The sequence below is a fragment of the Paroedura picta genome, chromosome 2 (assembly GCF_049243985.1).
Source record: "Paroedura picta isolate Pp20150507F chromosome 2, Ppicta_v3.0, whole genome shotgun sequence".
In the NCBI taxonomy this organism is placed as follows: domain Eukaryota; kingdom Metazoa; phylum Chordata; class Lepidosauria; order Squamata; family Gekkonidae; genus Paroedura; species Paroedura picta.
Window position 1 is genome coordinate 86,262,022 of NC_135370.1, and position 144,179 is coordinate 86,406,200.

Consider the following 144,179-nt stretch of genomic DNA (forward strand, 5'->3'; position numbering starts at 1 on the left):
AAGTGGTAAGCATCTGCTCTATGAGATGTTGCTTAAACAATGTTATAGTTGTATTAAATATCGTCCATGGGGTTGATGATACGACTGTGGAGAACTGAAACATTATTGTTACTCCTTTGGATACAACTAGACAATGTTTAGGCCTCTTCAGTCAGTCAGTAACCTTTTATTGCCATAAAATATGTATAAAACATATAGAAATAGGGCTTAAAATCTCAACGAAATAATAAAATAGGCCATGGGGTTACATAACCAAACAGATCTTAAAACGATTAGATAAACTATAAAAGCTAAAATACAAAATAGGCAGCATATTATAAAAGCATCTTAGTTAAGACTCTGGCAACTATACTGGTTACCTCTGGGTCTTTGTCAGAGAGCAGAAATTGCAAGGTCATAGACTTACTTACAGAAGGCTTGTTTCCCAGCAAAGCTTCTTCAATCACATCTTTTTTAGTAGGCTGTGTCTTAGCACTCCAATCAGGATTCTTTCCCTGGCACAAGGAGTCTTCCACCAGTGGAAAAGGCTCTTCCTCTAACAGAAGGAGCCTTTTTCTCTGGGGATGGTTCCACAATTCTCTCCACAATAGACACCTTGTGAGGTTGGTGGAACTGAGGGAATTCGGAGACAACTGTGACTGTCTTCCCTCACCCAGCTGGCTTCATTTGAAAGAGTGAGGAATCAAACCTAGTTCTCAAGGTTAGAGTCTACTACTCTTAACCACTTCACCAACCTGGGAGGTCTCTTGCAGTAGCACTATAGTGGGAGGTCCACTATAATCCATCATCTAGTCCCTTTTCTTGCAGCTACACAGAAGCTCCATGGTACTACTCTGGACTTCTCCCAACACCATTTTATAAGCCAAAATGCCCCAAGGGGAGTTCTCCTGTTTTGGTCTTGCACTTGCATGGAATATAAGTAACTCCTCTCAGGGCTATTTTGGCCTGGGAAAAGAGCACAAAGGGGAGGTGGGAGCTCCTTCGCCCCTCACACATTAAGCTGTTGTGCAGCTTCAGGGAGAGCAAGTTATTTATTGAACTCAACATTTCATCCAAGTTATTTATGAAGATTTTAAACAACGGAGCACTCAGTGTGAAACCGCACTGGATGCCATTGTGCAGTAACAACCCACTGAACAACAGAAATTTCTTGTCTCTTACTAATTGCGTACAGGGCTACATAAATTGTCTGTGACTTGACAACACTTTCCACCCCCCACCTCTTGTTGCCCTGGCTAAAAATCTATATTTCTTATATTCATACATGCAAAATGCCATATTGACTTGCTGAAAGAATGAAATCTTAATATGGAGTAGAAACTGTGGCTCAGTGGTAGGGTATCTGCTTAACATGCAGAAGGCCCCAGGTTCAATATTTCCAGTTAAGCAGTCCAGGCAGCAGGTGAAGTGAAAGATCTCTGCTGAGAACCTGGAGAGCATTGCCATTCTGAGCAGACAATGCTGATTTTGGTGGACCAGTGGTCTGATTTGGTATAAGGGAACTCATGTGTTCAATATGTAGGATGATGATTAATTGAAAGCTTCTTTAAAAATTATTTTTAAAATTTTTTTTCTGAAAATTTGTGACAGCATTTTAGCATTTTTTAAAAATGTGATGAGCATTTCCCCCTCCCTTTCCCTTCTCCCTGCTGCACTTATTACTTTCATTTATTTATTCCCATTGTCTTTTCTTTAATAGACCCTCAGGTTTCATGGTCTGTTGAGAAAGTTTTAAATGTTCTGTTTACCTGTAATTTGAGATGTACAAAGGAGAGCAAATAGTGGAAGCAATCAACAAAGATTATATACAGACCATTATCAGGAAGACAGACTTTTCTAAGGGCTGGAGAAGAAGGCAGAATTGGGGAAAGATTGATCAAGACTAATATATAATCGAATGGGGGATGTGCAGAGAGCATTTCATTTCTCTCTCACTTTCCCCTTAAAAGCTTCATTTCACCCATCAGCCAGCCTACCTTTATCGGTCTTGAGCTTTCATTCCATCCTTCTCCCAGCAGCCTCTCCCAGGAAAACTATGCAATTCCCAATTGCATGGTGCCCATTGACCTGGACCTATTTGCATTGGAGGGGGGGAGGGGGGAACCTGCAAGGACTTGTGAGGGTTTTTTCTCTTTGTCCTATATTTCCTCTTTCATCCATCCTAGCAACTCTGATGTCCTCACCTTTCCCTGCTTCCATTCCTGGGAAGTAGAAGGTCAAGCTTAAGTTGAGATAGGGCAATGGCTCAGTGGGTAGAGTTCCTGCTTTACTTTAAGAATGTCTCTGAGCCCTGAGCCCTCAAATTCAGTATATCTATCACAGCTGCTTTGTGTCCAAACTGACAAAAAATAGAACACACTATTAAGTTCCCAGGAAAGGGGCCTACACTGGTTAAGAAGCCTACAATAATGTAAGGGAAAAAGAAATTATGTAAAGCAGGGAATTTAAATTTGAAATCTTAAAGGACTTCACAGGAAGTGAAACACAAAAAAGAGCAAAATGTGAAGGAGGACCCAGATGTGACATCACAATATATTGTTACTTTACTTTTGACCTTGAAATGATGCAATTAGACATGACCTCACAAAGTGACATCAAATCATTGCTGAGCTCTTCTGTTACCAGGTACTGTTCCCCTGACTTTCAGGAATTTCTCAAATCAGAGCTTGCAACCATAATTTAACCCCCCCCCTGAGTTAGCTTGAACATTTTGCTCCCTTGGGTGGCCCTTGAAGGTAGCAGCTGAAGCCTGTTGAACAGGAGGGAGGGAGCTTAGGCTGCTGCCTGGGGTGGGGTGGGGTTTTAATGGGGTCTGTTATTTTAGGGGATTTTATTGTGAAAGATGACTGTTACCTGCCACAAGCCACTATGTGGCAGTGGCGGAATACAAATTGAATAATAAATGAACAAACATAGGCACTGAAGATGTGGAAGACACAGTCGATCATAAAGTTACTTAATCTCATTGGCTTCAATGACATTTTTGTCCAGCTATGATCTAGATAGTATTTTTTTTTTCTTTTAAGCATATAGAGATTCTTCCTCTGAGTTGGATCATATTAACATTTTCTTCTAAGAAAGAGGGGACAATTGTCAATCATTTGCTCTATCCATTGCAGGTTTTACTGGTGAAATGATTAAAGCTGGGGGAGACATTCTGCTACACAGCTCCAGACCCTCTTAACACTCATATGGCACATTCCATCAACATGGAAGAAAGCCATCATAGTGCTTATCCTGAAGAAAGGTGATAACCGAGAATGTAAGAATTACCATGGCATCATCCTCTTGTCAGTTATTAGCAAACTGTTCATGAAGACCATACAATCAAGGCTACAGAAACATCATGAACAGACTAGTAGAGAAGAGCAAGCTGGATTTAGGCCACATCAGGGCTGTATTGATTAAATATTCACCATCCGTCAACTAGCAGAGGTGCAGAAAGAGAACTGTCATTGTCTTTATTGACTTCAAATCTGCTTTTGACTGTGTCCACTAGCCTTTTCTATGAAAGGTAGTAGAAACTGATAATGTGCCCCCCAAAATAATCACACTGCTCAAAATAGCATATGATGGTTTAACCAGTCAAGTATGGATTCAAAATGAGCCATTAGAGGAGTTCACCATTCAGACTGGAGTGCACCAAGGAGATGTTGCCTCTCCCCTACTGTTTAACTTTGTAGTTGATACCATTATGAGAAAAGTATTCAAGAACAGATGTGGAGTTCAATATGGCCAAAACAACTTCCTGACAGATCTGATATTTGCAGATGACAGTGCCATATTTGCCAATGCAGAGGCTACTAGCATCTTCTATGACATTGCCTACATTGCCCAATCTTACAGCTTAAAAATAAATGTGGACAAAACCAAAGTCATATCCACGGATGGATCACCGACAAATGTATACCACAATAGATCCCAAATTGAGCAAGTCAAAGAATTGAAATACTTAGGCTCTTTGGTGCAAGAAAAGATAATGTCATTGACCACTGAAGCCTGCAATCTGATTGGCCAAGCAACACTCAAATGGTGCCTCTGGAAGAAGATGAACATTTCTCTCAAGACCAAAGTTAGTGTCTTTCAGACACTAATCCTGCCAATTTTCCTGTATGGATCAGAAACATGGACTTTACTAAAACCTGACATAAATAAACTTGAGACCATCCAAATGTGATATCTGTGGCAGATTCTGGGTGTCTCTCTATGTGATCATAATTGAAACAAGACAATTAGGATAAAATGTGACAACCAGCAGCAAATTAAAGAACAAATCTAAAAGCACAGACTGCAATGGTTTGGCCATGTCTGCAGAATGAGCACCAGCAGACTGCCTCATAAACTCCTCTGGGGAGTACAACCAACTGAATGGAAGATCCAGTGACTGGCGCCAAAGAAAACATGTCTTAAACAGATCGAGGAAGACCTTAGAAACCAGCAACTGACTATCCATATGGCCAAAACTACTGCCACCAATTTCCAAGAGTGGAAACATATTATTAACAAGGCAAAAAATCCAGCGGCACCTACAGCAGTGTATTGGCTGAGAGGTCAACCTGTTCCACCAATCACCAGCTAAAGGATAGATAGAAAGAAATAGTAGACTATAGAAAAGCATATACCATACATTTTTAAAATATGGTTTAATTCAAACCAAATTCAGTATATCTATTTTTACTGATTCCTGTGGTTGAGTTTGATTATAGTACTTAATGAAGTGGACCACCTTCCATGCCTTCGTCTTTCTAGTAAAAGTTATAATTTACAACATCCTTTATTTTTCACTAGTGTGTATATGTTCATGTGAGAGAGAATCTAGTACTATCCAGGTGGCAGTCCTGTGTACAACTTCAGAATGCAGATAAGGGTTCATATGACTGAATGCTCCTCCACTAAAATTCTCCATAGAAATCTAGAATATCAAAGGCCAGATATTCTAGCATGATTGTTGTGGAGGGAATTTTTTAAATGGTAGAGAATTCATTCATATGTGCAGTTTGAAGTGGTACAGAATGGGCTTATGTTTACTATCTCAGTGAGAACTAAGCAGAGGAGAAAGGTGGCAAGATTGTCTCTCTTGACTTCTCAAGCAAGAACTGGTCTAAAAATCTTATGTGTGAAAATACTTTAACCCACATAAAAATGCTGATGTTCTGATTTCTTGACATTTTCCTAAATTGCTGTTTCCATTATCTATTTATTTATATTTGCATGCAATAGTAGGATTGGGTTTGTAGCTAGCTTGATTTTGTGTAAAGCCGTATATTTCAGGGAAGTCCTAGACTCACCCTGAATCACTGAGTTTCAGAAGAAAAGAAATATTTCAGCTTTAAAGGTTTTTTCAGCTGTGGGAAAGAATCAAAAGAGATCCTTAAGGCAAGAATTTGGACCTGGGTAGTAGGATCTATGATGCTTTTCTTCACAGAGCAGATGCCAAGATGTTGCGAATTGTTAGACAAGGCTTATCCTGTGTGATTCTTTAACTGGAAATAGGCAAGTTATGCTGACTGATTGTTGTTGCTGCTGACTGAAGTTGCTCATGCTCCTTCTGATCTTCTTCAGTGGTCAATGCAAAAGGAGAGTGGTGGCACTGCTGTTTACCCTTGACCAATGTTGATCCTTGGGGTCCTGGATCAACCTCTGGAAAATGCCCAACCTCTCATGACTCACACCATATCACTTATTGCTTTTGAAAGCTTTGTCAGTTTCAAAGGAGGTTTGTTATGTGGCATGTGGGGGTATTTTGACAGGGTACCTCTCCTATTGCCCATTTGGGTGCATAGAACTACTTTTGGTCTTTGGCTTCCAACCATTAACATTATTAATCAAAATCCCTCGGTTTGTTACTCCTGTCCCCCCCCCCAACAAAAGGAATTAATCTTACTCCCCCCCCTCAAAAAAAGGAATCATTTCTATTCAAAATCTTTGGTCTTTAGAAGAAGTAAGTTGTCATAATTATTTTGGAAAAGGTGCTGAAAAAATCATAGGTTATATTTAAACTAAGGAATTCCAATAGTATTCTACTGCTTTCTACAGGTAGCACGTACTGCAAATTAAAATTGCATGTGACCAAAGGACTGCTTCGTCTCTTTTGAGAAATCAAATACAGAAGGGCAATAAAAAAGCTGCATAAGAACTGAATCAATATTACCTAAATGCTGGGTTACAGGTATTATAATAAAAAATATCTGTTTGCTTCCTTTCGCAAACATCACACCCATTTGATCCCTCCTCATCTTCCATCTCCTCCCCTGTGATGGCATGAGTTGCATCAATGGGCAATATATAAAGGAAAGGTTTTGAACAGCCTCTGTCCTCCTTTCTTTGCTACCATGGGACTAAGGCTACCCAGCCTATTGATACTATGGGTGGCCCTTTGTTATGCTGGTGAACTTAAAAGAGGTAAGAATTTTAGAAGAGGTGTTAGGGGAAACCTGGGGAACATTGGCTTTTGTAGTGCATTCCAGTACATTATGAGTGAAAACATTTAGTTGTTAAGCTAATCAAAAGGGATTTTGGGGATATGGTGAATTCTGCATGAAGTTTTGCTACTATTAATGAATAAAAGTTTTGTTGTGAATAATTACAATAAAGTGTATAGAGATTTAGTGGATCCTGCCTCAGCATATTTGTGACAGGCTGAGGAAAGGAAAGATCTGTATTAGATTAGCTTGGTGACCCATTCAGACCAGTAATTTTGATCATGAAGTTATTAATGATCCAGTACTGAGGATCTTTAAATGGATCAGGACATTCTTTTGGAAAGAAAGATAAATGGCATTATCATTTTTCAGTATTCTTGAACCTGAAGTGCATTTGGTGGAGGTATGTTGGCTTATTTTTCTCTGTGAGTGGTTTACCTTGGAATGCTTCAACAATATTACACAGTCTATATTAATGGATTAATAAATAGGAGCCATAGACATTACTCAGTTGACATATTGTTGCACAGGGCATCAACCATCCTCTCAAATATGCCTGTCTTTTATTGATTTATAGCAAAGATCATGCTGCACTTGCAATCCCAGTCTAGAAATTCTACACATCTTTATGAAGTGTAAATATACACGTTGCTTGCAATACTATAATACAAGTCTAAAATGATGAACATTTGAAACAGGTGGTTGTCACTTTCTTTTTCAAAGGTTCTCCATTTTATAAGCATTAATCCCTTGTTTCCTTCCTCTATGATTTCACTCAGTGTTTATTTTGTCCTCATTCTTCATCACTTCAGGAAGAGATCCTAATCATGGCCACTATGTCTGCAGTACCTGGGGGAACAACCACTTCAAAACTTTTGATGGTGATTTCTACCAGTTTCCTGGCCTCTGTGATTACAACTTTGCTTCTGACTGCCAAGAATCTTACAAGGAGTTCTCTGTCCACATCCAGCGTCAACTTAATGACCAAAACCACCCTGGTATCCATAATATTCTTGTCACATTGAAAGATGTTGCAATCTACTTCAATAACAAAATGGTTGTCGTGGATGGGCAAATGTAAGGATTTTTTAAATATATTACTGATCCTCTAAGCCATGCAAGATCTATGAATTATTGTCTCTCAGGATTTTCACTTTTGGCATTAGAGATCACCACATTCATTGTTTTGTTGGGTAGTTTTAATTTGCTTAGATAAATAAAACATTATAATGACTGTTGCAGAAATTGTAGTTTACCCAAGGCTAACATGCAAGCCTGCGGCCAGAATGGAGCTTTTGCATAGGTCTTCTTTACATCCAACCTTGCCACTGGACCGCATCAGATTTCCATTGATCCTTTTCTGATTGTTCAACCGATCTAAGAGGCACCTAATTTAAGATTTTCTGGTCCAGACCCTGTTGCCCTTGCTTTCTCCTTCTTTCACTTCAGATATTGGCTGTTTTCAGATGCAGTTAGGGATTTTATCACTTGCTTAGGAACAACTACTGGTTTATCCCTGTTCATGCAGGGTAAAAAACAAAGAGAGAGAAGGCATTCAACTGCAGTGATACTAGCAGGGGCAAATGACCCATTTAGTCAGTGGAGAGTCTGGTTCCGATTCACCTTTATCAGCTGAATTTGTTTTCCCATTTTCTTGTCCACCTGAGATAGATTATATCTACACAAATAGTCTTGAAGATATAATTTGCAAGGTAGAGGACATTCTTCAATGGATTATGGCATTATAAACCCATGCCAACTGTTAAGTAATTGGTTTAAGGAGACATGCTACTTCTCAGTGTGAATGTTAATATTTTCCTTTTCCTGTAATGTGACCTCTTCCCTTATTCTTAGGTTGACTATTTGCTCTGCAGCATAAACTCTGGTGTGATTAGTAAAATCCTGCTTTGGAAAAAATTGCTCATTTTGAACAGAGAAAACTTGGTATAAAGGAATTTTACTTATAAAAATATGCTGGGTCTCACTTTGTCAAGCTTTGATTTTCTGACAATCCCAGTCATTTTAAGGAGTGTGGGTTTAAGGCAACAAAAGCTGTAGTCCATATAAGTATAATGCTTCTATATCCGTTCTGATACTCAGATATCTAGTATATATCTGCAGGGAGGTTAGAGTCCCAATTTTCTTTATGCAAAGCATTTATGTGATTGTGTTTTTCCTGTTGCCATAGAAGATTTCGGTTTTGTCCTTTGTCAGACATAATGGTGCAGTATAAGCCTTCAATAAGTACACAAGGAAGGGAGGAGAAAGGATGAAGGCCAGATATAGTGAACTTAAATAACTGTAATAAGCAATGACACTGTAGATTTAAAATACAACTGCCTCTTTCATTCACAAGTAAATTTTAACCCTTTTCTTGCCTGGATAAACTTTCAAATTTGAAAAACTGAGAACAACCTATCTATTTTATACAGATGTACAGATTACTAAAAATCAGCTACGAACAATGTCATTCTTCATGAATAGTTTTATCTTGCATATTGTAGAGCAGATGTTGATATGCAGGCTATAAAACAGTTACAAACCAAAGATGAGCTTCACCTACAGTAGAGTCTAACAATAACTTTGTGTTAACTTCCTTCTCTGCAGTGTAAGGACACCCTACTATAGTTCTGGTATCCATATCAAAAAGAATAATATATACACTGAGATCCATACCAGAGAAGGGATAGATCTACTGTGGAATGGAGAAGATGCCTTGATGGTAAGGATGGTACTTGGTTTCTATTTTAATGCTTTGATATAGGCTTTATAACTTCAGCCCAACATTCTTAAGACACCAATTGCTTCCCTGTGTCTCATCATACTGATTAAGGTGGACTATGAGTGCACCTCTACATAGCAAGAGACAGTGAGGAAGTATTCATAGTATCAGAGTTGGAAGGGACCTCCAGGGTCATCTAGTCCAACCCTCAGCAGAATACAGGAAATTCACAACTACCTGCCCACTTACAGTGACTCCAATTCCATGCCCATATGATACTTCCCCCACCAAAAAAATCCCCAAATCCCTGGCCAGTCTAGCCTGGAGGAAATTTGTTTACAATCTGCCTAAATCAGTATTTCTGTGAGGTGGCTAGCTAGCCTCTGCTTAAAAACTTCCAAGGAAGGAGAACCCACCACCTCCCAAGGAAGCCTGTTCCACTGAAGAACCACTTTAACTGTGAGGAACTTCTTCCAGATGTTTAGTTGAAATTTCTTTTGAATTAATTTCATCCCATTGGTTCTGGTCCATCCCTCTGGGGCAACAGAAAATTCTCTGTGGCTGTTGTATAACTGAGGGGCTGAGTAGTAGAAGTTGAGCTTCAGCCAATTCCAGAGAGAGTTAAAAACTTTTCTATGGTTCTGGCCTGGATAGCTAGGAATACTCTAGCACTAAGGTTTGATACCACTACAATATAGTTTTTTCTGTACTATGTTCTGGAAAGGTGTATTTCCAAACACTTCAGCAAATAAATCTGCTCTGCTCAGAAAGTTCATTAACTTACATATTTGCTGTATTTCAAATCCACCCCTTTTATGACACTTCTTTATGACAATTTGTTTTTCCACTTTGTCTTCAAAGAGAGAGAGAGCTCACAGCTCAATGATTGAGTGTATGTGATGCATGCATAAGTTTCCAGTGTGCCAGATTCAGTTCCTAGAGTCTCCAGTCAAGGGGTCTTAAGGTTTAACTATACACTGCATTTTACTTACACCCTCCTTTATTCTCCCTGGTTTGCAGAATCATTTGTGTGTTAGCATTTCCATTCTGGGGATTTAATTCCCTGGTATACCTAGGTCTGATTTGGATTAGAACTATGGTGTATAGGGAAAGGATGCTTAAGAATTCCACATTTACTATTTTCCCAACCAGAAACAGCCAGTCTGTGTGTACTGATAATATATCCCTAAGATGCCCCCACTAAACACTAGCTCTTTGCTCAGTGGGAGATTCCTAGATGTATATCATCAGTACACATAGAGTCCTCAGGAGGGCAAAGATTGGTTCTTGGGACTGTTGCAGGAAAAACGTGCGTGGAAAGACTGTTTCCTGTGTGCCGTGGTGTTCATCCAAATTGGCCCTAACTGTGCCTGAGAATTTAGTTCACAACTGTGTAGGCCTAGGGAGAATACCAGGAAAACAAAATATGCAGTTACATATTGGAGTATGAATGCTAGTCTGAGCAGCATGTAGTGGATTGAATGGACTGATCTTTATATGCAGTATAAACCACTTCATGCCTTTGCCATCACAACTGAGATGTTCTTTCTGGTTTTGCTTTCTCAATGTAGCTTGAGCTTGATGCCCGGTTTAACAATAAAACGTGTGGTCTTTGTGGCGATTACAATGGCCAGCCAATCTATAACGAGTTTCTCTCCAATGGTGAGTAGAACAGCAGTAGAGAGATCAGATTTGTGGAATACAAAATACAGAAATGGCAGTGAAGCATTAGCATTCAGTGCTGGGCTACTGGAATGGATGCACACTTTAAATAAAATATATAGCCCTAGGAGATTTATCCACAAGTGAATTCTATATTAATAAAATATTCTTCTTTTTGAAGAGTGTCTATAGAAACTAGTCTTCTATTTCCATGGTTAGATAGGCTTAAGGGTCAGATATGACAGTCTCCTCTCATATGTCCCTATGGTTCTCAAGCTGCCATCTACTGCCATCCACAGAAGGTGGCCTGCCAGGCATCAACCACAGCTAATCCTTTATTAACTCCCACTTTGTGGAGCTGGCTCCCCAAGGGGGTGAGGGAAGTACTATCATTAGAAATCTTCAAGGCCATTTTATTTACTATGGCTTTTAATGAAGTACCAACAGTTGGCATCTTTTGAGGAAAGGGAGTGACTGAGGTGTTATGCTATTAAATTGTAATGTTTTAATTGTAAATTGCCTTGAGCTGTGAGAAAAGAGTGATATAAATAGTATTTAAATAAATCAATACAATAACATATAAACAGCAGAATTATTAATGTAGTGAAAATACGTTGCTTCTGACCAAACCTCATTATCATTTTAAATATATAAACCAAATGGGATTAGTTTAAAGCTTGAATAGGACTGAGTAATGCTCAGGAAGTGAATGTACCATGTAATTCTGTCTGATGGTTTCAGTTCTAGTTAGTGAGTGTAAAACCAGGGGGTTGTGCCTTCAAGTTAACTGGAATAAAATGGCATGAATATTTTTCAGTAGTCCTCTGGATGAACTACCTTTTATGGCCTGTGTTAAGCAGATTCTTTTTTTCTGTCCATTTAACAGGATTCAGACATTTAAAAGCAAGAGCAGAGGAACATTCTTGCTCATGTGCTTATTTGTGTAAATAAACCTTTGCCGCACCATTCACTCTTTTTCACAGGCTTGAAATACGATGCAATCACATTTGGAAACCTACAGAAGATTAATAAGCCTAATGAAGAATGTGAAGACCCTGATGAGACACAGACTGTTGATCCTTGCAACCAGCATGTGAGTCATTAAAAACAGCATGGAACCCTCATCTGTATACACTTAAAGTATAGGGTATCAATCTCTGGTGGAGGACAATAAGTACGAGTGCAATGTGAGCTTTACAGTGTTCCCAATTAATGCTCTGAAAAGAAGATCAAGAACTAGGAACTTGCACAGCTTCTTGAATTTCTCCCCTGTTTTGTGTGGCTTTGGGAGGAAGGGGAGGGAAATAAGCATATTTTACATGTGCACTAAGAAAATACACCCAGTACTTCAAAGACCTCCATGATGTAGTGCTCTTATTTGCATGACGAGGACTAAAGGACAGGCTGTTAGACTTCATATACAGTAGAAACAGTTTGGGTACTGTAATATCATAACAAACTTGCAGTCCAAATGCTATGAAAACATGTCCAGAATGTTTCATTATAGGGTCCTAAAACCATACATCCTTCCAAGAGGTACTACTTGGTACCATCAGCTGATACTGAAGTCAGTATCTTAATTCTTTCAGACCCTTGAATCTACTACTTGCATACACCTTTTTAACCATCAGTGTTTGTGACTGTTGCTTCAGTAGCCACTTGGAAAACGATTACACAAGATGTTGAGGAGATCTGTTAACCTGTGTTTCCTGTTCTGCCTAGCGGGAAGAGTGTGAGGCGTTGCTGACTAGTCCGGCTTTTACGGACTGTCAGTCCCGCCTGAATCTGGAACAGTATATTCAAGCATGCATGCAGGACAAGTGTGCTTGCCAACAAGCTGAGGACTCCTTCTGCCTCTGCAGCACCATCTCAGAATTCTCACGCCAGTGTTCACATTCAGGTGGCAAGCCTCAGAACTGGAGGTCATCACAGTTTTGTCGTAAGTATTGTCCTGGTTTCTGTGGAGCTAACTGTTTCATACAAGGTGCATTTGTCAAACACCGGGAGAAGTAGTCCTGGGATCTGCTCCTGTGTCCTTATATAACAACTAATAGGAGTTTTTTGATGACTGGGTGATGGAAGAATGTCATTGAAATATTGATTTCTGCTTGAAGAAGCAAAAAGGGAACTGAAAATGAGAAAATAAGGCCTAGGAAACTTATGTGCTTAATTCTCATGCTTGGGCCCTGCCTATCTGAGGGACTGCTTGTCTCCTTATACAGGGCACTTTGCTCTGCAGGTGCTAATCTACTGGAGGTCCCTGGCCATATAGAAGCACGTCTGGCATTTTTGGTCCTGGCCCTGACCTGGTTGAATGAGCTCCCAGGAGAGCGGAAGGCCCTGACGGAGTTATCACAGTTCTGCAGAGCCTGCATAATGGAGCTCTTCCACCAGGTCTTTGGTTGAGATCAGAGTCAGGAACAACAGGGGACCCTCCTCAGGCTACGCAGTAACATCCAGCATATCCCACACTGGCAGGTGGACAACTGCAGGGATGGGGGGGAGTGACTATACCACCAATCTTGTTTTATCTTCCTTTTTAGCTGTGCTCTGTTCTATTATGGGATGGGGTTTTTATCATGTTTTATGCGGGATTTATATTGTACCACATCACGAGTCACCAGAGAGTGGTGGGCTAAAAATATAAGAGATAAAATAAATGAATGAATAAATAAAATAATTAAAGAGAATTATAATTTCAGTTGTCTTTCCTTAGGTTGCAGCCTGATTATAAATGTTCACAAATATTTACAGTATATTTTCCCCCAGTGAAAGTCCCAGTCTTTTACCAGACATTCCTCAAATCTGATACTTTTTGACATTAGTTAAAACTTTTCTGAAAATGCTTTTTTTTCATTAAAAATGGTTTATTCACTTTTCAAAAAATCAACTGCGCACAAGCAATGAGTAGTCTATTCTCTGTTTAACAGTGTTTTATTAATGTTAGGCTATATGTCTCGTTAGTGCAATTATCTTATTTTTCCACTGGGGAGTATATATGTCCTCGGAATGCAGAATTTGCTTCTAACTTGTTCTCACTTCTTGTTCATTCTGTAAGCTAAATCTTGTCCTGGAAATATGATCTATATGGAAAGTGGCTCACCCTGTATGGACTCCTGTTCCCATCTGGAGATCAGTAGCCTATGTGAAGAGCACTACATGGATGGGTGCTTTTGCCCTGAAGGTACATGTTTCAGTGTTGTACCATGGATGTAAAGATGTACTTGTAAAGCCTAGGATTAGATCCCTTGTCAGCTGGGTGGCCATCGCACATTAACTAGCTTACATCTCAGCCTTACTTATCGTGAATTAAGATGTATGCTTTGTTGTTTTTTTGCAGGCACAGTATATGATGATATTACTGGTAAAGGCTGTGTGGCAACAAACCAATGTTCCTGCAAACTTCATGGGAATTTATTTTCACCTGGGCAAAACATCACCAATGAGTGCGAAAGCTGGTAAGGAATTCAACTCCCTGTGCAGTGTTTTTAAGAGTAATTTTGGGGCTAGCCATCTAGTGTAAAGTTGTCATTTTACAGTCGAACTGGGAAACTTAAAAGATGAATACCTTGTTGATTAAGTCTTTGTGTAAAGATTCAGTTTCTTCACATCCAAAATTCACTGAGACTTCAGTAATATTGAATAACTAGCCTGGCATGACATATGCTATAAAGGAGGACAAAAATTGTACAGGATCCCCCACCAGCCCAACATAAACTTTTAACATGATACAAGCCTGCAGGAACCTTAACTATAAAAAAAATGCTTCTATTCCAAAATAGGGAAAATCCATTACAATAGGCAGAGGATCTTGAAAACTGTTCAGAATGAATGAAAAAAATGACCGGGAGGAAAATAAATGAGGGGAGAAAAACAAATCAGGAAAAAAAGATCAATTAACAGCAGATTCTTCTTTGACCTGATGCCACAGTGCTGTCAAGGAGGGTGGGAGGTAGTCTTCGCGCTACTGAAAATAAAGACAAAATATAGTGGTTCTCCTAAAGTTGTTTCTGCACCATTGATCTGCCCAAAGCTCATGTGTTTCCTCCCTGTTTGCATCCAGGGCCTATTCTGCACATGTTAGATAATGCACTTTCAATGCATTAGATTTTCCTGTTCCACACAAAGTGCAAAAGCACTTTGAAAGTAATTACACTTTGAAAGTGTGTTATCCAATGTGTGGGGAATGGGCTCTCTTTCCTCACAGAAAGTTAAAAGGAAAAACATATCTTCAGAAGGGAAGCAGCTCAGAGAAACTGCTCCACCTATTGGTTCAATGATATATTGATATAGCAATATTCTATTGCACATATTTAAAAAAAATTTTTTTTAAGACATGGTGCCCCATGGGAGGTGTGTGGGAAATCTGGGGAATGAGGGCAGGGAAACTGGAGGAACCTTCCATGTGGAAGCCCTGTTGCTGCTGTGCTTTATCTGCAGCCTCATCACCAATGGGGAAGCCACAATGTCCTGTCCCTATGTGGAAGACTCATTGTGTGAAAGAGAACTCTTTCTGCCATGATTCAAGACCAGTAGCATTTTAGGGAGCAACAAGATTTGGGGGGTATAAACTCTCAAGAGTCAATGCTCCCTTCATCAGATACTGAAGGTACCGGACAAAGGTGCTTCAATTCCCTAAAGCTTATATCCCCAGAATCTTGTTGGATTTAAAGCTGGCTGCTCTTCTATAGACCAACAGACCTACTGTCTGAAACTTTATTTCTGATTTTTGCATCTTGTGAGAGAATTTCTTGAGGGAAAGGACAACCTTATGAGTTTATGTTACTAGATGTGAAAGCTTGTTCCCAGTGTACCTCTAGATGCAAATATGTTCAAGACAATTTCTCTGTTTGAAAGCCCTCAGCCCTCCTTTCATTGACTCATTGTGGTAGTATACTTTGATTGCTATTTTTTCCTTTCTTCATAGCACCTGCCAGTCAGGTAGGTGGATATGCCAGGATTTACCCTGTCCAGGGACATGTGCTCTGGAAGGAGGTGCTCACATCACCACCTTCGATGGGAAGAAATACACCTTTCATGGAGACTGCTACTATGTGCTGACCAAGGTAAGTGCATTAGACATTTCTACTCTGGTTAAAAGGAATGTGGCAGTATACATTTGAGATAAGTGAACAAGGAGACTACCTAGTTCTAGATAGCGGAATGCACAAAATGGATACTTCTAGTGGCCTTAGCATCCATTGCTCTTTGACAATCCATATAGCTATGGCCTTTCTTTGTTTAAATCTCTGGAAAAGTACAATAGTGCTGGGTCAGAACGATGAATGAAAGCCAAGGCCACATACCTTTGAATTTTTTTATTCTAATTTATGTCTGATCAGTTGACTTATTTGCTGGTTAGCCATACTCCACCACTGCTGGCCTCTTATGAGCTTGGACTGTTGTGCCTGAGGGTTTGGCCACACATTATCTTTCTCCCCTTGTGCTTCCCTGTGCTCCCCACAGCCCCACAGCAGTTATCACAGGGACCACTTGTCTCCTTATGCCTCTCACAGGGCTCTTTGCTCTGCAGATAGGAATCTGCTTTTTGTCCTCAGCCCTTGGGAGGCACACCAGGCCTCAAGTAGGGCCAGGGCCTTTTTGGTCCCGGCCCCAACCTGATGGAATGAGCTCCCAGAAGAGCTGAGGACTCTGACGGGGCTGTCAACATTCTGTTGCTTGAAATTGCCCCCCTGGAAGGCTGTCGGCTATGTGAATGAGGGTTGGAGGGTGGGAGTGGGGATGTCTTGCAGATTGGGATTTTTGCCAACATCTTGGATTGTTGTGTATTGTTTTTATATGGGGTTTTTAGATTTTTATGTAAACAGCCATGAGTCAGCTAGACCTGGGAGCAGAAGTTAAGAAGTACAAATATAAATAAATAAAATAAGGCTCAAACTGGCTTAGAGCAGTATGCTCTTGCCTTCTCCTTCAAGGAGTTTTGCTTTGGTGTGTTTGTAAACCATGTAGTGGAAGGTATTTCATCTCTTTGTCTACTCCCTCATGGAATATCATTAGCAAAGATTTATAGAATTATATTGTGGAGGTATTTCATTTCAGTCTTGCTATTAAAATGAAGCAGGTGAAGCAGCAGTGAGTAACTACTTTAATTATGTTTGTCCTTCTCTAGTTGCAAAGCAGTAAAAATGAAACAAACGTCCTCCTGGGAGAGCTGGGCCCCTGTGGTTCAACAGGCAAACAGACATGCTTAAAGATGGTAGTTCTCTTAGTAGACAACAAGCAAAACGTAAGTCTGACTATAGACCATTTCAAGCAGAGGACCCACAAGAACTTGTGGGGCATCTCGTTTTCCCTCCCCTATTATTTTTTTACTTCTCTTCCCTGAATATCCCCCTAGCCTCTTCCTTCTCTCCTTCCATCAGCTGACCAATCTTTGTCTGCTTTCCCCTTTTCACTCCCCCAAAACCTTCCATCTGGCTGAGTTGCACACTGAGCCCAGTTGCGTGACAAAGAACCTGTAACACTAACAGAGGTCCTTCACTTTTCATATATTGGTCTTCCCATACTATTTCTTTTCATTGTTTTTGGCTGCCTACATATCTTCATGTTTCCCTTCTTTTCTCTGTTCGTCTAGTCCTGTTCCAGCTTTCATATTTCTTTCTATATATATATATATATATATATATATATATATATATATATATATATATATATATATATATATCTTTCATAAAGATAGAAATATAGAAATGCGACAGTATAAGTTGTTAATGCAAAGAACAGTAAAATGTAGTCTTCATTTGTTACACTTAAACCCCCTCCATTAAGTGTCTCCTTTTAGTTAAGCTTTGAGTTTGAGCTGGGGGGCAGTGCGGAGATATACTTAATAATACAGATCCAGCTTACATAGGAAATCTAAGACCCCACATTAACTACACAATGGTATGAACTTTTGCCCAAAACGTATAAGCTTTTTCACATTTCCACCACATTTAGGAAAAGAAGCCTACTATATTACCACATTTCTAACATTTGTTAACATAGTTTTTAGCAATTTTAGCAGTCACTTTTGGTGTCATATACCACCTATAGAACATTTTATATTTGACACGGTCTAAGAGCCATCCTGACAGATATTCAACACCATATTTTCAGATTTGAATTAAATGCTTAACATTGAACATTTCTTGTAGAACAGTATGAACTTTGGCCCTATACCAATACACTAATAAAGAAGAAAAAAAGGGGAAAAACCTCCACTTTAACATGACATTTCCAGCACTTACAATTATATTGCCTTAAAAGTGTACAGAAGAAGAATAAAGAAAAGATTTCAAACATTGCTTCTCCTTTCCCTTCCCCAGTCATCTTAAGGGGGTCTCATATCGAGGCTTGCTCCATCTTGTTGTTCCCGTAGACTTATATTCTGTCCAGTTAGACTTTGGCATAGAAAGTGCAGTTGTACTCTTTTCTGCAGAATATTCACCGATGAATCTTGAGGCAGTTGCACCTCCTGGACTCCAATATCAGTACGATTTTTTTTCCTGAGAAGCTCCTTTAAATTGATTACTTTCAAAACAGATCCATGTATCTTTTGGTTGATTCTTATGTACTGTTGCTTTGAAATGGCTGTATGCCTTTTTAAGAAGGGTGTCCTTATCTGGGCTGCGAGGCTCCAACATCCCCTTTTCCATCTCCAAAATTTCAGATTTCTCTTCTGCTGATGATTTCCCACCTTGTTTAGTGCTGTCATCAACCACTGTTATTGATCCATCATTCCTGTTAGAAACTTCTTCCTTGCCGTCTTGGATCTACTTGAAAATATTCTTAAGCAAACCTTCTGTAAATGCTTTCAAATCTTGGGTTTGTTTCTCTATTCTTTTTAACATAGACATGTTTTAGGCTTATAAGTCAGCAACCAATCTCAGACAATTTTGCAAATAGCCAGTAGAGGTCAGCAAGTTGAATTTAGTATAGCCAAACAAAGTGTCCTTTAAGAGCTGGTCGCACATCAAGATTTCCTGGCACTAGTGGATGACGTTTTGAAGTCAGTGAAGCCAATAGTCTCGTCCTGGAGCAGAGTTCTCTTATCTCTTAATTGCAAAACAATTGCAATAAAAGCTATTGTTAGTTTATCTAAGTCCTCTTCTTCTACTTAAGAAAATTAGCCTGCCCCAAATCGAGGTGGATACTCGGGGAGAGCGAGGGGGAGGGAAAGAGACAGGCAAAAAGCAGCTCGGAGAATACTTGCTGTGATTTATTAAAGCGTTGATTAATGGCTTTCGTTGAGGCTGCCAGATGCTGTCCTCTAATCAGTCACTTGCAGCGTTAACTTGCAGTAAATAAATCGTAGAGGAGGGTTAAAGCAGTTTCTTTTGAGGGAGAAAGAAAGAAAAATAGTCCAAGATAGAATATGGCGGTTGTCCTCTTGACCTGAAACGCTGACAGCCTGTAATCCAGGGAGATAAACTCCCTAAAGGATTGGAGATGGCCCCAAGAGTTCACTAGGACTTCCTGGGTAGAAAAAGTGAGGTGGGGTTTGCGTACCCCTCCTCTTTTCTGCCAATTGCTTCCACAATTGGCCCCTGTCAGGCTCCAGTGATTGCACTGTAATCCCCTCAGGGCGACATCTTTAGCCACACCCCCCAGCTTTCATATTTCTTGACAGTTACATATAAAAACAATTTTGACACTGCTATCTCACTGTACTAATCATTTTAAAATGTATTGTTATCACAGAATGTTACATTCTAAAATTTTAATGAGGGTTCCCCCATCAAATAATTCTGTATATGTTCTGGACAGTGTTTACTCAAGATACCTGCCAGGTTACAAGGCAAGTGTACACTACAGTTTTAAAGCAGTTTCAACCCTGATCAACGGTTTCCAAGCAGGGAGCTATTTAAATGGCATTCACAAACAAAACCAGGATTCACAGAGATTCTCCACCAGGGATTTACCCAGAGATGTTGTGCATGTGTGTTTACATATGTGCAAACCATTACTAAGGTCCATTGAGTTGACTGAGCTGCAAGGTCCCGTCAATTAAGACAAGTTGAGGTCTAAACTAGGTCATGTTAAGAGGCCCCATAGTATGACCCAAAATGGTAATTCAGTATCCTTTTGTGTTTATTAATTATCTTTAAATGCTCCTCATAATCTGAGGCCTCGAATTGTAGTTTACTTCTCCATATGGGTTAACTGCTGTCAAATCATGTCTGACTTATGGCAACCCCATGACTTCCAAAACATCTTGCAAACTGAGTGCCATGCCTTTCTTGATTGAATCAGTCCATCTTGTGTGGGGACGTCCTCTTTTCCTGCTGTCTCCAACTTTGCCTAACAACTTTGCCTTGTCAAGTGACCCAAGTACAATAGTGCTGGTTTAGTCATTTTAGCTTCTAGGGAGAGTTCAACTTTAATTTGATCTAGAACCTGCTTATGTGTCATTTCAGTGGTCCACAGTACCCATAAAACTCTCTTCCAACATCACATTCTCAATTAATCGACTTTCTTTTTGTCAGCTTTCCTCTTTATCCTGCTTTCATACTAATGGGGAATACTATGGTATGAATTAACTTGATCTTGGTTGCCAGCAACGCATCCTTACACTTAAGAATGTTTTCTAGCTCCTTTATTACTGTCTTTCTGAGTTGCAGTTGCCTTCTGATTTCTTGGTTGCAGTCTCCCTTTGTGTTGGTGATAGCTTGTCACAAATCCATCACTGCTGAACTGTTTCTTAAGTTTGAGAATATTTTCAACAGCTGTAACTACCATTCCTAAAAAGCAGATTCCCTTTATATGCTGCATTCGCTATCATTATGTTCATTTGAGCGATTGCCTTATTTTTGATTATCTTGATACTCTGCTAACAAAGACGGTTTCTCCACACAGATTGTGGTGTTCAAACCAGATGGTACTGTATTACTGAATGAGAATGAAGTCCACTTGCCCCATGTATCAGGTGAGAAGGGAATGCTTTTTTAAGTCTCATCTGCACTGCTAATCCTTTGGCTGACCATTTTTGGGTGCTGGATCATTGGCAGGCTGAGACAGGAATTTGGGGATGGCAATGAGTTGAAAGAAGTACAATACAAAAGAGAGAAATGTAATCACTTGTATGTATGACAAAACTTGATCCAGACTAATAGGAGCATATTTTGGTGCCTATGTTATGCTGCGTTTAAGGATTATTCCCTTTCTCCTGCATTTTTCTTTCACTCCAGTTCCCTCCTTGCGAATGCCAGGGGATGATTGGAAATTTAATTACTCAGAAACTAAGCCAAGCTTAACTTCAGAATCTTGTATCCTGGGTGGAAGTGGGTGATGGGAAATCCTTGCCTGCAATTGTCATAATTCCTGAAATGTTTCTTTTCACCGTACTTTTAAAGAGTTGACTTTTAATGCCATATTTAGTCTATTTAAAACTGCTTGATACTTTGTTTTAATGCTCTGTTTGGTTTTAATTAACAACTGTGTTTTATTTTATAAGGCAGCATAGAAATGCAGTCTGTTAAAATGTAGATGCTATTGGTGGGAGGAAGATCTGACTCAGGAACTAGAATGTCTCCAGTTCTAGATGGGGTCACACTCCCTCTAAAGGAGTTGTTCATAACAAGTGTACTGCCAAACCCAGACCTCCTGTTGAATAAACATATGGCAGTGGTGGCGAGGGGCACCTTTCACCAGGTCTGACTGGGGAGCCAGCTGCAGCCAGAATGTTGACTAGAGTGGGTCATAGGGACCATATTACTCCAGTCTTGTTCCATCTGCATTGGTTCCCAATTAGTTTCTGTGCCCAATTCAGTGTACTGGTATTGGCTTTTAAAGCCCTATATGGTTTGGGGCCATCATACTTCAAGGACAGCCTGTTGTCATATGAACCTACCAGACCACTCTGGTAATCTTTGGAGGCCCTGCTTTGGGAGCTCCCCCCATCTGAGATTAGGTGGGCAGCAACCCAAGGAAGGGTCTGCTTGGTTTTGGTGCCAAACACTGGAACTTCTTCACAGGGAGATTTCACTGTCTCCCTCTATTGTTGTTTTTCACCAGTGGATGAAACCTTTTTTGATTGGTTTGTTTTCATTAACTCATATTAGCCCTCATCCCTGTTTGTGTTTTTAACGGGTTTATAATATGGATGGATGCATGGATGCATGCATGTATTTTACATACTTTTTACTGTCAGAAATGTTTTATAGTTTGAAATGTTTTCATATTTAATGTTTGCTACCTGGGAACCATGAATTGGGTGAAAAAGCGACATAGAAATGATTTAAATAAATAAACTGTCAGCCCTGTAGGAGATGAGCAGCTTCACTTTCTCCTTCATGGATCAATCAGTTCCTGTGCTAAGTAGAAAATTATTACAGCCCCAAAGCTGGCTTTTCTAGATCTTTAGGTTGGCACAACATCCAATGCAAATAATCTGTGCATCAGTGAAGGGTATTTGATTCATAACATAAGCCAAGTTCATTGTGATTTCCCTGTGGTTCAGGGAAGAGATTAATCAATTATAATCAGCAAAATATGACTTGGGTTGTTTTGTTTTTGTTTTTACTCTTTTCCAGCTAGCTTTTCAGTTTTCCAGCCATCTTCCTACCATATTATTGTAGAGACAAATTTGGGCTTGAAGCTGCAGATCCAGATAGTTCCAATCATGCAGTTGTTTACCATTGCGGATCAATCAGTCAAAGGAATAGTCCAAGGCAAGTGTTAACTTTTACCTAGCATGAAAGAGTATTTTGTATCAGAACTAGTAAGAATTGAGATGTCTCCTGTTCTGGATGAGGCTGTGCTTCTTCTAAAGGAGCAGGTCTGTAGCCTGGGGACCACGGCCTATTGTTGGCTAATCTGGTGACAACTGCAGCCAGGGGTGTGTTTCACCAGCTTCAACTGATGAAGCCATCTTCAGACTTTCCTGAGCAAAAAGGACTTTGTTACTGTGGTACATGCCCTAATATCATATAGATTAAACTACTGCATGGCATTTTAAAAAGTATTCTTTTTCTTGTGCTGCTAGGTCTTTGTGGGAATTTCAATGGAATAGAAGGTGATGATTTCAAGACATCAGGTGGAATGGTTGAAGCAACAGGGGCTGCCTTTGCTAACACATGGAAAGCACAAACTAGCTGTACTGACAAGGTGGATACATTGGAACACCCTTGCACTCTTAACCTTGAAAATGGTAAGGAAGGATAATTTTCATAAGGACATTACAGGATTCAACAGCATTTCTACAAGATGTCTTTTATATTTGAAGTTTAGGACAAATACTTGTCTAAAGCAGTCATCGTCTTTATTGCCCAAAATGAGCAACCTTCCCCTAATTTGCTTTTTATGTATCTCTTTATATTTTTTCATCTTCTGAACATTATGGGGATTTGAATAGCACTCCAGCTCCTTTTGGTATGAATACAAGAATATAACAATATGACTATAAAGCAATGGTTGATAATATTGTCTACTTTATCCACTTATGTTACAGAAAATTATGCTGAACATTGGTGCTCTTTATTGAAGAGTTCAGAAAGCCCTTTTGCCAGATGCCACTCAGCCATTGACCCAGCAGATTATTATAAGGTATGGGTTTTAAAAAGCTGTCCTCTGGGAAATACTAAACAGAGAGTGGTAAAGCAAGTTTTGTAGTGTTCTCCTCAATTGTTTTATAAGATTATATCCAAAGAGAGATCCCATTAATCTTTCCCACTGTAGCCCGCTGTGCCCCCTGAAATGTCAGTCATGACTGGCTCTGAACTCTTGGGAGTTAGCATACGGCGCAATATCGGGTTGGGCAGTGAGAAAGGGGGATTATTGAAAATCACAGAAACACCCCTGCCCCTTGTTGGAAACTACTCAGGATCCAATCCATAGTTCTAACAATGACTGACAGAGGCAGATTTTTGACACTTTAGTTGAAAATGCATGAATTAAAACAAACAAAACATAGCTGTAGAAGAGAATTAAATAGTGTAAATTCAAAAACTCCACAGAGAATCTGGGGCTTGGGAATACTCCATAAGATTTTGGACTTCTTTCTCTGAAAAGAAAACTCCTGTGTCATCACAAACTTCTTTTAAAAGTCACCAGAGGGTGGAGATGCTGTTCAAGAAATGTCAGGTCTGCACTGACATGTGGAAGGAGTTGTGTGAAGATTGGGGTTTTTTTAAAAAAAGAAAGTGGGGTGGTAATTTTGCATTCAGGTTATAGTTATGTACAGTAATTTCAAAACTTTTATGAATAACCTCTTTTTGTTGTTGGGAGTTTTACATTCAGGGTTGCTACACCTATCATGGATGCGGATTAGACCACTGACTGCCAGGGATGAATTGCAGTTCTCTGTTGTCTTGCAAGCCTAATTAACAGTTTGCTGACAATGTCCCCCCCCCCCAGAGGTGCAAGTATGATACCTGCAGCTGTAATGCCAATGAAGAATGCCTGTGTGCCGCCCTGTCATCTTATGCAAGAGCCTGTGCCTTCAAAGGGATCATGTTGTGGGGATGGAGAAATATTGTCTGCAGTAAGTGTCCAAATCCATCAACATGTTAAATTAAATGAACAGAACCCCGTATATGACGGTGTATTGTCATGAACGTTTGGCGATTCAGAATGAGATAAATTACAACAAAGATATTTTGTTTATCAGCATAGATTTTGGGCATACAAAAATTTTGGATGAATTTAAATTGAAGGGGAACCATTGCAGAATTTTGCTGATATTTACATGGGGCTACATGAAGTGTGTGGGAGGATGGCATGTAGTGAATTCCGAACTGAACAATAAAGTCTTGTGCAATGGCATTTCTAATGTACAATTTAAGGAGGGCGGCAGTGCTAAGGAATGTTGGCAGCTTATGGGCATGTTTTCCTGTCATTACATATGAATATGGGTGATGTATAAGCAATCAATAAGAATATATTTCCCTACAGTATTTGGAGTGCTGTCTCAGAATTTCTTGTCATTCTCCAGTTCATAGGAAAAGGGATTATGAATAGAATTCAGACAGCATGCACTGAATGGATGGTTGGAGTCCTGTTTTTTATTCTTGTCACCATATAATCAAAAAGATATTTCAGAGCTAGGAAATTTCCAAAAGTGATGATGACTAAGGGGCTTAAGGATCTTCTCTATGAGGAAAGGTAGACAGTCTGGGACTTCAGTTTAGAAAAGAGAAGACTGAAAGGGAACTTGACAGAGTTTTACAAAAGTATGCATATCCTGGAGAAATGAGATTAAATTTTTTCTCCCTCTCCCATTGTACTAGAATGTGGGGGAAAGTTAAGAGAGAATACATTCAGAATAGACAAAATACTTTACTCAGTTATGGAATTTACTGTCAGTGGATGAAATGATGGCCAGCAACTTGGGTAGTTTTAAAAGATTCATTGTGCCCATCAACAGCGAATAGCCATGATGACTAAAGGGAACCTTTGAATACCAGTGTTGGGACACAGAATCAGGGGAATCCCATTATGCTTTGTTTGTTTGTCCCCCAAGGCAACTAGTTGGTTAACCATTATGTAAAACAGGTTGCTGGACTAGTTGGACCCGTAGTCTGATCAAGCGAGGCTCTTCTTATGCTTTTTTGTGGGGTTCTTCAAGTTTTTAATTTATTCTTTCCCCCTCTTCTTTCAGACAAAGAAGTGTCTTCCTGTCCAGCTACCCAGGTCTTCCGCTACAATCTGACAGTCTGCCAGCAGACCTGCCGTTCACTTTCTGAAGGCGATAAACATTGCTTACAGGGCTTCATTCCTGTAGATGGTTGTGGCTGTCCTGACAATAGCTATCTGAATGACAAGGGTGTCTGTGTGCCAGCTGATAAGTGCCCATGTTACTATAAAGGTTCATTCACAGAACCTGGCAATTCTATCATTAAACAAGAGGAGCACTGGTAGGTTAATATCCTGATTTGTTGCATTCCTGTGTTGGAAATACAGGGGATTGGCATCTTCATCCTGCAGAAGTCACAGTGCAGCAATTTAAGAGCATGGAGAATTTCAGACTTGTGCTTGCACAGCTAGAGCCTGACCATGCAAGACACAATTATGTATAGTATTTGTTCTTCTTACGGACAACTTGAGCACCAAAAATGAATATCTCTAAACAGTGAGAGTGCCCAGAGCAGCAAGACATGTCACTGATTTGAAATGAATTGTTGGGGTTATTTGAAAAAGCAGGATTATAGGTACACATATTGCTCTTTTGTCCACTGTCTTTAGTAGATGATCCAAACACTCTTCCACCCCATCATTCCTAACTATTAATTATATATCATCACAAAAAGTTGGAAAAATCTTGAAAATCCTTTCAAAGAAGAGACTTTCACAAGGTTTAAAAGAAAATTATATCTATTTTTGTATTTATTACCTGACACTCCCAGACTAGCTGGCATCTGGTGGGCTACAATATTTAAAAACTCCACAATACAATATATAAAATTCCCACTCCTTAAGATTTAATTTTTTCTTTCTATAAAATATGTTTCATTTTTTAAAATTAATTACGTTAATTTTATAAATAATATTATATAAATTGGAGTTCACTTGCAAAACTCAAATGTCTGGATTCCATCTTATGAATTTTCCTGTATTCCTTTCTAGTGTTTGCCGTCATGGAAAATTTCATTGTACACCAGTGATCAGTAATCATGGTAGGTATAAAGCTTTGAAAGTATTTGATATTATATTTATTACAGTTTTTATATGCTGATTTAAACACTGTTGTAGAAATACATGTTGTACACTGTCCCAAGCCTGGATGCAGAGAATTAATAGATCAAACAAACAAACAAATAAATATAAATAAATAAAAAAATAAAAATACTTAGTATTTTTGCACACTGCCATGTGATTGTTTCAAGTGGGTAAACACGGTGGTCTGAAGTAACAGAACAAAGTTTAAGTCCAATGACATCTTTAAGGCCAACTCAGTTTTATTCAAGATGTAAGGTTTCATGTACACAGCATATTTCATCAGACAATGAAATGGGAGTTATGAAACCACATGTATAAGTAGAGAGTGATTCATGGATTATTACACAGCATAATGAAGATGTTTACCAGATACAAGAGCCTCACAAAAATAACAAGTATCAGGGTTCAACTCTGGGGGGGGCATAATAAAGGAAATAAAAATGTCAAGGTTAAAGATTAATGGAGAGATGCATTCCCAACTGAGGAACCAGAAAGTAATTAAAAGAGAACCTGCCACTATGCTCCATTCATCGCCACTCAAGCATGGAGGCATCCCTACAAGTGACCATCCATGCATGCAGAGTTCTGTCATGAGACAACAGGTACTTTGAGGTCCCTTATTGAATGTCCTGGAAGGTTGAAGTGTTCTCCTACAGGTTTCTCAGTCTTGTGATTCTTGATATCATATTTCTGTCCCAAACAAATGATGACCTGATAAATGTGTAGTAATCCATGACCCAGTCTCTACTTATATATATGGTCTTGTAATTCCCATTTCATTGTCTGACATAATGTTCTGGGCATGGGAAAGCTTACATCTTGAATAAAACTTAGTTGGTTTTAGAGGTGCAAATGTACTCAAACTTAGCTCTGCAATGTGATTGTGTTATTTTTCTTAGAAAAGTCTTTTAAGAGATTTAGAGATTTGTCTTTTGTTACAGTTTACCATTTCTTATTAATGTATTATTAGGGTGTGTTTTTTTTTGGGGGGGGGCTGTTAAAGTTATAACGTATTGATGTTCTCTCTGTAAATCTGGGATTTATTTCCTTCAGAAACACATTAAATTTTCAGATAAATCAGCTACTTTCCCTTCTACCATAGCCACAATAATGACTAACACTTTGTCTTTAATGGTGTGTGAATGTTGCTGTTCTTTGATTGAGTAGATAGGGTTGTTAAGTTTGAGTAGCATCTTTAAATACAACAAAGATTTATTCAAGGCATGAACTTACAAGTGCAAGCACTCTTTGTCAGACTATTATAGTCTGAGGAAGAGTGCTTGCACTCGAAAGCTCACGCCATGAATTAATCTTTGTTGAATTTAAAGGTGCTACTGGACTGTGATTTTATTGTACTACTTCAGACCAACACAGCTACCCATTTGAATCTTGTAACATACTGTGAGTCTAAGTGACCACTGAGAAAGGAAAAGGGTTCCTCATAAAACAGGACAAGAAAATCCAGGGGGTCCTTTCAAAATAAATGCACCATGGCATGAAGAGGCTACAGTGAGAAGGGGGGGGGGGGTCAGTAAGTGCATCTTCTCTCTTCTGGTGGAGAGCTAGTGGAAGAGGCAAGAGAGGTAATCACACTTTATGCCTCTCTTTTCTGTACCAATTAAGATGCATGTTGCATGTGAGGATCCTCTGACTACAACAGAGGTTTCCTGGGTGTTCTTTGGGTTGCTAGGAGAAAGTGGGAACAATGTGCCTCTGCCAGCTCCTTCTGCTTGCACCTACCTGGAACCAACCTGTTGGGTCTCATGAGGTTTCCTGGTCTCAACTGTCTATTATTTATTTTGCAGATTGCTTTCCCAATAAGACATATTTTGACTGCAACAACTCTTCCCAAACACCAGTACAGCTTAGCTGCCAAACTCTTGGTACCGCTCACGTATGTATTCCTGACAACAGTCTAGCTTTCTTATCATCCTTGTTCAGTTCAACCACTGACGTAATTAGCATGAAACTCACACTTTGATTCCAAGGATGCTTACTAACTTCTGCAAATTCAAATGAGAATATTTCTAATAGGTTTGCTTTTTAACTCAGCCTTGGAGGAACAAATATTTGCAGGTTTATGTCACCTTTTCTTAATCATTGCCTGTTGTTTTTACTAATCGTGTTCCTTTAAATTACTGTCCTTTCTTGGGTCCCTATAAATAATACTTCCTTTCATCACATGATATCATATTAATTTAACAAACATTAATTTTGAATGTGGCATTATACTTCCTCCTGAAGATAATACTCAAACCCACCAAAATAATGTAAAAGGGCAAATAAAAATGCATGAGATACAACTAAGCTGTATCTGTTCATCAACTTTATGCCAATGAAGAACACAGCCTATCCCTTAACCAAGATTAAGGAATTGGGGTTGCACTATTCATCCTTCAGTACAAACACCCCCCCCCCCACATACACACACACATCATTTCCTAGTCCTTTTTAACCAGGTTTAAGAACAGGTTTAAGAGCCTCTTGTGGCGCAGAGTGTTAAGGCAGCAGAAATGCAGTCTGAAGCTCTGCCCATGAGACTGGGAGTTCGATCCCAGCAGCCGGCTCAAGGTTGACTCAGCCTTCCATCCTTCCGAGGTCGGTAAAATGAGTACCCAGCTTGCTGGGGGGTAAACGGTAATGACTGGGGAAGGCACTGGCAAACCACCCCATATTGAGTCTGCCATGAAAACGCTAGAGGCACTAGCCTAAGCCATAGTTAATTCTAAGAAACATTTTCTGTTAGAATATGAAAAGATGTTGAAGCTGGTATCAAAATCTAGGTAATCAGAATCATGTAATTATGTTTTGAACATGTGTACAGCGTTCAGTGATCGTAGGGCATAACATTTCAGACTAAGGAAGATGCTAAATATTCAGATTACATCAATTTTTCACCTTACTGGGCCAGCTGTTTGGAAGCAGGGGTTGGGTGGCTAAGGCAGAGTCATCTGAAACTCAACCCCTCCAAGACGGAGGTCCTGTGGCTGGGTAGGAAGGGGCAGGATCAGGCAGCATGCTTACCATGCCTGAATGGGGTGCAATTAACACCTACACTGGCAACCAGGAATTTGGGTGTGATCTTCGATGCCTCCCTTTCTATGGAGGCTCAGATCACAAAGGTAGCCCAGACAGCATTTTTCCATGTGTGACAGGTGTGGCTAATAGCACCTTATCTGTCCTTGGATCACTTGGCCACAGTGATCCATGCAACTGTCACTTCCAGGCTAGACTTCTGTAACTGGCTCTATGTGGGCTTACCCTTGTCCTTGACCTGGAAACTACAGCTGGTACAGAATGTGGCTGTGAGGGTCCTCACTAGGACACCTTGGAGAACCCACATTAAGCCTGTGCTGAGACAACTGCACTAGTTACCAGTTTGTTTCCAGATCAAGTTCAAGATTTTGGTTTTGATATTTCAGGCTATATGCGGCTTGGGTCCCACCTATCTGCTTGTCTGCCTATGCCCTCTGCAGAGTGCTCCGCTCTGTGGGTACGAATCTACTGGTTGTCCTGGGCTCCCGGGACATCCATCTGGCCTTGACCAGAGCCAGAGCCTTTTTGGCCTGGCCCCAACCTGGTGGAATGAGCTACTGGAAGAGCTGAGGGCCCTTAAGGAGCTGTCAAGGTTCTGCAGAGCCTGCAAGATGGAGTTCTTCCACCAGGCATTTGGTTGAGGCCGAGGAGGGGTGCCCAGAGTTACAATCTGGGGGTCCCTCCCTATGTTAAGCAATGGAAGATCACCCTGAATTGTAACCATTCAGAGCTACGGTAGCGGCTTATGGCTGGAGCAGTGAAGTTATTGGGGGTGGGGGTGTTGAATTTTACCATCATCTTGATGATGCTTAGATGTTGATGTTAGTTTTAATTGAGGGTTGGGAATATACTTTTAACTGTTGTACCGTATTATGGGGTATTGTTTTATTGTGAGCCACCTCGAGTTGACATTGTTGGGAGAGGCAGGATATAAATTTAAAAATAAGTAAATAAATAATGGTAACAATTGGTAATGAACTTAACTTGAGTCAGATTTGGCTATCTAAAAGAACTTGTTAAATGTAATACTGTTTATGGGTTCTGTTTGACCACAATGCACTGGTTTTTCATGAAATACAAATGCAATGCTATTATTTCTTCTCATAGTTCCAGACAGAGTGTGTCTCAGGCTGCATATGCCCTGATGGATTGATTGATGATGGCAGAGGGGGATGTGTTAAAGAAGAGGACTGCCCATGTATTCATAACAAAGAGTTTTTTGCCCCTGGAGAAAAAATAGATGTGGATTGCAACGAATGGTATGACCTTCAGTTATTATTAACTCATATTAATAGTAGCAGCAATAAAAAGAGTTAATATTCACAAAGTCAAAGACAGTGCTAGGCATTGTACAGAATACATAAGTAATACAACCCTTACCCATCGTGAAGCTGCTGTAGGCATAGGAACCCTGTGACTACCATTGTGATATATCATTAGTCATATACTACAAACATGTCATGGAAAGATCTCTACTAGATGAACCAGCTCTATTACTTATACTTATACTTATACTTGTTAACTGCCACTCCTGGACCCAGCTGGCTCGTAGCGGTTTACAGCAAAACTAAAACCCACACAAAATACATCCAATATCATAGACAATAATGAAGGCACAATAAAATCAAAGTCCAGTAGCAGCTTTAAGACCAACAAAGATTAATTCATGGCATGAGATTTTGAGTGCAGGCACTCTTCCTCAGACTGCTTGTACTCGAAAGTTCATGCCTTGAATAAATCTTTGTTGGTCTTAAAGCTGCTACTGGACTCTGATTTTATTGTGCTACTTCAGACCAACACGGTTACCCATTTGAATAATGAAGGCAGAAAATCTTTCTAAAAAAACCCTCCCCTCTTCCCTACCCTATAATAGCACCCACAACCACACCCACACCCAGGGGGAGGATCTACTGGCAGCACCTGGCCTATGGAGCCTATATCAGGAGGGATCCACTCTTCCTAGTCCAGTCTTAACCAAATGCCTTGTGGAAGAGCTCCATCTTGGAGATCTTGCGGAACTGTGATAGCTCCATTAGGGCCCTTAGCTCTTTCAGGAGTTCATTCTACCGGGTTGGGGCCAGAACCAAAAAGGCCCTGGCCCTGGCTGAGGCCAGGTGTGCCTCCTGGGGACTGAGGACAAACACTAGCCAATTAACAATATCCATAAAGCAAAACACAGTATCATCAGATAGCTTTGGAATTGTGGGTACCCCGACCTAGTGACAGGTTGACACAATGACTCATATATAATCAACAGAATATGCTTACTCTTATGAGTACTGATTGGCAAACAGAATATGTGTGATAAAGTTAGAGCTAATCTGGTCGCATAGTTTGCTCTACTATATAAAATTAAAGAGCAGGGAAACGACAAGGTCTTAACCATTTCTTTATTTTTTTGTACTCTCTAGTACTTGTCAAAATGGAGCCTGGGCTTGTACCAAATTTGTATGTCATGGGACATGTATTATTTATGGAAGTGGCCATTATATCACCTTTGATGGAAAATACTATGACTTTGATGGCAAATGTGAATATGTAGCTTCCCAGGTAATATTGTTACAATTATATTCCCATTGCATTCTGACTTAATATTTAAGATGGTTGCCTCCTATTTGGTTGGCTCCTATTTCATCCCCAGAATCAAACCCTATGAAATCATGGTACCTCGTATGGCATATGGCTAGATTACATCTGTATCTGATGCATGTTAGAATTCTTCTTACTACTTGCTGAATGATGAATTGCTCACCCAGAGTGACATATGCTGGGTCTATGTAGAATGAGGTAGATGCACTGAATCCATGCACCTGAGTGTGGCAATTTTTAACACTGTAGCTTCTAACCATGTCAAGATCATCATTGGTAATTCAGTGATATCACCAAATCCTCATGGGCTGAACACTCTCTGAATCAGAGAAAGATGTGAAGTTTTCCTTTGGAGATGAATATTATGTTTGGTTTTTGGCTTAGATTTGTTTATTTTCTCCATTCCCACCAGGATTACTGTGGCCTCGGGAATCACCATGGATCATTTAGTATCATCACAGAGAATGTCCCATGTGGATCCACTGGAGTTACCTGCTCCAAAGCCATTAAAGTATTTCTCGGAGTATGTATGAGCATTTAAGTGAACAGGCCTGGAAATAAATTGTACAGTTCCTGTGTAGAGAACCATACCATATTGCATGAAATCAGGCCAAACAGACTAGTTTTCAGTTCTAGTCACCTTATTAGTGAAAACAATATATATAATGCTTTTCATAAAGCCTTTTGTGTATTTATAATTTAGAGAACTGAGCTAAAACTGGAAGACAAACAGAAGGTAGTAATTACACGGGACCTTGGTCACCATGTGAAATATTGGACTCGAAATATTGGCCTGTACCTTGTTATTGAGGCTAGCAATGGTGTTGTGCTCATTTGGGACAAGAAGACTACTATTTTCATCAAGCTGACACCAAACTATAAAGTGAGTGATTCTGGAATGTCTTGCCTAATGCTATGGGATGTTTGCTACTAATAAACAAATGCAGTTAAAAAGACATACTTATTGTTTGCTTTAATATGGTTCCTGCAACACATGAGCCTTGTTATACGGATACCACTATGTGCTTTATTCTATTCTATTTTTGTGATGTAGTGATTCACTCTACAAAATTTTTGCACACTCATTTTAATTTTTTAAAATTTTTATGTATTTATAATTAAATTTCTGTACCACCTCCCCCGGTATTAATGGCTTGGGGCAGTTTACATCATTTCAAAACATGAGAGTAATTAAATAACCTAAAACAATTAAAATTATATTAAACCTGCAGCAAACGAATATCTTGTTTTTTTGTCGTCCCCCCCCCCCTCATCCCACTCAGGGATGGTTTTTTTCTTAGGGAGAGCCCATTTAGATGGTGTCATTCAGGTGTTTACTGGCCCTGATCAAACACCTGGTGGAAGAGCTCTGTTTTGCAGGCCCTTTGGAACTAGAAAAATTCCTGTAGGGCCTGCAGCTCTTCTGGGAGCTCATTCCACCAGGTGGGGGCCAGGACTGAAAAGGTCTTGGTCCTGGTTGAGGCCAGACATACTTCTCTAGGCTATTTGCAAGGCATGGGTTATTTTCTGAATATTGACTTTGCTTTCCTCCTTAAATCCAGAAATATCTATATTTAGTAATACTGGGAAAACATCACTTACTGGACGGTTGCACTATTGTGGACATGGTGGTTGGGGGCCAGAGAAGACCGAGCGCATGGCTAACTGTCAGAAGCCCATCAAGGGCTCCAGCAGCCAAAAAGGGCATCAGGTGCTGCTGACCTGCCCCCTTGTCAGCAGAAAGGGTGGGGAAGAGGGGGCTGGACAAGCAGCTGGTATTTAAAGGGCTGCCTGCATGCCAGGCCCCCTCTTCCTGCTGGCTGGTGGGTATGGGGGAGCTGTTTTGGCAGCCAGTCTGAGTCTGCACCCTGGACTGCCTGGATCAGGAGTCTCCTTAAGAAACTGGTCACATGCCAAACAAGGCCTGCCTTGGTGGGGGCTGCCTGGTGGTGCACAGTACCAGCTAACAGGGGGTTGCTAGCAGAGGTGGCCTGTGGGCTTAGCACTGAATTGGCAGGGGATACCACTCAGAGGCTCATGCCCATTGGAACCCAACAGCTGCTGTCCCTCCCCCCGACAGGGTGGTTCCCAGAGGGTGCTGTCTGCTGACCAAGTGTGTTCCTTGGCTGTGGAGAGGGCCTCTGGGAACCGAGGGCCCAAGCAGCCTATTGACTGCAAGAGGACAGCTCCCCCATGCTGCGCCCTGCTCATATAATTAATAAAACTGTGGCCTTGTTTTACCTTAAGTGCTCTTCTGGCATAAACCTGCCCACCCACTATGCAAATCAAAATCCTCATTGTACCATTATTTATTTTTTTGAATTCTTCTTCAACAGGGCAAAGTTTGTGGTTTATGTGGTAACTTTGATGACAAGGCTTATAATGACTTCACAACAAGAAGCCAAGTCCAAGTAGCCAATGCCCTGGATTTTGGAAATTCATGGAAAAGGGATAGTGCGTGTCCTGATGTGACTGTAGACATTGAGCCCTGTGACCAAACACCTCATCGTAAATCTTGGGCAGAGAAGGAGTGCAGCCTTATTAAAAGTGAAGTTTTTGAGATATGTCATCCCAAGGTTAGTGTTGTTGCTTGCTGCTATCCATGATATTGCTACAATACTTTTGTCACGTGAAGGCATACAGCCAATATGCCAAATGGTGTCAAAATAGGTTATCTTGAAAAACAAGCCCAAACATTACAGCCCCATTCCTGAGGAAGTTAGTCATATATCCCTTGAAATCTCTGAGACATTTGTTGAGAGTAATTTAAGTCCATTGATTTCATGGGATTTAAACATGAGTTCTCTTCTCTGGGTTGGGGCTCTTAACTATATAACAAAGCTGTGCTATGAAAATTCATGTTTTTCTGTTCTATGGGATTGCTACAATAATATATCACTAAGGGCTGAATGATAAAGTCAGAGTCCAGTAGCACCTTTAAGACCAACAAAGATTTATTCAGGGTGTGAGCTTTCGAGTGCAAGCACTCTTCGTCAGACTATGATCTTCTTGTTGGTCTTAAAGGTGCTACTGGACTCTGATTTTATTGTGCTACCTAAGACCAACACGGCTACCCATTTGTATCTAAGGGCTGTATGGAAAGTGCTGCAGATGGTGGCAACAAAAGTGTCGGTTCTGCAACTAGTCACTAATACAGCTGAGGAAGGCTCCAAAATATACATTCTCTCCCTTCCCTAGGAGCACAAAAATAAAATGATTCTTGGATATTATGGCAGCAATCCTAAAGATACTTTCCTAGGAGAGAGATTTATTAAATAACATGAGACATATTTCTAAGTAGATCTACTTAGAACTGATTCTGACATGTAATGGGTAAACAAGTTAAAAGTTCAATATTAAATTAGATCAAAATTGCTCACCACTAGTTTGTCCTTGGGCTGAGCTGCAAAGACAGCTTAATCAAGGAGAAGGTATATTCGGGGCTCGTATCCAGCTAATGCGTGTGATCCCTGAGCAAAAATGGAGGGAGAGGTGGCCATATCCAGAATTCATGGCTCATGATGCATATATATATATGGAACACCCATTCTTCCTCCTCCACTCTCTGATGTCTTATTTTGATAAACAATTTACATAAAATCAAATGTTTTGCTTTGAACATACTGAGTCCTCCTATGTCTAACCATGCAGTTCTAAGCAGAGGTTTACCGATTTGAGCCAGTTGATTTCAAGGGACTTAGAAAGGTATAATTCTGCTTGAAAGTACACTATTAGAGATTTCTGACCCAAATGGGAATTGGTGAAAAGCTGATGGGGGTAACATTTTTCTTATGTTCTTAGTGCTGACTGGGATAGGTATTAATGTGCCAAGGAGATGTCACAAACATGCCCAATAATATTTAGGTTTACTGGCAATGATGACATGCATGGTTGTAGACCAGAGTGAATGAAATATTTTGTTTTAGGACAGGACTGGACTAGATTATCCATCACCTAGTCCAATCCTGTCCTGTAGATTGATCCATCACAGCTTTTTGGTTCTGTGATTTCCTAACAGGTAGACCCAGAGCCATTCTATGAAGCTTGTGTACATGATGCATGTGCCTGTGACTCCGGAGGGGACTGTGAATGCTTCTGTACTGCAGTTGCTGCCTATGCACAAGAATGCATCAAAGCTGAAGCCTGTGTATTCTGGAGGACTCCTGATATATGTCGTGAGTATTATATACATTAGTAGAAATTAAATACAGCGGACGCTAGCCTTCAAATACAGCGGGTGCTAGCTGTGTGACTGTGATTGTTGGGGCAGCTGGAGGGGTCGGGGTGGGCATGGGCGCAGAGGAGGCTGGGCTTGGGGCTGTGGGTGGGTTCCCTGGGCTCATGGCAGCGGCTACCGGAGAGTCTTTGCAGGGATGGGGTTCGCTGGCTTCGGCAGGGTCCTGGGCAGTTGGCGCGGCTTGCAGCGTCTCGTGGCGCTCCCGGCGAGAGGGGGCGGTGGCGGCGATGGGCTGAGAGGGACAGCAGCAGGCATGCGCCATAGTCAGCGCATGCCTGGTGTGTAAGTGGGGTGGGGCAGGGGGCCAGTCTTGGTGGGCAGCCAGCACGCATGCGCGGGCCTCCGGGCATGCGTGTTTCAGTCGCAATAAGAGGCTTCGGGTGTGCGGGTCGCTTGGGCGGCAGCCGCACGTCACGCACAGGGACCATGGCGTAGAGGGGTGAGTAGGGGTGAGGGGGCGTGCGGACGAGAGGGCGGTCGGCTGGACCGAAGGGAGGTGGGTGGCGCATGTCGCCGACGTGTGGGAATGGGTGGGGGAGTGTCCGGACTGGGCACGCGGGGGTGAGGGTGGGAGTGTGTTTGGGCGTCGGGCAGGTTTACCGTAGGGGTGGCTCGAGGTCTCCTGGTCGGCGATGGCGCGTCCTGACGGCTCCAGGCAGGCGGGTGTCAGCGGTTGTGGCGGGGCGAGTGGGAAGCGAGGCGTGTGAAGGATGGCTGTAGGGAGCGAGGCTCGTGAAGGTCCCCTGGCTGTCGTTGGCGAGGCTCTGCGTGGGGTGGTCTGGTTGAGGCATGAAGTGGCGGCCCAGCTCCTTTGGCGGGCAGCCTCTGTGCAGGGAAGTAGATGCTCTGGCGGCGGGAAAGAAGCAGGGCCGCCGCATCTTCGACGCGGCAGCCCTGCTCCTTTCCTGGCGGCGAACCATCTGGGCGGCCAGTCCAGGGTGGGCCAAGTGCCCAGTAGGGAGGCGCACTACGCACGCCTCCCAAGTGGCCACTTGGCCCTCGAGCTTTGCGGCTCCTGATTGGACCCCTCCGAGTTCTTAACCCAGACAGATCCCGCCCTAACTCCTCCCCAGGAGCCCTTACCTCAACGGGCATATGTTGCATCCTTAAAACTTATTTATATGTGACTTTGTGAACATAGCTCATTCAGAAAATATCCATATATTCAAAATACTTCTGCTACTTGTTCTCTGATTATTGTCTGTTGTCCTGATAGCGATCTTTTGCGACTACTACAATCCTACGGATATATGTGAATGGCACTATGAGCCATGTGGACGTGATATTATGACCTGCAAGATGCTGAACAACATTAGCACAAACATTTCAGTGCCATATCTGGAAGGTAAGGAGCTACCATTTAAGAGCAGTTTTTGGTCATCAAAATATATATCTTAGTATTTCGGAATATACTCTTCACTCAAAGGGCTACATAGCTCTGAAATTTTACAAAGGCCCACAAAAACTCTCTGAATCTGCAGAACACTGTGCAGAAAACACTCTTCTCCCCATGGCTTCTGTCTCATCAAATAATGGGATAGCAACATTGAGGGCTGTCAAGGAGTAGGGCAGACTTCATATGTAACCTTGCCTCTGAATAATTAGCCCCCTTGTTTGCTCCAGCTAGAAATAGCTCCCCTTACCTGCTGCTGGCTCCAGGCACTGAGGCCTCTGAGAGCAAAGAGGCTAGAGTCCAGGGACGGAGGATGGGAGCTGCAGGGGCAGGGCCAATCAGGGCAAAGCTGGCTGCACTCTGATTGGCCCTATTCCAACTTGGACAGCCGGACACGTCCCACCCCCTAGGCTGTTTCAGAAATATATAGAAGAACAACAATGGATAAGGATAGTAATACTAAAGACTGATGGCCATAATCAAAGAGAAAAGAATTAAGGGGTTCATTTAACTGAGCGCTTAAATTATCTGGCTTTAACAAGATTGAACAGAGGGAATTCCTTCTCCATCCTTATCTCTCTCTCTGAGATGAAAAAGTTGTAGAAGAAGAGTTAGTTTTTATATGCCACTTATCTCTACCAGGAGTCTCAAAGTGGCTTACAATCACCTTTCCTTTCCCCACAACAGAGGTAGGTGAGGCTGAGAGAGTCCTGATATTACTGTTTGGTCAGAACAGCTCTATCTGTTCTGTCATGAGCCCAAGATCACCGAACTGGCTGCATGTGGGGGAGCAGGGAATCAAACCTGGCTCTCCAGATCAGAAGATGCTGTTCTTAACCACTACACCAAGCTGGTTCCTACCATGAACAATAGCCACAAAGCTGTTTTTGCTCTGGTGTAGTGCTGTTGGTGAACTAGGCCATTCAGGCTGGTCTTTCTTCCATATTGTATCAGTGGCCCCTGCCACTTATCTGTCTCAGCTGGTAATAAGTAAACAAAGAAGGGCATTTACCCTTGTCTTGCCTTCAGCTCTTGTAGAGGGTCGCTATAAGAACATTCCCCTTACACTGAGACAGTGTTTTTGTGGGAGTGGCGAAATTGATACAAGAGAGCATATATTGTTCCACTGCCCTACTTATGTAGACATTCGTAGCAACTTGATTGAACCACTCCTTAAAAAGTTGCCAGAACATCATGATGTAGATCAAGCAAAGAGGCTGCTAAGTGATGAGTCTCCCCAGGTGACAACTCAGCTGGCTAAGTTTTGTGCTGCTGCCATAAAAATCCGATGCTCTAAAGTAACATGATTTTAATTTCTATTTTATGATGTTTTAAATTGTATTATAATAAATGACCATATTATGTTGGTCTTTTATGTATTAACTTAATATAACTTGGTCTGAACGACTGTAATAAGGTTGATTGCATCAGATTGCATATTGTATCAGTTAAGGTTTCCCATTAAAACCCAATGTTCTTTGACTGCATCCCTCATGTTAACTGTATATTACTTTCTGATCATTTTTTGCACAATAGGATGTTACCCTCGATGTCATCCAGAGACACCAATCTTCAATGAAGAGACCTACACCTGTGTGACTGAGGATCTCTGTGGCTGCTATGTTGATGACATATACTATGAAACTGGCAGTATGGTACCTACAGATCAGCCGTGTGAGGAATGGTAAGTGAGAATACAGTGCTTATGGAGTAACTTGACAGTGACCTGGGTTCCTCCTATGGCAAATGAGAAGCCGTTGTAGCTCCTTAAACTTTCAGTACATTCACTTTTTAATATAACAATCAACAAATACAAATCTGATGATGATCATTGGTTTCAATGAAATCCAACTGGCTCAACCAGAGCTAAGGCTTTCTCTGGCCCTGGCTCCAGCCTGGTGTAGTGACCTACTGGTGGAGAGCCAGGCTCTGATAGAGCTGGTGCAGTTCCACAAGGCCTGTAAAATGGGTGTGTCTTCATCTTTACCTCTCACCTCTTCTATTGAAGCTCTCCAAGTACAACTGGATGACCCCCCACATAGGAAGATCTCCTACCATAGGCCTAAAAAACTGATAAAATGCCAGGGGAGCTAGGGGAAGGTTATAAAAGTAAAGGTAAAGGTAAAGGTAAAGGTAAAGGTATCCCCCGTACAAGCACCAAGTCATGTCTGACCCTTGGGGTGATGCCCTCTAGCGTTTTCTTGGCAGACTCAATACAGGGTGGTTTGCCATTCCCTTCCCCAGTCATTACCGTTTTACCCCCCCCCCCCCCCAGCAAGCAAGCTGGGTACTCATCTTACCGGTCTCGGAAGGATGGAAGGCTGAGTCAACCTTGAGCCGGCTGCTGGAATCGAACTTCCAGCCTCATGGCCAGAGCTTCAGACAGCATGTCGGCTGCCTTACCACCCTGCGTCACAAGAGGTTATAGCAGTAGCTAATTTTAAACTGTAATATTTTAATGGTTTTACTGTGTTATATTAAATCGTCCTGTAAACTGCCCTGCAGCCTAAAAATCAAAATATGATGATGATGATGATGGTAACAACAACAACATCACTGTGAGGCCCTGATCAGGATTCCATGTGAGGCAGCCCCTGGAGCTCTTGTCTTCTCTGCAACTTTTTCAGGTGCAGAAACAACCCCACATGGCTCTTTTGGAATTTGAAAAGACATGTGATGAGGAAGAAGAGCTCCTTAAGCTACCACACCATGTGCCCAATCTAGATTGAACCTTGCAGAATTTTTTTGAAGAAGCTCAACTCCTTCTTAAATGGCATCAGAGGCCATTAGATGAACCTGTGGCAGCCATCACATTTAGTTAGTCTCTAACTGTGGCAGAAAAGTGCTTGTGCCTTCATTGATACCTAAACTCGGTAGACCTATATGCCTGTTACTAGTCCTTTTCTGGAACAGGAATGCTTTTCAGTACTAGAGATAAATTTAAAGCTGCATTTTTTTCACTGACCTGTTGCTTTAAATTAAATTTCTTTCTTTCTTCTAGGTGTTTTGCTTTAATCATCATGTTTGCGTTTTTTTCTGAGTGTCTGCTAGGGTTGTCAACTCTGAGCTGGGAAATACCTGGAGACTTTGGGGGTGGAGCCAGGAATGGGTGGGATTTGGAATGGGGAGGGATCTCAGTGGAGTATAATGCTATGAAGTCCACCCTCCAAAGCAGCCATTTTCTCCAGGGGAACTGATCTATAACAGCCTTTTTCAATGTTTTTAACATTGAGAAACCCCTGAAATATTCTTCAGGCTTCAAGAACCCTTAGAAGTGGCATGATCAGGCAGAATATGGTTGGGAAGCATTGCTGTGTACATGCCCACCTGAGGCCCCTCACCTTCCCATCACCTCCAGACCCATAATTGGCCATTTTGGAAGAAGGGGAAGGTCAACATGAACCTTTCCAGGGCCATCAAGAAACACCGTGTTTTTTATGAAACCCTGGTTGAGAAAGCCTGATCTATACATTATATATTTATGTCATGATTCCTTACAGAAACAGCCTGGCAAAGAAGATCACCTTTAAATCTCCATATTAGTGACCCCTTCTCTCTCTATTTTCCTATCACATGATTTTTTTTGTGTTTGTATGTGTGTATAGCCATCCTGCAAACTCATTATATTAAGTATTCTTTTTAACCATTAATAGTAATCTGTAACATTTTCTGATTGCATATAGAATCATAGAATCATAGAATCATAGAATCATAGAGTTGGAAGGGGCCATACAGGCCATCTAGTCCAACCCCCTGCTCAACGCAGGATTAGCCCTAAGCATCCTAAAGCATCCAAGAAAAGTGTGTATCCAACCTTTGCTTGAAGACTGCCAGTGAGGGGGAGCTCACCACCTCCTTAGGCAGCCTATTCCACTGCTGAACTACTCTGACTGTGAAAAACTTTTTCCTGATATCTAGCCTATATCGTTGTACTTGAAGTTTAAACCCATTACTGCGTGTCCTTTCCTCTGCAGCCAGCAGAAACAGCATCCTGCCCTCCTCCAAGTGACAACCTTTCAAATACTTAAAGAGGGCTATCATGTCCCCTCTCAACCTCCTTTTCTCCAGGCTGAACATTCCCAAGTCCCTCAACCTATCTTCATAGGGCTTGGTCCCTTGGCCCCAGATCATCTTCGTCGCTCTCCTCTGTACCCTTTCAATTTTATCGATGTCCTTCTTGAAGTGAGGCCTCCAGAACTGCACACAGTACTCCAGGTGTGGTCTGACCAGTGCCGTATACAATGGGACTATGACATCTTGTGATTTTGATGTGATGCCTCTGTTGATACAGCCCAAAATGGCATTTGCCTTTTTTACCGCTGCATCACACTGCCTGCTCATGTTTAGTTTACAATCCACAAGTACCCCAAGGTCTCGTTCACACACAGTGCTACCTAGAAGCGTATCCCCATCCAGTAGGCATGCTTTTCATTTTTCTGACCCAGATGCAGAACTTTACACTTATCTTTATTAAATTGCATCTTGTTCTCATTTGCCCATTTTTCCATTGTGTTCAGATCTCGTTGAACTCTGTCTCTATCTTCCGGAGTATTTGCCAGTCCTCCCAATTTGGTGTCATCTGCAAACTTGATGAGTAGTCCCTCCACCCCCTCATCTAGATCATTAATAAATATGTTAAAAAGTACCGGGCCGAGCACCGAACCCTGAGGTACCCCGCTACTCACCTCTCTCCAGTCTGATGAAACACCATTGACAACAACTCTTTGAGTGCGGTTCTCTAACCAATTCCCTATCCACCTAACGATCTGAAAATCCAGATTGCAGTCCTTCAACTTATCCATCAGAACATCATGGGGAACCTTGTCAAAAGCTTTACTAAAATCCAAGTAAATGACATCAACCAAATTTCCCCGATCCAGCAAACCTGTTACTTGGTCAAAAAAGGAAACTAGGTTGGTCTGGCAGGACCTGTTGGAGACAAATCCATGCTGACTTCCTTGGATCACCAAATTGTCCTCCAGATGTTTGCAGATCGCTCCCTTTAATATCTGCTCCATTATCTTCCCCACAACAGAGGTCAGACTCACTGGTCTGTAGTTTCCCGGGTCATCCTTCCTCCCTTTTTTGAAGATCGGAATAACGTTTGCTCTTTTCCAGTCCTCCGGGACATCTCCAGTCCTTAAAGAGGTTCCGAAGATGATGGACAAGGGCTGTGCAAGTTCTCTGGAAAGTTCTTTGAGTACTCTCGGGTGCATTTCATCTGGACCAGGGGATTTGAACTCATCCAGTGCAGCTAAATGCCTCTCGACAACCTCTCTATCCATGTTAACCTGCCACCCAGACACTGTCCTTTGGCTACAGCCATCTCTAGACGTGCCTAAACACTTTGACCTGTGGGAAAAAACAGATGTAAAATAGGCACTAAGCCTTTCTGCTTTCTCTGCATCTTTCGTTAGAGTTTGTCCATCCGCACCCAACAGCGGGCCTATTGCCTCCTTTACTTTACGTTTGCTCCTCACGTAACTGAAAAATCTTTTCTTATTACAGTGGGCTTCCCTGGCCAATCTTAGCTCACTCTCAGCTTTGGCCTTTCTGATGATTGATCTACAGTGCCTAGTAACCTGTAGGTACTCTTCTTTAGAGCTCTGTCCTTCCCTCCATTTCCTGAACATTTTCCTTTTCTTTCTTAGTTCTTCTTGAAGTTCTCTGTTCATCCAAATAGGCTTCTTAGAGCTCCTGCAATGTTTTCGTATTTCTGGAATAGTCATTGATTGAGCATGCAATAGCTCTTGTTTGAGTAGCGCCCACCCTTCACATGCTCCCTTCCCTTCCAGCATTCTCGTCCATGGTATGACACTCATCATGTCTCTGAGTTTATTAAAGTTTGCCCTACGAAAATCCAACATCCGCGTCTGGCTACAAGCTTCCTTGGCTCCCCATCTCAAAAGGAATTCTATGAGGACATGGTCACTTCCCCCTAGGGTCCCCACCTCCTTCACCTCATCCACCAACTCTTGCCTGTTGGTCAGTATTAAGTCCAGTATGGCTGAACCTCTTGTGGGTTCATCTACCAAGTGGGTTCAAGCATATACTTATGCTTGAATATGTTTATAGTTAATTTTTGTATTGTATGATTTATTATTATTGATTTTATTATTTATTTATTTATTGAATTTATATACCGCCCTCCCTGAAGGCTCAGGGTGATTTACATTACAGTTGTAGTAGGACGGGGAGCTTGGGAGCCAATAGGGGGCCAATTGGATGGTTTGGGTCAACATCAACCAAATGCCTGGTGGAGGAGCTCCTTTTTGCAGGCCCTGAAGAACTGTTCAGGTTCCGTGTTATTATATGTTACTTAGTTATGTTATATTATTTATGGTTTTAGTTATTATTTTTGAATTGTTTTAAACTTTCAATCATTTTAACATTGTAAGTGCCTGAATATTACATGTAAATCAAGGAAACAAATTTCTATATCAAAACATTTCTTTCTTAATGTTTTTTTTTTAATTTCAGTATCTGCATTGGAGCAGGAAGAGTGATCTGTGGCCTTAAAATAGGTATATTTCATGTTACCATTTTTTCATCCAAAAAATTTAAGATGTCTGCATTAACTTGCTGCAGCAGTAGACAGTAGCAAGAGTCCCATAACACCTTATTTGTGGCAAGTCATAAGCTTTCAAGAATTACTAAAGAAGTGAGTAGTTATTCACAAAAGCTTATACCCTGCAAGATGTTTTAAAGACTTTAAGGTGCTACAGGATGCTTGCTCTTTTCTACCTCATACGAAACAAAACAAAAAAATCAAAACTTGTCATTTCCAATATGCTTCTTCTGGGATTCATACAGTCAAAGATGTTGTGTACTTGTTTGTGCTGGAGCCCTTCCACATCCAACTCATTGTGTTTGTGTAAAATAAGTTTTAGGTTTGCTAGTTTAAAAAAACCTGCTAACAACCCTATATATTATATAATATATAATCCCACAGAGCTTTTTTTTTTTTTTTTTACTGTGGCAGAATTATGTTTCACAATACTCAAATATCCAGAGCTTGAAACCACATGGCAGAATGTTTTTTTTTTTTTTGTATAGAGTTCCTCCTCCTCTTTTGCATACTGAGTAACTCAAATCCTTTACTAAGCTACAGTTTGGTCTTGAAACAATGAGAACTATGATTTGAACCTAAGATACTAGACAATTCATAAAATTCAATGCATTTTAAAGTAAAATGTGTTTATGCCTTTGGGAATTTTTCTAAATTTTGAATATATCTCTCCGTGATGAAATAAAGATTCTCCAGGTTGTCAGGAAGGGTTGTATCTTTCCATAGCACATACTATAGTTCCCTGGATCAGACTTTTCTAAATTAACTTCTTAGCCAAACATGCTTGGGGTTTTAAAACAACTCAAATGGCAAAATTTTCTTTCTTTCTTTCTTTCTTTCTTTCTTTCTTTCTTTCTTTCTTTCTTTCTTTCTTTCTTTCTTTCTTTCTCTCTCTCTCTCTCTCTCTCTCTCTCGGTAGTTACTAGTTGTACTTAGGGGACAGTTTTTGCAGTTGTACAAGTGACAATGTCATAAGAGAAAGATGTTCTAAAGCCATTTTCCTCTGCAGTCTGCCCCCCCCCCAAAAAAGCACAAGGGGTACAAAATACAGCAAAACATTTTGGGGGGAGTTAAAATATTTTTTTGTAACCCTAATTTAAAATGTATTAAAATTATCAGTAAAAGCATGAGTTCTCCTTCACTGTAGAAAAATCCCAAATTTACAAAGGATAGGTGCTGAATACAGCAATTATCAGGTAGTGCCATTCATAAGAATCTCTTTCCTGATTATGAGTCCAACATAGCTTCATGAACTTCATAGATTCATTTATGTAATGATAATTTTAATAAGTGGAACAAACTGTTCTTATGATCATGATTTTATTTATGTATGTTGTATACCTCCCTGAGCCCAAAAGGGAAGGACAGCATAAACATGCAATGAATTAATTAATATTCTTAACATTTTATCCTAAGCATGCTTACTTAGGATGTACTCCCAAGTAGACAGAGGCAATATCTCACATATCAGCAAAGTAAATAAAAAGTATTTACATAGGGTCCAGAGGAAGGCAACAAAGATGCTGAGGAGTTTGGAGACCAAGTCATATGCAGAAAGGTTGGAGCAGCTTGGTCTGTTCAGCCTGGAGAGGAGACAACTGAGAGGGGATCTGATAACCATCTTCAAGTATTTAAAAGGCTGCCATATATAGATGGAGCAGAATTGTTCTCTCTTGCCCCTGGGGCAGAATGAATGGAATTAAATTAATTCAAAAGAAATTCCATCTGAACATCCGGAAGAAGTTCCTGACAGTTAGAGCGGTTTCTCAGTGGAACAGGCTTCCTCGGGAGGTGGTGGGTTCTCCATATTTGGAAATTTTTAAACAGAGGCTAGATAGCCATTTGATGGAGGCTGATTCTGTGAAGGTTCAAGGGGATGGCAGGTTACAGTGGATGAGCGATAGGGTTGTGAGTGTCCTGCATAGTGCAGGGAGCTGGACTAGATGACGCAGGAGGCCCCTTCTAACTCTATTATTCTATGATTCTGTGGTTACATCTTAGATTATTTTATTTACATTTTGATCTTTTTCATTATGAGTATTCTTTAAAGAGAATAATTTAACATATTGGTGTCCTTGCAGACTGCTGTGTTTATAATGGCACAGAATATGATAAAGGAGACAGCATTGTTGAGAGAAATGGATCATTCTGTTTCAACTTAACATGTGAAAATGGCACAATGATACATACAAATCTATCCTTTTGTGAGCCAACTACAACTCCATCCACCACTACTGTTTCAATCACTACTGTTTCAACAATCCCTTCCTCTACTAGTTCAGGTACGTCTGGAATGTTAATGCACATTTGTTAATTATCTCCTTAGAGAGAGTTGCTTTTATGTAAAGTACGTTTCATGTGAACAAGTCTAGCTATTATTATTATTATTATTATTATTATTATTAATTATTATTATTATTATTATTATTATTATTATATTTCAATTTATCTCCCGCCTCTCCCGGAAGTCTCGAGGCAGGTGACAGTAATCTCAACCCGATTAAAACCCATTAAAACCCCCATTAAAACATTACTATATTACTTTGATGTATGAAATTAATAAAAGCTGAAGATAATGCTCTAGCATGACGTGAATCCTTCTACAGTGCCAAATCTATAGACTTCTACAGAACATTTAAAATTGCATATTAATATTTGTCTTTTTCCCCTGTTTCAGCCATTACTACAATCTCAACCTCTGCAACAAGTAAGTGTTAATCGGGACACTGAGGATTGGTCTCAGTTCAGTGATAGGTTTCATGCTATCTGAATATAGGATCTCAGGTAGTAAGGCCGGGGAGGGGGGAATCCGTGGGTAGAGACCCTGTAGAGCTGCAAGTAGATAAAAATGGACCAGCTACATCAGTGTTCTCTCTCAGTATAAAGCAAGTTCATATGTTTACTGCTCTAGCACAGAGTCAATAAAACTGCACAATCAAAGGGTTAAGATATAAATGTATGAATAAAAGAATAGGCATTTGAAACTCAGGAAAATTAAATGGGATCTTATATACCAAGCCTTGTGCATGAACAAGAAGTGCTTGGTTAAAATATTTTCTTTCCCAACATACCTTGGGACTTCAGTTCAAATTACAAGACAGTTTGATGAATCACAAATTCATAATTATGAATAAAGTTTGACCTCCATTATCACTGTTGCATTAATAAGACAGATATTTATGGAATATGTGTCTTGATGACTTGAGTTGTTTCATGAAGGAAAACTCTTTGCATAAATGTCTATTAAAGCTCCACAAATTACTTTCTCATTTGTCTTACAGCTTCATGCTATGAATACTGCCAGTGGAGTCAATGGTATGATGTTAGCTTTCCCAAAGACGAGCCAGGTGGTGGTGACTATGAGACTTACGAAGCCATAAGAAATAAATATGGAAATAATTTTTGTTCAGCACCCCAAAATATAGAGTGCAGGGCTAAAGATTCACCTGAACAAAATCTGGAAGAACTGGGACAGAAAGTGGAATGTAATGTTACTTATGGGCTCATTTGTAGAAATGAAGATCAGGATAAGAGCCTCTGGAACCTTTGCTATAACTATGAGATACGAGTTAACTGTTGTGATACATATTGTGGTCCCTTAACAACCTCAACTACCACACTATCTACCACTACACGCAAACCAACTACTACCACGACAGCCACACCAAGTACCACTACACCAACTACTACCACGACAGCCACACCAAGTACCACTACACCAACCACGACAGCCACACCAAGTACCACTACACCAACTACTACAACTACAGCCACACCAAGTACCACTACACCAACTACTACTTCTACTTCTACTCCTACCACTACTACAACTACTCAAACCACTTCAGGTAATGAACAGATTATTGCTTCCTGGTACTTCTTTGTCTGGATGATCCAATCAGTTAGAATAGTGAAATATACTGTATTGTAAGACTGTGTAATGCGTATCATCATTCTACAGAAATTATATTATGAAGCGATTAAGAGAAATTTGACTCATAGCCTGGAAATCTTTTTGGACTTTAAGGTGCTACTGGACTTGAATCTTGCTATTCTAATGCTAACACGATTACTGACCTGAAACAATATCCCTAAACAATGTATTTCAGTTATATATACAATGGCTTGCTGTTATGTGAAGATCTTTGGGATTGTTCATGTCCTTTTCCTTTCACATGTCTTTATCTAATGAGTTCTCTTTCATGGCAAACTACAGTTTACTGTTTCATCTAGAATGACAATTGTTGATTTGCAGTTTTCCTCCAAACCACGATTCCAAAACAGGATCCAAACATGGTTTAGAATCCTGTTTTGCATAGAAAGCACAAGCCATGTAAGGATATATAAAGGTATAGCAGATATTGTAAGGGATATAAAGACTCAGATATCTCCATTCCTACTCATGTATGACCAAGGGAGCTTTGACTTTTGAAAGCTGGATGGAAATCTTGTTGGTGTAACTATCCCACTGAAGACCAACAGGACTACCCTCTGAAACTAAGCCATGGTAGTTCGTTTCAAATGACTTGCCCAAAATATTAAACTTTTATACCACCCTTCCGAAGGGCTTATATATAAACTAAGCTTTAAGAAGGCACATTTGTTTTACCTAAATTCCCCCACCTTGGGTGCTACATTTAGGATGTTTATAATTAGTTGTCTAAAATGTTCTTGTCTAACTATTTTACTGCGTAATGCAAATGATTCTGATGAGACCAACACAGAAGATTAGTCCACATAAGTGTGTGCTTTCATAATTTGGAGAGAATTCATCTTGACCAGAAATGCATTATAAAAGCCAGCCCCCACAAGTATCACGTTGTTGGGATTTAACATCAGCTCTCAAAAAAGAAACATATTTCTCCACTGATTGATGTCATGAGTGTGAATTTAAGGAGCAACAATATTATTTGTTTGGAAACTGATGGATAGTTAATTAATATTTCTATTTTTCTTTTCCTGTATGATTTTCTTCACCAATGACAACAGCTTCCACAAGTAAGTTTAAGAATATAAGCTTCTAGTTAAAAAAAATCTGTTTTTAATACCTGCCATATTGCATATTGGAGCATAAAGCAAATAGAGCATATTGGAGCATATTGGAGCATATATTGGAGCATAAAGCAATTAGAGAAACAAATAGACCATTATTTACAAATAAAACACAATAGAAATGCCTGTATTAGATAAAAAGCTGTTGAAAACAACGTGATTGGTGGTTTCCCAATGAAAATATTTTAACAAGTATCAAAATAACAGATGCTGATGTGTGTGGGGGCAGCAACCTGAAGCAGCAACCTAATTCCAATAATATATATTTCTCAGAGCCAACAATAAAGACGCATCTGCGACTTACTGCGGCTACCGATCGATAATGCGGGGGCTGACAGGGCGGTGCAAAGATACTTGCTTGGGAAAATGCGCATGGCTCTGGCAGCTGGGGTGGGCCTAGAGGTGCTTATTTAAGTGCATCATGTGTGTGAGCCCTGCCTTTCTGTCACCAGCTTCCACCGGGAGAGCTTCTCACCCTCCCACCCTTGTTTCTTGGTTGCATGTTCCTGTTGCTATATTTTTCTCTCAGAGCGGTTTAAGGGTGGCATGAGACAAGAGTTCCTCAGGGCCCAGTTTGCGTGCTGGAGCCCTGAAGCAGGGGGTCTCCATAAGAGACTGGATTTTTGGAGTGTGGCCTATCCAGCTGTGTAGGCTCCGTGCCAGGCGGCTGAGGGGCTGAATGAGATTGGTGCCTGTTAACAACCTGATAAGCCACTTCCTGGGGCATTGGACCCTGGAGGCAAGGACCTGTCCACCCAGCTGGGTGCGAAAAAAGGTTCCAGGGCACCTCCAGGGCCAAACATGAACAGACGGGGGGCTCTAAGTCTCGTGCGAGGCCAACCCTCCAGCTGAAGGTGGTTTATAATAAAGCTGCGGCCTTGTTAACACCAAAATGAAGTTGTGTCGTGCTTGCCAATATGCCACCTGCCAATCAATGGTCAAATACTTACTGTAAAATTTACTTCTCTCTCTGTTTTCTTGTAGCACCATGTACTCCTGGTCCCGAAATCTGTGAATGGTCTGACTGGATAGATGTGAGTTACCCACTTTATGGCCCAGAAGGTGGTGATTATGAAACATATGACAACATCAGAACACATGGCATAGACGTCTGTACCAACCCTCTGAATATATCTTGCCGAGCAGTGAAATTTCCTGAGTTCTCCTTCAAAGAGTTGGGCCAAAAAGTGGAATGTGACGTTTCAACTGGGCTTGTCTGTAACAATAAGGATCAGGTTCCAGGACCTTTGCTGCCTGCAGCTGTTTGTCTTAACTATGAGATCAGCATATACTGCTGTAGCATTACATGTGCACCTATTACTACACCATCTACCACAACCGCTACCCCAGAAACAACTACAAGCACTACTACCTCTCTGTCTACCACAACCACCACGCCAACACCAAGCACTTCTTCCACCACTTTGGAAACAACCACAGGTAACAATTTTGGAATAATATTCTGAACTTATTATACTACATCCTGTGTTCTAATGTTGATCATGTAAGTGTGCAAACAATGCACTTACTGTTGATTGGCTGGGAAAGGGATCATTGCTTGCAGCAGTAGCAGCTGTGGTGACAGAGCCATAAAGCCACCGGTGAGCTCAGCTACAGAAGCTGAGCCTGAGAGCTGCCAACTGGTCTGGCCATGGCCACGGAGGAGCCTGGGAGTATCTCTTGATCTCAGTTGCAGGGGCAGAGGCTGGGAGCTGCTCCAGGCTCAGCCATGGAGGTGGCAAAGTCTGAGACTTACCAGAAGGTTTGCAGCAGTGTCCAGGAATCACTCTCAGCTCAGCCATGGTGGTGCCCCCCGGGTGATGCTCCAAGTCCAGCCACACAGGTGGCAGAACGTGGCAGGGAAGACTTCTTAAAGCTGTGCTTTCCTAGACAACACAGTAGATCTGCCTATGCAATTAAGTGCTTTGATTAGGCTGAAATATTTATCTATACAAGAAATGCTTTATGAATTTATAATTAGTAGTCAAAATGTTCTTGTCTAACTATTTTACTGCATAATGCAAATGATTCTGATGAGACCAACACAGAAGATTAGTCCACATAAGTGTGTGCTTTCATAATTTGGAGAGAATTCATCTTGACCAGAAATGCATTATAAAAGCCAGCCCCCACAAGTATCACGTTGTTGGGATTTAACATCAGCTCTCAAGAAAGAAACATATTTCACCACTGATTGATGTCATGAGTGTGAATTTAAGGAGCAACAATATTATTTGTTTGGAAACTGATGGATAGTTACATTAATATTTCTATTTTTCTTTTCCTGTATGATTTTCTTCACCAATGACAACAGCTTCCACAAGTAAGTTCAAGAATATAAGCTTCTAGTTAAAAAAAAAATCTGTTTTTAATACCTGCCATTTCCCAAGCATAAGGCATATTGGAGAAACAAATAGACAATGATTTACAAATAAAATACAATGAAAATACTTGTATTAGATAAAAAAACTGTTGAATACAACTTGAACGGTGGTTTCCCAATAAAAATATTTTAAAATATGTGTGGGGGCAGAACTATTGGAATGCAGCAACCTAATTCCAGTCCTTATCCATTGGTCCTGTATTTCCCAAACTGCCCGGGGGGGGGGGCGTGGATCATGTCTGGGGTGGTTGAGTTGGAATTGGGCCAATCAGCCAGCCAATCAGCCGGCCTCTTGCCCCTCACCTCACACATGTGCCTGGCTGCCGGAGCCAGTGTGTCCCCAACTCTCCGCCACTCCACCCATCCACTCGCTGTGGGGCATTGCGGTTGCCCATGCCGGCCATGAGGGCCCAACTCTGCCTCTGCCACAGGATATGCCGAGCAAAGCACCGAGGGTGCAGGATACAAGGCAGCAGCCCCCAGCAAACTTCCCAGCACACCCAGATGGCACTGGCCCCACCTGTTCTTGCCCCAAAGAAGATGCCGAGCCACACACCAAGAACACAGGAGGCGAGGTGGCAGCGGTCCCCACCAGCCTTCCTAGCACGCTGACTGCACACCTGTCCCACCTGCTCATATTCGTGCCTGCCTCCTCTTGCGATATGGAGGCTGCAACTGTGGGGCACCCTTCGCCCTGGGAAGCCTGTGCAACATGGAGATGGGGTGTGCCAGCCCTACTCGGGCCCAGCAGGAGCTCTCCTCACCAGGGTTTCAAGCAATGGGGGGAAGGAAGGGTGGTGGATCATGTCTCCTGCCTCCCCCCCCCTCCCAAAGTCTCACGGCTGCTTCCATAGTGCTCTGGAGGGCAGCAAGAAGGGAGGGGGAAATGGACACCACCTTTCCCGCCCCCCCCCAAAGCCCCACAGCTGCCTCTGTGCCACAACTTGGGGCTCTGGAGAGGGTGGAGAGGGAGTAGGGAATGGCCGCTTCCTTCCCCCAGCCCCTCAACATTCAGCTGCCACCTGCGCGCTCTTTGCTCTGCCGATGTTGCTGGGTGGGGCCTATGGCCCATTATATTTAACATACAATGGGCTTATCTGCTAGTAATATATATTTCTGAGAGCCAAGAATAATGGACAAATACCTGTTGTAACATTTACCTCTGTCTCTGTTTTATTGCAACAGCGTGTCCTCCTGGTCCTGAAATCTGTGAATGGTCTGATTGGATAGATGTGAGTTACCCCGTTTATAGCCCAGAAGGTGGTGATTATGAAACATATGACAACATCAGAACACATGGCATAGACGTCTGTACCAGCCCTCTGAATATATCTTGCCGAGCAGTGAAATTTCCTGACTTCTCCTTCAAAGAGTTGGGCCAAAAAGTGGAATGTGATGTTTCAACTGGGCTTGTCTGTAACAATAAGGATCAGGTTCCAGGGCCATCGGTACCTTTATCTGTTTGTCTCAACTATGAGATCAGCATATACTGCTGTAGCATTACATGTGCACCTACTACTACACCATCTACCACAACCACTACCCCAGAAACAACTACAAGCACTACTACCTCTCTGTCTACCACAACCACCACGGCAACACCAAGCCCTACTTCCACCACTTTGGAAACAACCACAGGTAACAATTTTGGAATAGTATTCTGAACGTATTATATTATATCCTGTGTTCTAATGTTGAATGTGTAAGAGTGCAAACAGTGCACTTTAGAATGTGGCATCTATGGCATTATACCCTGCTGAGTTTGCTTCCCTACCTAAATCTCACTGTCCCAAGGCTCCTTCCCCCAAATCTCCAGTAATTTTTTAACCTGGTGCTGGCAACCTTAAAGGGGAATCTGCTCTCTGGAACTGGGGGATCTGTTGTGGTTCCAGAGCTCCAGGCCCTATTTGAAGATTGGTAACTCTAGAAGAAGAGACAAACAAGAAAAGTGAGAGGCTATGGAAGCTTTCAGGGAAGTGAAAGAGGAAATAGTGGTGAGGGTGAAAATGAGATTCCTCCCACAAGTCCTTGTGGGTTTCCTCTTGTTATAGTATATTCTCTGTCTTAATACTGACACAAATGGACATCTGGGAAAGGATGCCATTCGCAATTAGCCAGACTTTTCAGGAGGCCAATTCTAAGGTTTTGTATCTTGGTGTTGCAATTGATATTTCTGGTCAGCATATGCTAGAGTTTACTGGTAAAACTTCCCTTGAAAATTCCTCTATTGTTTTTGAGCAGGGACCTGCATATTTACCTTTTCCACTACATCGATTTTTGTTTTGTTTTTACAAGCAAGGTGCTCTCTGATTGGTACTAAGTAAGTGAGACAACTCATAGCTGCACAGCACAGCTTAACAACTTAGTAAAAGCATTTCTATATGGGGGAGGGCTCTGTCTCAATCATAGAAGGTATGCCTTAGATCAGGGGTAGTCAAACTGCGGCCCTCCAGATGTCCATGGACTGCAATTCCCATGAGCCCCTGCCTGCAAATGCTGGGCTCATGAGTATTGTAGTCCATGGACATCTGGAGGGCCACAGTTTGACTATCCCTGCTGCTCCCATATTCCAGCACTCTCTTAAGTGAAAAGCATCAGACTGGAGCTTTATGCAAAGGACCGGTATCTGAGATTCTGAGAGCAGCTTGTCAGAGTACGCAATTCTGATCATGTTGACAATACTGCTGCCAATCAGTGTAGGTGATGTTGAGCTTAACAACTCGGTGCATGCCAGCTTCATGTGATTAACAGACATGTCTTAATTTGGGGATAGAACCGTATATACAGCTTTACTTCAAACTCTGCCAGAGTTTGCCTACAGCAGGAACTAGCGTATTTGTCTTCAAACTTCATGAAAGAACTCAGCAGCATTCTGATTCCAAGAGTCATTGATATTAAAACTGTCGTCCTACAGTATGTTTCTAATGATGGTTTCACAAAGCTTTCACACATGATATAATGCCTCTGAGAAAACCTATAGTTGTCGTTTCCAGTTGTGAGAAAAGTATAACCAGGATTCTGGAACGGATTGCGAGTCTGGTGAAGGGGTTAGGGTATAATGCTTGGATTTGGGAAATACAAATTCAAATGTCAGCTTAGCTAAGTAGTCCTGGTGAAATCACTTTTTGTAACAACTCACAGGGTTGTGAGACTAAGATGCCTTTTATGATGCTTAAATGTAATAGCATTTTAATGATAACCAGTATATAGTCTATATAGTGTAAGAACAGTTTTACCATCGTGAGGAACAGTACACCTTCTTTTTCCAGTTCACATGGTCTTCATGCTGATGTTGTCTTTGTATTGATGTTACATGTTTTCTATCACAACATCCTTATCTTGAAATTGTGTCTCAATTACAGCTATAACCACAACAATTCCATGCACAACTGAGGAAACAGAATCATGGACACCAGGTAAGTGTTTACTCACAGAAGTATATATCTTAATTTCAAAACTGTGTTTGCATTTACATTTCTGAAATTACCCATAGTATAAAAACATTTTAAGGATGTCATCATAAAACATATTAAGAATCTACATGTAATGAAGCCTCAGTGAAGAATACTGTCCTCTGGCACCTTTAAGACCGACAAAGTTGTATTCAAGGTATAAGCTTTCATGTGCACGCGCACCTTATACCTCGAATAAAATTGGGTTGGTCTCAAAAAGTTTGGGCTCAACTTTTGTTCTGCTGCTTCAGATGGCTATGCTCCTGAATACTGTCCTAGTCATTCATTAATTGTTTCTAGATCTCATTTTAATTGTACCTTTAGAAAAAATGCTTTTACACCTGCTACTTATGTTACATCTTTGTAGTTCTGTGACCCATGTGTCCTTTCAGCCTTATTCATGTATTTCTTTATGAACTATATTTAACCTCAATTGGACTTTGAAGCTGAGATGAAACTATTATCTCCTGAGTAGCACTAGTTTTTTTATTTAACTTGCCGTAGAATATGAGGGAGGCTGGGGTGAGAGAGATGCCTGAAGCAGTTGTAAGCAAGTTGTAAACATATAGATATGCCAATCTCTATCTGTCTCAGGATGATACTGCTATGAATGAGCAGATATTTAATGAGGGAGGGATGCATGCTTCCATTTCCTGAGGCTACTAGTTGAGAACAACTAGTACATTGAGTGAGGTGGCTGGATGGAGTCACTGAAGCAGCCGGTGCAAACTTAAATGGACTCCGGGGAATGGTAGAGGACAGGAAAGCCTGGGGGATCATTGTCCATGGGGTCGCGATGGGTCGGACACGACTTCGCACCTAACAACAACAAAGTACATTGAATTACTAACTCCCTAGAGATCAGATGTACTACAAATTGTAGATAGTTTCTGCGCTAGAATGTAGTATGAATAAAAGCACATCTAATAATATTTTAATTAGGACATCTCCTCAGAAATAAAATGAGAATATCAATAATATAAACAGCAGAATATCAATAATACAAATAGAACATTTTAAAACTACTAATATGCATAGCTAAAAGGACTAGAATAGCTTGAAATTGAATTTGAGATATATATTCATTGCAACATAAACAAAAACACAATGTTATCCATTTATTTTTAGGAGTTTATTATTGTTAATCAACCAATCAGAAAACTCATTAAGATTATACCCACATATATGTGAAGAAAACAATATATTTTATTTTAATTATAGGTTATGGAAGGGGTTTGTATTCAGAGACTACAGTAACTCACCATACCTGTACTGAAGTGGCATGAAATGCCCCTTGAAATAATATTCCTGAGGGCCATAGTATACGAATATTCCTGAGGATAGAGAGCCAACTTGGTGTAGTGTTTAGGAGCACAGTCTTCTAATCTGGCATGCCAGGTTCGATTCTGCGCTCCCCCACCTGCAGCCAGCTGGGTGACCTTGGACTCGCCACAGCACAGATAAAGCTGTTCTGACTGAGCAGTCATAGCAGGGCTCTCTCAGCCTCACCCACCTCCCAGGGTGTCTGTTGTGGGAAGAGGGAGGGGAAGGTGATTGTAAGCTCCTTTGAGACACTTTCTGGTAGAGAAAAGCAGCGTACAAAAACCAATACTTCTTCTTCTACAAGAAACAGGATATGCAGGGCTGTAAGGCTGTTGCAATGGGGAAAGTGAGAAAGGACCATGACCTGAGTAAATATGCTGGTGGATGACTTCTGGGTGATCTAAGCCAAAATATGTTTAAATTGCAGAAAACTTTTTAAAAGTACTTCTATATAACTGGTGTGTTTATTACCAATATTGGTCCATCAGTACAATTAAAAAAATTAAACGACTGGTTAAATAACAACATTTCCAGACTTAAAACAATGAGTATATATTGTTCTTGCTGTACAGAGACTTCAACAGTCAACACCACTACAGTCTCATTGAAAACAACTACTCCCACAAAGTATTCCAGTACCACTGAGACACTGCCAACAACTACAACTACCACTTCTACTCAGACACCAAGTACAACTACATCATCCCCTACCACCACCACTACAATTGAAACTACAACCACAACACTGCCCACAAGCACGCCTACTGAGATACCAACCACGTCAACCACACCAGAAACTCCATCCACAACTACATCCACCACCCCAACAACAACCACATCTACCCAGACACCAAGTACAACTACATCATCCCCTACCACTACCACCACCACGACAATTGAGACCACAACCACACCACTCCCTACAAGCACGCCTACTGAGATACCAACAACCACATCAACAACCACCCCAGAAACTCCATCCACAACTACATCCACCACCCCTACAACGACCACTTCTACTCAGACACCAAGTACATCTACATCATCCCCTACCACTACCACTACAATTGAAACTACAACCACAACACTGCTCACAAGCACACCTACTGAGATACCAACCACATCAACCTCACCAGAAATTCCATCCACAACCACATCCACCACCCCAACAACAACTACCTCTACTCAGACACCAAGTACAACTACATCATCCCCAACCACCACCATTACAATTCAAACTACTACCACACCACTGCCTACAAGCACGCCTACTGAGATACCACCAACCACATCAACAACCACACCAGAAACCCCATCCACAACTACATCCACCACACCAACAACAACCACGTCTACTCCAACACCAAGTACAACTACATCATCCCCTACCACCACCACTACAATTGAAACTACAACCACAACACTGCCCACAAGCACACCTACTGAGATACCAACCACATCAACCACACCAGAAACTCCATCCACAACCACATCCACCACCCCAACAACAACCACTTCTGCTCCGACACCAAGTACAACTACATCATCCCCTACCACTACCACTACAATTGAAACTACGACAACACTGCCCACAAGCACGCCTACTGAGATACCAACCACATCAACCACACCAGAAACTCCATCCACAACTACATCCACTACTCCCACAACAACGACATCTACTCAGACACCAAGTACAACTACATCATCCCCTACCACCACCACTACAATTGAAACTACAACCACAACACTGCCCACAAGCACACCTACTGAGATACCAACCACATCAACCACACCAGAAACTCCATCCACAACTACATCCACCACACCAACAACAACCACTTCTACTACACCAAGTACAACTACATCATCCCCTACCACCACCACTACAATTGAAACTACAACGACAACACTGCCCACAAGCACGCCTACTGAGATACCAACCACATCAACCACACCAGAAACTCCATCCACAACTACATCCACTACCCCCACAACAACGACATCTACTCAGACACCAAGTACAACTACATCATCCCCTACCACAACCACAACCATGCCTACAAGCACACCTACTGAGATACCACCAACCACATCAACCACACCAGAAACGCCATCCACAACCACATCCACCACCCCAACAACCACTCCTACTCAGACACCAAGTACAACTACATCATCCCCTACCACAACCACTACAATTGAAACTACAACCACAACTCTGCCCACAAGCACACCTACTGAGATACCAACCACAACCACACCAGAGACACCATCCACAACTACATCCACCTCTCCAACAACAACCACTTCTACTCAGACACCAAGTACAACTACAATTGAAACCACCACCACATCACTGCCCACAAGCACACTTACTGAGACAACAACCACAAGCACATCATTAACCACACCAGGGACTCCATCCACAACTACAACTACAACTACACCAGGGACTCCAACTACAACTACATCATCCCCGACGACCACCATTACAATTGAAACTACAACCACACCACTGCCTACAAGCACGCCTACTGAGATACCAACAACCACATCAACAACCACACCAGAAACTCCATCCACAACCACATCCACCACCCCAACAACCACTCCTACTCAGACACCAAGTACAACTACATCATCCCCTACCACAACCACTACAATTGAAACTACAACCACAACCCTGCCCACAAGCACACCTACTGAGATACCAACCACAACCACACCAGAGATTCCATCCACAACCACATCCACCACCTCAACAACAACCACTTCTACTCCAACACCAACCACAACCTCAACAACCACAATTCCATCAACAACTTCACCAACTATATCCACATCTACACCATGCCATTGTGAATTTGCGGGGAAGATATATATGCCAGGTGAGTATTTTTGCTTTTTTATGTGGAGTTAATTTTGCAGAGTTCAAATTGTCATTTGTTATTTTGTTAGAAGCCATGTAAAATATAAATTGAGAAGCAACTCCGTGTTTCTAATTTTTTGGGGGGAGGTGGCTTCCATATATATTACTCTAATATTGCTAGCCATTGAAACAATTCTTTGTCTAAGTTGAATATTTCAATATTGTAGGATTGTAAAATTGAACATATTAGTAAAAGTGTGTCCCATTAGATTCAGCTGAAACTTGTCTCAGTGTGTTTACATAATTATTTTCAGGAGATATGAAACTTAAATTTTTCCCATCTACAGAAACATATATTTTGGGTTGCATTTTGAAACGTGCACTTATATTGCCCACATATACATTTACAATTTGGATTTGATAAGTGTCCTTTCATGGCAGGGATATAGAAATATAAACTTAGCTTTGTCAGATTAAAATTGGTAGTTTTTTTTCTTGTTCTTTTCACTCTTGCTGGCGGGAGGGAGTTAGATGAACTCTGCTTTTTATTTCAGAGTAACATAATTTATTATATTAAAGTTTTTTCTTATAAATATCAGAATACTTGATTTGATCTGTTTTTAATCTTTCTTTTACTCATTAAAAAAAACGAAGCCTGGTGAATTGAGTTGTACGTAACCTTGTTTTTTACAGGTGCAATTGGTGTGCTGGAGCAATAGTGACTACACCCATTGAAACTTTTGCAGTTGATAAATTAAGTGAAATGCAACACAATCCTAAACAGAGTCACATCACCCTTAATCCATTTAGTTAATGGGTTTCAAAGTGTGTAACTCTGTTTCAATTTCTACTGTTAATTCCACAGACATTAGAGCAGCAACCTCTAATCTGGAGAATTGGGTTTGATCCCCCATTCTTCCATGTACAGCCAGCTGGGTGACCTTGGGCTAATCACAGTTCTTTTAGAGTTGTTCTTGCAGAGCAGTTCTATCAGAGCTCCCTCAGCCCCACCTGCCTCACAGGATGTCTGTTGTGGGGACAGGAAGGGAAGGCCACTTTGAGACTCCATTGGGTTGTGAAAAGTGGAGTATAAAAACCAATTCTTCCTCTTTTATGTTTATATTACCCAGAAAGTAATGTCATCATGCTCTGGTATTTGGGCAAGATATGATTAAAAATGGCTTCTAACATACAGTTTTTTTGCCCAGAGCATTGCCTGAATGTTGTCAATGTGATGACATCACTTCTTGTGCAATCCTAGTGACATGGTCTGGGCTTTCCTCTTTCTCCTGAAAGTCTTCCTGCCAGCTAGCAGATTGTTGACATTAGACCACTGCCTCCATTGGAGGCTCTCTGGAAACCATAGTTAAAACAGATCTTTAACCACTCCTGCGGAGCGGATAAAATAATAGAGTAAGGGCCTTGAGAGTGGGCCCTGTCCAGGATGAGGAAGGGTGCCCATTGGCCCCTTCCCCTGGACTGACAAGTGGAGGGCCCAATCGGGAGGCGCAAAGCCAGCTCCAAACCACCAATCAGTTCAGCTCCAAACCACCAATCAGCAGCTGCCTGCAGCGGCTGTTTGGCCCGGCAACCACCAATTGGGAGGTGCAAAGCGCATCCCAACCTGCCCCCCCCCAGAGGGCAAACCTTCGCCCCACAGTGGCCATTCCTCTACCCATGGTAGGAAGGTAGGCCCGCGGCTCCCCGTCCCTTTGCCTGCCTGGGGGAGGACAAAGTCTTCTGCGGGCTCGGAGACGACGCTGGGCGGCTTGCACGGCCGCCCAGCGCCGTCTCTGGGCCCCCTGAAGTCTTTTGACATCGGGGGGGAGGACAAAGGCTTTTGCGGGCCCAGGCAGCCGCCCAGCGCTGTCCCCGGGGAGGGGGGAGGGGGACGAGCGCCCATTTTATTCTTAAATAAAATGGGCTTTAAATATAGTATATACATATTTATGATAATGACTGAGGAATAACCACTTGACAATGTGAAAAAGTTGTACTTAATGTTAATTGCCGCCGTGTATTCAATCATCTGCACACTTTTCTTAGTAGGAGCCCACCAGAATTTGTTCCTGGTATTTGGGGATCCTCAGCAAAAGCATAGAGGCCAATGTGGAAGTTCTGTGATATGTCATCAGCAGCCATCACCATCCCCTTTTATGCAAATGGAAGAACTACATGGCTGGATAAATGCCAGTCATTTATTTTAAAAATGATATTTTCCCTAAAGAAAAAAAACCCCTTTGAAATCAAGCATTTTAAAAACTTTGGAGCTCATGGTTTCATATTTTGAAACAATGAAAAAAGAGACTTGCTCTGTAGTAAATGATATTTTCTAATTTTACACTTTAAAATTGAGATTTGCTTTGTTCTGCTTCTGTCTCCTAAAGTATATGCAGATGGACCATGTGAATATGTATCACATTCCAATGAATGTGATTTCCAGGCAGGTGGCCACTTAAATTAGTATGTAAAGGGTTAAGAGAATTTCTCAACTAGAGGAGAGAAATCCTTTGTAATGTACTGGAATTTCTGTAGAATTTCTCTCTGGAATTCCAGAGGCTAGACAATATGGCAAAACTTTCTTTTACTCATCCCTAATTTGAAACATTTCCATGGTTTAAATTATACAAAGTTAACCATTGCTTAAGATTATGTGTTTACAGGAGGAAAAGTATTTTTTTTAAACTTACAATTGTATTTAAACCCTTTCTTTGAAACTATAGGTGAAACTGTTGACACAGGCAGTCATGGAGACACATGTTTTCTTGCCAACTGCTCAAGCTGGTGTCAGATAGAGTTTTTCTATTGGGTTTGTCCAAGTACCACAAGTACTGTAAGTCCATCTACAATGCTACCCAATGCTACAACTAGTCCTCCATCAACGCCTCAAGTCAAACCATGTTTAAACGGAACTGTTCAGGTTAGTAATTTTTAATTATATAGCATTGTACTTAATATGGTAACCTGATGGAATTATATTGCACATTTTTCTGAATCTCCCATAAACTGTCAAGTTGTTTTTAAAAACAGCTTCTGATTAGAAAGGTTCTAGAGTGCCTGCGAGAGTGACTGAAAGGGGAAACACTGTCTTCATCTTGTGCATACTGTTGCTTTTTCTCTATTCCACGTGACCTTGCAGTCTTCACAGCTCTCAGTACTGGTGGCATCTTACCCTGTCAAGCAGAATAACAGATACAAAATGAATTCTATAATGCCCTAAAGACCAAAGAGAACATTTGGTGGTCTTTTGAGATCTATTGCAGAATATTTGGGGAAATGTAATTAAATGTAGGTTATCATTGGTATACTTTTTCTTTATATAGTCAATTGCATTATTTGTGTAAATAGCTGCATTATATCTTACTCCAAAATCCTGCTGAATAATGCCACCCAGATTCAGGAACTGGATTTTACCCTGTAACTACTTCCCCAAGTGTACCACTTTATTTTCCCTGATTGTAGTGAATAGCAATCAACCCTTATGTGACCAAAACAAAAGGGGTGTTTTCACAGGCAGCACTAAATTGGGGAATTTAGTTGCTCAACACCACTGGTCCCTTCCATTAAGAAGCAGACATACTGGAAAAGTGGCAAGCAATTTAGATTCAGTGGGTTCAGTTCATAAAATAATTTGCCACTACAGAATACTGCCCTGTCCACAGAGCCACTTGTGAATGATGGAGAGTCCCTTCAAAATGGCCTGTGAGCCTGCAGCAGCAGGGACAAATAGGGAACAATCAGAGAAAACCCAAAGCCCCTTGTGCAAGCAGAATCTGCTCCCTGCAAGGGCCCTGTTTTACTCAAGCATAGTTGTAGATAATAGTAGATAATAGAGGTACAATCCTAAACAGAGTTAAAGCCTACTAAACCATTGAGTTAATTGGAAAAGTACAATTTCGCTGTAAAATACATGAATCTATTAAGAGGCACAACTGTTTTGTGATCTGGTTGTAAGCTCACATGAATTAGCTTGGTTTGGGTCTATTTAGGCCTCCTCTAAAGGCATCTGTACAACTCTAGTTTTGGGTACTGTACATTTAAAATTCCACACTGTTAAACAGAAATATGAACATGCATATGCCTGTGAACTCTAATATCTATTTGAGCATTAACTTCCTTCTTCTATTAGAAATACTATTTATTTGCTTTCTATCTTCTCAAAATACAGCCAGGTGACTCTTGGTGGATATGCAATTGTACTCAGGCCATATGCGTTGAAAATGACACATGGGTGGTGGTTCCTGTAGAGTGCATACCACCACCAGAGCCCCAGTGCTCCAATGGGCTTGCCCCCGTGCGAGTAATAGATGACGATGGGTGCTGCTGGCACTGGGAATGTGACTGTGAGTATCTATCTATCTATCTATCTATCTATCTATCTATCTATCTATCTATCTATCTATCTATCTATCTATCTATCTATCTATCTATCTATCTATCTATCTATCTATCTATCTATCTATCTATCTATCTATCTATCTATCAAGAGATAATTTCTTAGGTATTCTAATGAATGGGGAAAGCTATTGAGGTAAAAATGCAAACTTTTAAGTCAGTTTACCTTCACTTGGAATTCATCTGAGTTGTCCTGTTTTCTCTGCCACCAAGTTCTCTCACTGGGGTCCACCAGTTTGTAAACTGGCGTCTTTATCCTCTACTCACCAAAAAATTGCATTTTTTTCTCCTGAGTACAATTTGCGTAAGACTCATTTTTGGGGCCTGGTAGTAACTAAAGTGGCTGACAGTAATTTCCTTAAAGTTTCTGTATTAGCTATGAGCTCCAGCTAGATTCTCTGTCTTGTTAGGATTGATTGATTTCTTGTTACAACACACTTTCCGTATCCCATGAGCTGCTAAGCAAATTCTATTATTTCTCTGAAGGCTACTGCACAGGCTGGGGAGATCCTCATTATTATACATTTGATGGCACGTACTATAGTTACCAAGGAAATTGTACCTATACCCTGGTGGAAGAGATTAATAAACGTGTAGACAATTTTGGGGTCTACATAGACAACTACCATTGTGATCCACGGGAACCAGTCTCCTGTCCACGCACACTCTTTGTGAGGCATGAGACACAGGAAGTGCGCATAACAACAGTCAGAGAGGTCCCCATGAAAGTACAGGTATGAGAAAATGGCTTACATTTCAGCAATGATTTGCTAAAGTGTCATTACCTTTGTGAGAATTGCACTGGGTCAAATGCAGGTAAGCTAAATCCAGTTAAATTTGCATTGATAGATCTAAAAGAGGCCCATATTTCATTTTTATTCTATCTCCTCTTATTAGGTGCTTGTAAATGGGCAGACAGTGGCTCTGCCTTACCAAAAATATGGTTTGAAAGTTTATGAGTCAGGTGTAAATCAAGTGGTAGAAATTCCTGAACTTAAGATGAACGTGACCTACAATGGAATGGCCTTCACAATTAGACTGCCCTATAAACTATTTGGCAATAACACCCAGGGGCAATGCGGTAAGGATTCTTTTTGTTTGTGCTTCTAAACTTTAACACTAAACAGGAGATGATAAAGAAAAACATTGTAAAGTCAGGCGTATTCTGAGAATACATTTACACAACCAGCTTAAATTATGATCTATTGAAAATTATAAAGGTTAGTTCTGCCATGCAAAAAAATCCCAAATGGTTGTGAAACTTGACTTAAAATAAAAATAATTTTTAACATAGCACTTATATATTATGGATATACAAAGATCAACTTGTGTGTAAACTCCTTTGCTTTTCGTCAATGCTAGGCACATGCACCAACAACACAGCAGATGACTGTATGTTACGCAATGGAAGTCTTGCCTCTCGCTGTGAAGTAATGGCAGATGACTGGATTGTTAATGACCCATCAAAACCCCAGTGCCTTCCACTTCTCCCACCTCCGACAGTCCCAACTGCCTCTCCCTGCAAACCTTCACTTCTCTGTGAGCTCCTAAAAAGGTAAATGTGTTCCACGTGGGTTTCACTTTTGTAAGTTGCTTGTGTTTAATATGATTTTTTCTTCATTTCTTAAAGTCCACTTTTCTTTTTTTACTCTCTCAATAATGTTAATAAGAAATGCCTCCTATGTCAGCATATAGGGACACAACTGATTTCTTCCGAAAGATTCCTGGTCTTATGAGTTTGACATATTCCTATCCTATTACTAAGCCAATTACATATTGCAGTTTAAGTTAATGATGTGTTAATTAATTGCCCCATCCCTGTGTTATCAATTACCTTTTGTATATTGTTTCTTTTCATGGAGAGTTGTATAGTTCGAAGAACAATTGCACAAAGCATAATTGCATGGGATGGGTGCATACATTCAAATGAAACATAGACTGATTCCTGCATGATTTCAGTGCAAATCTTACAGTTGACATTCATACTGTCTGTTGCAGTGTTTTGTATGCACAGATTTATTCAAAACATGGACATTTAAAATTAGATCAACATTATATTCATTTTCGTATAAAAGAACCTGGGTGCCAAAATGCCACCTCCTAAACTAATTAATTCTTGAGAACCAGCATGATCAGAGTGTCAGACTAGGATCTGGGAGACCCAGCTTCGAATCCCAATTCTGCCATGGAAGCTGCCTGTGACCTTGGGCCAATCACACATCCTCTGCTTTGCTTATCTCACAGCATTGGTGTCAGGATAAAAAGGAGGACAAGAGAACAATCTAAGCAGTGTTGGGTCTCCACTGAAGAGAAGGGTGAGGGAAATATGTAAATTGAGACACCTATGAACAAAATTCTGCAAATCCTTCTGCATTTATTATTCTAACCTCCATGGAATCTTTGACCTGTGCAATGTCTTGGCTTCAACAAGAAAGGTTTATTGAGCATTCCATAATTACGACCTGCTGCAGGTCACCTGCAACACATTTTGTTGCTCTTGTGGTTTAAGGAAACATTCTTTTTGAAACTATGGTTCAAGTCATAATGAGAATTAAAACTTCTGTTGATGAAATGAGCACACATTATTTGATGAATAACATTAATTTATTTTTCTTTGTCTAGTGTATTTGAGAAATGTCATGAAACTGTTGATCCTCACCACTACTATGAAGCCTGCTCATTTGATAGCTGCCGCATTCCCGGACGTAACATAGAATGTGCAACTCTTCAGATCTATGCAGCAACCTGTGCAGATCAAGGTGTCTGTATTGATTGGAGAAAGGACACCAATGGTTTATGTCGTAAGTGCATGATGCAGTTAAAAGTATTAAAATAGCTATAAAATTAGACAGCATGTCTTTGCTCAGATACTGTATATTTAAATTCAAGGTATGATTTGCATGCCAGTACGATTCCATTCCCTGTGTTGTCTGCAGAGGCATACACATGCTCTAATACTGCTATTTAGGATACTTCGCTATTATATCATTTATTGATATCTGCAAAAGTTTATTGAAATAGTTTTACAAAGCTTTTTATCTTAGTCATATCCCTCCCCCCCCCAAAAAAATGCAGTTCTTCATTGCTCTAAAAATGCTTTAGGCATGTGCAAGTAAAAATTAAGACCAGAAACTGGCAAAGGAAAGGGAAAGGGAGGAGGGTGGACGGGTAGAAAGGCGGTTCCCTTTTCTTTCCCTCTTTTTCACCATAGTATCATGGGCCTGAAAGTGGGCTGTTTTCCAGAATGTGTAACTACTTTTTCCATATAAACGATAGCAACAACAAAAACTGAATCAGTAATTTTGTACTTATAATGCAAAAAGCAGGAAACACACTACCAAGCAATATACTGCAATTGATTCAGTAGAATAAAATAAAAACAACCACTTTTAAAATGATGTATCAGCCAAATAAAAAAAAGAAGTTATATTATAAAGGCACAATTAAAATTAGTGTATTAAATTAACATAATGCATCAAAATATCATGAGCTTTAAGAGTGAAGGTCGTGGTATAATCAGATAAGTTTCTCTTCTCCTCAGCCCTCCTCTTCATATCCCTGCTTTGAGGAATGTCATTTTAAAAGTCTGCAGAAATCCAAGTAATTCCCAAGGCAGCATATACAGCTCCAGAATGGGACAAATGTCCTACCCCCAGAGGCCAGTTTGGCTTGGGGAAACATTACAGGAGGGAAGGCAGGAGCTCCTTCTCATTTCCTGCCACAGGCTAGAGCTGTGGGAAAGCAAGTCATTTCCAGGGACCCAGGCCCATTAAAAAAACCTCATGTGTAACTTGATCCTCATTTGCTGGTTTCCTGCCCTTCTTGTGTGCAGAGTCTGTACACTACCCACTCCATAAGACTCTTGTTTGCTGTTTCTGTCTGCAAATGGTTAAAAAGGTAGATGCGAGATATTATTTTTTGAAAGAATAAATGGAATAATTTTTCAGTCTTCATCTCTTTTTTTGTGTCTTAATCTAGCCATCCATTGTCCATCCAACAAAATTTACAAAGCATGTGGCCCATCTGCAGAGGAGACTTGTAAATCAGGGTAATTATTTTTCCGACCTTCCAGGCTCAGTCCTATCCATCTATATAAAGCAATGAGTTCCTTGGCGCTATTATTTAGTAAAACATGTATATTTAGGCATTAACTTTGGAAATTCTTGAAACAACTTCTATCCCCATTCCTCAAACACTTAAAAATGAAGGTAGTAATACCTTTGTACTTGTTCATGCAGTTCTCTCACGAGGCATTCAGTGTGTATGGTTGATAAGGGGACACTTCCCCCCCTTTCCATGAATTGACATGCCATAAGGTATTGATGGTTGTCTACTCTGTCTAACCCATAGGGTTTTCATCACCTTGTAGAGGGGAGAGGAATCCATGATTCTGCCTGTTCATGCATAGCTTGGTGATCTCATGTAACTCCTTATCCCACTTTACCTTTTGTGAGGTGGGATGAGCATACCTGCTCCCTCTCATCAGGACAGTCTTCAACTGGATATACGATTGTACCTCACTTGGATGTTCTCAGATAAATGTGTGAACATTCTTCATTAGAAAGTATTATGGACAATATGCCCAAGCCATATCTGCTATGCTAATGTGGGTTATCTCATACACACATAGGCTCACTGAAGATAAGCAACTCTGTCCTTACTTGGGTTTTGAACTGTAGTATCTCTTATGGGTCTTTTAATGTATGCTACCTGAAAGGTAGTGAAATTGCAAATTTTATTATTTATTCTGTTTTCTTGCTAGCATTTTACTGTTCCTACCAAGATATACTGATTCCAGGGCCTGGCACAAATAAATGTCTGAAACCTACATCACCTTTTGAATGCAGTGCAGTAAAGACACAATAATTAAAAACATTCTCTGCTGTGGTTCATGCAGTGATGGTGGAATATATTCATGTTAGAATTATACACATATATGTATCTCTTCTAGAATCTTGGTGGCTTTAACTGCTATAATTATGCCAGGCTATAGAAGAATAATTTTGTGTTTTGTTTTGTTTCTAATTTTCATCTATAGCAGCTTAAGTGGAACTAATGAAACACAAGTGGAAGGTTGTTTCTGCCCTGAAGGCACAAAACTTTATGACTCTGGTGTTGATGTCTGTGTAAAAACCTGTGGTGAGTCTGGGTTCTATCTTTTTTTCTTTCAAACATATTTATTCATTTAAAATCTATGACTATCATGAACTGTGCCACAAGTAATGAAGATTTTCTTTATTCTGCTTAGGATGTGTTGGACCCGATAATATACCGAGGGCGGTAAGATATTTGCTTGTTTATTTAAGCATTCTGCCAAGACTTTACGATGCTTTAGGATGCTTAGGGCTAATCCTGCGTTGAGCAGGGGGTTGGACTAGATGGCCTGTATGGCCCCTTCCAACTCTATGATTCTATGATTCTATGACTGTTGCATGTTTCTCCCTCCCCACAGACTTGCCCCTGTTTGCTTCCCGGATTGCTGTGCAACAAGAAGTGGCAAATTGAGTTTTGGTGATTTCCCTCCTTGTGGAGCAAATTTGACTAAAACACGTGCCAGCTACTTGGGAACTCTGGGTTGCTGCCAACATCATGTGGAAGCAGCACTAAAACCCGAGAGCAATGAGAGGCTGTCCTGGGGGCGAATCCCTCATGAAGAATTGGTCCTTTTCATAGCATGTGATTAAATAGGGAATTCACTGTTAGACAATTTACTTAAGGCCACAAGCATAGCTTTCAAAATGGATTGGATAGATTCATGGAAGATTTTTCAGTGGCTACTTGCCCTGGTGACTAAAGGAAATTAACACTTAGAGGCAGTCAACTTCTGAATTTTTATGCCAGGAAGTAACATCAGGAGCAGGCCTTGGCATCTGTGCTCTGTTCTTGATTCTCCAGAGGAACTGGTTGGCCACTGAGACAGGACACTGGACTAGATGGCCCCCTGGTACAAACCCCACTGTCTGAACCCAAAAATACCAAGAAAGGTGTATGCGGGTGCCATGGTGACCATGGGCACCACATTGGAGATCCCTGCCTCAAGGAATGCATAATGATAACTGTTCTGGAGTACAGCATAATGAATTTATAAATCTCTTTTTCTGCCTCCTGATATCCACATCCATATATCTTAACAGTTACAAAACTGATAGACAGGATTAGAATTTACTATGTTTACTAATTTACCTGCACTTTGATACTTCAATGTTCTACTTGTTGACAGTTTGGAGAGACCTTTCAGTTTGACTGCAAGGACTGTGTCTGCCTTGAAGGAGGTGCTGGCATTATTTGTGAGAACCATAAATGCCCTCTAGAAGTAGATGAGTTACAGTGTGAAGGAGAAGGATTCCATAAGATCTCTGAAGTCAACCCTGATGACAAATGCTGTTCTAAAACGACATGTGGTAAGTGTAACTTAGTTGATTTTTGCATTTTAAATAACTGATCATGATCAGAGACAGTAGGTCAGTCATGAAGCATATCCTAGATTCATTTCCCAGTATGACCAGTTGAAATGTTTCAAGAAGTAATGCTAGGGAACAGACTAGAGAACTTTGAGCAGTGCACATATGAATAGTTGACTAGGTAGATTATCATTTTGATTTAGTTACGGCAGAGCCTTGTGCTTGTATTTATTTATTATTTATTTATTTATTACATTTCTTACCCACCATTCTTGGCACACCGGCTTGTGGCGGGTTACAAGATAAAAACCCCACAACAATAAAACCCCAATAAAACCAATTAAAACAGAACCCAATAGAAAAACCCAACATGGCAGAAAACAATCCTTCTCCATAACGGAACACCTGCCATCAGGCGGCAGAGAGCTGTGTCAATAATCATCATCAAGATGATCAAAGCATGATATGCTTCCTGGGGGGGGGAGGGTAGTCAGATCTTCCTCTATTTTTTGTAGAGAAAATTATCAACAAAATTCACATTTTAAAGAAGGGTACACAAATGGGAGAGTCTCTAAAATTAGATTATTTACAAGATGCTTGGCTGCTTCACTGTGCAAGAACCAGTTATAATTTAAGGAATGCCCGCTCTTCTTACAATTTCATTCTTCTTTCTCTGTTTTACAGTATGTAACATCACTGACTGCACAATCAGACCTCCTACATGTGTTCTAGGGTTTGAAGCTGTCTCTCATACTCCCTCAGGCCACTGCTGTCCTGCTTATCAATGTGGTATGTCTAGTTGAACAGGTTGTGGAAGGATGAGCATGACGTTTCACTTTTATATGTTGATCCAAAGTATGCTTTCTCAGAAGGAAATCCAACCTTCTCTAGTAGGACTGACTTCTGTGCAAATGTACTTAGCATAAGCCATGAGTGATTCAGAAGACCTTTGGTAAAGCACAGAGCTGCAGCTCTACTGTTCGGTGGATGTAAAATACTTTCTGAACAGACTGACAGAGTTTCTGAATTTGGCTTTTCCCTGCATTTAATTAATTTATTCGGGCATGGTCTCATCTGATCCATTTAAGAAAGCCTGTTTCTGCACATAAATACTGTCTACCAGTTAATATACATTCGCACTGCATTGAAGATCCATGTATCAGACAGAACCAATGCAAAGAGTCAAATACTAGATACACAGTGAATATAAAATTCCAGCAGTGCTGACTAATTCTTTGAATAACATTGAGTGGCTTCTCCATCTTGCATTGGGGATTCAGCAGATGATAGGCTGGAATATTTTGTAAAAAGGATATACTTTTCTGTGTCCTCCTTCCCCTCCATCTTTTGTTGGCCATACTTAGTCCAGGTAAAGCCAGTTTGGTGTAGTGGTTAGGAGTGCGGACTTCTAATCTGGCGAGCCGGGTTTGATTCTGCACTCCCCCACATGCAGCCAGCTGGGTGACCTTGGGCTCGCCATGGCACTGATAAAACTGTTCTGACCGAGCAGTGATATCAGGGCTCTCTCAGCCTCACCCACCTCACAGGGTGTCTGTTGTGGGGAAAGGAAAGGGAAGGAAACTGTAATCCGCTTTGAGACTCCTTCAGGGAGAGAAAAGCGGCATATAAAAACCAACTCTTCTTCTTCTAAAGAAAAGATAGCAGATTCATCCCTTTATATTGTCCATCTAACAGCTGGAAAACACCTGCATGCAAGTATGGCATGACAAGATTAGATTATCCTATAGCAATGTTGTAGGAAAGGAAATAAACTAATAATTTGATAGACTATTACAGAAAATGGGTTGGATCCAACTAGCTATTCCACTGGTGAAAAAGCAATGGTTTCTTCCCCTTGGACCACACAAACAGACTACACTTGGTGTCATATAGAAAAGCCAAGTGGGATACAGGTTGCATTAAGAATGGGTGGACTGGAAAAGCTGGCTGGATCCAAGCCATCTGTGCTTCAAAGAGAGGTCCATAGGACTGGCTCATTTAAGACTATCCTACAGAGAGAAGCACAGCAGGTAGACAAATCTCTGAAAATCATAATTATTATTAACCTTGGAATCAAGTCTTTAAAATGCTGCTTTTTTTTTTTTTTTGTAGCTCCCAAAGGGGTTTGTGTGCATAATGGTGCTGAATACACGGTACGTCTTCCTCTCTTCCAATGAATAACTTTGTGGAATGAAAACCATTAGATTCCAGAGTCATGTTCTCATAGACATTTTGTAGAGGCAGTGGTTAGCTCATGCAGTCTGTTTTCAGAACTGAGAAATCTGTTTGAGTCAATGAAGTGATACCACTGGTCAGAGGAGGGTAAAATAAAACTGAAGCCTGTGAACGAAGCAAGGGCATATATAGAGATTCTGGAAAATTGGAATTAATTGCTGCATTAATGGCCATTCTCATATTGCTCCAAATGCATAGTAATATTTATAAGTGCTGTTTGACCAGTTCTTTTTCACATTGTGCTAACTATTCCTTCTCTATTGCAGCCTGGTTCAAAAGTCTTAGGGGGCCAGTGCCAGGACTGTGTGTGTACACACCAATGGAACAACAGCACTCAACTTAATGTCATCGACTGTGACCACGTTCCATGCAGCTTGACGTGTGAAGCAGTAAGCACCAGACAAGCTTCTTTTAAGCGGTCACTACAAATATTTACAGAAGCATTATATTCTTAAGCCTTATCCTCTCTTAACTCGCTGCTCCTTCCTTTGAAGCAAAGGAGAAGATTCTGGCACTGATGTGTGGGTTGCTATCATAAATATCTTCCTCACTTTTAGGCCTGATAAATTTTATTTACAAGAAGCCTCCCAAATGAAAGCATTTGAACATTGGTTTGGACCCAGACTAGCATTTGCATGGGCAAAAGGGCTCTGCACAGTGTAATTTCCTGCCTTGCCCCTCCTCTGTGAGCCTGATATGCCCCTGAAATACTGTTTATGGAGGACAGGGTTAGGACATTTCAGGAAGCATCAAGAAGGGAAGGTGGGAAAATTGTACTGTGTAGGCAGAGATCCATCGGCTCAAGGAAATGCTAGTGTAGAGCCAAGCTATTTAATACTTCCCTACCATTTTTTCTCTTTGTAATTAATTTTAAAATGATGCTTTCATGACAAAACTATAACATGTGGTTATCAGACTGCAAAGATGACCATTCTGTTAGTTCTTTTAAAACGTGTGACTTTTAATTCTGGCCACAGTTAATGGCATATTGTGTTTTATTGTGAAAAACCTATATATTTTGTAGGAGCTCACCATCTCAGCCCCAGTAACTCCCTTGTAAAGCAGGAATAGCACAAAGCAGTTGCAAGGGAAAAGAGTCATCATTTGTCATGTTCCAGGTGCTGTAGGAAGAAATTATATGTATTAATTGTGCATCTCTTTCTTCCTAGGGATATTCCCTGATTTCACAACCTGGTGAATGTTGTGGTAAATGTGTGCAAACAAGCTGCCTTATACGAACAAATGATTATGTTTTCACCTTAGCAGTAAGTACATTGCTTTTCTTAATAAGTGTCTTCAAATGGCAAGGATTCTCTTCTTGTCCTCAAAATTTTGTTTCAGAAGAAAAAGCAGTTAAGGGTAAGAAGAGATAAAGGGTTTGTAGTTGTATTCCCATCAATATATACAACTCAAACACATCTCATTTCCTTGATCTACTGCCTCCCAAACCTAGCCCTGGTTTTCCCAGGTGGACACTTCCCTGCTGGGGGGATCCCTATGGCCAGGAGACCTGAATTCCCAGTGGAACTGGGGGGGGGGGGAGGTTTCCAGGTGCCATTGGGATCCCTGGGGGGGAAATGGGTTCACCCAGACCAGCTCCCTCTTCCATGTGGAGCCAACTCTCCTGTTGGGTTGGGATACTGGAATAAATGGCTGTGGTCATGCTAAAGCCAAAATGGATATATGTGCGTGTTCTTATTGGAGCCCCCAGGATACCCCCATGCTGATCAATTTTCCACAATGTCTTCATCTTCTCAACTTTGAAACTCATAAGTCTCAGTTGTGAATGAGGTTGTAGTGGTGAAAAGTGCCATCATGTCACAACTGACTTATGGTGAAACTGTGGGGTTTTCAAAGCAAGAAACATTCAGAGGTGGATAGGAATGGGCATGAACCAATGCATAGACCATGAATTTTGGTCAATTCATGGTTCACAAAATTAAATTCATGGCAAATCAACTGGCATGAATATTCCAGGATCTTTTAAGCAGTTCGTGGCAGTTCATGCTGGTTTGTAAATAGATACATTTCCAGACAAACTGTCTGCACTCTGTCTAAATGTTTACCAAACTTCAAAGCAATGGGGGGAGAGAATTTGTAGGCCATGTAGAGTAACATCTGGGGGAAGTTCCTTGTGACTTTGAACCTGTCCCTGTCATTTCCCAAAAAAGCACTTTCCTCGGGGCAGTTCTTTGGGGGGGGGGGGTCGTAACCTGGACACTGTAAATCCAGTCCTCAGCAAAGTTGAATGTTAGGTAGTTAGCCAGCTTGATGACTGTAGCAATTTGGGGTGGCTGGGATTGTTTTACCACATTACAAACCTCACTGGTTCATTTGGCTGCTAAAAGTTTGTGACTGTTCATGGTTGGAACCACATTTCCCCAGTTCGTGCCTATCCCAAGAAGTTGTTTGTTATTGCATTTTTTGGTAGTCTCCCATCCAACTTCTAGCCACGGCCGACCCTGTTTATTCTCTGAGATATAGTGAGCTAGCCTAGGCTATCCAGGTCAGGTGCGAGGTTACTCGTGCATGAAATTATACCTGTTTTATTCTTAGTTCAAATCTTCAATGTCTCTTAAAATGTTTCAGAAAACTTCACCTTACACCCTGGAAAACCTATTGGTTTTTAAGGTGTTACTGGTTTTAAATCTTCACACTATATCTGAATACATTTTAAAAGTGGAAATAAGATGAAAAGAGCTACTATTAGAAAGCAATACCCAGTTCTTGTATTTTAAAGTCAGTACTGATTTTATGTCGTTGTGTTATACAGCCTGGTGAACACCGGAATGATCCAAAAGATAACTGCACGATTTATTCCTGTGTGAAAAGCTACAGACAGTTGATCTCCTCAACTTCCACAATTAACTGTCCACCCTTTAATGAGAATAGATGCCAACCTGTGAGTAAATTTTAAATATGCATGTTCAATTTTGTGAATCCTTTAATTTGTTATTAGTCAAAGAGGATGCAGCTAGTTTTTGTGTTGCATTCCAGGAATATTTATTATCTATAAGTAAAAATATTCCAAAGGAAATACACATTTTTAGAATACTGGCATCTGATGGCTTTAAAAATGTACCGGAAATGGAATATCGGTAATGACCATTCATCACATTGTGATATTCCATACGGCTGCCTTTTAAATGCCAGCCAGTTAATAACTATAATATAGAGGCACTTGGCTCATTTCTGCCACTTCCACACCCTTCAGATAAAATTTGGGAAAGGAGAGGCAAGGAAGAATTCAGAAACTCGTGGGTGAGGAGCTTGAACTGCTCATGAGGAAGACACAGGGGCCAGTGGTGGAGTTGAGAATATGTTCAGGCCCAGTTGCACATTCAGGGCTGGTTTTGCAGCCATGGCAACCAAGTGAAAAAGCCAGCAATGCACCACAGTGGCTTGGCTCACTGATCACCATTAGTGGTATCAGAGGCAATGGGCATCACGGCATGGCCTTGTGCTGCTGCCAGACAGCCAGTTTGCTGCCCCCATTGCTGTATCAAGGGGAGTTTGATCATCACTGTGTATAATATAGCAAAATTCTGGTGTATTTCCATTGCATCAAACAATTCATATGTCAGCAGATCCTGCTGAACATTAATATAATTTTTAATCAAAACTCTCCTCCCCTCCATAACCTTGATCCATAGTCTTAAACTGGACACTATTTTAAGATATGGCTTTACTGTTGTGGGTGGTTATTTAATGTAGTAAGAGAAAAATAATGTATCTTCTGTGTTTGTGATTTTTGCTAGGATACTATTACTTATTTGCCAAATGGCTGCTGTCAAACATGTAAGTATTATACATTATGCATCCACTTGAGAAGATCAGGTTGTTGCCTCCAATTTGAAATTAGAACTGATATGAAAAATAGAGTAATATGTTTCTTCCTGATTTATGTACAGTACAGTTTTATTACGGTCATAGACCAGCATAAGAAACATCCATTAAAACCAGGAATTAAAACATCTTAAAATATAACAATAGAAAATACAAAAGGTAGATAAACACAGCTGTCCAGATTCATTTAAAACAGACCATTCTATTACGAATTTTGATCGCTGCTGTGCAGAACTTGGCAACTCTATAAGTTGTGTTGTTTTCTATATCTGCAAGCAGCAGAGAAATGTAAAATTCTCCTGAGCGCCCTGGGAATCTGCCTAGCAATGGAAGAATTAGACTAGTTCGAATCTCATTATAGAATCGACATTGAAAGAGAACATGTTCCATGGTTTCTACATGCCCAGAGCCACAGGTGCATTTCCTTTCGGTATAGGGTATTTTCCTATATCTTCCTTCTAATACCGCCGAAGGGAAGGCATCACAGCGTGCCAAAGTGAAGGCCCTCCTATGACTAGGTACTTCAAGCTTGGCCAGATATGTCATAGGGTAAGATGAATATCTATTGGGTTCACTAATAATGAAAGATGGGTTATTCGCTAGGTCCTGTTGGCGTTCTATGTCGGTCAATCTCTGCTTAACAACTTCTTTGGCCTGATCATATCCCATACTCAGTAGGAACTCAGGAGAGAACCCCAAGAGTGTGATTTTAGTTCTGATGTTTCGTTGCCAAGATGATTGATAGCCATCCTCAGTTGTTAGTGGGGCTAGGCCACGAGGGAAAAAGGACAGTCTAAGCCAGTAATTTAAAGCAGTCAGCCATACTCTAGCCTCCATCTTCATGAAACCTGTCTCAAGTCTCAGAGTAACATTGGAGACACACTTTGGCACTTGAAGAGCAGATCTTAAAAATTTAGATTGAACCCTCTCTAAGGGGGCCAAGTTTGAGGGGGGCCCAACTGTGTGCCATATAATAGTTGTGACACTGCCTTGGCTTCAAATAATTTGAGTGCTGCAGGTATATATTGTCCACCTTTTGATCGAAAAAACTTAAGAATGGCATTTGCACTTTTCTGTGCGTTGTTGGTCACATAGTCGCCATGGGCTTTCCAGCTACCAGAGGTCTGAAAGACCACCCCTAAGTATTTGAAATGACAAACCTGTTCAATTATGTGCCCATCAATGATCCAGGAATGTCTCTTAGGTTTTTTTGCAAATGACATAATTTTGGTTTTCTGGTAATTTAGTTCTAAATGGTCCATTTTACAGTATAATATTAAGGCTTTCAGGGCTCTTTTGAGTCCAACAGCTGTTTGGGATAAAATTACTGCATCATCTGCATAGAGCAGGGTTGAAAGATGTCTTCCAGCAATTTTTGGGGGGTGGAAATTAATGTTACAGAGGTGGCTCACCATATCATTAATATAGAAGTTAAAAAGAAGTGGGGCCAAGATGCATCCTTGTTTAACACCTTTTTGGGTTTTAATATCTCTGGAGAGATGACCTTCGGGGTTGCATCGTACTTTAAGGGAGGTTTCCTTATGCAGTGTGCATATTAAGTAAAGGAGACGGCGATCAAGTGAGGAGTTCTCCATTTTTTCCCAAAGTTTGGTTCGTGAGATGGAGTCAAAAGCAGATTTAAAGTCTATAAAAGCAGCATAAAGGGGAGAAATATTGCAGGAGAGATGTTTTTCGATAAGATGGTGCAATACCAGGCATTGGTCGATAGTAGATCTGCCCTCTCTGAAACCCGCTTGCTCCTCTGCAAGTATGTTTTCCTGTTCTAGCCAGTCTCGAAGTTTGGATTGCAAATGTCTTGCATATAATTTGCTGATAATATTGAGAAGGCCAATGGGTCTGTAATTTGCAGGATCATTTTTCTTCCCTTTTTTATATATTGGGACAATAATTGCAAGTCCCCAGTCCTTAGGAATAAGTCCGTAGGTATCAATGCAAGTAAAAAGCGAGGCCAAAATAGGAACCCAAAAGTCCAGGTTGTTTTTTATAGCCTCTGCAGGAATTAGGTCTTCCCCTGGAGCTTCCCCTGATCTTAGCTGTGCTATTAGGCTCTTTATCTCTGCCTCACTCACTGGTGCCCATGCTGGTAGATTTTCTATAGATTGATTAGGGCATCCTCTATCGCCTGGAGAATCCATATAGAGTTCCTGAAAATGAGTCTCCCAGGCTTCAGGGGAGATGTGACACTCCATTATAGATGATCCCTTTCTTTGGGAGCATGATGTCAAATGCCAAAATGAGGCTGGATCTTTGGATTCCTGATTTATGAATTATGATATAATTTAAATATTCAATTTACAATTCACAAGGCAATGAAATAAGATACAAGTTATTTGCTGAGATTAAGGAATTATAGGTCTTTTCTACCTGTAGGTAGTTAGTTTAGAACTTTGCCAAGCAAAGTAATATTCAGAGCTGAGCAGAATAGGGCTTTTCGATAGAAAAACTGTACAAACAGCTATAAACCTTGAAATACCAATTTCTTAAGTACTTTTTACAGCTTATTTTGTCTGCTTGGGGAGTTTTTGGATATCAGTTTGTAAAGCCCATTGTAAATGCAGAGTCAAAAGTAACTCTATGAACATACCCCAAGGTTTTTCCTTTTCTCACCTAGCAGGTAATTTAGCAAGGAAGATGAAAGGTGGGCAGCCACTGTCTGTGAAGCTTTAGTATCACAGGCAAAAACCACGTAAGCTTTCCCTCTTTCCTGCATAGAGGAAAACTGAGGTAGGAAGAGGTATATGAATGGCTCTGAAGTTGCCCTTTCACTTATGGAGTGACTCCATAATCAGCTCCTAACCACCTTCAGTTGGATCTAAAGATGCCCTTTAGTGAGCAGGAGTGACTCCTTCTGCTCACTAAAGGGCATCTTTAGATCCAACTGAAGGGGGTTAGGAGCTGATTAAGAGCTTGAGATATATGTAAGCATAGATTTTTTTTAAAAAGCCCAAAAACTATCTGAAGGAGCATAGTAATTTGACAGCCTGTGAAAACAGTCTATCCCTACCATTACATTTTTTATACTGTGTAATTTGTTTTCTCCAATTTGTTTTGTTTAGCCAATACTCTAATTTATTCAGGTGTATAGCCATGTTGGTCTGAAGCAGCAGAACAAAGTGAGCATGCACACTTCATCAGATATAGTCTGAGGAAATGTGCATGCACATGGAAACTTATACCTTGAATAAAACTTTGTTGGTTTTAAACATGCCACTGGATTCAGTCTTTACACCAATTTATATGACATTTCAATAAAAAGTAAAACTAAAGAGGACATCACATCTAAATGAGGCTACCACAAATTATACTAACTCAAGGCTAAACCAGATGAGGTACAAATGATTAGGGCTGCCAAGTCTCTTGTGGCCGGGAAAAAATGGCGGTGAGAGAAATATGTGTTACTGTGAACAATTCTGGCATGAAAACTGAAGTGGCATTACTGTATTGGGGTGATGCGCTAGAACAGGGGTAGTCAAACTGCGGCCCTCCAGATGTCCATGGACTACAATTCCCAGGAGCCCCAGCCAGCATTTGCTGGCAGGGGCTCCTGGGAATTGTATTCCACGGACATCTGGAGGGCCGCAGTTTGACTACCTCTGCGCTAGAATTCTATGACTTTATGAATTTACTGTACAGTTATGGTGTGATCCTAGCGTATCATCCTGATAAGATGATGTCACTTCTGGTTTTATGCCAGGAGTTACACTGCATGTCAAAGTGATGTATGTATTTAAGTTTCTGCTCCCAGAAACCTCTCACCGTTTTCCAGCACTGGGACAGCAACCCTACAAAAGATCCATAATTTGAATATTGTTTTTACCCCCCATAAAGCTGACTAATTGCCCTGGACAAGTTTGGAATAGGGCTAGTGGTGGAGAGGGTGTTTTCTTCATTAGCTCTTCATGGGAAAAATATATGTTTAGGTACTCATTCCCCCCCCCCCACCAAACAAACAAACAAACAAAAAAAAGAGCTAATTGCAGCTATACGTTGTAGAAGAGGCATGGGATCTAAATAATGGATCTTTTGTTTCTTGTCTGGTTTGGCCCCAAATGAATACAAGTGTCATTCATTTCTGGTGAGAATAGATTACGTTGCTGCCTACCTACTACTTCATTCATCTAAATGAAAACTTCATGTGCTGTACTCCAGCAGGATTATGTTCTTTGCAATTCAGCGAGGCTACAAATATATATTAGTAGATATTATGATACCATTTTGTCATTACATTGGGATATGGCTCTGAGCTTCTTGAATTGTTTTATACCATTACACACAGGAAAAGACATGTATGTGGGAACCAACTATTACATTTTTGAAAGGATTTTCACAATGATCTTTTAAAATCTCTTATTCTGGCAGGCATTCCTAAGGAACCACAAACACCACCACCATGCTCTCTGATTGTATCAAATGACTATATCAGTTACAATGGCTGCCGTTCTGTGGAACAGGTCTCTGTGAATCAGTGTGAAGGAACATGTGGAACTTATTCAGTGTACGTAAGCCAAATTTATACTGAGAAACTAACATAAAACAATATATGTTTGCACAAGAATTGTTTCATATTTTCTAGCCTTAATTTTTCAAATTCATTTTGTAGTTTTCATTATTCTTTATTGAGTGTGATCCTGAAAATATGTACTGAGAATGGTCAGTCCCATTGAAATCAAACCAGTGTACTGATAAGTGAACAAACATGCTTAAGAGCTGGTTGCTTGCCTCCCAATTTACACTGGTATTATAACAATTTGTACAACATGCAAGGAATGTATGCTGTCCTGCTAAGACCTTACTAAAGTCCTGATCCCATTAAGAAACTCTCTACTGAAATATAATTTTGAAGTGCTAAATTTAGACAACTCAAGGTCTTGTACCTATGCAGTGGCATGGGAACACCATTCTCAGCTTTGTGGCAATTGCGCATCAAGCCATTGCAATGGTGGGGTGGGATGTATGGAGTATATTGCAGGGATTATCCTATACACTCAGCTTTGTCTCAAGTAGGATTTGATCCTTCTTGATTCCTTGGGACTGGACATAAAGATTTTCCATTGAAGCCTGCAAACTTTGAGGAGCAGACCATGAATGGTCCTTTCTTCCATCATTCTTACCACTTAAAAAAAAATAATTCTGTCACTCCACACCTATATTTCTAAGAAACTAAAGACTGGGATTATTTTTAAAGTGCCTTAGTGGTGCAGATTCACATTTTCATTATTTAGAAATCATTATAAAAGTCCCCACTCTGACCTGGCGAGACTGGGCTAGCCCAATTTTGTCACATCTTAGAAGCTGAGCAGTGTAAGTCCTTGCTTGTATTTGGAAGAGAACACCAAGGAATTCCAGGGTCACTGCAGAGAAAGGCAGTGGCAAAACCACCTCTGAAAATCTCTTGTATTGAAAATCTGTTATTTGATAGCAAAATAAAATAAAGCCCCCAATATTCTCATATTCCTCAAAGTTCTCCATACAGTGGGTAGTGTCATTTTTGTACTCTCACTCTTTCATTCTGTGATTTAGGAATCATAGCAAAAGCACCCTCGTGCTAAGGCAGTCTACATGTCTACCAGACATAGGTTGTAATCCTACATACACTTTCCTAGGAATAAACCCCAATCAATAACACTGGACTTACTTCTCAGTAGGCCTGCCTAAGATTTCTCTCACAGACACTGAAGAAAAATGTTTCGCCTCTTCAGGTTTAAATTTTTGATGTAACGGTAATCTCTGGGGAATTTTACCGGAAGATCCATTCAGGTTTATAATGGGAATTTAGTGACTTAATAATGTGATGTCATACAAAGGAGTCAGGAATATATGATTAATAATAGAGGAAGGATATTTTAAAGAATATTTGGTTGTTCTGCAGCTTCCCCCCACCCACCCTTGGTTGGCTGTACAGCTTATGTTTGTATGACCACTGGATGATGTCTTTATATTGCATTTTATCACAGCTGGCAGTTTTGGTATGGGGTGGAGCCTGTTTGGAGGGAGTTTGGTCTGCTCATAGGACTCCCCAGGTTGGGGACCTCCATACAAGGTGGCAGGTCTGTGAGGAGGGCTGGGGTGGCTTGGGGCTTGCAGTGTCAGGTAGCTCGGGTGGGACCAAGAAGGAAGTGGGCGCCTCTCCTTGGCACCTCAGGGCTTACAGTGCCGGGTGGCCTGGGGCGATGCCAAGGGAAGTGGATGCTTCCTCTTGGCAGTCCAGGTGGACACTTTCCTATGGTGGGAATCCAGCGGCAAGGGGTTCCGTGTCCTGGCATTGGAACCGGGTGGACCCCAGGGCACCGCTGGCTCTTCCCGTGGATGGGATCCCAGCAGCAAGGAGCTGTGTTCCCAGCAGGGATCTGAATGGGCTCCAGGGCACTGCTAGGGTCCAGGTTCTTGTGCTCTTCTGACTGCACATTAGGCTCCCTTTCCCATACTGTGCCAACACTCTTGTGGAGTATTAATAAAGCTGTGACCTTGTTTAAGCCAACAGAAATGTGTGCGTGTCTTCCTTGAGCCCAAAATGCCCTCCTGCAAGTCAAGATGTATGGGGGATGCCTCAGACATAGATGCACACTCCTATGTACCTAATGTTCAGTTATTATAGTTTTAATGGCATGGAAATTAATAGGCAAGAAGTGGCAAGTATTGTAGCTGCAGTTATGAAATGACAATATGTCCTGTTATGACTACACCATAATTGATAGAATTGTGGCAATACCCTAGTTTCTGACATAAAATAAAAGTACTTTTATTGTTATTATTACTACTATATTATTGCTTTGCAATGCTTTCAGTAGCTCAAATAACTTTATGTACTTAATTGTAAACTTTACAGTAGTCCCAGTAAGATGAGGTGTAATGAGGACAAGGAGTTGAATTTTGCTTAAGACCATGAAAGGAGTTTATGGCAAAGACAAGATTCAAACCAGAGACTTTCTGATTTGTAGCTCCCGGCAATTATGCTCCACCAGCTCCAATGCTGGTTTTTCTATTGTAAAAGTAAATCAACTTAATACTTTGTCATTTTAAAATCCCTGTTTTGATGCCCTTCTTTTAAAAATTAAACATACATTGAAAGTAATTTATTAAAATGTGGACTCAAATGAGTAGCTGTGTTGGTCTGAAGTAGCACAATAAAATCAGAGTCCAGTAGCACCTTTAAGACCAACAAAGATTTATTCAAGGCGTGATCTTTCAAGTGCAAGAAGAGTGCACTCGAAAGCTCACACCCTGAATAAATCTTTGTTGGTCCTAAAGGTGCTACTGGACTCTGATTTTATTAAAATGTATCTTGGTTGCATATTATTTAAGAAGATGGAAATCAAGGCTTCTAGCAAAGGAGCTGAAGAAACAAGATCCTCACACAGAGGGTTTTCTAATAAGTGCATCCAAAGTTCTACTTAGCTACTCAGTCACCATGACTCCTAATTTCTCCATTTTTTGATTTCCTTGATACAAACAGGTACTCTGCTGAAGCTAACTCAATGGACCACAAGTGCACCTGCTGCAGGGAAGAAAAGACAACCAAGAAGCCAGTCACACTGGAATGCCCTGACGGAACAAACCAAACACACTTCTACCTCCATGTGGAAAGCTGTAAATGTCTCGACACAGAATGCAATGAGGCAGCCTCATCAGAACAGTCCAGTGTGAAACGTCGTAGGAGGCATTTGACAAGAAAGTGAAGGACAGTAATGTAGCTGGCAAAACCACAGGTTAAATAGAAAAGGTACACAAAAGTACTGCACATGCTTATCATTTCAATAAATAATTCAGCACTTTTCCTTATTTCTCTTTTTCAGCTGTGTACTCCGACTGTTTTCTATTGTGCGTGCTTTATTTATTTGTGTAAAAAAGTACGAGAAAAGATTTTTCTCCTGTAAGTGTAAAGAGAATAAGGATTTTTATGAGCTGGAACTTTTTGACTCAGCTTCTTTGCTTCAAATAATTAAATATATTTCAACAACACAGCTTCTGTATTTGAATTTTATTTTTAAACCTGCACTTTTGAGCTTTGCAAGCTATGCTTCACAGTTCCAAAATAACTGGAGTTTTTAGAGGCTTCCATAAAAAGCATATCTGCATTTAAATAAGAAGTAAAGTAATTTCTGTTGGCTCATGAACTTCGATTCCCTACCATCACTACAACTCCAAGGCAAGGCCCATAAGATGGTTGAAATATCAGAAACTGAGGGCACAATTTGATACAACAATGGATGTCTCAGCACTTGAATACAAGGTGAGCACATGGGGGAAAGCAAAACTATCCAGTCTTGCTGTACTACAGAACTGATCAGGATTGGATCCTCACAGATTTTTAGATACTAAAATGGCAAAAGGATCCCAACTTGAGGGTACCATCATGTCTAGCTTTGCCCTCAGATTCCAGTAGACACTACACCACACATGCTTTTTAACTCATCTTATCTTCTCACCCCCCTCTCAACATTTTATCCTCTTTTGCTAGGATGTAATATGTAAAGGACATTAAGGGCCACCAATCCATGGATGAAGGAACATTTAGTTGTGCCTCAAGTGGTCCAGGTTGTTACCAGAAACGCATACATGTGTGTCCCATGACACATCCATATTTAGCAGTGGGGAATTGCTTTGTGAGAGGTTTGGTAACATAGTGTTAAGGATCATTTACCAATGTTTACAAGGTAATTACACCCTTTAGAACTCAAGGCAGACAACATGTAGTTATAGTAAAATAATAATGTTTATTGGAAGAAAAATAACAAAAAGAAATAGGCAAAAATATATCTAGCACACTAGCATTCAAGTGGGTAGAAAAATAAAGGGAGAAAGAGGATTGCAATCAGTATATTGACTGGTCCTGGAGAGCAGAGAGACAGAGATACAAGTAACAAGGCTAGCGTGAAGTATGTTCTGAATGGATCCGAATCAGATGACAAAATTTGACTTGGGAAAGCCAGTGTTTAAATATGTTTTTGGGAGAGGGTGTATGTGCTGGGAACCAGGTAAGCACAGGATGGAATTTTCTATAGGTGAGAAGTTGGGAATACGGCTTATCTGTGGGAGAGACTACATTTGGGAAGATTAAAGGTTGGTTAAGGTTAAGGAGCAGATGCTAGAAAGGGAGGAAGTACCACTGAATATGAAAAAGAAAGGGCTGAAATTGGGAATGGTCAGTTCTCAAAGACACTATAGCTTACTAGCTTACTTTGTTCCTTTGACCTTCATTTTAACAGCAATGAAATCATATTGTTAAACAAGTTTTGACTAATATTCTAGATCCCAGTTTACATCAATAAAAGGCAATCTATGGCTGAAAATATGAGAAAAAAGTTTGTTTGCATTAGATTTTGTCTTCCATGTCTCATATTTTTCAGTCTTATTTACCTCTTTTGTACCCCACCTTCCTCCCCAGTGAGGACCTTTAAGTAGCTTAAAACATTCTCACATCCTCCATTGTATCTTCATGCCATCTCTTTCAGGTAGGGTCCCTTGAGACTATGTCACTGGTCCAAGGTCATTCAGAAAACATCCATGGCAGAATGGGGATCCAAGTCCAACACAGTAACTGCTGCACCACATTGGCTTTTTCTGTGATTCACAAACATTCCACCTTACAACTGGAATTCTCAGTATCAAATACTATAAGGAAGTGTCTTCACTTCAAAACCACTAATATCAGATTCAGTAGTCTGTATACTACAGTTCCATGGATTAATCAAAGAAACATTGCTCACTAATCTCAATCAATTCAGATTATTTGCTGTCATACACCAGTAAAAGAAACATTTGGAGGATCAGCCAATTTCAAAGATTTAAAATAAAGAATTTCAGAATATAATAATAAAATATAGCAACATTTATCATCATCATCATTTTGATTTTGATTTATTACCCGCCACTCTTGGCAAGCCAGCTCATGACGGGTTACAAGATAAAAACAATACAATCCCCTAAAAGCAATAATTAAAATACAAGTACCAAAAGATGGCAGCAACCAACCCACCACCTACCTCCTGCTGGGAGCCAAGGAACAGCTGAACACCACAGATGACATGTGGTGGAATACTCCTCTCTTTCGGGGGCCATAGATCTTCTCTTTGCCCTGGGCTCAACCATAGACCTACTGGAAGAGTTCCATTTTGCAGGCCCTGTGGAAAGCCTTAAGCTCCCACAGGGCCCACAGCTCCTCCATGAGCTCATCCACCAGGTAGGGGCCAGGACCAAAAAGGCCCTGGCCCTAGTTGAGGCCAGGCGAGCCTCCTTGGGGCCAGTAATGGCCAGTAAGTTGGGACCCGCAGAGTGCAAGGCCCTACAGGGGGTATAGGGTGACAGTTTCACAGATATGTGGGTACCAGACCACGTACGGCCTTAAAGGTTAATACCAAAACCGTGAACCTGATCTAGGCCGCAACTGGCAACCAATGCAGCTGGCTCAGCACAGGCTGGATATGGGCCCTCCAAGGTTTTTTTTTTTGTGAGGACCCTAGCAGCTGTATTCTGCACCAGCTTATATTTACACAAGGTAAAATATACATATATAAAATAAGGTCCATATATTTAACATCCTACATATATACTCAGGTTCCTTATTTCTTACAGTGCATCTTAACCACATAGAAAAATTTTGGCTAGTTGTTTTGGAATAAATATTTTTATCAGAACATAAGATTTCAAGGTAAGCCTTAGCCATTTGGTCTGGTTATTTATCTAACAGGAGAAACAAAATGATTCAGTAAGGTATTATAAAACAAGGCACAGAGAAATATGTGATCCAATGACTCAACTTCTCCACTAGTGCATTTTCTCTCTGCCATCCAATACAGCTGATGGGATAGCCCCACATCTGGTCAATTAAAGGCTCTCCTGAGATGATAAACATCTAAATGTGTAAAATATAGCACCAGAGACATAGCATATCTCCACTTTCCCAGGGACATAAAGTGGGATGAGTTTCCCAGATTGTACTGATGCTCTGTATCTTGTACCCACTGTCCAATAATATTTTTGCTTGAGTATTATTATATCAGTAGGGCAGAAGGGGAAAGACCCAGTTTCTCTAAGTTGTTCTGAGATGCTCACAGCTATGTAGGCTAATAGTAATCCTGAGCAGTTAGTTAGAATGAACCCTAAACCATTGTTATGTTAGTAGAAGAAATATCTTGGCTGCTTTGGGAGAAAATTCGATTGGTTCCCTGGAGATAGACAATGATTATAATTGCTTTACCTGAGATAAACCATATGTGAAAAATGGTTCATCATCATATTTTATTTATACCCTACCTGTTCAATGATCAGGGTGGGTTACAACCTTTAAAACATATACAAGATTGATGACCCTTTGAGTACTGGATGGGAAGCTACTAATTTTGGGCAGGATGTTAAGTATGTTGATTTAGATAGATGGGTGTGAGGGAAGCCAGACTGGGAAATTGGTGAGATTAATGCTAGTTCCTGGGATACCTATTGTCCTAAATTATGCATCTCTGGTGTCCTGTTTGAGACTAAAAGTATATTTGCACTTTTGAACTCTCTGACATGTCTATTTTAGTATCATTTTGGCCAGGCAATGTATAGCAAATGATATTTTACCAGGAAGGGTCTTTTCTGGGTGTCTATCTGTAAATTGCCCACAGTGAAAGGAGAGGGTCTGCCTGCAAACAATTTAGGGATGCAAGCCATATATTCAGCTTCAAACTCCATGAAGAAAGTATCAAATCTGCTCCACTATATATTTCTAGTAAGGTCTTGGAGTAGGAGTGTGTTTCATGGCTTAAGTGCCACTCTGCATTTAACACCCACTCAGAGTAGCTGTCCCACCCCTGAGTGCCACCACCTCCAACCGCTTGCCTGTCTGTCCAGCAGCCAGCCAATCGCCTTCCTTACCATCCCCTCCTCCTTCCACTTCCCTCCGATACTTGGAGGCTACAGATCCCTGCCATGTGAGAGCTTCCCCTACCAGTGAAGTCCCTGCACCCTGCATCCTTTCCAAGTCCTGGGTGGGGGGGATGGAGAGGCCATCTACAGCAGCAGTCCGCAGCAGTCCGCAACCATTGCCAAGGGGTGGGGGGAGAGGGCGACCCGGGGCTCTGCGCAAATGCGCAAGTGCGGACCTGCCACACTGGCGATCGCACTTCCCTACCTCCCCCCTCCCGCAGCAAGAAGCTTGCCAGGCTGCGAGCTAATCGGCCACTTCCGAGGCTCTGGCGGCCCAGCACTGGGCCGGTGACTGGGGGTTGATGACCCCTGATCTAAAGAGTTCTTCCACACCACCCCTAATCTAGCGCAGGTTGTATTCTTGAATGCAACAGGTTTTGCACCTAGTCAAACAGTAAAAAACATTTGCACAGGAGATTATCAAAGGATGAGGAAAGGAACACTGAATTAGCTGAAGATAGTTTTAAATACACTGCTGGGGAATTCTGCACATGCTACTTCTGCATATGTTACCAGAGAGGTACTACACGACTAGCAGTTGGGCACCAGAGTAATTATTAAATATAATTGCTGTGTTTGAAGGTATTTGTCTCAAAAGATGACGATCAAAAGCAAACTTCTGCTAATGTTATTTCTGAGCAGTGAAGGGGGCTCATAAAACTTTTTTCCCCATCCTGTGAGGTAAATTACATAGTTAATATTTAAGTTGTCAACTAACAAAGAGAGCCCTAAATACTCCTTTATGACAAATGAGCCATGAAAAATGTTCCTCCAAAGGCCATAGATTGGTAAACAGGACTGATAGCTTAACTTCCTTTGTAGGCCAGAGGCTGTAATGAAAAGAAGTCATTAATCCTGACATGCCATTTTATAGGGGAAAACTGCTGGTCCTGATAGTTCATGGTCTGTTAACTTTAGGGAATCCCTGAATAAATACCATAATGATAGCGGTAACTACTACAATGATTTAAAATTACATATATAGAAAAAGAAGAGTTGGTTCTTATATGCTGCTTTTCTCTACCTGAAGGAGGCTCAAAATGGCTTGTAGTCGCCTTCCCTTTCCTCTCCCCACAACAGACACCCTGTGAGGTGGGTGAGGCTGAGAGAGCCCTGATATCACTGCTCGGTCAGAACAGTTTTATCAGTGCCGTGGCGAGCCCAAGGCCACCCAGCTGGCTACATTCACTACAGAACATACATTCAAGTGGATATCTGTATTGGTCTGAAGCAGCAGAACAAATTTTGTGTCTAGTGATACTTTTAAGACCAATAACGTTTTATTCAAAGTATGAGCTTTTGTGTGCATGACATTTCTTCAGAACAGTTAGATCTGAGGCCAGCAGCACCTTAGAGGCAAATGAGTTTCTTTAAGGTGCTACTGGACTCAAATCTAACTGTTGTTTTGCAGACCAAAACTGCTACTGTAGGAAACTGTATATACTACACAGATCAGTATCCTTGGAGTAAATGGCTGCTTGGGAGGTCCCACCCCTCCCCAAACTTCATCCTCCCCAAGCACAACCTCCAAATCTCCAGGAATGGTAAGCCTTTATAGAGAGCCCTGCTATTACTGCTCGGTCAGAACAACTTCATCAATGCTGTGGTGAGCCCAAGGTCACCCAGCTGGCTGCATGTGGGGGAGCACAGAATCAAACCCGGCTCACCAGATTAGAAGTCCACACTCCTAACCACTACACCAAGCTGGTGTACTGAACAGTAGGGGAGCCAGTTTAAAATGATGTGATAATGCAAGTCAAAGACCCACTGAAGCAATGGAACAAATGGGTAGGATGGCCGAGGATGTCCTTTTGTTTAGCCTCCCCCCCCCCAAGCTGAGACTTAGCCCTTGATCCCAAATGCAAACATCCTTGCACATAGGAATAACCACTCCATATGATTCTCAGAACTGGAAATTTGAGTTATAGTATTAAATTATATATTAAGTTACGTATTGCTTCAATATTTCTATTCAGTGTGATAGTTCTTATCTCTGCCATTTGTTCCAAACAACATTACTAATAAAAATATCAAAGCTAAATAACACTTTTACTGACTGAACAACAGGGTTGTAAATCATTGTGGTAGTATTTCATCATGCATCATGCATTCACAGGCAACAAGCAAAACAGGCAACAAGCAAAAACTCAGTCTTCTCCCAAGACCCACTTAGCATCATAGAATCATAGAGTTGGAAGGGGCCATACAGGCCATCTAGTCCAACCCCCTGCTCAACGCAGGACCAGCCCTAAGCATCCTAAAGCATCCAAGAAAAGTGTGTATCCAACCTTCGCTTGAAGACTGCCAGTGAGCTCACCACCTCCTTAGGCAGCCTATTCACTTGCTATAACCAGTTCATCTGTTTGGGGTAGGATGGCATTGTGTGAGTAGGATTATTTAGAGAGAAGGAAACAAAGACCCTCTTTAGTTTCATGGCTAACAGTCAAAATGGCAAACCTTTTAAAATAGATTTGACCTACAGTAGTTTGGTTCACAGTAGTTTGGTTGACAATGGAATTAACAGAGAAAGGGCATTGGAAAAGGGCAAAATGGAATGAGTTCAGAATTATTTTAACAGTAGCAAATCTTTTCCTGACAGATACTTTTTCAAAAATGTCTCAAAAGCCTAGCAGTTCTAAGTTACTTACCTAATTTCTTTTACAAGAAAGGATAACAAATAAAAATTAAACCTATGGTGATTTCATCGGACTGATTCTTTACATCCTTATGTAGCTGAGACCATCATTCAATTGTGTCAATGACTGCACAATATATGTTCAGAAAGTGCTGTGATGACACATTTGTAATCATCAAGCTTAGAATGGTTCTACTTGGAGTCAGATATTATGCAACAGATCCCACCAGAGTCAAAGGTAGCATTGATCACTGTCAATGGTTTCCATCTATATGAGGGGTGGGGGAGTCTTGTGGCCTGGATTTCAAGAGAATTACCTTGGCTTCAATATGTGTGTGTGAGAGAGAGCTCCTAAGATCAAGGATGGCATACAGCTACCTTAATGGTCACCCCCGCTCCCCACAAAATTTCATTTTGATATTGTTGCCATGGGCTTTACTTTTTCTTTCTTTTCTTTTTTCATTTCATTTCATTTCTTTTCTTTTTTTGCACTGGGAGAATGTTCTCAGTACTATGGTATTTCACAACACTCCACTATTGTAAAGGTCTATGTTATTCTGAAGATTTTAAAAGATTGCAGAGGCAAAAGATAGAACATCCACTGTTTTCCTTCTACAAGTTTGGATTGTATAATGCATGAACAGGAGGAACTCACGTGCACAGTTCTTCTCAGTGTTCTCCTTTCCGCAGAACCCTTGTTTGACCCACAATAAACTGATGTCTGGATCTGTGGGAACAAAAGGTCACACAACGAAGGTGGCTTCTGTGAGGATGAGGAGAAATCCTTCACCTCAGTTTCCTGAACCAGTAGAGCCTCTTGTACTAGAAGAAACACAACTGGAAGAAGAATCAGGAAAATCTCCCTGATGCCCCATTCTCAGTGCAACTCCTCCACTCTGTAGGGCTGCATTTGGAATAAATCTAGCAAAAATAGTAAAGTTAGACCTATTTCTCATTGACAACAGATGAACAGCTAAAGCTTGTCTGGATGATACCACATGGGGGAGGGGATCATCCATGATGTAATATTCCTTCACATAAACCACCTCACTTTATGTTTGTGATGACTAGGTTTTAGATGCTGTGAAGTCGTTAAAAAAGCAAGAGTAGCCTTGACATTTTCTCAGGAGTACAGATATTGAACTATTTGATACAGACAAGTATACAAACAAACACCAAAGCAGGTCTCTTGAAAGCCTGACAGACAGGCCTTCTTCCCATAGGGATGAGACTGCTGACAGTGATCAAGACTCCTTTTCACTCTTCTGCAAAAAGCTTCTTGAGTCCTGACTGGAGGTGAAAGAGTCCCAAGTGTAGAATCCAAATAAAATCAAAGGTTAAATTCAACATGATAGAATCCAGGAAACAAATACCTTAGTCATTTTAAATCTGTAAGAACAAATTCCTTCTCGGTCCTCATAAATCAGTGAGGAGGGTGGGGGGGGGGAGCCTTATAAGGGCCCTGCCTTCTGTGTTCTGTTGACAAGCCAGAATAACTAGGCTATAAAACTAGGAAATAAATCCATTCCTGAGAAATGTTATCACCTTGTATATTTTAAAGCAACATGAAGCGAGAATGCCAGTTATGGATCTTGTGCTTACTAAGCAGTTGCTGCAACAGCAAAACACCAGTAATGATAGGTAAGAAAAATCTCCTAATATTCTTCATTCTATAAATATGAGATGTGGACTATCTGTTTAACACTGTGCTGCCAATGAAGTTACTATTATGTATAATTAAGCATCATTAAAGTGCTGTTCAATGCCACTAATCTGAGTGGGTGAGGAATAAACACTATCTTAGCTATTTCACTGAAATCAATGGGTGATAAAAGTGCATAATGATGGTTGGATTATGGCCCGGTGTGTTAGTTGTATTATATAAGCTCAGTTCTGTTGCTACACCAGCGGGGCAGCTTCTCAAGCAGTAATTTGTATTCTGAGAGAACAGGAAACAAAACTGAGCACTTAATGTCAATTGTGCAGGACACGTGAATGTATTCTTTCCCTCAGTTTCCTCTGAGCAAAAGCCCAGTTCTTTCCAGGAACGGACTTCCATGTATTCTAAAGGGACAAACAGTGGGGTAATACATGCATATATGCATACACCCTTCACAGATTATTTATTTGCCTTGGGCATTGTTGTTTACCAGCCCTTGAAATTCTTTGCAACAGAATCAAGTAATGTTTTTATTTTTTGTAAAAGTATCAAATATTTAATTCAATTTCATGGCAAGAATACTAGAATATTTGTCATTTCAATGAAAAGAAACTGTTTATCCACAAAATATATTACCTTTCTAATAAAATTACTCTTCATGGTCACTGATGTGTTGGTTCATAGTTTTTTATTCCTTTCATCCTTTTAACTGCCTGAGAGGAATTTTATCATGAAAACTGTTTGATATTCTACATTTCCCTGCACTGTATCAATATCATTTGCTTTGTAGATTTCAAAATTATCTTATCTCAAAGTTCATTTCATATTAGGAATGCTTCAAATATTCAGTACTTTTTTTTCTTTGATTAAAAACTAACAAATGGTGCGGACTAGTATCGTCTCCTGAAATGTATTTAGATAATTTACCATTTATTGATGTGGAAACACATCTACTGGCATGCTCCCTGAAATGGATATGACTACAGACATGACATCTATTGTCCTGCCACAGGGAGCATGGCAGTAGCTGGTGAGTGGCCAGACCCAGTGCTGAGCCCCACTTACTGTATCTGTCTCCCATGGCTGGCCCCACTGCCAGGAGGGCAGGGCCGGCCTCAGAAGATGGGTGGTAGAGGTAGCAGTGGTAGTGGTGCAGCAAGCAGGCTAGCCGCTGCCATGCTCATTCCTCCTGCAGCCACAGAAGACAGGAAGTGGAGGCAGTGGCTGCCCAGGCCCAGTGCTGAGCCCTGCATGCAGTGCTGCTGCTTCTGCCCATCATCCTTGGCTGGCCCTGCTCTCAGGAGTGTGAAGATGGCCTCAGAAGATGGGTGGCAGAGGTGGAGGTGGTGGCAGCGCAGCAAGCAGGGCTCAGTGCTAGGGCTCACCAGCTGCCACTATGCCCATTATGTGGAATGTGTTTCTACATAATGGGAAAAAATTCATTCTCATGGGGTTTTTTTTTATCCTGCTTGGCAACATTATTTATTGTTGCATTCCCAGTCACATGGCTGACTCCACACATTCTGGGTTCCCATGATAATTGATAGGACACCACAATGTTGTATAGCCAGTCAGATATGAGTGCATTATGACATCATTAAGAGCAATTGAGAGGGATCAATTGTGAGCAGTAACCATAGGCATCCCTCACAATCTGTTGCTTTCTGTGATTGCCTAGATCTATCTAGTGTTCAGGCTAACTCTTGTAGCATACAAACAGCTGACACACATTAATTTAGTTTTTATATACTCACTACCAACAAAAAATTAAGATAGTCACATTTGTTCTATGCTGAAAAGTACACAATTTTGTACTTTATATCAGATTCCCAGGGATGTTTATCTGTTCCTGGCATATTAGCCCTATTTATAAATCTATGTGGTCAGAAAAAAATTAACTTTTACTAAATCTTCTCAGTTCCTTGTTCTTGATATTTCACAACCTTTCCGAGTTCAGTGAGCAGGAAAGAAATAATTTTGATTTGAATGTTGATATCCTACTTTTTTGGCATATTTCCTACAAATACTGCATGCTGTAAAATGGTATCCCCCTCTCCATCCACCTTACTTTTGCTCCATCATGCCAGGTTGACAAAAGGAGCTCAGTACCTATGGAAATCTGCAGTAGTCACAGGAATAAGTCCATTCCTCATGTCAACCATAACTGAGACAAATTCACTGGTTGCAGATTTATTGAGAGAAACCTGATAAACCTTGAACAGTTCCAGAGGGCCTGTAAGAGAGAATTGTTCCACTAGGCTTATGATTGAGTCTAGGGAGTAAGATCAGTATACATTAGCAGAATGTACCAGAAAATCCATCCGCCCAAGGAAAAATCATCCAACACTATCCAGTAGCCTCAGAAAGTGATTTTAATTGAAGGGAAACAGCTTTTAAAGTCATTTTAAAATTTAACCTTAAATTATAACCTTAAATTAAGGTTACATTTTAAAATGACATTAAAATAATATACATTTATTTTGATTGTTTTAAAACTCAATACCCATTCTCAGCTGTCAAAGGAAGAGCAGGACCAACAATGCAATCCTGTTGGTTTCAATTGTATTAGTAACAATGTTAGGATTGCACTATAAATCCCAAGGGATTAATTCCTACGTTGCTCTTGTTCCAGTGAATTTATGCATATGCAATAGTCAGCTTTATCACATGTATTCTTCTCTGGATGGTTAACTACATGAACATACTCTGCCCACACAGCCCAAGACCAAATACATTTGCTAAATCTATTTCTTATAAGCCCTGATCTGAAAATTGGCTAGAGTTGTTTGACAGAATATGTCTGTACTTAACCCCCCTAATCTATTTAACCCCCAAAGACTATCAGTATGTTGTCAATTAGGAGTCAATTATCCTCAAGTGGGGATATCACCAGCTCACAATTGCACCCCCACCCCAGTTTCACCAAGCAGAGGCTTGGTTGGTATAGTGATGGTACAGTTGGTACAGATATGGGGTAGTTTACCTGGTCTTGCTGCTTGGCCTTGTCATGGTCAGCATTGGTTGCTGGGATTCTCCAAGCTCTTTACCCTCCAGATAAAATGAGGGCAGGGCACCTCTAACAATGTATCTGCTGGTTATTTTCCATAAATTGTAAACCCTTCCTGTGCATAATTCATAAAATACCACAGTCAGGTTGAAAGACCCAAGCAATATTATCAGGAGAGACTGTAGAGGAATAATATAGTTCTCTCACATATCCAACTCTGTAAAGAGATGAGACAAATGAGTTTACATCCTCATATTCCTGGGAGGGATCTTCAAAAGCATAACATAGATTCATAGAATCATACATTTAGTTGGGAAAGGGGACTGAACTCACCCTCATTTGTGCCAGTCTATCTTACTTAGACTTGGTGCTATGTAAGTAAATGCTTGGTGTTGTATAAATAAATGCTTTTCATGATCTCGATTGTCTTCTCCAGTTCACCGTCCTGCAGTCACTGCAAGTGAATGTTCCACATGGGGCAATTTCCACTTCCAGACATTTGACCAGGTCAAATATGACTTCCCTGGAACTTGCCAATATGTTTTTGCTTCACACTGCAATGACAGTTATCAAGACTTTAATATCCAGATCAGAAGGAGTGTCCAGAACAGAACTATCCATTTTGCTGCTAACATAGATGGAGCACTTCTGGAGGTGAAAAAATCAGGCATCGTGGTGAACGGTAAAGAGTGAGTTGGCACAAAATCTGTTTATGATGTTCTTTCTTAAGAAACAACCTTATATAGAGTCAGGCAGTCTGTCTAGCTCAGTATTACCTGTTTTGGCAGGCATCAGGGTCTCAAGGAAAGAAAGGTCACTCTCAGCACTTGTTGAGCCTATAGCAGTAGCACCAGGTGTGGCCCAGAGGATGACTACCCAGTCACCTGTGTTTAATACTGTAGTTCACAGTATGAAATAGAGGTTTCTGCCATAGAATACATCATCTTAAATTTACTTGAAAATAGTTGAGATGGGATTTTTTAAAATCTATGGTTACAGAATGAATACCAGAAAGCATCAGACATGGGCTGCTGGGGCCAGTGATAATTCATGCTGACGGAGTAATTTTTTCTCCTGGACATGAGAGAATTAAGTGGAGTATAAGGAACATGTTTGTATACTTATGAACCGTCTTTTGCTCCCAGAGAAAGAAGCATTTAAACCGATCCACAACTCAGGGATCTGGATCTTTTAAAAATGGAAATTAGTGCCTCCCAGGCCGATTCTGCACAGTGGTAGCCAACCCGGGCTGCCAGTGGTGCTGTGCTGTGGAGCTTTATGCTCTGCAGTTTTCTGGGTTCCCTGGGGCACACAGCAGCAGTAGATAGGTTCTGCTGTGCAGACCGGGGTGGGTGGGTTATTTTGCAGGAAGGTAAGATTGCATTCAATGTAATTCTCACCTTCCTGTAAAATAAAAAAATGCCCTGGTCCATGCCACAGTGCAGCAAAGTGCTGCAAAGCCATCCAGGGCATTTTGGTGTAGTGGTTAGGAATGCACACTTCTAATCTGGCGAGCCAGGTTCGATTCTGCATTCCCCCACATGCAGCCAGCTGGGTGACCTTGGGCTTGCCACAGCACTGAGAAAGTTGTTCTGATTGAGCAGTCATATCAGGGCTCTCTCAGCCTCACCCACCTCACAGGGTGTCTGCTGTGGGAAGAGGAAAGGGAAGATGAATGTAAGCCACTTTGAGACTCCTTCAGGTAAAGAAAAGCAGTATATAAGAACCAACTCTTCTTTTTTTTTTGCACCCTCTGGGTCACCGTAGAACAAGGAGAAGCCAGGGCTGTCCACATGGGCCTGCTGCAGGACGGCCACTGTTGGTCCCCCAACCATGGGCTAAGAGAACATGGATTTTCCCCATTCCCTTAGCCTGGAGCAGATGGGGGCCTGATACATGGCAGGCCCAGGAGGGGGCCTGCCTGGCAACTGCATCATGTGGAAGCTTGGATTAGCACTACATTCCACCCGTGTGGAATCAGCCCCAGTGTAAAGGAAGCCCTACTCCAACTGTATTTCTTTTGACCTTCATGAAAATTCTGTTTGGCTCTGGCTCAGTATAGACCTTAAATTACAATGTATTACAATATCAGACTCATATTTAAATACTGTCTCTATTCTTACTTGACAAGCAAGGATGTAGAAACCCTTTGCGGGGGGGGGGGGACCATTATTCATAAACTCCTTGAATACCCAGTTCCCTTTCCAAACTAAAGAATACAAAATCTCATAAAGATAGTGCCTGCATAGATTCAACTTTTTTTTTGATAATTAGGGTGGAGATGTAGTGGATATTTGCTTTCTGAATGAGATCAGAAACAGAAACAGGAATCAAATCCTTGTGTGTATGTCTGTGTGTCTGTGTGTATACTCCTCATGTTTAGCTGAGAGAATTGAACTTTGAATCTTATATACCTTGCCAAATAAAAGCATGCCTCATTAAACAGTTACACCCACTTTTATAAGTATGTGTTCAAGGAAATGGATTAATTATTTAATTTAACTGTGCATTTCTAGATAGGACAAATGTTTGTCTCACAGAGGGTTATTTCTCAGGCTGAAGGGGACCCTGTACAACAATAATAGTGCATCAGCAGGAACATTAATAGGTACGACTTCTTCTTTCATTGGAGAAGTGGTTGGAGAACATGTGCCTGCCAAATGTTCCTCTGCCATAATGAAGTGTTGTTCAGCCCAATTTCAGTGGTCTGAAATGAAGACTCACCAATTCAATAGCTGAAACTTCCAGCAATGTAGATTGTACAAAAAGTTGTACAATATATATTGCCTACCACAATCCCTGTATATGTACAGGCCCAAAATACTGCACGCGCTTTGTGAGGTACACCTGGCAGCCAGCTTGAGAAAACATGCATTGAGGAAAGATTGCATGGAGGACCAGTGTCATCCTAAGCAGTTACACCCTTCTATATCCATTGAAGTAAATTGGGTTATAAGATTGTACAGTAAATCCTGCCAGCCAGTCTCTTCCCTCCCCTTAATTGCCTCTAGGCTGCTACTCACCCTTTCAAAGCCTCATGCCCTGAGGCTTTGATCATAGAGATGGTGAATAAATGGCCAACAGACTTAATTGATAGGTCAGTGTTGGGTTTCTTTCAACAGGAAATAACTGATCTGGTTTGTATAGTAATTTTTCTTTCTTGTTTCCTTTGTTTTTAGGATTCTTCTACCCTTCAGCTTGAAGAGCATGCTTATAGAAGACATTGGTGCTTACTTCCAAGTCACCTCCACATTAGGCCTGATTCTCAAGTGGGATTGGAGTGACACTCTACTTGTATGATGCTCCAGTTAGTTGGCTTTATTTTAGCGAGTTTTAGTACTGCTAAAATGTGATGGGTAGCCAGTCTTTACACCCTGCAGTGTTAATTTTGTATTGCTGATTAGGAATGTGGCATGGTATGATGTAGCCTAATCTCAGATGGATGGAGGAAAATCAAAAAAGACTCTGCAGTGGAAGTCACTGGCAAACCAACTCCACTTCTCACTTGCCTTGAAAGCCCTTGCTAGAGTCACCATAAGTCCGTTGCAACATGATAGCATGCAGATTCAAATTACTAGTTCATTTGTGTCCTCTGGAGCACTGTCATTGGTCTTGCATCCGAGACTGACAATAGTATGGCAGTATTAAAGATTCTCCATTTGCTGTTCTTTGCCTGGATCATGAGGTTACAATGCAAATTAAGTGAGGTCAAACCCATTCTGGCCTGAGCACAGTACACATTTTTGTTCTCTGAGCATTTTTCCTTGTCTAAATAATAAATGAAAGCAGTACTAATTCCATCTTTAAAAAGAGAAGTAAAAGGGAGAAAACATCTTGTGTTTGATGATCTTACTGTTATAGATTTGTAGATGTCCTTCAAAGTACCAGAAAATATCATCAGCCCAAACTTAGACTTTCCTGGTACGCAGCTATGCTTCTAATCAACTCTTCTGGAAAAAAATCCCATTAGAATGTTTCTTTCCCCCCTTCCCCTGATTCTTTTTTTAGCTAGATTTAGAAGACACATACAGGCAGAAGACATGTGGACTATGCGGGAACTATGATGGTAATCAAAAGAATGATATGATCTTGAACGGTATGAAGGTCTTTATGTATCTTTCTCTATATTATTCTTGTAATCAATTTATTGGTATTCAGGACAGCAAACTTGGAGGTTATCCCGTTTTATTATGCCACAGCAGAGACAACTGATACAAGATATCTCAATGAGATTTACAGCCAAATTGTAGAACTTAGTCACTCTTCACGGTTTCCAGCTCATCATATAGTTAGCTGTATACCATTGGCTTTCTCCCATGCATTCAGGGTTGAACATGAAACTACCTTTTTTCCTTTTTGGTGTGCATCTGTGTCAAATATTTGCTAAGCACAACCTGGAAGTAATGTTCAGTTCCTCTTGACTGAATTATGATTCTTGAATGTTTATTAAGCAGTGAATAGTTCCCACAGCAAAAAGAAGCCTATCATTCAGTATTCATATTTCACAGGCAGTAAAATTCTCCTATTTGTATTGAGAGGCTTCTAAACAACTGTTCCACTAGAACTGGCTTATTGACTGACTTATTAGGCGCGTGTTTCCTTTCTCATTCTTTTAAAATAGAAAATGCTATACTGTAATCTGTGCAAATATTTATTTATTTACAACACTTCTCTGTTAACAAATCATTTCTATTAAAGTTCTTAATGTTTTAAGGGCCTCAAATCAATACACCATTCACAGAAAACTGTTCCCCAACTGGGACACTGACATGAAGAGGGCCTTTATTACAGGCCTTACTGCTGGGTTGACATTAGTCAGCTGTAATTTGTTGGCACTGTCCTTCCCCCTCCTCCCCCATTCATTTCTAATAATCAGGGGATTTTGCAGGCTATCATCTACTCCCACAGCAATATGGAAACCTACAAAAAATAGAAGAGCCAACAGAGGAGTGCCCAGATGTACCTGAGGAAAATAAAGATGGCCGGAAGAGCAACTATGCCTCTCGTTGGAAAGAGAAATGCAAGAGTAAATATGTATGTCACTAACTTAATTGCCTGTGCAACACAGGATTCCTCTTGGAATTATTCTATACCTTTATACTATCAGAAAATTACATACAAAGACATAAAATGCAAAATAAAGTTAGATAAATTCAATAGGATATATTTCAATAGGATTTTTTTAGGCAGAGTTCAGCTGTAATATTAGTTTTAGTGTCAGATCAAGTCCCATAAGATGCAAAGTAATAGCCTTTGGTTAGAAATACTCAATGTTTGAGCCTGCTAATATTTTAACTATGGCTAATTAATTTTAGCATTATGTCTTGTGTGATATGGCCTACTTCTTCAGAGGCCATGTAGCAGCTGTTAGCAAGTACATTCACAGACATTTTGTGAATGATTTTTTGTTTGTTTGTTTCTTAGGAAGGTTTATGTAGCTTGATATATCTTGCCTATCATTTGGATGTGCACCTGAGAGTTTAACCAGGTTATACAAAGGTCCAGGCCTCTCAAGGGAAGTTGGGGAACCCAATTTTTGTTTCATGTGGGTTGGATGGGGGATGGTGATGTCAATGTATAGAAAAGCACGTCTCAGAAGGGGCAAGTATTTTCACCCGGCACAATGAGCTGCATCTGACTAAAGTCCTGCTTCTTCTGAACTTGTACAGACATGTCAATGTTGTTCTCCTTTCTGTTTGGTCACTGAATGCAAGAGCGCCACAATACAAGGAAATTTATTCCGCTCCTAATTATTGCCTATTTGCTTTAGTGGAGCCATTGGCTCCATGTGGGCAAAATGGATACAGATGTGGAAGATGATTCTGTGGCCCTTTTCCTCTGCTCTTTCTTTAGCAACAGCTAGAGAACCAGCTTGGTGTAGTGGTTAGGAGTGCGGACTTCTACTCTGGTGAGCCGGGTTTAATTCCCCACTCCCCCACATGCAGCCATCTGGGTTACCTTTGGCAGCACTGATAGAGCTGTTCCTACCAAGCAGTAATATCAGGGCTCTCTCAGCTTCACCCACCTCACAGGGTGTCTGTTGTGGGGAGAGGAAAGGGAAGGCGACTGCAAGCCACTTTGAGACTGCTTCAGGAAGAGAAAAGTGGCATATAAGAACCGACTCTTCTTCTTCTACTTCAACTGGGAAGGCCAAATCTAAAATAATATTCTCTCTCTCTTTCTCTCTCTCAGAAATCTAATTGCAAGAAAACCCTGTCCAGCTTTGGAAACTGCTCTGCAGTGGCTGACACTAATTACTATGTAACTGCCTGCACTGATGATATGTGTGCTTGCACACAGAAGTCTTCTCATTCAGACCTGACCGCAAGCTGTGTATGCAGCTCTCTCAGCCAGTATTCCCGGGACTGTGTCCTCAAGGGGGGAGACCCTGGAAAATGGAGATCCACACAGCTTTGCTGTAAGTAAGTGAGGGTGGGAAAACTTGGACAGCTTCACAAGCACCATGTAACATAACACAAAAGTTATCTATAAAAGACCAGATCTTTGGGGAGTAATTTTAAGCAGATCTCATTTTATGCAATTGGGATTACTCTCAGTCTTTGTTTCTGCCAAATATGCACTATTGAATATGTTATATGTAACGTATAATAATAATAAATTATGGGTTATCATAGCTGAATAGCAAGGGCTTTCCCTCCTTACAAACATTTTCCCATGTGTTTAGCGATATCTGCCCTGATCTGGATAGCCTGATCTGGTCAGATCCTGGAAATTAAGCAGGGATGGCTCTGGCTAGTATTTGGATGGGAGACCTCCAAAGAATATCATAGTTGTGATGTGGAGGCAGGCAATGGCAAACCACCTCTGATAGTCCCTTGCCTTGAAAACTCCAAGGGGCCCCATAAATCAGCTGTGACTTGATGGCAGACTCAGAATTCATGCCATGCCTCTGATGAAATAGATTCTAAAGCTGAAACCACTATACATATGTTGTTTTTTAATGGTTGGTCCAAGATAACTTTTTGGTCTTGCCACAGCAGACTGACCTAGCTACCCTTCTAGAATGCCTGTTTTCTAATTATTTCATTTGGGTGTGTGCAGAATGCCAGTATGCAGCACTGAAAACTGCAGCTTGTCCAACCCAACACACTGTAATAATCCAATAGCAAACCTAATCAAGCATAAAAAGCAATGGGATCAATGAGTGATATTTTAATCCCTGTATAAAACTGAGGATAGGATTACATGAAGTTGTATGATTGAATGTTCCTCCATGACAGTCTAATTGCTGACTTTGTTTGGGTTTGCAGTTCAAGAATGCCCAACCACCCTGGAATACATGGAATGTGGAAACCCTTGTATTGACACCTGCTCCAACCCAGAAAGGAGCAAAGTATGCAAAGCCCCATGTTCTGGTGGCTGCTACTGTGCTAAGGGTAAACAGTTATGCTTGTATTATTATTGTTATTATTTCCTTAGCATTTCAGTGCTTACCTCTTGTGTCTCTCAACTATGCTGTCGAGCCATTTGCTGACATTTCCATTTTGCAGAGAAGGAGCTAAGATCAGTGCTTAATTGCTAAAATAAATGATGTCAGGTATAAAACCTGCCCCCATCATGACTGCCATTACAAACTTCCCTCTGATCCCAGAAAAAGGAAAGACATTCCCATTTTCAAAGGGAATCTCTCAATTTTATTTCACGATTTTTGGCGCTGAGCTCCAGTAATGAAATCAAGTTCTACAGCTAAGACCCCTGATTAAAACCAACTAATATGGGATATTGGTACTCACTTGAATCCCAAATATGTGGGAAATGTTTCCATGTGGTTGTGATTCCAGTGGCTACCTAACCACTGAAGAATTTGAAAATGCGCAAAGTACTTCTGTCCCCTATTACCTGTAATAGCAAAATAGATGTATTAGTGCTATCTATCATCCTCTCCCAAACCATCAAATCCTGCTTAGCAATTTTATTTACTGGAATATAACTGAGCTTAAACAGATGTTTTCCCAGAGGCTCAGTGACTGTCTTTTGTTTCCTTTGTATTTGAACAGGAACAATTCTTGATGACATTAGCAGCAAAAAATGCATCCCTATTGGCAGCTGTCCTTGCACCTATCAACGCAAAGTCTATAGAGCTGGAGAGTCCTACTCCACTCCCTGTCAAATCTGGTACTGTTGTACACTTGCTAACTGCAATCTCTCAAGTTGGTAGAATTCAATTTCTGTTAAAGGCTCTACCTCTACCTCCACAACTGCCTTAGCCATGTAGATCCATCCATACTAATCTAGCCTTGAGGACTATAATATTATAACACACTCTATATTGGGCTGCCTTAATTCCACTTGGTGCAGAACTCTACAGCCTGCTTACTATTGGGCTTCTTTTTTCTTTTTCTTTTATCCTTTAGGTGGCGAATGATGGAGCAGATTGTCCTCTCAGCCAATACGCTGCTGTAGGTGCCACTGGATTTCTTGTCTTGTTAATAATATGTTTCCACTCTTGGCAATTAGTGGCAGTAGTTTTGGCCATATGGATAGTCAATCACTGGTTTCTAAGGTCTTCTTCCATCTGTTTAAGCCATGTTTTCTTTGGCACCAGTCATTGGATCTTCCATCCAGTTGGTCGTTTTTGCCAGTTTATGAATAAACAGAAAGAAATTTCCAAGCTGGCGATGGCAAAAAGCTTTATTCAGAATGAGTTCCTAGGTATAAAACCTCGTTTTCGTATTTTACTTCCTCAGTAAACTTATTTCTGAATTGTTTTTTTTCCCCAGGGATACAAACAAAGTCTTCAACCCACTACATAATTCTTATATTTTATATTTTGTCATATAATTTGGGTCTATTAGTATCAAAGGACCAAATTGTCTCATTTTGATTATGATCATATGGAGAGACACCCAGAATCTGCTGCAAGCATCGCATCTGGAAGGTCTCGAGTTTGTTTATGTCAAGTTTTAGAAAGGTCCATGTTTCTGATCCATATAGGAGGATTAGCAGGATTAGTGTCTGGAAGAGATGAACTTTGATCTTGCGAGAGATGCTTGTCTTCTTCTAGAGGCACCATTTGAGTGTGGCAGATGCTGATGTTGCTTGGCCAATCCTATTGTAGGCTTCAGTGGTAGATGACGCTTTCTTTTCGTGCACCAATGAGCCCAAGTATTTAAATTATTTGGTATGCTCAATTTGGGCTCCATTGAGGTATACATTTGTTAGTGATCCATCTGTGGATATGACTTCATTCTTGTCCACATTTATTTTAAGCCGTAAGATTGGGCGATGCAAGCAATGGTAGTAGCCTCTGAATCTGCATTGGCAAATATGGCACTGTCATTTGCAAACATCAGATCTGTCAGTAAGTTGTTTTGGCCACACTGAACTCCACATCTATTCTTGAATATTTTTCTCATAATGGCATCAACTACAATGTTAAAAATTAGGGGAGAGGCAACATCTCCTTTGCGCACTTCAGTCTGGATGGTGAACTCCTCTGATAGCTCGTTTCGAATTCATACTTTGCTTGTTGAACCATCATATGCTGTTTGGAGGTGTGTGATTCGGGGGCACATTATCTGTTTCTAGAGAAGGCCAGTGAACACAGTCAAAAGCAGATCTGAAGTCAATAAAGACAATGACAATTCTCTTTCTGCACCTAATTCTTTCCTCTGCTAGTTGACGGATGGTGAACATTTGATCAATACAGCCCTGATGCGGCCTAAATCCTTCTTGCTCTTCTCTACTATTTTGTTCACGATATTCCCATAGCCTTGATTGTGTGATGTTCATGAACACTTTGCCAATAACTGACAAGAGGCTGATTCCACAGTAATTCTTACATTCTCAGTAGTCACCTTTCTTCAGGATTAGCACTATTATGGCTTTCTTCCATGTTGATGGAATGCATTCTGAGCGCCATATGAGTGTTAAGAGGGTGTGGAGCTGCTGTAGCAGAATGCCAGCTTTAATTATTTCAGCAGTAATTTGGTCTGCTCCAGATGCCTTTTCATTCGTCAATGATTTTATTGTGCTTTTTAATTCATTGACAGTTGGCTCACTGCTGATAAATATATTTTTCTGGCAAATCAATAAGTGGTGGTTCTGGTGGTGGTCCTTGAGGTGCATGGTTGTATAGCAGGTTAAAGAATTCTTTCCATTGCTGCAGGCATTTGGTAGTACCAAAAGTACCATCTTCTTTCTTAATATTATCATTTGTTGACTTATTTTTACCTCTTAGTCATTAGAGGGTCTGATACAGGGTTCTGTATTCATCCCTGGATGCAGCTTCCTCCAGATCTGCTGCAATATTGTTCCAGTAGGCTTCTGGCTCCCTTTTCATCTTCTGTCTAACCTCTTTGTTCAATCTTCTGAACAAAGACTACTATTGGACATCAGGTGGAACATGAATGTCACACTCATTCTGCAAATACTCCATTGGTTACCAATCAGTTACTGAGTTTTATTCAAGGTTCTAGTAGAAACATACAAAGGCTATAATGGCCTCAGACCTCACCTGTTATGTCCATTGGCAACAGCTTTACTTATCTAAGCAAAGCCTTTTAATGGTGCCACCCTGAAGATCACTGAGATCAGCTGCTGCCATTCACATTGATTCTCATTGGTGACTCCCATCTTGTGGAATGGCCTGCCTGGGGTGGTCAACAAGGCTCCTCCATTGCTATCATTCTACAGAAAGGCCTTCTTGAGAATTACTGGTGTTCAAGATGGCATTAGATTAGAACTATGGATGCATGAAACTGACAGGAGGGCTCCTTTAAAACTGAAAGAGACTGCAGTATGTTGCAATGATTATTGTAGGTGTCACCTTGCTTTCACTGCATCATCTCATGTCTTGTGATTCACCCTCTGTATTGTTTATAGTAGAACTTGCTTTAGATAGTTTGTTGTTCTCATTGCTTTCTAATTCTGTAGCCTTGTGGCCACCACAAGGACTTTGTATCAGAACCATGACAGGAGCCTCAAGATGCATGTGATGCTAGGGGAAAAGTGGTTACAACCCCCCCCCCCATCATTTTTAGGTCCTGAAACATGGCCAAAAAGCTGCTGTTTGCTTTCTTGAGAAAAATATGTGTGGGTACATCTATTCTTTATGTTTCCATACTAATGTCTCCCCTAGAGCCAGTTTAGGATACAAAAAAGGCACAAGAGAAGAATTTTAAGCCCCCCTTCCCTTTCCCCAACAGTGTCACCCCACTCCTCTCGCTCTAACCTCAGGAGATTGCTGTTTGACACTAAATTACATGCCAGGTTCCATTCAAATATCCCAATTTAATTTGTAGTTTACCTTCACTATCCAACAACTTTGAGAAGCAATACTAAAGGCAGGTTTCATAATGTACAATAGCAGTTGATAGAAAACTGACATGTTTTACATATCTTCAGCGGAATGTATTAATTTTCTGATTATACGAATGAAAGTCACTGTGTCTCAGCATGTTACAAAATATTTAACACACTACTAGGAAGGTAGAATTTTTAAAATTTTTAAAATAAAAGTTTCACATATTTATAGAGGCTTATTATGGAATTTAGCCAAAATATAAGCTACTTCTCAAGTTTTACCATAGGCTGTTGCTGAGTTAGCATTTAAGAAGGAAAGAATTACTCCATGTTAGTATTATGTTGACATCTCCTTGATAGTCTGGTCTCTGAAACTGTCCTGATTGTTCTGAGCTGGATCCATGTGTTTCTGCATAGCTACCCCTGTATTATTACTGTAAGTTAAAATACTCTTTTGATTTTCTAGTACCTGCACTGAAGGAAAATGGTTTTGCTTAGCATTGCCCTGTTCTGGAAATTGCAATGTAGAACGAGGATTTTACATAACTACATTTGATAAGAAACAATTTATTTTCCATGGCAACTGCTGCTATGTCTTAGCTAAGGTATCTTTTTTGTGTTTTATGGGCTTTTAAAAACATTGTGGTAACTTTTTATGATCAATAAAAAGGTACTGGAAAGTGTTGCTTGATGTACTTCCTGTTGAGTCATATTAAATTATTTGTCCAATCAGACATCTGAATCCTTGTATAGATGTCCTCCAGGATAATACTGAATGGGTGGCTATTCGGTAGGACTCATGAGAGTCATATCATAATATCCCACACAGGTTGATTCTGCACCAGATCGATTCTGGGCCAACGCCAGTGCATTGTGGCAGAGCAGCATGCTCTGCCACTTCCTGTGTCCCAATGAGGGATCTTTTATGGTGGCAGATCCAGTCCACCCCGGATTTCTACATCCTGATAATGCAGACAAGGCAGAAAGCTTCCACTGAGCAGGGAGGCAGTGTGTGTGTGGGAAGACTTATTTGCAGGAAGGTGGGATGGCATAACAACATAATCCCAACTTTCTGCAAATTAAACAAATGCCCCATTTGGCTCTGTGCTGCTGTGAAGTGCCAAGGAGCCAACTGGGATATTTTTTGTTCTTGCCAGCATGCCATAGGTGGGGAGGGACCAGGCCTGGAAGGCCCAGCTCTTCTGTGTTCACATGGGCCTGCACCTGGCTAGGCCCTGTTGGCCCACTGGGTAACGGAGCACTAAAGCATGCCAGGACCAGGAGGGGGTTAGGCTGGTGGTGACGTCGTGTGGAAGCAGGGATTAGCTCTGCTGCCATATGAGTGCCCGCCTTGTCTTTTCCACCCATGTGGAATCTGCCACAGTATATGTAATTTCACTGCAGCTTAAGCAACTGGAAAACAAACTCGATCCAACACTGATGGAACCATCATTTAAGGAACATAACTTTTATTGAAGATGTTAAAGGTACCTCATGATAGCCTCTTTTTAAGTATTTGAAAGGTTGTCACTTGTAGGAGGGCAGGATGCTGTTTCCATTGGCTGAAGAGGAAAGGACGTGCAGTACAACGGTATAGGCTAGATATCAGGAAAGAAATTTTCACAGTCAGAGTAGTTCAGCAGTGGAATAGGCTGCCTAAGGAGGTGGTGAGCTCCCCCTCACTGGCAGTCTTCAAGCAAAGGTTGGATACACACTTTTCTTGGATGCTTTAGGATGCTTTGGGCTGATCCTGTGTTGAGCAGGGGGTTGGACTAGATGGCCTGAATGGCCCTTTTCAACTCTATGTTTCTGTGATTCTGTGATACCTCCAGATTTTACATGGGAAATGTGTACAAGGTTGTTTTTTATCCCAGTGCTTCTTAGAATCATAGAATCATAGAGTTGGAAGGGACCTCATGGGTCATCTAGTCCAACCCCCTGCACTATGCAGGACACTCACATCCCTATCGCTCATCCACTGTAACCTGCCAGCCCCTTAAGCCTTCACAGAATCAGCCTCTCTGTCAGATGGGTATCCAACCTCTGTTTAAAAATTTCCAAAGATGGAGAACCCACCGCCTCCCGAAGAAACCTGTTCCACTGGTAAACTGCTCAATCCCAATTGCATAGCTGTCAGGAACTTCTTCCTGATGTTTAGACAGAATTTCTTTTGAATTAATTTCATCCCATTGGTTCTGGTCCGTCCCTCCAGGGCAAGAGAGAACAGCTCTGCTCCATCCTCTATATGGCAACCTTTTAAATACTTGAAGATGGTTATCAGATCCCCTCTTCCGTCAGATTCTTCCATCAGTCATGGAGATAGACTTTAAAAATGTCTGAAAATAGACCTTTCAAATACATCTCCCACTTTGTCTGGGAATCCTGTCCTAGAACGGATTACCAGGTTTTGTTAATTGGTGCTTAAAGAAACACTCAGTTTCTGTTTTTCTGTGAGGGTGTTTGCACATCAGAGATTTTTGTCACTTCAGGTGTGAAACCTCTGTAAAACATTGGAATGTGGTCTAGAAATTGTCAGTTCTGAAGGCCATTGAAACCAGTGGGGCTTAAGTGTTTAGCTGTGTGCTTAATACCCATTAAGGCTTAAGCATCCTTAACTTTTTTGGCAGCACAAAATGTACTTTCCACCATTCAAGTTGTTTAAAAATGAGTGTCGCAGGTCACACCTGTGCCCAAATGGAATGTATTTACTGATTTGAATTATTGATACCTCATCCTCCTTCTGGCAGGACCCAGGGCAGCTTACAATAAAATTCCAGAAGGCATAAACATTAAAAAATATATATTCACACAAAACAAATATAAAAGGTAGCTAAAATACAGTTATGATCAAATTTTTGCACAGGACACATTTCCAAAATAGTATTAAATAGGATATAGCTCAACATACACCCTTTCGAAAGGCCTTTCTAACAGACCTGAAGGATATCCTCATGCAAGATCTATCACAAAGCTGTAGCAACAGATATTAAAATACCCTCTAACAGAGGCCCAATGAGCAAATTAGATAATACACGAAGGATGTGTAGACATGCATAGCCTTTCCCTGCAAATAAATGTGTGTATTACCTTTCTACTCTCACCTGGGTGGCTCAGGCTAGCTAGATCTCTCGTATCTTGGAAGCTAAGCAGGGTTGTCCTTGGTTTAGTATTCGGTTGGAGATCACCAAGGAAGTTCAGGGTTGCTATTCAGAGGCAGGCAAAGGCAAGCAACCTCAGTTCATCTCTTGCTTTGCAAAACCTCTGGAGCTGCCCTAAACCAGTGGTGACTTGACAGCATTTCCCACCTTGTTATGATGGGGAAAAAAGATTGCTTGTTATAGATTAGAAAGGGGAACATTGATTCTATGTGGCACCCCTTCCTCACCTCTCTCCGATGTCAGTGTCCGATGAACATGCATCTTAGCTGAGGGATATAACTTCAACATCTTTGTGCATATACTTCCCCCACTGCCTCCATAATATGCTTTTTCTCAATGGAAACCTGTCTCAGTTTACAAACCCCTCTCATTGATTGGGGACAAATACAGCTTGCATTTTTTGAGTATTGGGAGGCCAGAAGTTCATGAAATATATGATACACTGGTTTGGGACTCTTTTCTGATTATTGAAGACATATTATTCAATAGATTAATAGCTATGTTGTGTTGCTATATTCTTCAAGCATCTATTTCTAATTCTAGAATCTAAAAGTTTTAAAGTTTTTGTTTAAAAAATGAAAATTACCAATAAACGGGTATGGCTTGCTCCCTAATCCATATTCTGTTCATCCTTATCATCCACAATGCCCTTCTAAATGTTTCTCTTGCAGAGACCAATGTCAATGTTCATGGTGCATTTTTTGGTCTCATTTTCAGGACACAAACGGTTTCTTTGTGATTATTGGAGAGATTGTTCAGTGTGGTTCTTCAGACACTATGACATGCTTGAAGAATGTTTTAATCACATTAGGAGTTATAGTAAGTTGCTGGTGAAATTATGTTTGCAAACACTGTCTATACCTGAAGTTTAGGATTCTGTGCCTTATCAGATTACATCACACAAGAAATTCTGCACTGGTTATTTTCCTTAGAGTTGCCAACTGCTTGGAGAAAAATGTCCTGTTCCTTTAACAGAAATTTACTGGGATGCTATTTGCCAGAAAATGTTATATATTGGCACACCCTGGAAAGGCTCAGCTGGCCTTTATTTTATTGCAATAAGCTTCTCCTAGCTATTGACTGAGCTGCTCTGATTTCATGAAATTTTCATGAATATTGTAATTCCTCAGTGGCAAACTCTCAGCACAAAGTCTTAAGGCTAAAATTACAAGCTGCTGAATTGAAATGGTAGGGATGGGGACGAAATGTATTTTTGCAGTTTGTTTCAGTTTATGCGTTGTGGCTGAACCACAAACCAATATCAACTGGAAGGCTGGTTCGCAAACCAAATTGGATTGTATCAGGTCATGACCCCTGCTTTCTGCCCCCCACAAAAAGCAGTGGGAAGCATAAAGCAGGGATTTAAATGGAGCATTTTCAAATGGAGCATAAAGCAGGGTGTTAAATGGTTCCGAATTGTTTAAACCTGCTTTCTGCTTGTCACAAACTGCTATGTATTGTTTGTGGTGGCTCATCAATTCATGGACTATAAACAATCCAAACTTCACCACAAACTTTTGATCATGAGCTGATTTGTACTGCTTCCAAGATATGAGTTTCCAGTAACCTTCAGGGATGATTGTGTTACTTTTAATGGTTTGAATTGTTAGGAAAAAACTAAAAAGAGCACCAGAAATTATAATCAAATCACACATGACAGAAATTGGGTTTAGGAACTTTAACCCGTGTTCTGTGTAACAGTAATATGTGAGTTGCAGATTCTCCTCAATTCCCCTACAAGTGGCATCCAATTCAGATTGTCACTATGGCATGCATGAAGAAGAAGCTTCAGCATCCAGGGGCAGTATTTTGTCTGTTGGGAAACTCAACAGTGTACATGTGGGTTGGGAAACTCAACAGTGTACACGTGGGTTTCCCAAATGCATGAATAGTGGACTTCTGGGACTTTTGTTAACTGTGAAAACAGCACAGGGTGCGTGTGTGTGTTTAGAGGAAGGCTTAATGTATGCATACCTAAGGTTTAGGAGGAAAAGATGAAGTGACTTGTATTTATCTATTTATTTATGGTTTGATTTCTTGACTGTACCCTCCCCACAAGCAGGTTTGGGGTGATTTCCAACAATACAAATTTGATCAGATTCAAATGAGTAGCCGTGTTGGTCTGAAGTAGCCCAATAAAATCAGAGTCCAGTAGCAACTTTAAGACCAACAAAGATTTATTCAAGGCGTGAGCTTTCGAGTGCAAGCACTCTTTGTCAGACTAAGAACTGACCATCATAACAGTAGGAATATATAAGCAAAAGTTAATCCTGTTACATTAGTAAACTGTGTCACAGCATCCACATACAGCCACATTATAATTCCCTGAAAATTTGATTTTTTGAGTGTAGCAGAGGAAATCAGCTAGAATGAAGATTTTTGTGAAGTGGCATGGATATCTGTTGAGTTTAATTTATTTTATATATCTCTTTTTTATTTGCAGAATATAAAAGTATGTGCCAGCGGAAATGTCTACATCAATAATGTTATTGCTGTGTTGCCCTTAATTAAAGGTTATTATACAGTTTCATTCCTAATTTCTAATGACAAAATTCATACATATATATTCTGCTTGGATCCAATCTACTATACATGCCTTTGTTGTTTTATTAGATGGCATCACCCTCTTCAGACCATCAACGTTTTATGTGAACATTATGACATCTTCACGAATACAAATTCAAGTGCAACTAAAACCTACTATGCAGGTCTTCATAATGATAGATGAAACGTACCGTAATCGAACGTCTGGTAATAGTACTTTGTTCTCTTGCTTTTGGTCTGTCTGCTTATTAGGGTTTTCAAGGTTACTTGATTGCTGGGTCCACCTTGATTTTAAAGGCCTGTGACTCAGACTTAGATGTATTGTTGTTAAAACTCACTCAGTCATAGGTTTCCTGATGTTGATTATTTTGTCTGGTGCCACCTAGACAGTGTATACTTTCTCTGTAAGGCCAAATGTGATGAAGAGTTTGGGGAGAAAAAGTGGTTTGGGGGACAGGTCACCATAAGATTCATTGCAACCTTGAAAGCATGTCTATATCTTTCCTGGCCACCTCACGAGAAGGAAGGACTCCCTGGAGAAGAGCCTAATGCTGGGAACGATTGAGGGAAAAAGATGAAGGGGATGACAGAGAATGAGGTGGCTGGATGGAGTCACTGAAGCAGTTAGTGCAAACTTAAATGGACTTCGAGGAATGGTAGAGGACAGAAAGGCCTGGAGGATCATTGTCCATGGAGTTGCGATGGGTCGGACAAGACTTCGCATCTAACAACAATAATTCCTGGGGGAAACTTGGAAGTGACATAAGGTAGCTGTTATTAGATAATTGTTGCAAACTATGTCCCATTTGTTCTAGGGGTTATTCTGGGCATAAATCCATTGATTCATAAAGTACTCTGTAGCCTCTGTGCTCCTGGATAATGGCAGACTGCAGAGAAGAAAGAGCAAAATAATTGTTACTGCCACTGAAAAAAGGAGCAAGCTCACCATAGTGGGGGAAATGGTGGTGGTTTTACTCCCTTTTCTCCACATTCCAGGTGAACTGGTCCTCCTTCAGGGAACCTTGACAATCATACTGTATCACCTGGCCTGCCATACATCATGCTGATGGAAAATTTACACAATCTTCTCCATTTCTATTCACCAGGCCATGACTCTACCTGATTCCCTTAAACCAATTGTTTCAAAGTCTGTACATGATTTTTGGTTTGGATTTTGTATCTTGTGGTTTTCTCATTCCCCATTCTACTCAGGACTGTGTGGAAATTTCAATAATATCGAGACTGATGATTTTCGAACAGTTAGTGGGATTGTGGAAGATTCAGCTTCAGCATTTGGAAACTCATGGAAGATCATGGCCAGCTGTGCTGATGTTCAAGACATCATTGAAGATCCCTGTCTGAAGAGTGTGGATAAAGGTGCCACCACCAGAATTTCTTTTTAATAGCATTTAATGTTTTAAATATTAAGATATGATAGGCCCTAACCTGGATAGTCCAGGCTTGCCCAATCTCCTCACCTCTTGGAAGCTAAGGGTCAGCCCTGGTTAGTTTTTAGATGGGACACCACCAAGGAAGTTAAGGGTATGACAAAGAGGAAGGCAATAGCAAACTTCTCTGAATATCCCTTGCCTTGAAAACCTTACAGGGTCACCATAAGTCAACTGCAACTTGGTAGCACTTCCACCACCAGCATTCTGCTGGCTAAATTTACAGTCTTACTTGGATAGTGGTTAGGAGCGCAGACTTCTAATCTGGCATGCCAGGTTTGATTCTGTGCTCTCCCACATGCAACCAGCTGGGTGACCTTGGGCTCGCCATGGCACTGATAAAGCTGTTCTGACCGAGCAGTGATATCAGGGCTCTCTCAGCCTCACCCACCCCACAGGTTGTCTGTTGTGGGGAGAGAAAAGGGAAGGCAATTGTAAGCCGTTTTGAGACTCCTTCAGGTAGAGAATAGTGGCATATAAGAACCAACTCTTCTTCCTCTTCTTCTTATCACAGACAGATAAAAATCATAGCATATTTGTCATGTGCATAAACAATCTAAGGGTGACATCCTATGCTTTGCCTCTGAATGGTATAGAGTACAGGTCAGACATCAACATAACATGGAGATCTGAGGTATAGACTGTTAGACTGTTTATGCAGTGGAGGTTTCATGCTGGGCTGCAGGCTGGAGTTTTAGTTGTGGCAGGTTGCCTCACCTTTTCCTGCACTCGCACGGGGGAACATTTTGCCCAGTGCACCTCATCCACCCTTGATTTGTGCTCCTGCACGGGAGCTGGGGCAGTGAAGTTCCCAGTGCATAAACAGTATTAGTGATAACATTAATTGTAAATACCATTGAGGTTTTTAGTCATCAGCAGAGTTTTTGGATAATATCATTGGTTCTCTGATATTAAATGCCCCTATATAGGTAGAAATACATACAGGTCAAAATCTGAATCTTCCTAAGTAATGTTGGAAACAAAGACATAAACAAATCAAGATTCTGTAAAACATTTTGAGTATCTTCATTTTCTCTGTTAGCAAACTTTGGGAAGCATTGGTGTGCCCTTCTGGCAAACCCTAATGGGATATTTGAAAAGTGTCATCCTGTTGTAGATCCTGCTCCTTATGTTAAGGTGAGTCATGCCTTTAATCATATCTTGAATAATCTAATATCAGGAATGGTTTGAACTGCATTTGGAACAGAATGTATCTATTTTGCCACCTGTTTGAAGACCAATATTCTGCTCCAGATACAAAAATAAAAGGTTGAGGAAGCACTATTTTGTTCTGGAGGCTTTTTCCTCTTGTGCATTACAAATCAAGTAAGCCATGAATCAGTGGTACTACCTCTACCTTTCTAATGCACAAAAGCACATTGGACATTCTATAATGATCAGGTACAAAGGAGGACTGTAAGGTTCCTGTGTACTTTGATGGTTATGTAGAACTTACGTAGGCTTTAGAAACTTCTGAAATGCCATCTTCTTCAAAATGATGAAAACTCAAGGATCACCCAATATGAGCTTTCTTCAGAACCGAAAATAATAGGAGACAGTCCCTGGTAATACAGATATGCCTGCACATTGGTGCCACACAGGGGTTTGACTCATAATTTATAACCACTGTTTTCACATTTGGAAATCATCATCAAACTTATTTTTAATATAGTTTCATATATGGATACTTATCCAGATATTGGGGCCATGAAAGGGAGATTTTCTACATTATTAAAAAATCCCCAGGTGAACAGAAAAATCTAAACTCTAAAAACAGACAAACAAAACCTTCCAAAATTATATGACCAGAACCTGTAACTTCAAGAAACAATGTCCTCCATAGTACTTATTGTGGCGGTTGCTAGGCAATCACAATAATCTTGCCAGCATTCAAGCCTTGAATTCTGCTATTTAAAAACAGGGGAAGGGCCCTTTTTAGGACTGTCTTGGTCTTTGAGGGAGGACTCATCAGGACTCACCCCTCTGATAACCACTAGATGTCCTTCTGGGAGACCCAGGTTCAAAGATCCACTTTGCTATAGAAGCTCACTATATGACTTTGGATCACTCAAACACGTTCAGACTATTCTTCCTTGAGGGTAAAAGGAGAATGATGTAAGCTGTTTTGGATCCCCATTGTGGAGAAAGGTGCTATATAAATATACAAATAATTCATATAGCTGAAGATAGGGAGTAGAAAGTTCATGAATGTATGTGAAGGAATGAAGAAAACATGATGATATGAGGACTGCCAGGAGGAAGGAAATAGGAAACAGTGAGAGGAGGCCGTAGGGGATTTCAGAGAAGGAAAATTGTTCAGGAGCCTGGGAAATGGGATGTCCTTCTGCAAGTTCTTGTGGGTCCCTTGCTTGTCATAGATATTTCTAAACCTGGTATCTGTATTGATTGAAAGACTCAGAGAATGGAGCCCGCTACACACACAAGACATTTTTTCTACAAGGAAATTTCCAGAGAAAAATGTTAAGAACAAAAAAGAATTGTGGAGAGTTATAAAAATATGCCCTCTCTGTCTCCTATGTCACAAGATCCCAACAGCCTTTCTGAGGGTTGTTTAGCAACCACACAAACATAGTTGAAAGATGAGGTGACTCTCAATACAGGTGAGGTGACTCTCTATACACCACACTTCCACTAATTTTAATATTTCTTTATTTTATATTTATTTATAATTGGATTTTTATACTGCCGCTCCCAGCAGAGCTGGCTCATGGCGGTTTACAATAAATATAGAATAAAATACCCTTAAAAACATAAATACAAGTTAAAGCATCCAAATATAACAATACTCCCTCAAATTAGTAGAATCAAGATGGTAGTAAAAATACAAACTCCACCCCAAACATATGAAGCAGTTGAACCAGCACAGCAGATAGTCAACAACTGGAAAGAAAAGCAAGAAGAACCAAGGCGTGGATCATTCAGTGGTTCAAGGAAGGTCTAATACCTAATCCTGGAATTGGGGGGGGGGGGGCTGATCTCATTCCCCCATATCAGCAACACCTGACCTCAACCAAACACCTGGTGGAAGAGCTCCATCTTGCAAACCCCTCAGAACCCAGAGAGCTCTGTCAGGGCCCTCAGCTCTTCTGGAGCTCGTTACACCAGGTAGGGGCCAGGACCGAAATAGCCCTGGCCCTGGTCAAGGCCAGGCATGCTTCCCAGAGGCCCAGGACCATCAGCAAATTCATATCCATATAGTGGGGTGCTCTGCAGGGGCCATGAGGTAGGCAGTCCCACAAGTAAGAAGGACCCAAACCATGTATAGCCTTAAAGGTCAAAACCAAAACCTTGAATCTGATCTGGAATCCAACTGGCAACCAGTGTAGCTGTCTCAGCAACAGCTAGACATGAGTCCTCAAAGATGATTTAGTGAGGATCCGTGCAGCTGCATTCTGTACCAGCTGTAATTTCTGGGTCAAAGACAAGGGTAGGCTTGCATAGAGCGAGTGTTCTATGTGGCACCCTAGCAGGAGAGCTCTGACATGGTATTTTTTAAAAAGGTACCCTGCCTATATTTTCTTTCTGTTAAAATGACCGACAATAAAAAGTTCACACCTCTCCACTGAAAACTCTCCATTTGCCATCCTTCCCTATAGCAGTTTGTTCCTTTCTTTTAACAAAGTGAAAGTGAATTCCTTTGCCAACTCCCCCTACCAGTCCTTTACTGTTGATCTGCCATTATTTTCCATGGATGATATTTTGGAAAAGATTTAAGTGGCTATTTTTCAATCAAATGATATCAAAATCGGGGTAGAGTGATTGCTCCTTATCCTGTAAAGAAGCACCACATTTCAAGAAAATTGGTCAAGGGGATTAATTCAATGAGCTCCAGAACAAAGTTTCCTCAGCCTTTGTAATTGCATTTTCATTATTTCCTCTTGTGGGTAAGGCTGGAGTGGCAACTAAACGTCACCGGAATTGCAATGCAGTGAGTGCTGCCTGTCCTGTAAAGAATCACAAAGTTTCAAGGACTTTGGGCCCAGGGAGGAATACTACAAGCCCCTGAGTGAGGTGCCCCAACTCTCTATTGAGTGGACTCAAAAGAATGAGTGGACTCAAATGAAGAATGGAAAGGAGGGATTTGCAGCTCTCTGTGGTTTGTCTACAAAGATGATTGGCTGAAAGCACTTGGTGCTTCTACCTTGGAAGGATCTACTTGGAAGAGAGAAATGCCATTGCTCAGGAAATAAGTAGAATCAAATATTTTTTTAAAAAAAACAACGCCAACATGGACTGTTTGGGAAGGAGTTTTGATTGATGAAGTTTGCATTGTGTTACTGTTCCAGAATATCATGGTAATGGACTGAACCAGAGCTTTCCATGTATATCTTCACCTCAGGAATTAGTGTGCAGTTCTTTAACAGAAGGGTTGAGATTTCTTTCCATAACATCTGCTTCTATATTTAGAATTGTGCTTATGATACCTGTAATGCTGAGAAGAGTCAAGAGGCTCTCTGTGTTATATTCTCTGCCTATGCCAGAAGTTGTGCTGCAAAAGGAGTACTCCTAAAAGGCTGGAGAAGTGGTATCTGTGGTAGGTTGACATATCCTCATAAGACCTTTCAGACCTTTTATGTTATTTTAGATTAAAATTAAAATAGCAAATGTATCTAATGACCCTTTTGTTATATGTGTGATATTTCCTAGAATGATTTTTAAAAAGCAAATGCTAGCCACATGCAGAGTGGCTTGGGAATCACTTTTCCTTTGCTTTACTAAAAAAGGCAATGGCATTGGAGCATTTCTACAGATAGAAGAATTTTTGCCCACAAAGAGGAATCTTCTTGCCTCCCTTCTACTGTAGATTCAAAGAGCCCCTGAAATTCGGCTCTTGGGCGATAAAGGAACTAGCATGGGAGCATTTTCCCCAATAATGGAAGAGGGTAGTTCATGCCAAAGTGAAGTTCATAGAAGGTGAACAAGCATGAACTTTCCACAAACTTTCAAACTGTTTGTACAGTTTGTGAACAAATACATTTCCAGGCTTCATGTAATTTCCAGGCAGACTGTCTCTGCTCAATCTACATGTTTACCAAACTTCAAAGCAACCACTTGGACAGCATGTAGAGGAGTACCCAGGGAAGGTTCTCTGCAACTTTGATGTCTCTAACTTGAATACAGTATCCATTTTACAGTTCTGTCAGTGCTCTCTCAGGGTGTCTGGCAAAAAGGGAGGAAGGGAAGGTAATTGTAATCTGCTTTGAGACTTCTTTGGTTAGTGAAAAACGGGGTACAAAAACCAGCAGCTATTCATCCTTTTGACTTTTCTGTATTTGTTGGGAGGGAGGCTGGATGGGAAAGCCTGTGATGATTGAGCATGGATTAAGTGCTTAGGACACCCTGTAAATTTACCAGTAGCCTGCTGCATTTCCAACCCTTGGCTTATATGCGAGTCAATAAATTTGCCCAGATTTTGTGGTAAAATTAAATGCCTCGCCTTATATGCGGGCCAGCTTATATGCGAGTATGATTCTATGATTCAAATAAGTTAACAAAGATCAAAGATATTTATCCCAAACTCAACTTGAGCTCTTGTGTTACTTTTGTTGCCAAGATGTCTCCAAGGAATGTCCCCAGACAATGGAGTACAGCTACGAAGTGAAGTTCTGTAACAGCTCCTGCCGTTCTCTGAGTGCACCTGATGTACTGTGTAATGTGCAGAGTGCCCCCATAGAGGGCTGTGGCTGCCCTGAGGGGACCTACCTAGCGACTGAAGAAAAGTGTGTTTCTCCAGAGCACTGTCCCTGCTACTATAAGGACCAGATGATCCAGCCTGGGAATTCATTCCAACAGGATGAATTTATGTGGTAAACTTATTTACAGAATAGTCAAAACACATTTGTTTTAAGAGACTGAAATGACAAAAATCAGTTTGTTTGTTTGTTTGTTAACAATAAAAATAAAATACTAATTGACAGACTACTGCATTTTTAAAAATTATCTATTTAATAAACGATTTTTAAAAAGGGAAAATGCTGAAACCAGTTCAAGAAAAAATCCCTAGATGCCTAATGCAGTGTGGAATGGATCCATTCAATAGGATCTAAGCCTTTGCCTGGTATATACTCTGATACTTTAAAGTTTACTCCATAGAGCTGATGATGGAATATTCAGGGTGGGTAGTATGCATGATTCAAAAGGATATGAAGAATATCTTACAGAGAGCTTTGGAGGAGAGGTGTATTTAATATAGTCAGAACAGAAACTTTCTGATATTTTTCAAACAATCTCCTCCAGTATCCTGATTGGCTCAACAGGAGACTTCTTGCTCCTTGGAGCACATTTCCTCCCTGCCTTCCTCAACAATAGACAGAACTACATAGAAGAACAGTTAGACAGTCAGTTAGAACTCTCTATCTCTACTCTTTCTATATACAGTTATTTTTCTTCTTAATAAAACTACTTTATTCTTTTAAACATCTTGGTGCTATGTTCCTCTTTGTATATTTAAAGTCTACCAACAGCTGATGAGGAAGGAACAAGTTTGCAAACAGAAGAAGGGAACAATGGGAATAAATAGATGTAGGGTTGCCAACAACCTGGAGAAAAAATGTCCGATCTTTTAATAGAGGCTTAATGTATAGAAATGGGCGGGTGAAGCTTTTTATCGCTTGAAGATAGTTGCACCTGATAAATGATGCCTTGTTAGACCTCTACTGTGTGGAAAGCACATTTCCCCCCTCCAGATTGTTGGCAACTCTAAATGGGTGGCAGTTGTAAAGCAAGAAATAAGAGAGATGCAGCTTCAGAACAAAGAACCAGGGGATGGAAAACATCAAGGAAGTATGGTAGGGAGAATAAATAATTTATTTTAAAAGCTGCAGTGCCACTAGGATGGTATAGCTGGTGTTGCGATAGCCGTCACAGCCCTGTACCCTGGAAAGGAAGGTAGAGTAGCTTTATTTCTGTCTCTGCCACAGAAACCTACAAAGTTAATGCTGTGGAGCATTGTCTTCCATGCTCTTCTGGGTCCAGAAATCTTATTAAATCACAGTCTGGGTTATGCCACTAATTTGCTATAAAATAGTCTTCATAGTGATACATTTATTTTTATATAGCCATTGTTGTTGTTATGTGCGAAGCCATAGGCTTGTTATAGCCATAGGCTTTTACAAAAAATAGTCTTTATAGGATATGTAGTGAATGATTGCAGAGATATTTACTCGGAAGAAAATGTACTTGCATGATTAGACTGAAGTGAGATTTTTTAAAAATTATGCATTCACATGAGGTTCTCCTTTTGTATTTTTATATCCTCAGCAAATGCATTCGAGGGCAACTGGACTGCATCAGAAAGACGAAAGTTGGAAAAGGTGAGAGTTATTTTGATCTGTGTGCTAAATTTTAAAATTTGAAATGTCCTTTGAGTTCATGCCAGTTTCCCAGTAAACAAGGTACGATTTGTTTCTTTTTTAACATTTCGGGCATCTGAGTCCCATGGGCCCAAATCCAATTGCATTTTCTTTTCTTTTGCTCCATGTAATTTCTGAAGTTTAGCCTGGTTTTCTTTGGAACAGCTTCCTGCTCCATCACAGTGACAGGGAGATGGGAGATTTGTATGGGGCAGGAGGTGGTTTTAGGGAGTTTCCCAGGGAGAAAGCTAGTGGAGAAAATTGTCTCCCTAAAAACGTGCCAAATACATCCCCAGAGCTGCATCTACATGGGGCCAATCAGGATGAGACTTTCCCAGGAAAGATTTTTATGTCTCTGTTCTTTGTCACCAGGCTCCTATCTTTTCACAAGTGTGAGTGTAAACAAATGAGACACTGGGGAGATGCATGATTGGATGCCTTCTGTGTCTTTCACAGCAAAATTAGCATGGAGGTTAAAGTTTTAATTGCTCCACCCCTATACAGTTTCATTCATGAAAAATGACACACAAATCCCCCCTGCCATTGTAACTCTTTTTGTCCTTTGGTGTGTAGCGGTAGAAGAGTCAAACCCTTATTTCGTAACACTGAGTTAGCCAAGCTCACTCAACATTGTTGTTGTTGTTGTTGTTATTAAACTTTTATACCGCTGTTCCCTTAGGCTCACGGCGGTTTACAAGATAAAAATTACAATAAAACCCATAGTTAAAACCGTTAAAACCAATCCACACTATCAATGTTAGGCAACAGGTGAGCACTAACTAACCCCCACTAACCCCCCCCCCCCAAACCGCCCCATGTTAGCCGAGGGACATCAGGTTGCTAATCAGGTTTAACAGTCGACAACAGAATCTCAGGAAAAGACTTTCCCAATTTCAGATGTGCTATCCATCTTCCAATCTGTTTGGCATGTGGAACAATATAATATTTCCTGTGCCTGCTTCACAATGAGTACACTTTGCACTTGCTTTTCTAATTCTGTTTTTTTCCCTTCTAGACTGTCCTCCTTCTATGTATTATTTTGACTGCAGCTCTGCTGGTCCAGGTGTAAGTGGATCAGAATGTCAGAAAAGTTGTAAAACTCAAGACATGCAGTGTGTAAGAAGTTATGTTCTTGACTGTGTTGCATGGTAGTTGTTCTATACACTTGACTGAGCTTAATGAATGCTAATGAGAACTGAATAATGAGAACCATACTCAAAAGCCACCTGTGTGGTGTGCCTGAGAAGTGAGCAAATAGAATCACCTAGTTTATTACAATGTCTGTTACCATTCATGCTCCAAAAGTATGTAGTTGTATGGTGGGAGAGGACCATTGCCAGGCTGCTACAGAACAAATCAGCGAGAAGTAAGTTGTAAAATGTATTTCAATCAAAGGCAAAGAGTTAATTTATTACTAGGATCCAGGCAATTTTTAAACTTGATTCAGACCAGAAATAGATGGTAGTTTAATTATTCACCTTTGACATGGTTTTGTCTATCAAAAATGATCTGCTTCACATGGTTTTTAGATTTGAAAGGACAAATCAAGGACAAAATATATTATGCAACGCAGATCCAATCACTTTGCAATATTGTCACCAGATCTCAACCTAGAGATTTTAGTTTTACCAGGAGACAAAGGAACTGTTCTTTCTCTCACCCATTCCTTTTGTGCTTCTCCATCTGCCTTGGAGGGGAGAAAAGCCATCTCTCACTTCATCTGTAATTTTGTAAGCAAGGCATGCATCCGTGGGTTATAATCTAACAGTCCTGAACTCACTACCAATTCAAGCAACTGAATCATCAATATAATAGTAGTGATTATGCCCTCGGGCAGTGGCAACATTAACTTGCTCATCCCTCCCCCCCCCCTCCCCGGTTACAGTTTCAGTCTTCAAGAGAGGACATTAATCATAAAACAAACAGGCACCTATGTAAAGATTAATCAAAATTAGCAGGAAAATACTTAATATATAGTAACAACAGAAAGAGAAAATCCGGATCAAATCAATAAAAACAGAAGTACTCTAAGGTAATATCTGACATAAAAAACAGCAGAATTAAAATAAGGCAATGATCTAGTTTAAAGCCCACACTAAAAAAAAACTGACAAAACAAGAAAAGGCAAAACAACAAAAGTTTCAGACAATTCTCAGTCTTAAGACGGAGCACCTTTTGTGTCAGGATGACTCTGTGTAATTGTGCCCAACATAGGCTTCAGTCAGGTAGCTCTTCTGCTGCCCCACTTCCATTGGCCAAGCATATCTCTGGGGAAGTGTGTGGGTCAGCAGACCTGAGGGCTGAAGGTTCCAATTTGGTCTGCAGTTGATGTTTAAAAGAAATGACCTGCAAGAGTGCTGGGCAATTGGAGCCCTTTGCCAGCAACCCCCTCCCCCATGCTTTTCAATTATATATTCTATCACGGTTATTCATCCTTACTATGTCCCTAAGGGGTTGCTGGTTAACAGAGTCAGGAAGGATTTTACCTGTGGTTCTGTTGGCTAATTGGCCATAGGAAATTACCCACAGGAAAGAACATTTGTATGTTTTGTTGCATTGTTAGAAAAAGCATAGTTGTCACAACTTGCTGCTAGAGTTTAGCCATTGGCAGAACATAGTACAAGTAGTGCAGGGTAAGCTCCCTAGAACCACAGAATCATAGAGTTGGAAGGGACCTCCTGGGTCATCTAGTCCAGCCCCCTGCACTATCCAGGACACTCACATCCCAATCGCTCATTTACTGTAACCTGCCACCCCTTTGCCTTCACAGAATCAGCCTCTCTGTCAGATGGTTATCCAGCCTCTGTTTAAAAATTTCCAAAGATGGAGAACCCACCACATCCTGAAGAAGCCTGTTCCACTGAGAAACAGCTCTAACTGTCAGGAACTTCTTCCAGATGCTTGGATGGAATTTCTTTTGAATTAATTTCATCCCATTGGTTCTGGTTTATCCCTCTGGGGCAAGAGAGAATAATTCTGCTCCATCCTACATGGCAGCCTTTTAAATACTTGAAGATGGTTATCAGATCCCCTCTCAATTGTTTCCTCTCCAGGTTAAACAGACCAAGCTCCCCAACCTTTCTGCATATGTCTTGGTCTCCAGACCCCTCACCTGCTTTGTTGCCCTCCTAACTCTAACTTTGCATGACCTTGAAGAGGCTCTGGGGGGCAGGGTGCTTGACTGCCTACCTTGGGGGGGCAGTGCATTGACCACACCTCCAGGAGGATGGCGATGGGCAGGAATAGTAGCTTCCATCAATTTCAGCCCTAATGCTAACCTTCTTGCTTTGGTTGGCACAAGAGGCAGGTTTGGAGGGAACTGCCAACAGCAGTCAGGTGTCAGATGTATGTATTGTCTCCAGCCTATTTTGCAGGAACCTGGATTGATTACAGTTGCTGTCTGAGTCTTGCTAGTACAGGCTGTCTAAGTCACCCCTTCCCCATGGGTTGGTCTCCACTCCAAGCACAATATAAAATTTATGACAGTGCTTGTGCTGGTGAAGCAAAACCCGCCATTTCCTTCCTCAGCGTGTTTCCAACAGTTGGACAGATCACAAGGCTTCTTTATTTGTGTTTCTGGCTTCATAAGAGAAGGCTTCTAGTTTGTGAAGCTGATCTTCTGAACAGAAACATCTATACTTTTATTAGGGTGCTCCTTTTTCTGAATATATTGCGAATTCAGGAATCAGGACTTTAATTTCTTTCCTTGTAAATGCTTTCCCATGTGGTGGCTTTCTAAAAGTTTACTGAATGACAAAAGGGCATTTTATAAAAGGCACTTTTATTTATTTCTATGCACTGTATAGTATCAATTTGCATTTTGTCTTTGTACCCCCCAGTATACTACAGAGTGTGTTTCTGGATGTATTTGTCCTGATGGGCTGGTGTCTGATGGTAATGGCACTTGTATTGAAGAGCAGCAATGCCCTTGTCTCCATGAAGGGAATGTCTATAGTCCTGGCACAGAGATCAGAGTCAGCTGTAATACCTGGTATAGTATTTTTCAATGTAAATGCCATTTCCAGAACAAATAATAACAAACACAGATTTTAAATCTTGAGGATGGATGTTGAAAGTGAACACTAGCTTTTCTGCCCTTTCCCCAGTACTGGTGTTCTTGGGACAAAAAAGTTGTACTGTCCTTCATTTCCATTACAAGCCATTACAAGATTATTTTCTGGAAATAATCAAATATTATATTAAGCCAGGCTTTCTCAACCAGGGTTTCATGAAACCCTGGGTCTTCTTGATGACCCTGCAAGGGTTTTCTGAATGGGTGGGAATTAATTAATTTTTATATATTTTTAAAAATTTGTTAAACATTTACTGAGTGATATGACCATATGTGGTCATGTCAACACACCCACCCCCTCCCAAAATGGCCAGTGTTGGGCCTGGAGAGGGCAGGAGGGGGAGGGCCTCCGACAGGCCCTTGGCCCAAGGATGGAAGGGAAAGCCACCCTCCTCCCCCCCCCCCGCCAGCTTCCCGTTGGGCCGAGAAGCCCTCTCACTGCCTTGTCGAGGCAGCGAGAGGGTTTCTCGGGCCAACAGGAATGGAGGCCCCCAACCCCAGGGCACTTACATGTGACCTGGGTAGTGTCTAGGGGCAAACTGCAGACAATGTTGGCAGAGAGCCCCTGGCCGGCTGGGTAGGCAAGAGTGGGCAGGCCCTACCTCAGACAGGCCATGCCCACTCTATGCTCACTTAGCCCTTAGCGAGTTATTTTAGCAGCGAGCCCGCTGTTAAAGATTATTTAACATTCTTCTGATAGCTGGTCTATTTTATGAAAGTAGTTGCATCAACTCTATCTAATATCTTGCAGGGGAGTATTTCCCATGCCCAAGAAATACACATTTCTTTTTGGTGTAAATTTGGCCACAGCTTTATTTTTGCATACAGAAGAAGAAGAAGAAGAAGAGTTGGTTCTTATATGCCACTTTTCCCTACCCAAAGGAGGCTCAAAGCGGCTTACAGTCGCCTTCCCATTCCTCTCCCCACAACAGACACCCTGTGGGGTGGGTGAGGCTGAGAGAGCCCTGATATCACTGCTCGGTCAGAACAGTTTTATCAGTGCCGTGGCAAGCCCAAGGTCACCCAGCTGGTTGCATGTGGGGGAGCACAAAATTGAACCCGGCATGCCAGATTAGAAGTCCACACTCCTAACCACTACACCAAACTGGCTCTCCTACAGAGTGTGGTGCAGCATGGGGTAAGGGTTCTGCTCTCTCCTGGTCAGGAAAATGCAAGGCAGTCCATACTGTCAACAGGCCACTGCTCCTGGGATCCCTCGGCAAGCCTGCCTTGATCTCTGGGCCCCTATATTGCCTGTTGCACCCTCTGGAGGCAGCAGGTGGATGGGTCCTCATGAGGCATTAGCCCCTGGTAACTTCCCCTGCTACCCGGAAAGGCACGCCAGCTACTCAAGCCCCCACCCACTCCAATGAGAGGGAGGTTTACCTGGCCATGCTTGCACATGGTCTCTTATGGAGGCCCCCATCAAATGGGGAGATCAGCATGGAGACTCGACCTCTCCCCAAACAGATCTGTCCCTTGCTCCAAATACACAACCTGTGACAATATTTATTTATTATGTTTTCCAAATATAACCAATACTAGATAACAACATATGCCAACATCACAAACTGTCCAACAAGGGAGGGCTGGGTGGGTGCCTCACTAGCAAGGGAGGAGAGAAGCCGCAACCCTTGTCCGGGCCACTTTTAAGGGTGCCTGGCACAACCCACTTCCCTGCTGCCCCAGGGGATTCTGGGACATGTAGTCCTCAGTCCTGGATGCATATTAACATTAATGTCTATACATTGTGTAAATGTCTACTGTTGAAATTATCACTTCAGTTGATATATCCAAATGGTTACTATACCTTGAATTGCTCTTCTTGCTGTAGAGTACTCCTGCAGGTGGCAGATTTTGATGCTTTATATTTAATCTCTTAGCATATGCCACAAGAGACAATGGAACTGTACAACCAACCCTTGCCATGGAATATGCACTGTTTATGGGAACGGACATTACCTCAGCTTTGATGGAGGGAAATTTGATTTCATGGGAAACTGTGATTATATCCTAGCTCAGGTATCAATTACCCATCTTAAATGTGCACATGGTGCCAAAGTGAAGTTTATTGTTTTAAATGTTTAATTGATTCTCATGGATTTCATAACGAGGAAAGAAAGGCTGTATCTGCATTTTTCTCACTTTGCTGGATGTAGGGGATCCTAGGCCACTGCAGCATAGAACCATACACAAGAATTTGAGGCAACAAAAGCTGGCTTGAGGAATGCTCCTTTTTCACATGTTCCCCTAACATTTTTCTTCATTGAGAAAAGTGAGGTTACAACAATTTCATTGCAAGTATTTCTGAATTTTAAATTATACTTTTACCAAAATAATATGGCACAACCTGGTCACGTTTGTGTACTTCAAACTTATTTCTGAGTATTCCCCTGCATATAAGAAGCTAACACGATAGGGCAAAAGTCAGTATCCTGGCTTGGGCTTTAATTAACTATATTTTCCATTTATTGATTTTTCATTTAATAATGTAGGAGATCATTAAGAATATAATCCCTGACCTGCATATTGTAGTAGTAGAGTTCTATAAGTACACTGCAACATTTTAAAGAAATTACCTAGCTAGGGGTGCTATATCCTTCTCCCTCAAGAATATATGTCAAAGAAATTTTGAGGCTGAGATAAAGAATGTAATGTTCAGTGGTCTTTTGTTTTTGTTTCTTGTTTTAAGGATTTTTGCCCCAATAATCCCCAGGAAGGTACATTTCGAATTGTAGTCACAAACGATGCATGTGGTAAATCCCCAAATGTTTGTGCCTTGAAAATCAGCTTGATCTTGCAGGTAAGTCAGCTTCACAAGTGGACAATTGTAAAAGAAAAAAAGATATTTTTGCTTGCTTGCTAAAACTTGCTAGCACCTGTTCTCATCTGATGTCTCCTCCCCATATACTCCATTTTATTGAATCACATGATACTTGCTTCTCAGTAGACATTCTTAAAATTATTCTCAACACCAAAGTATACCAAAACCAAAATATCAGGACTCTCAACTAGTTTAACAAATTAATTAACTGATTTTAATGCATCCATTTCAGTTATCTGGTAGTTGCACTTGTTGGCCATTTGAGTAGCGTTTCGGGTGGTTTGAATAGGACTACCTAAGCCTTGGCACAGAACATATACTGTGTCAGGCAATTGATCCACCTCAGTCAGTGGTTCTACTCTGACTGGCTTTCCAGAGTCTGTAACTTCTTCTTAGTATAGATAGTATAAATGGATAGTATAGTTGGAACCTGTATTCTAATGCATGCAGTGTATGTAGTCTTCCTCTGACTATGGCCCTCCTATTCCAATTATATTGTCAACAAATGCTAAAGCCATGAAATATCTTCCCACTCAGATTAGTTCTACTATGTTGACTGCTATGGTCTGGGGGTGGAATAGGAAATGGACTAGAAGGAAAAAATCTAGAGGGTTCATAAAAGCATGATGTATTTTTCCCATATGACATTCGATTTGGTCCCAGTAAAATGAGTGGATACCCAGAGAGAATCTATTCTGGGAAACTATGGTTGCTCTTAGCAGCTCTAAATAGAAATAACTGATCTGTGTGGGGAGGGGATCAATAGATTAGAATATAAGGTAAGGTAAATGTAAAGGTATCCCCTGTGCAAGCACCGGGTCATGTCTGACCCTTGGGGTGACGCCCTCTAGCGTTTTCATAGCAGACTCAATACGGGGTGGTTTGCCAGTGCCTTCCCCAGTCATTACCGTTTACCCCCCAGCAAGCTGGGTACTCATTTTACCGACCTCGGAAGGATGGAAGCCTGAGTCAACCTTGAGCCGGCTGCTGGGATTGAACTCCCAGTCTCATGGGCAGAGCTTCGGACTGCATGTCTGCTGCCTTACCACTCTGCGCCACAAGAAGCTCTAGATTAGAATACAGAAGGACTGAAAGATCTGGCCAAGGTGAGATGATATCTTCAGGCCCAGGAATCTGATGTAAATTAGATATCACTCTGAAATGTATTTTGACTTCAGGTTCCATGGTCCAGAATATCTGATGAAGGAGTTTCCAGCCAACAAAAGTTAATGATATACTAAAGTGCAACTTGACTCTCTTAAAAAAAAATGCTTCATGGGCACACACTTTCATTCATACATATATTACATACATTCCATTTGCACACACACTACTCACTGACCACAGTCATCCACAGTCAGAGACTATTTCATTCATACACTCTCATCTGTCCAGTCATTTTTTATCCTGCCCCTCCTCCAGGGAACTCAGAATGGCATACATGGGTCTTCTCTCTTCATCTGACCCTATGATAACCGGTGAGGTAAATTTTACTTATAAAGAGTGCCTGGCCCAAGAACACTCAGTGATCTTTATGGCACTGCTTTAACTCACGTATTGCAGCCATAAGTCTGCACACCCCATTTATGCATTAATACATAATGCTTTAATGATCAATGATCCTGCCTGTTCAAATACACCTCACTCATGCACTCCCTATTTAATCACTCAGCCTAAGAATCTACCAACATTACCATACTGCTGTCTCCAATCCATCCTACCAGTAGATTTAAGCTTGTGCTGCTCTTTGATTCTTTGGATTTGATTTTTTTGATCTCATTTGATTCTTTAGCAATTCCAATATTCATTACACCACAACAACTCAGGGTGGGGGTTCTATCTCTGACCTCTGGGAGAGGCCAAGAATGAGAAGTTGGAGCAGCCATGCACTCTTCCAGCTCTGTGTTATCTGTTGCTGTCCAGACTGGTGACCATGAGATAGTGTGCTCTGATTTCAACTTGCACATTTGTTTTGATTTATGTATTATTTCTAGAGCAGTGAAATCAGACTTTCATCTGGAAAAATGGAGGTGATAACCAATAAGCCTGACACAGAAAAAAACTATAAATACTACATCATGGGGCTTTATATTGTCATTGAAACTTACCATGGAATGACTTTTTTATGGGATGAGAAGACAACAGTGATTATACAAGTGGCACCTTCTTCTCAGGTAGGTGAAAACATGGCATTTAGAACACAAGGTATTTTCATGTCAGGGCAAGGTCATGTATTTTTTTCATGATATCACTTCATTCTTGGAAAGAAGCATGAATGTGACACAAATGTCACATATAAGACTGTGTCTGTCTTGTGGCATGGATGAACATCCCAGATTACAGCATTCTTCCTACAGAGACATACCTGCAAAAGAAAAACTGACATGACTGAAGAGTGCTTGCACTCGAAAGCTCACACCTTGAATAAATCTTTGTTGGTCTTAAAGGTGCTACTGGACTCTGATTTTATTGTGACATGACTGAAGTGATCCTTTGGTGCTAAAATATATGTGCCTCCTATGCATTATAAAACCCACCGAGAATGCCTGCAAGGATAAAACCCTGAGTCATATCTCTTTTCAATATGAGACTTCTTTGCCATTTTGAGTAGTGTTTAAAATAGTAGGGAGGAAGTTAGTATTAGGAAGCAGAAGATTTGTGTTTTCTGTCAGCTATAATACTTAGAAATGAATAATTCAAAGCAGCATTTTCTGGCTCATGGCAGTTTAACTTGCAAATTTAGGCAATATTCTGTTCCCACTTGAGTCCAGAACATATTCTGCATGATACTGATACAGTTAAACTCTCTCCTGTTTCCAGAAAATGGAGTCACTGCTTTGTATATAAGAGTGTTTGGAATAGAACTGGCTATATTGTGCCTGTGGAAGATGTATAGCGTGCAAAGGATATAAATTGTAGAATAAAGAATAAGCAGAATCTGACTTTACTGCTTACAACACATTTTTTTCCTGTCAAAAAGGCCTTTGTGGAATAACTTGTACACATTTCATAGGGCAAGGTTTGCGGTCTTTGTGGTGACTTTGACAACCGTGCCCATAATGATTTCACCAGCAGAGGGCAGTCTGTGGAGTCTCATGCACAGACATTTGGAAACAGTTGGAAAGTCACCACTAGCTGTTCAGACATAAACAAGACAGATCCTTATGCAGCTCAGCCTCTCAAGCTTGCACTGGGACAGAAGCAATGTAGTATTATCAACAGTGAAATATTCAAACCCTGTCACAATAAGGTAAGAGCTCTCCTTTGCCTTTCTTGCTTATCCCTCCTCCTGTCCCTTGTTGTTCTGTCTCCCTTCTTCTTGTATTCCTTTGTCTCAATAATATTTATTTGTTCTCCTTGGCAACTCTGCTTACTAGCAGACTGACTTCAATATCTGCTGCACTGTTAGGGTTGGGTGGGGCCGACACACTTCAAAGTCCCTCTTGGAGATCTACTGTCTTTTTACTGTCCTCCCTTGTAGCCAGGGGTGTGGGGGACCCTTCCTTTTCCCCGATGGTTTCCTTGTCCTCCTGGTAGACACCGATTGGTAGACACTATTACCAATCAAGCATGACTCCAGCCTTGCCTTCCAGCTTCTTTAAATGGCTGCCTTGCCCTTATCCTTGCCCTTGTCTAGCCAGCTGGTGCTTGTACATTAAGGCCATCTCATACAGTGGCTGTTCTTCCATCATCTGACCCTGTTGGCCTTTTGGGCTGGCCTGGCTTTAACAGGCCTACCATCTGAAAGGCAGACAGCTCTCCTGTGTTGACCTAGAAGAGAGGGGCAACTCATTACCAAATAGGCTGCTTCAGCTGGCCCTCTTCTCTCCACCTCTAATAAGTACAAGGGTCCTGAGGCTACCCTTGGATATCTGCAAAATATTGGGTGGTTTGAAGTCAGTTAAAAAGCATGAAACTTTAAGGCCCAGTTATAGGACAGGTAGCCAGATCAAAAAGCAAAAGATTCCTTCCTTTCCAAACTTGGAAAGAAAGATGGGGGCAATTTGTTACTAGGTTTGCAATCTGACTTGTCCAAGGGGAGGAGTGAGTGTTTCCAGTTCCCAGAAAAAATTCCAATAAAGGTGAGATGATATCCAGATTTAGATGTACCTCATGTATAATCATAAGAATGAAGGTTTGGAGAACAATTACAGCCTAAATTCCAGAGAAATATTCCTGTGAGGAAATACCATCACATCAGATAGTTTAAATGTGGCTAAAAATCCTGATGTTAATAGATAAAAGGGCTTGATTAACAATTAACTTGATTAAAAATCTGATGGCCGTATACTAGAGGCTTCTCTCCAAGACAGCAGGTTCTACTGTAACTAGAATGACTGAATCACGTGTAGCCCAGTTCTCTGCTAGAAATTTGATGACTTTACCTCAAACCCTGCCTCCCAGCAGACCACTGCTTAGTCTAGATTTGCCATTGACTTTAATGGCCCCATAGGACATAATAGAACTGAATATATTCGGTATTCCAGAATATTCGGTTTTGACTATATCAGTAGCCAAATACAAATTCGAGTAATTCTGCTGTGGAATAGACTGCCTAAGGAAGTGGTAGTTCCCCCTCACTGGCAGTCTTTGAGCAGCAGGTTGACCTTTAGGCTGATCCTGCATTGAACAGGTTGGACTAGATGGCCCATATGGCTCTTTCTCACAGTATGATTATAGAGAATCTGTATTCAGTATAGAAAATGCTGAAAAATACCACTAAGGGTATTTTCCAGTATTTTTGGAGTTTTCTAAGCCAAAGACACATACCTAGTTGTGACCTTAGGGAGCTTTTTCCAATCTGCATTCAAAAACAAAGTACAGCATGGTTTGCAAGAAATGATTTCTGATCCTCCTCATGACTGAATGCATGATCCAACGCATATACTTTTAATTTGTAATCTGTAAAGGCAATGTAGCTATTCCTCAGAATAGGCAGGGCAGTTTTGTACACCAAATATCCCATATGCTCTATATTCTTGTCTTATGGCCTCTGTTTTCAAAAATGTTGTAGGAAAAAAAATAATAAACAGATTAAGTACAAGATTACAGATTACAAATTACCGTTAAAGCCATAAAAAAATCAAATACATCCAGACAATCATAATACAAATAAATACTCAAAGAAAATATACACAATAACATCACTGCACAATTTCTAGTTTTAACAAGAAGAGAGTATTAAATCTTAACATTGATTTGTACATTGGCAACTTTGGATAGTAGAACATAATCCTTCTCTCTAAGCATGGCTTTGATAATTTGTAGTTCATTCCTGCAGTTCAAATTTAACTCAATTATATAATCTTGAATCAAACTACGCTGCCCAGAGAAGACAGGACAAACCTGAATAATGTGAGGAAGGCAGTCAGGAACAATCATGCAGGCCAAGTCTCTCCGAAACTGGCCAAGTCTCTCTGATTTGACAAAACTTGCCACACATCACACTCGAAGGGAAGACATTAAGTCTTGCCAGGAGTAATGTCTTCCTTGCCTGAAAAAGTTCCAAGGAATGGAGGTAGAAAAGCAGAACTTTATAAGATACAGGGATACTCCAAAAACTAGGAGAGCAAGGTACAGCATTAAGTAGTGTGATTAAGTACAGCATTGGAAAAATAATATTCAGTATCACTGGTTTTGATTTTGTTAGGTCAGCCCGATGCCCTATTATGAGGCCTGTGTGTCTGATTTCTGTGGTTGTGACAGTGTGGGAGATTCAGAGTGCTTCTGCACTGCAGTGGCTGCTTATTCCTGGAGCTGTAGCAGAGCTGGCGTCTGCATTGATTGGCGAACTCCGACAGCTTGTCGTAAGTATTCACTAAAGGAACTTACAATCAGAGTACCCTTGATCACAGAAAAGCTGAGCATTGCAAGTGAGGATTAAAACGAATCTCTCATAATAATAATAATAATAATAATAATAATAATAATAATAATAATAATAATAATAATAATAATAATAATAATAAATATCAGTAAGTGGATTCTCCATTAGTATTATTTTTGAGTATATCTTAAATGTCTTGGGGACAGGGTGCATGAAAGACTGCCTCTACCCATATTTCCCAGCCTTCCAGGTAAGATGCGCTTTACAACCCTCCTCCTACTGCCCCTGAGATTAGAGATGAGATCAGTGGTAACCACAAATGGGGCTTTTTTGATAATGGCACCTCACTTAGGGAAGTCTCTTCCTATTGGGGTTTGTCTTGTGCTTATGTTGATTGCTCTTAGGCCAGGCCAAAACCCTGTTGTTCACCCAGGCTCTTAATTAAGGGGTTGATTTTTTTTTAATGCTACTTTAGTCTGAATGCTATTATTTGAAACTACCGGTGGCCTGTTCTTGTGGTCTGTGTTTTTATGCTTACTTGGGGTTTTAATGCTAGATTCTAAACAATATTTTTTAAGGTGACATACATTTTTTAAAAATAAGGTGAGTTTGAGTCCTATTGAAATTAACGGATGAGATGGTATGGCAAATGCATGGCCAAGGGCAAGCCAGGAAGAGGAGGGATGGAGGGATGGATGAAGAATCCAAATGAGAATACAGACTTTGCCAATTATCACCGTCATATCTTCTAATGCAGCTGTGTTCTGTGACTACTATAACCCACCCAACAAAAAGGAGTGGCATTATAAACCCTGTGGAGACCCTTGTTTAAGGACTTGCAGGAACTGTGCAGGAAGGTGTAGCATTGGCAATCTACCATACAGCTTGGAAGGTAAGCCTTTTTGGAGAGTTTGCAAAACAGACTAAAATTAAAGATTTCTGCTCTAATTTGACAAATGCAAGCAGACACTTATTTGCACAGAGAAAATTTTTCAAAGGTCTATTACCTTGAAGTTTAAATGGACTATGCAAATTATGAAAAGCAGTATATTTAAGAGTGTCTGATGTAACTGGATGTACTATATTCTCAGTCTCCTTTTTATCTACCTTATAATAGTCTTCCTTAAGTTTATTCCATACTCACTCCACTTGTAGAACCTGGTCATCTTCCATCATTAGTCCCTTCATAAACCATAATGCTAATGGTGTGCCAGACTGCAGGGAGGCAAGTACCTGTATGTGTGTGTAGTATTGCATGACTGTGCAACAGCCATTTGGGTTCTGGATCTCTGGTGGACTAGTTTCATGAAAAGCAGATGAGACCTCAGTTTCAATGAGAAACTAGGTATGGGGTAGACTGTACAGGTAAGAGCCTCTTATCTGGCAGTATCCCATTTTAGACTCAATCTTTGTAATTTTCCCTCAGAATTCTCCTCGTGTCTGTTTCTCTTTTCACCATCACTAGGACAGTTATGTCCTTGAGTGTCAATGGGGCCCTCTATTTTCAACAAAAATAATCTCTGGGATTTCAGAAGATGAAGTATTTAATATTTTCATCCCAAAAATGTACACTAGATATGTACTAAAAGTTAGTATTCTAATAAGGATAGAAATATATCTGGTTACCAAATCCCCAAAAAAGGACATTGTAGAGCTGGAAAAAGTATAGAGGAGAGCAACTAAAATCATTAGGGGATTGGAGCATTTTCCATATGAGGAAGGGCTGAAGAGTTTGGGACCTTCCTGTTTAGAAAGAAGATGACTAAGGGGGAACACAATAGAGGTTTATAAAATTATGTATATGGTAGAGGAAGATGACAAAGATACATTTTTCTCCCTCTCCCAAAATACTAGAACAGTAGAATTCTCTGCCAGATGGATATAGCCGTGGACATAGGAATAACCAGCTTTAAAGGGGGATTACATAGCTTCATAGAGGATAGGCTATTAGCTACGGTGACTTAGGAAAATCTCCACATTAAGAGGCAGTAAACCTCTAAATCTCAGAGGGGGGAGAGAACATCAGGGGATGGCCTCAGTCTCTATGCCATGTTGTTGGCCATCCAGGGATAATGGATGGCCACTGTCACCGCATCCACACCAGGAATTCAACTCGACTCACCACTCATTCAGGATCAAGCCGAACTCCTGCTTCCTGATGACATTGGCACCAGTCTGGGGTGGTCCTGGCCCTGGTGGGACTCAGGCACTCAGTTGTACTGCGGCAAGGGAACGCGGATAAATCCGTGTTCCCTGTATTGCTGTGGTCCTTTCCTGTCCTGGTTTCTCCCCACCTCCACCCACAATACCCTGTTCTTAAAAATAAATAGAAATGCCTCAGGCATCTCTGCTGTACTGTGCAGCACAGTGGAGCCACCTGGAGCATTTATTTTTATTTGGAAGAATGGGGTATTGCATTGTTATGCAACCACAAGTTATTACAAATAAAAAACAAAAAGTTCACTGCTGCCCCGCACAGCAGTGTAACGCTGGTCCTGCTGCTTCATGTGGAAGCACAAGTCTGGGGTGGATGGGGGGAAGTGGTCCAAATTTTCCCTTGTGTGGTACTGGGGAGAATTGGAGTGACCTGTCCTGAGCCGGAAACCACGTGGCAGTGCAGACAATGTCTCCCATGTTTTAACGGTCTGTGTAAGATCCACCTTTGCATTTCAGTGAGATACAGGCTATAAATAAAGCAAATAAATAATCATTTCAGGACAAAATTGCTGGCTAGCTGGGAGTGGCAGGAAGCAATCCCAGTATTAATAAATAAATAAAATTGTGTATTATCTCATTCCTATGCGTAAGGCTATTATTTTGTTTAGATTCCATAGATTTTAAATTACTGAATTATGATATGGAATCTTAGAAGGTCTGTGAAAGTTTAAACTCTAGTAACATGTGATTATTACATATTATGATTGATATAGAGGCAACATATAAAAGTAATAATCTTTATTTTTATTTCCAACATATCCTAGATAGCTTGAGGTGGGTAACAGCATAAGTTAAAACAATAAGTTTCTTTAAAATCATAAATATTAAAACATCTATATATTTAAATGAGCCCCATTCAGTAAAACTTGGGGGGGGGATTTCAGATCTTTCTTAGAAAGGCAGTACGGAAGATAAGGATACAGCAAAAATTCTATGCCTTCTTATCTTCACATTTCATCAGTGGAAAGCTACACTCTTAGAAATGTATGTCTAGTGGATGAAAAATGGAATTATTCTTTGCCTATTTCAAACATAGGCTGCTACCCAGAGTGCAGTGCTGATAAACCATATTATGATGAAGAAAAGAGAGAATGTGTCTCAGCAGCCAAATGCACTTTGTGGTAAGTAATTTCTATTAGTATAGATCAGTAGTCCCCAATGTACTTTCTGGTGTCTACTTCCTTCTTTCCCAAAGCTTATTAACAGCAAAGACTTGCATCCTTCTCTTTGGAGCAGTAGGTGCTTCAGGAGAGTCCAGGAGCTATCACCTTTCTGTCTTCAGGGGGCAACCATCCAGAAATATCTATTTTATGAGGGCTTGGAATCTCTCAATATCATACCTAGTCACACTGACACCAATTGGGAGGTTGGCCAAACCCCTCAAAACAGCCATTGGGTACTGCTGCCCATTTAGAGTTCTCACATTTTCTAAAAGTGGCCACAGAGTCAACTTTATTACTCTGCAAACATGATGTTTTTACCAGATTCTTCTCTTACAGAAACAGGGGTGGAGAAGGGATGTTAAAGAGAGAGAAAAATTATTTTTATTGCACTTTAAAATATAGACAATAAGCCATCAATAGTATTTGTATGTTTATTTTCTCCTAGTGGTCCAAAGGAAAAGCTGTCCTTGAAAGATTCCATTGGTAAGATTTACAGTAGCAGCTCCTTATTCATTATTATTGTAAGACTAGAAATAAAGCCCGCTGTCCTTAGAATACAGTGGGCGCTAGTACCTGTAGGCGGGGGGGCAGTCGCAGGCTAGAGGATCGAGGCGTGTAGCAGGGCGATGGCCGGGGGAAGAGGGCAGCAAGGCGTTGCCGCGGCGGCGGCTTGGTTCTGCGGCTTTGGCAGGCACGGGTGCGGCCTGTAGCCAGTAGCAAGGGCAGGTCCTGGGGGGTGACTGCAGCGAGGTGTGGCAGAGGCGGTGAGCCAGCTCAGCGTTGTTCGTGGGTGCGGCCCCACCCTGTAGCCATCAATGCGGCCAGGGTCTGGAGGTGATGTGAGGCAAGCGAGGGCCGGCTCCACGTCGTTGGCGGGCGCGACCCCGGCCTGTTGCCATCGCCGCGGCCAGGGGTGACGGCAGCGGCAGCGAGGGCGCGGAGGGAATCAGAGCGGCGCATGGGCAGGCGGTCCTGGTGGCGTGGCGGCAGCAGCGGGGAGGTGACGAAAGCGGCGGGAAAGCGGGCACCGGGGCAAATGGTAAGCAACTGGGGTCCGGGAATGGACGTGCGGGCCGGGGTGGGAAGGACTCATTTGCGGGGCGGGGAGAGCCATTTGGGGAGGCGCAGGGGGGTAGGGGCGAGCACGGAGGTCAGGGAAGGGGTGTCGGTGGGCGGAGGGAAAGGAGGTTTCCCTCAGCCCAGCGGCATGTGGGGAGGCTCCTCAGCGGCGGCCATGCCGGCGCCCGTGGTGGACTCACTGTGCTATGGGAGCTGAGGCGATGATGGCAGCCTCAGAAGAGTGGAGAGTCAGCGGCGCTGGCCAAGTGGCCAATGGGGAGGCGCATTTCACCTCTCCATTGGCCAGCTGGCCCTGGAGTGGCGCTCGGAGGAGCTCCTCCGAGTTTTTATCCCGGACAGCACCCGCCCACTCTCCTCCCACTTACCCCTTACTCTTTTATTTAATACCGCGGAGCGGTTTAAAGACCGGAGCGGTTTAAAGATATGGTATGATGGTTGGTACAATGTGTGGTGTTTGAGAACTTGAAGATCTCTGTAAAAGTTTTACATCTCCATAGATTAAATAAAACTTCCATAGTCAAGTTGTTTCCTTACAGTTATCAAAGGAGTCCTTGCCAGAACACTGAATTTCTCTTGTTGAAGAAGGGGGGGGGGGGTCTTTTGGTATCATCATAGTCTAAAGTCAATGAAGTCATGTAGAATTCTCCTATAGGGCCCACCTTAAACAAAGGAATTCTCAGGACATGTGCTTGGAATTTTTCCATTCATCTGTGACTACTTGGTGCTCTAGTGAGCACACATGTACAGTTCAGCTGCTTAAACAGCTGATTTCACCAAATTACTTGTTGATTGCAATTCCAACACAAGGGACCTTCATCAACTTAGTGGCATGAAAACAGAGACTACAGCAAGGGAATTTAGTGAAATTTTCTTGTATGAGTGGAAGTGCCCAATTATCTGCTGGTTGTCATCTTCTATTCATCCCCCCCAAAGGTTGCTTGCCTGAGCCAACCATCATTTCTTACCTATCCTACTTCACACTCTTATGAAAATAAAATGAATGGAGACCGCACATGCTATTCTGTCCTCCTTGGATGAAGAGTGAGATAAAAATGCACTAGATACATAAATAGACTAACAATAATGCCCATTGTGTTAAAAAAATTCAACAGGCTATAGCAAACTGGGGATAGAATCTGAACCAGCAAGAAGCTTAATGCAGAAATCATTGTTCAATAAAGTCTATTATGTAAAAAATACAACAGGCTCTAGAAAATTGTTGATGTTCAGGATAAAGGTGAACACAAGCATTATATACATAAAAGTAAAGAAACTAAATAAATCTTTATGAAGTACAATTCTGTTTCATCCTTCCTCCAAGGATCTCACCTTCCTTCATAACCTCTCCCCAGCCCAGTTGAAAGGTTAGGTTCAAAGAGGGAGGGGGGGGGCAACTGGCCCAAGGCCTCTCCTCCAGGGCTCTGAACCAATCAGCTCCTGTTTTAAGAAGTGAGTCATCTGCCAGTACAGTACATATTTTATTGTCTGGAAAGATGTGTTAATGTTTAGGGTACTATAGAATAGCGGTCCCCAACCTTTCTCAGGTCAGGGACCGCCTCCAGAGTGAGGGAAGAGCCGACGGCCCGGGTGCTGCGAAAACGCGCACGCACAATGTGCTGCAACTGCGCGTGCGCATTTTCGCCACTAGGGGCGCTAACGCACATGCGTGGCAACAGTGCGCATGCGCGTTTGCGTCACCGCCATGCCGGCGGCTGCGCCTGCCTCTTCCCTTCCTTCTTGCTGCCGGCGGGGGAAGGCAGGCGTGGCTGGCGGTGGTCCGGTACCGTGGCCTTCGCGGCCCGCCACCGGGCCGCGGATCAGGGGTTGATGATCCCTGCTATAGAACACTCAGTGGTGTTTGTGGCATACAATATGGGGAGGGAACAATAGTGAATATGACTCCAGGTATAGAATTACATTCACTCTCAGTAAAATGATGATTGAATCCCACAGATCTATTCCATAAACAATGGCATCCCCGCCCCCCCCCCCCAGTCATGGAGCCTTTCTGCAGAAAAACTTCTTACGGTGGGGAAGGATGAAGGAAGGCACCATAGTTAACAAGATGAATCCATAGCATCAAACACAATCACTTTTCTCATGTTGGTTTTCCACAAGCAAAACAAACAACCCTTATGTGCAGTGTCCAGTTAAATATTGCATGATTTGAAATCCTGTCCATGGCATGTGCATACGAAAGTATTATATGATATGCTAAGGGTTACTGCTGCTTCTCAATTTATTACACTGAGGTTTAAAATGAATAGTAAGAATGTCTCTTGCTTCTGATTCTTTTAGGAAACATAGCAATGCCTCCCACAACCTTACCAGTGACAACAAAAACAAAAATAGCTGTCCCTTGCTACTGTAATATTAATGGAAAGCTGATAACTAATGGTAAGAAAATTATGTTTGAAATTACTTATTATATAAATGATGCATAATGGGTTGGATTCAGACTAAAGTATTTCACTTATGACATGTGATTTCCACTTCTCCCCCTCTTCCTTGCATGACACCCAAAAATTATAATCTGTATAATTCCCCAAAGGGTTGAAGGAGGCAGTGGTACATCCTCTTCTGAAAAACCATCACAGGATCCACAAGACCCTACCAGCTACCACCCGGTCTTGCATTTGGCATTTCTGGGTAAGGTGGTTGAGAGGGACTCCACGGACTAGCTCTTGGCATTGTTGGAGGAAACTCTGGCCATGAACCCATACCATTGGGCTTTCAACTTGGCCACAGGGTAGAGACTGCATTGGTTGCCTTGACAGATAATCTCTGGTGCCAACTGGATCAGGGCAGTTTGGTGCTCCTCATGCTTTTATATCTGATGGCTGCATTTGCGGCCGATCACGTGCTGCTAGCACACCACCTCGCTAGGATGGAGATCAGGGGAACAGCCTTACAGTGGCTTGTCTCCTTCCTCCAGAACCGGTCACAGAGGGTATCTGTGGGGAAAGAGTTATCATGCCCCTTTGCACTCCCCTGTGGGATACCACAGGGGGTGATACTCTCCCCCATGCTTTTTAACATCTATGTATCCTCTGGCACAGTTGGTCCAGAGCTTCAGGCTGGAGTGTCACCAGTATGCGGATGACACCCAATTCTATCTCCTGATAGGACGTCTGGCTAGACTCGGCCTCGAAAACATTTGCCAGATGTTTGGAAGCAGTATCTGGATGACTGAAACCCATCTCCTCCATGACAGAGATCCTATGGCTGGGGAGATGGGGGCAGGATCAGGAAGTGTGCCATGGAATGCACCAGGAATTGTGGGTGATCTTTGATGCCTCCTTGTCTATGGAGCCTCAGATCACAAGGGTAGTCCAAATGGTGTTTTACCATCTGCACCAAGTTAGACTACTAGAGCCCTACCTGTCCCCAGAATACTTGGTCACAGTGATCCACGCAGCGGTTACTTCCAGATTAGACTTCTGTAACTCACTCTGTACAGGCCTGCCCTTATTTCTGACCCAGAAATTGCAATTGGTTCAAAATGTCCTGGCCCTTAATTTATGGAATGAGCTCCCTGAAGAGCTGCTGGCCCTGTTGGAACTCTCTGGGTTTCAGAGGGCCTGCAAGATGGAGCTCGTCTGCCAGGCGTTTGGTTGAGGCTGGGCGCAATGAGTACCAGGGAATAACATCTTGTCCCCCCCCCAACCGAATCTTAGGCCAAGGTATTAGACCAGCCAAGACACACTGTTCATTCTACCATTTCGTTTCTTTTTTCTTTCATTCATTTCTTTCATGTCTACAGCTGCATCAGAGGGATTTTTACCGCCATCTTGATTTTATTAGACTTTAGTTTTTTTAAATTGTTTTATTGTGATAATGTTAAGATGTTTTAATGGTTTTATGGTTGATGTTTTATTGTCTTATGCTGTGAACCGCCATGAGCCTGCTTTTGCTGGGAGCGGTGGTATATAAATGTAATTATAAATAAATAAAATAAATAAAATGCAGCTGCTAGGGCCCTTATGAGGTCATCTTGGAGGACTCATATCCAACCTGTGCTGAGGCAGGTGCATTGGTTGCCAGTTAGCGTCCGGATCCGGTTTAAGGTTTTGGTTCTTATCTTGAAGACCATCTGCAGCCTGGGCACCTGCATATCTGAAGGACTGCTTGTCTCCTTATGCCCCCCTCAGGGCTTTCTACTCTGTAGGTCTGAATCTGCTGGTTGTTCCTGGGAGGTACATCTGGCTTCAACCAGGGCTCAGGCATTTTCAGTACTGGCCCCTACCTGGTGGAATGAGCTCCCAAAAGAACTGATGGCCCTGATGGAGCTAGCATAGTCCCGCAAGGCCTGCTAAATGAAGCTCTTCAGCCAGGCATTTGGTTGAGGCTAAGCTTGGAAGATCGGGTCCCTCCCTATATGGGCCCCATAGGCCGGACATTGCCAGAAGGCCCCCCTCCCGGGGCAGTGATGGTTGTAATTGTAGGCCATGGTTGGGAGGAAGAGGGGGAGGTTATAGATTTGTTTTTACAACCAGTTTTGTATTGTATTTTGTATTTTATTGTTATGTATTGTATAGGGTTCTTAAGATTTTATTGTAAAACGCCATGAGCCAGCAGGGTCTGAGAGTGGTGGTAAACAAATACAGATATAAATAAATAGATAAATAAATGAATAACCTCCAAAAAACCATTCTCCAAGGAACAAGATTCCCAAAAATCTTGTGCTGCTGCAGTAGGGAGGAGGTGAGACGACCATGTTCTGTGGGAAATGTCAGAAATCTTAGTCTGAACCATATGAACATACTATTTAGTAATCATTACATATTATAGCTATACTTAATTGATTTTAAGTAATCATTATTACTTGGTGTAGTGGTGAGGCCAGCTAGGTATAGTGGTGAAGAGCAGTAGTTTCTAATCTGTAGAGCTCCTCCACATGCAGCCAGTTGGTGACCTTGAGCCACAATCCTATTAGAAGAAGAAGAAGAAGAGTTGGTTCTTATATGCCGCTTTCCCCTACCTGAAGGAGGCTCAAAGCGGCTTACAGTTGCCTTCCCTTTCCTCTCCCCACAACAGACACCCTGTGGGGTGGGTGAGGCTGAGAGAGCGCTGATATCACTGCTCAGTCAGAACAGCTTTATCAGTGCTGTGGTGAGCCCAAGGTCACCCAGATGGTTGCATGTGGGGGAGTGCAGAATCGAACCTGGCATGCCAGATTAGAAGTCTGCACTCACCAAACTGGCTCTCTCTTAGCTCTATTAGAGCTGTTCTCACAGAGCAGTTTCTCTCAGAGCTCTTTCACAGGTTATCTGTTGTGGGAGAGTAAGGGAAGGTGATTGTAAGCCTTCAGATAGTGAAAAATGAGGTATAAAAACCAACTGTCCTTCATTACTGTTGGGGTCCCCAATATGGTGCCCATAGACATTGTGGCACCTACCAACACCTTTCCTGGTATCTGACAAGTATTTTCTGAAAGTGGGAGGGAACAGGTAGGCCTTTTGATCAGCAAGGCTGCTGATTGACTATTGAGTATTTGATTGGCTGTGTAGAATTTTTATTAAAGTTCCTTTAGTAACAGCTTCTACCACAGCACCAGGATCTTCACTGTGTGACTGAAGATACTATAGCAACCATTTTGTGGCTTTGCCCACCACACTGTCAGAATTCCAAAGGTGCCTGCAGGGTGAAAAGGACTGAGGACACCAGCATTAGTGTATCTATATATTTATGAGTATAGTGTTTCCTGGTCTGCATTTTAAACAATAATCAGATGCA

The 144,179-nt window shown here is 41.2% G+C and overlaps 2 protein-coding genes across 3 annotated transcripts in view; both read left to right on the top strand.

Moving 5' to 3' along the window:
- The first annotated feature begins 6,322 nt into the window (after positions 1-6,322).
- On the top strand, positions 6,323-84,222 carry LOC143828921 (mucin-2-like). Its single transcript, XM_077319080.1, has 53 exons — positions 6,323-6,402; positions 7,235-7,499; positions 9,030-9,144; positions 10,716-10,806; positions 11,790-11,899; positions 12,529-12,745; positions 13,865-13,990; positions 14,147-14,264; positions 15,734-15,872; positions 16,937-17,053; positions 20,662-20,731; positions 22,338-22,475; positions 22,790-22,954; positions 23,255-23,349; positions 24,160-24,286; positions 25,403-25,658; positions 26,368-26,417; positions 28,266-28,354; positions 30,604-30,755; positions 31,908-32,046; positions 32,498-32,608; positions 32,789-32,968; positions 34,422-34,661; positions 36,104-36,260; positions 37,539-37,667; positions 39,252-39,399; positions 44,196-44,239; positions 46,365-46,565; positions 46,961-46,990; positions 47,565-48,131; positions 49,273-49,281; positions 50,320-50,775; positions 52,904-53,356; positions 55,081-55,134; positions 57,066-59,384; positions 62,089-62,285; positions 63,534-63,708; positions 64,247-64,494; positions 64,658-64,841; positions 65,123-65,315; positions 66,383-66,561; positions 67,739-67,808; positions 68,799-68,899; positions 69,009-69,040; positions 69,981-70,161; positions 70,846-70,950; positions 72,274-72,314; positions 72,663-72,785; positions 73,566-73,661; positions 75,170-75,298; positions 76,155-76,194; positions 80,623-80,758; positions 83,717-84,222. Exons 1-53 carry the CDS (start codon positions 6,333-6,335, stop codon positions 83,937-83,939), a joined length of 10,200 nt encoding a protein of 3,399 aa, XP_077175195.1. The 5' UTR covers positions 6,323-6,332; the 3' UTR covers positions 83,940-84,222.
- Positions 84,223-92,321: 8,099 nt separating this feature from the next.
- Positions 92,322-144,179, top strand: part of LOC143829889 (mucin-5B-like) — an 80,206-nt gene continuing 28,348 nt past the window's right edge. The window contains exons 1-28 of one of the 2 annotated variants that reach the window (XM_077321448.1): positions 92,322-92,446; positions 95,909-96,161; positions 98,652-98,766; positions 99,481-99,568; positions 100,361-100,506; positions 101,665-101,890; positions 102,744-102,869; positions 103,491-103,608; positions 107,204-107,342; positions 110,613-110,714; positions 112,339-112,408; positions 112,509-112,646; positions 113,652-113,816; positions 114,930-115,024; positions 118,316-118,442; positions 119,463-119,715; positions 121,169-121,221; positions 122,276-122,376; positions 125,100-125,251; positions 127,216-127,354; positions 128,025-128,135; positions 130,151-130,330; positions 131,170-131,406; positions 133,807-133,963; positions 134,741-134,875; positions 137,237-137,321; positions 137,809-137,846; positions 140,742-140,840. In XM_077321448.1, coding sequence (XP_077177563.1) covers positions 92,371-92,446; positions 95,909-96,161; positions 98,652-98,766; positions 99,481-99,568; positions 100,361-100,506; positions 101,665-101,890; positions 102,744-102,869; positions 103,491-103,608; positions 107,204-107,342; positions 110,613-110,714; positions 112,339-112,408; positions 112,509-112,646; positions 113,652-113,816; positions 114,930-115,024; positions 118,316-118,442; positions 119,463-119,715; positions 121,169-121,221; positions 122,276-122,376; positions 125,100-125,251; positions 127,216-127,354; positions 128,025-128,135; positions 130,151-130,330; positions 131,170-131,406; positions 133,807-133,963; positions 134,741-134,875; positions 137,237-137,321; positions 137,809-137,846; positions 140,742-140,840 — 3,724 coding nt within the window. In that variant the 5' untranslated portion in view covers positions 92,322-92,370. Of the gene's footprint in view, positions 92,447-95,908; positions 96,162-98,651; positions 98,780-99,480; positions 99,569-100,360; positions 100,507-101,664; positions 101,891-102,743; positions 102,870-103,490; positions 103,609-107,203; positions 107,343-110,612; positions 110,715-112,338; positions 112,409-112,508; positions 112,647-113,651; positions 113,817-114,929; positions 115,025-118,315; positions 118,443-119,462; positions 119,716-121,168; positions 121,222-122,275; positions 122,377-125,099; positions 125,252-127,215; positions 127,355-128,024; positions 128,136-130,150; positions 130,331-131,169; positions 131,407-133,806; positions 133,964-134,740; positions 134,876-137,236; positions 137,322-137,808; positions 137,847-140,741; positions 140,841-144,179 lie in introns of those variants that run through there. The other variant, XM_077321449.1, reaches the window with a different exon arrangement.

What these genes read in the sequence shown, in the direction of transcription:
- LOC143828921 (XM_077319080.1), top strand. Translation starts at nt 6,333, where the DNA reads ATGGGACTAAGGCTACCCAGCCTATTGATACTATGGGTGGCCCTTTGT. An exon ending in ATTAAACAAGAGGAGCACTG is followed by an intron (nt 25,659 to 26,367) that starts GTAGGTTAATAT and finishes ATTCCTTTCTAG; the next exon opens with TGTTTGCCGTCATGGAAAAT. An exon ending in GATCAGCCGTGTGAGGAATG is followed by an intron (nt 39,400 to 44,195) that starts GTAAGTGAGAAT and finishes TTTTAATTTCAG; the next exon opens with TATCTGCATTGGAGCAGGAA.